Here is a 144,179-nt window from a genome sequence, read left to right as displayed (position 1 = left end):
GTAAGACAGAACACAGGTCAGTTTCAGAGATGCCTATCTCCAGGAGCAGTTTCGGCGTAGCCTGTTTGGCCAGCCCGTCAGCAAATTCGTTGCCTGGGATTCCGACGTCACCTGGGGTCCACACAAACTCCACTGAACGATTGGACCGTTCCAGAGCAGAGATGGACTCCTGGATGTTCGCTACAAAGGGATGGCGAGGGTAGCTCGGGTCAATAGCTTGTAAGGTGCTTAGGGAGTCAGAAAAGAGAAGAAACGACTCACCAGAACAGAAACGGATGTACTGAAGTGCACGAGAGATGGCCACAAGCTCTTCAGTGAATACACTGCAGACAGCGGGCAAGGAATGCTGTTCAACACGACCTCTGCGGACATATGCGAAGCCAACATTACGATCAGCCATCGAGCCGTCGGTGTAAACTTCAGAGCACCGAAACATATCAAAAATCTAGAGGAAGTGACAGCGGAGAGTGGTGGGGATAACGGAGTTCTTAGGGCCATGCGAAAGGTCCACAAGAAGCTTCGGCCGAGGAGTACACCATGGAAGTGTACGTGAATGGACCTCAAGTAGCGGTGGTAAAGGGGAAGACTCCAGTTCAGAGAAAAGGGATCGCACGCCAACCGCAATCGTGAGCCCTGACCTGGGCCGCCGATGCGGGACGTGAACTGCCGTGGGTGGGAAAAGGAGACGGTAATTCGGATGCTCAGAAGAACTACAAATGGGTGCAACATAACTGGCTAGCAGTTGTGCACGTTGGATCTGCAATGGAGGGACTCCGGCCTCCACCAGGACACTGGTCACCGGAGTTGTTCTAAAATCTCCCGTCGCTAGACGAACGCCACAGTGGTGCACTGGGTCGAGTACGCGCAACGTTGAGGGCGCCGTCGAACCGTAAAACAGACTCCCATAGTCAAGGCAGGGTTGAACAAGGGCTCTGTAGAGCTGCAGAAGTGTAGAGCGATCTGCACACCAGTAGGTGTTGCAGAAGCTTAAGCTGAAGAAGGTGAGGTAGGAAAGTCAATCTGCGTCGAAAAGAAGTCCTGAGAATCGATATGTCTCCACTACAGTGAGTGGATCGTAATTAAGGTAAACTTCTGGTTCCGGATGAACGGTGTGACGCCGACGGAAGGGCATGAGACACGACTTCGCGGCGGAAAACTGAAAACCGTGGGCTAGAGCCCATGACTGCGCTCGATGTTCTACAAAGATTCATGTGTAATGAGAAAAGGCGAAGAAAGCACAGGCGTAAGTACTTTTAGCCAATCAAATAACGAGAACTTTAAATTGTTTTCTATAATGTAATGAATGACTACAAAACTAAATTTTGTCTTCTATATTCAGATTGTGAAGTATTGCGCTAAGGAAAGCTAAATCACCAACATCGAGAATGGCAGCAGAAAAGTAACGTCCTTCTGTGCGTAAGGAACTGTTCTGGGACGATTCATGGGAAGCATTAGTATCAATGTAGGAAGCCGATGGAGATTTAATTAGTTACTAGCCTGTAGTACCCCTTTTCGCCCTCATTCCAGCGAAGTAGCGAGGTATCACGGGCTTTAGATTATACTGAAAGTGTTGGAGAACCGTCCTGATCCATGACCGCTCACCCATGGATCGCATCTCATGAAGACTGGTGGAACATAGACCCAGACGAGCACTTCACGCTCAACAGTCTTTCAGGCGTGCTCACTAGGACTGAGGTCAGGTAACAGAAGCGAACACTATTTCCAAGGAGTACTGAACCACTTTGATGCAGTTCTGGAGCGACGGGTGTCGTTGGTCAGGTTGTTCGCGTGCTGTTTCAGGCGAACAAACGGATGCGCATAATCGGACAGTATGTTTCTGTGTAGTTGGGCGATTAGAAAATGGACTCACCAAGGTCCCCATTCCATATCCCTCTCTACAATATTTCCAAAGCCTGGCTGAAAGGAGCTCCGTTTGCAAACCTGTCAGTTGATTTAAAAATATAAACTCTGACAAACTTAGCTTACTTTCGTACCATAGACTCCTACGGAATCATTTTGGGGAAATGACGTCGAGGTAATGTTTACATACACACACAGCCACACAGCTCGGTTCATGAAATCAACACCAGGTATCGAAAATGTAGTTACTTTGGTAGAAGCGCGTTCGCCATTCAAGAATAGACATTTGCAGTAACTCGCCAAAACCATCGAAAGTGTCGCTGCTCGTAAAGAACAGTTGAAGCATCCCTCAAGGATCTATTCCTGGTCAGTTCCTGCGTCTCTAATAATTACTTAACAGAACCAACTGCTGATATAAAAATGCTTTGCTCTTGCAGCTTTGCGCTTCAGCAATTCCCGTGCAGTAATACGATATCTGTAATTGAGAGTTGTGGACTGTTTTGCAGATGCTTACCAGTAGCGTAGAAACCAGACCTAAGGTAGCCTAAGCGTACGTCTGAATGACTGCGATGAATTTTTTAAATTAATACCTAAATAAAAATGTATATCATTCCTCATCCATGTACACCACTAATCTCATCTAGGATCTGTGAAACTAACATTACCTCATTTTTTCTGTAAATAATTGTATTTCTAGCATGTTTCCCTGAGGATCCTTAATTTGAGTTCACGGAACGAACAGTGTAATCCAGAATGATCCCTGTGAGCAGGATGCACGGCCTCGTGTGATCTGACATACTCGTGTTCTGTCATAGGCGTTTGCCAATATTCATCACCATCAGTCCAAGCGATCATTCTGCGTATTTCGAGCCTCCACCAGCAAAACTCCTGCGTCCATTCTGATCTCTTTGGACTGCCGTGCAGTCCTAATATGTATGGGCGGCGGTCCTCGTTGGCAAGAGTGTTCACCTGTTGTTCTGGAACATCGAACTGGAGAGTCATTTGAAGCATCGTGGCTAGTGGGTCCGCTACTACAATGCGCAATACAATTTTTTTAGTAACATTACTATAGTAGCCGTAGCTACGACTATTTCCATTTGAGCTGTCCAAGTTTGTACGACTATCAGCGAATGATCTGTGCCACACGATTTAATTATTTTTTCCAATGCACGTGTACCACATGCTATCGTTGGAGTTTCGTGTGGCACGAGAGGAAGAACCGTGTGACAATGAAAAGGCTGTCTCCTGAAGAGTTCAGTTATGCGATCCTGCTCTGGAGGGACCCCGTCAGGTAGGCGGACCAGAAATGCTAAAATCATAAGCGCTCCTCCGTGTTCCTACGAAGGCGGAACGCATTTGGGCCACTCCGTCAATAGCGGTAAACATGAGGTACCTGAGAACGCGATACGGCAGCATTTAGCGTTACTGATGACCCTGGCAACACCAGTTGACCGTGCTGCTGAATGTGCCTACCTACTTTCCCCGCGGTACTGTGCAGTTCCAAATTATGTAAACGACGAGCTTGTGGGAAGTGGTTATGGCCTTCGTCATGCCTTATGGGCGACGAGGTCACAGCTTTAGCTTGCGAGTGCTTGGCGGAGTGTACCTGTACCCAGCTAGCTCCCTCTTCTGCGATAACGTTTCTACTCTTCGGCGGAGTGTACGATACAACCCATCCGCAGTCTCGCGCGTTAAAGCGCCCTTCCGGAATTTGGGGAGGTGAGCCTTCCGGACAGAACCCACCTCGCGGATTAACGAGGAGGGTGGTGAGCCATTCAGCTTGGATGTCGTTTTTAGGCAGTTTTCCTACTACGTAAATATCGGGCTTGTACCAACATCCTGCCTCAGATAGAAGCCAAGTAAGCATTTATTGGACGTTCTTACATTTTAAGTGAGCCGGTATGTGAGAATCAGTCAAAATAAAGAATTTTTTTAAAATGTGTTAAGTACCCCAGTTCTTCCTGAACAAGAATGTGTACGGTGTGTAGAATATGTCTGAGGTGTAAAATTAGTTTTTCGTTATTTCTGTTTTACATAAACTATGAGAATTTTACTGACTTATATGAAGTTCTTTTCATATAAGTGACAAGCTCTGCTCTGGCAGGAAAACGAAGGGAACCAGCGGAAAAATGCTCTTATCTGAGGAAAAAAGACGAATATCCTCCTGTTACGAAGATTCTTCCTCATCACCTTTAAAAAATTTCCCAGAAATTTTGGACTGCGAAAACATTCGCGCTTTTTTATTTTGAGAGGAAGAGATAGTGGCATTGGGAAACAGATGTAAAAGCAATGACTACTAGAAGATTGTAGAGACTGGTTGGGGGTGTACAAAGAGGGAAGGAGACAATGACAGGGACACAGCGGCAGTGGAACAAGTTGACGGTGACAGAGCAGTGTAAGTGGAAGAGATGTGAAGAGGAGGATGAAGGGGAAGTGACTGTTAGCTTGTGATAATAACAGACAATCTATAACCATGAGAGAGAGAGAGAGAGAGAGAGAGAGAGAGAGAGAGAGAGAGAGCACACAGCAGCAGTGGGAATGAATGAATGAATGAATGAATGAATGAAGAGACCGTGGTGTCACCGCCAGACATCACACTTGCTAGGTGGTAGCCTTTAAATCGGCCGCGGTCCGTTAGTATAAGTCGGACCCGCGTGTCGCCAGTCAGTGATTACGGACCGAGCGCCGCCACACGGCAGGTCTAGTCTAGAGAGACTTCGTAGCACTCGCCTCAGTTGTACAGCCGACTTTGCTAGCGATGGTTCACTATCTACATACGCCCTTATTTGCAGAGACGACTGTTTAGCATAGCCTTCAGCTACGTCATTTGCAACGACCTAGCAAGGCGCCATATTCTTCAAGAATGTATTCTGAACAGATATTTTGAATCATGTACCGTCAAGAGCGACGTTCATCGTTAATGGATTAAAGTTAAGTATCAAACTAATTACGTCCGCTTTCTAAATTCTAATTTCTTGTCGTGTTCCAGACCTCACGTCAGTATAGTTCTTCCCTCCTCACGCCAGCCTGCGTGAGCTAAGACGCGTGCATTTCGGCCTCCACTAGTAACACGGTGTTAGCTCTTCTGCCAACACAACAGAGACAGTAGTAGTCAGGCAGAGCAAGAGGGAGGCTGATAGGAGACAATAGTATTAGTATTAGTATTAGTAGTAGTAGTAGTAGTAGTAGTAGTAGTAGGAGGAGGAGGTCGGAACGAAGGAAACAAAGACAAATTCAGTGAGTTGAGCTGAATGAGTAAGTGTGAATGGGCATTTTTTTTTTTTTTTTTGGTAGGGTTAAGGGCGCTCAACTGCTGAGGTCATTAGCGCCCAGTCACTGGTGTTAGAGCACATGGAATCTGCTAAAACTCAAGGGGATGGGGGGACATCAGAAGAACCTGACAAAGATGCAGATAAAATAAGTAAAAAGGTTAAATGTCTTTGGACAAGCCAGTTAAAGTTATAAAACGCAGAATACGAGCAGCTGCTCGAGCGTCATCAGCTAAAACATCCGGTAAAGTAGATGGCAGGGACAGGATAACACGAAATTGACTAAAACGGGGACACGACAATAAAACATGGCGCACTGTTAATGCCTGACCACAAGGGCACTGCGGGGCTGGGTCACCGGAGAGCAGGTAGCGGTGGCTAAACCGGCAATGCCCAATCCGCAACCTGGTCAGAAGGACCTCCTCGCGCCGAGATGGTTGGAAGGATGTTGTCCAAGCAGTTGGGAGCGGTTTTACTGCCCGGAGCTTGTTTCCTTGGAGGGATGACCAAGCATCCCACCACAACGACACAAGCCTCTTACATACATCCCCACGAACGTCAGATGACGGGACACAATGGGAGGCTGGCCGAGGCAGGAGGACTGCAGCCTTGGCTGCAGCATCCGCAGCCTCATTCCCAGGCACACCTACATGTCCGGGAACCCACAGAAAGCTGACAGAACCACCATTATCAGCGAAAGAATGGAGGGACTGCTGCATCTGTTGAATCAAGGGATGGACCGGATAGGGAGCTCCAAGGCTCTGAAGAGCACTGAGTGAGTCAGAGCAGAGTACATACGATGAATGGCGGTGGCGGCGGGCATACTGAACGGCCTGATGGAGAGCAAAAAGCTCGGCCGTAAAGCTGGAACATTGGTCGAGGAGCCGGTATTTAAAGGTGTGGCGGCCCCGATGACAAAGGCACAGCCGACACCATCGTCAGTTTTGGAGCCATCGGTGTAAATAAAGGTGTGACCGGCAAGTCGAGCACGAAGTTCGACAAACCGTGAGCAATACACTGCAGCCGGAGTACCCTCCTTCGGGAGTGAGCTGAGGTCGAGATAAATAGGAACCGGAGCCTGGAGCCAAGGTGGTGTCGGGCTCTCACCCTCTCTGAAGGTGGTAGGGAGGGCAAAATCCAATTGTCGAAGCAGGCGACGGAAGCGGACTCCGGGGGGCAGCAGGGCAGACACATACATCTACATCTACATTGATACTCCGCAAGCCACCCAACGGTGTGTGGCGGAGGGCACTTTACGTGCCACTGTCATTACCTCCCTTTCCTGTTCCAGTCGCGTATGGTTCGCGGGAAGAACGACTGTCTGAAAGCCTCCGTGCGCGCTCTAATCTCTCTAATTTTACATTCGTGATCTCCTCGGGAGGTATAAGTAGGGGGAAGCAATATATTCGATACCTCATCCAGAAACGCACCCTCTCGAAACCTGGACAGCAAGCTACACCGCGATGCAGAGCGCCTCTCTTGCAGAGTCTGCCACTTGAGTTTATTAAACATCTCCGTAACGCTATCACGGTTACCAAATAACTCGGTGACGAAACGCGCCGCTCTTCTTTGGATCTTTTCTATCTCCTCCGTCAACCCGACCTGGTACGGATCCCACACTGATGAGCAATACTCAAGTATAGGTCGAACGAGTGTTTTGTAAGCCACCTCCTTTGTTGATGGACTACATTTTCTAAGCACTCTCCCAATGAATCTCAACCTGGTACCCGCCTTACCAACAATTAATTTTATATGATCATTCCACTTCAAATCGTTCCGTACGCATACTCCCAGATATTTTACAGAAGTAACTGCTACCAGTGTTTGTTCCGCTATCATATAATCATACAATAAAGGATCCTTCTTTCTATGTATTCGCAATACATTACATTTGTCTATGTTAAGGGACAGTTGCCACTCCCTGCACCAAGTGCCTATCCGCTGCAGATCTTCCTGTATTTCGCTACAATTTTCTAATGCTGCAACTTCTCTGTATACTACAGCATCATCCGCGAAAAGCCGCATGGAACTTCCGACACTATCTACTAAGTCATTTATATATATTGTGAAAAGCAATGGTCCCATAACACTCCCCTGTGGCATGCCAGAGGTTACTTTAACGTCTGTAGACGTCTCTCCATTGATAACAACATGCTGTGTTCTGTTTGCTAAAAACTCTTCAATCCAGCCACACAGCTGGTCTGATATTCCGTAGGCTCTTACTTTGTTTATCAGGCGACAGTGCGGAACTGTATCGAACGCCTTCCGGAAGTCAAGAAAAATAGCATCTACCTGGGAGCCTGTATCTAATATTTTCTGGGTCTCATGAACAAATAAGGCGAGTTGGGTCTCACACGATCGCTGTTTCCGGAATCCATGTTGATTCCTACATAGTAGATTCTGGGTTTCCAGAAATGACATGATACGCGAGCAAAAAACATGTTCTAAAATTCTACAAGAGATCGACGTAAGAGATATAGGTCTATAGTTTTGCGCATCTGCTCGACGACCCTTCTTGAAGACTGGGACTATCTGTGCTCTTTTCCAATCATTTGGAACCCTCCGTTCCTCTAGAGACTTGCGGTACACGGCTGTTAGAAGGGGGGCAAGTTCTTTCGCGTACTCTGTGTAGAATCGAATTGGTATCCCGTCAACCCATACTGACGGTCGAGAGAATCGGCGAAGAAGGACTCGTAAGAGGGGTGGTCGGGCATAGACAACAGCCGGCAGGCATACCGACACAGCAGTACGTCGCGCCGGTAGGTCAATGGTAACTCGGCAGCTTCAGCATAAAGACTCTCGACAGGACTAGTGTGGAAGGCTCCGGTCGCAAGACGTATCCCCCGATGGTGGATGGAGTTGAGCCGGCGTAAGAGGGATGGCCGAGCGGACGAGTAGACGAAGCTCCCATAATCCAGCTTCGATCGGACTATGGACCGATACAAGCGAAGCAGGACAGTGCGATCCGCTCCCCAAGATGAACCGCTAAGAACTCTGAGGACATTAAGGGAACGTGTACAACGGGCCGCCAAATAAGAGACATGTGGAGACCAACACAGTTTCCTGTCCAACGTGAGCCCTAGAAACTTAGTTGTGTCCACGAATGGGAGAACAACGGGACCAAGATGTAAGGATGGCGGAAGGAACGCTTTATATCGCCAAAAGTTGATACAAAGCGTCTTCTCTTCAGAGAACCGGAAGCCATTTGCCACGCTCCAAGAGTAGAGGCTGTCCAGACAACGCTGAAGGCAGCGCTCCAGGAGGCATGTTCTCTGGGCGCTGCAGTAGATCGCGAAGTCATCGACAAAGAGAGAGCCTGAGACATTAGGCGGAATGCAATCCATAATTGGATTGATCGCGATGGCAAAAAGGGCTACACTCAAGACGGAGCCCTGAGGCACTCCGTCCTCCTGGAGGAAGACGTCGGACAATACGGAACCCACACGTACCCTAAACTTTCGATCCGTTAAAAAGGAATCAATAAAAAGGGGCAGGCGACCGCGTAGGCCCCACCTGTGCATAGTGCGGAGGATACCTCCTCTCCAACAGGTATCATAAGCCTTCTCCAAGTCGAAGAACACGGCTACCGTTTGGCGCCTTCGCAAAAAGTTGTTCATGATGAATGTCGACAAGGTCACAAGGTGGTCAACAGCGGAGCGGCGGCGACGAAAGCCGCATTGGACATTAGTAAGTAGTCGTCGAGATTCAAGAATCCAGACTAACCGAGCATTAACCATGCGCTCCATCACCTTACAGACACAGCTTGTAAGAGAAATGGGGCGGTAACTAGAAGGAAGGTGTCTATCCTTCCCGGGTTTGGGTATAGGAACAACAACGGCGTCACGCCAACGCATGGGGACTTGACCTTCGGTCCAGACGCGATTGTAGGTACGAAGAAGGAAGCTTTTGCCCGACGGAGAAAGGTGTGACAGCATCTGAACGTGAATGGCATCTGGCCCCGGAGCAGAGGACCGGGACAGTGCAAGCGCACGTTCGAGTTCCCGCATAGTAAAGGGGGCATTATAAGTTTCCAGATTCAGCGAGTGGAAGGAAGATCGCCGAGCCTCTTCTGCCTCTTTCCTGGGAAGGAAGGCAGGATGGTAATGGGCGGAACTTGAAACCTCCGCGAAAAAGCGGCCAAAGGCGTTGGAGACAGCCACAGGATCAACAAGGACCTCATTACCTGAGGACAGGCCAGGTACTGAGGAGTGGGCCTTAATGCCCGACAGCCGGCGCAGGCTACCCCAAACGACGGAAGAGGGAGTAAAACTGTTAAAGGAGCTGGTGAAAGAGGCCCAACAAGCTTTTTTGCTGTCTTTGATGACTCTACGGCATTGCGCTCGGAGTCGGATGTATTCAATACAATTCGCCAACGTAGGATGGCGGCGAAAGGTGCGTAAAGCACGTCGTCGAGCACGGATAGCGTCCCTACAAGCCTCGTTCCACCAGGGGACGGAAACGCGACGTGAAGAAGAAGTAGTACGAGGAATGGAACGTTCGGCAGCATTGATGATAACAGCCGTGAGGTATTCGACCTGACTGTCACAACTGGGAAAATCGTGGTCCGCAAAGGTCGCCAGGGAGGAGTAAAGTCCCCAGTCAGCTTTCAGTATGTTCCAGCTCGAAGGACGTGGGGATGGGATGTGGTGCAGGAGACGAACGACACAGGGGAAGTGGTCGCTCGAATAGGTGTCAGAAAGGACATACCACTCAAACCGACGGGCAAGAGTGGTAGAACAGATCGAGAGATCCAAGTGGGAGTAGGTATGAGTAGAGTCCGAGAGAAAAGTCGGGGCGCCGGTATTGAGGCAGACAAGATTGAGATGGTTGAAGACATCCGCCAAGAGTGAGCCTCTTGGACAGGATGCAGGAGAGCCCCAAAGGGGATGATGGGCATTGAAGTCGCCAAACAATAAGAACGGCGGGGGAAGCTGAACGATCAGGTGCATCATGTCAGCCCGACCCCGACTAACAGCAGATGACGGTGGTGTGTAGATGGTACAAACTGAAAAAGTAAAAGCAGAAAGAGTAATGCGGACAGCTATTGCTTGGAGTGGGGTGGTCAATGGGATGGGATGGTAATAAACATCGTCCCGAACGAGCAACATGACCCCACCATGAGCTGGGATACCGTCCACAGGGGTGAGGTCATACCGCTCCGAGGTATAGTGGGTAAAGGCAATACGGTCAGTCGGGAGCAACTTGGTTTCCTGGAGACCAAGGACGAGCGGACAGTGCAGGCGGAGGAGCAGTTGTAATTCCTCCCGATTAGATCGAATACCTCTTATGTTCCAATGAAACAACGCCATCGCTAGTCAAAAGGTTGGGGGAACGAGACGGGGGAAGAGCTGGTCACCTCGACGGCCGCGTAGGGCCAGGTTGCGAGGGAACAACGCTACAACCGACGGGAGGCGGATCCGGTTCCATCGACTCGTCGCCAACCGCGGCCGCTGTCCCTGGTTGTGTAGGAGGGGCCGCAGCATTTGCCGACGAAAGGCCGGCGGAGCGCCTGGCAGCAGAGCGTCCCGGCGAAACTGAGGACGGCCAGGAGCAGCGACTCACGGATGGAGCGTCAGACGAAACGCGCCGGGGTGGAGAGGGGGATAGAGACTTCTTCTTGGAGGCCTTCTTGGAAGGCTGAAGAGGCACAGGGATGGTGGGCTGGACCCGAAGAAGATCCTCACGCACGGGGTCCGTTTTGGAACGCCGGACCTCGGAAGCTGGGGTCCGGAACGTTTCCCCGATGGACGCCTGAGAAGAGGATCGCTTCTCAGGTGGCGTGGGGGGAGGAGGAGGAGGAGGAAGGGTGGTCCCTGGGGCAGAGGGGGTGGGGGCCACGGGGGAGGAGGATTTGGAAGGGAGGGATTTGGGAGGCGGAGGCAGAGCCCCCTGATGGGCGGAGGAGGCGGAGGGGGGGACAGGATAGGGGTGAGGATACCGCGGAAGGAGTGGACACAACTGAGGCAAACGAAGTGGGCAATGACACGGGATGGAGGCGGTCGTACTTCTTCCGGGCCTCAGAATAAGAGAGCCGATCCAAAGTTTTGATTTCTTGTATCTTCTTCTCCTTCTGACATGCGGGGCAGTCTGATGATGTAGGCGAGTGTACGCCAGGACAATTAACGCACCGAGGTGGTGGGGTGCATGTATGTTCCTCACGAAGAGGACGTCCACAATCGCCACAAATGGGCTCAGCCTCACACCGTGACGACATGTGCCCAAAGCGCAAACACCCAAAACAGCACATAGGAGGCGGGACGTAAGGTCGCACATCACACCGGTAGCACATAACCTTTACCTTCTCCGGGAGAACGTCCCCCTCGAAGGCGAGGATAAAGGCCCCGGTGTCGATGCGACGGTCTTTGGGGCCGCGCTGGACTCGACGGACGAAATGCACGCCTCGGCGCTCCAGGTTGGCCCTGAGCTCCTCATCAGATTGTAGCAGGAGGTCACGATGAAATATAACCCCCTGCGTCCTATTTAGTGCCAGATGTGAGACAATGGATACTGGGATGTCCCATAGGCGGTCGCACGCCTGGAGCGCCGCCGACTGAGTGGCGGAGGTGGTCTTGATAAGAACGGACCCTGAACGCATCTTGCTGAGAGCTTCGATTTCCCCAAAGACGTCCTCAATGTGCTGAACAAAGAACATGGGCTTGGAGGTGGCGAACGTCCCCCCATCGGTTCGAGAACAGACCAAATAGCGGGGGAAGTACTTCGCCCCAAGCCGGCGGGCCTGTCCCTCCTCCCATGGAGTGGCCAAGGGGGAAAGGGCAGGAGAACCAGGACTAGAAACGGTACCTTTTCTTTTGAAAGACTCGGCCGCAGAGCGACCTGATACATGTTGACGTTTCATCTGCGAAACGTCCGCCCCGATACCACCCACTCCGACCAGGGGCTCTCCCCACGGGCGCCACCCAGCCGCAACAAGGGCCACCTGGCAGGATGACCATTGCCGGGAGTCCTGATGCCCCAAGGAGACGGGCATCTACTCCTTGGCCGACGTGGGGAGGGTGCAGCTCAGGTATCGGCAGTACGATCCCTGTGTTGTCAGGGGGCTACAACCTAGAGGGTACATGACGACCCCACCACAACGGGCTGGCTACCGTGCTGGATTTCTGGTGCCATGGAAAGTCCATCATGATCGCTGGTGCAGATGGAGATGCACTATGGGCGTAACTTGGACAACCCATCACGCGTTTAGGCCCAATTTGAGGAATAGTTGGTATGGTTACAACGCCAGTGCAATGCTGAGTGCCAAGGTCTTAGTGCACTTAGGACCAGTTGTACACCATGTAAGGTGTTCTTCCCCAAAAGGCTCGTACTTCTGAAGAATTTTGAAAAATGGAGGTCAAACCCCAAGGGGGACCATCACATAGAAGGCCGAAACGGTTGAAACTCCTTTTAGTCGCCTCTTACGACAGGCAGGAATACCTCGGGCCTATTCTTACCCCGGACCCGCAGGGGGATGTGAATGGGCAAGTGGGAGCGGACTGGTATGATTGACTATTGGATGTGAGTTACAGTTACGGGAGCTTGCAGGAGTGGGATGTGAGCTGCATGTTAAAATGAGTGCAGATATTTTCGCACAGAAGACTTTTGGTAAAATTTTAAATGTGCTGACGAAAATATAATGAGCCAGCTGGTACCACAGTTTTCAGCCATTCTTTTAAACAGGGGCAAATCGTGGATATTCTACACTGTGCAAAATTAGTGACAGTCTTTCAGGGAATGTCGCAACTTTTGAAGATACTGAAACAAAGCTGAACTCCAGTGACCTGGCTGCCTTCAAATACGCTCCAGTGACGTCTTGTAAAGTAGAGAGGAGCTTTTCCAGGTACAAAACTATCCTCAGCGACAACCGTAGATCTTTGACAATGGAAAACCTGAAAATGCACCTTGTGATCCAATGCAACTTTGCAGATACTGAAGATTGACATACGGTGTTAAATTATGTGAAACGCTTTAAATACTAAGTAGAAATTAAACATTGTTTTACTGTTTCGATAGATGATCTTTTCACTGTACTTTGTGTTCAGACAATAAAACATTCAGACATTCAAAAATTAGGTGCAAATTAGCCACAAACCCTACAGAAAGAAAGAAGTATACTTACAAAATTTTGAGAAGTGAATTTTGTATTACTTTATGGTGAATAAAAAATTAAACAAACAAGAATGCTTTAAATAAACTTCTATTAAGTCATTTTATTTTTTAAGGTCATATTTATGTAAGTTTTAGGTCATAAATGTTTGCATATTTCACTGTTTTTTTTAGGTAATTAAAACCTGGGCCCTATTAATAAGTAATTTTTGTGAGCGTTTCAATTGCCGAGGAAAGACTTTTAGAATTCAAAACATAGTTGTTAAAAGTTAGTTTTTCAGTCGTTCAGCAAGTTCAAATTCTCCCAAAGTCTCCTCACGAAAATTCTGTTCAAGTTGTGTGTCGCCACACTGCACTGAGCGGAACTCAGTTGCACAAAACTAAATCTAAAGCTTAATGTGCTTAGGATAACTGAGTGTCCTCGCATTGCACAGCGCGAGGCTTTCTTTTCTTTAGCTCGTTAGGCGCTGCGCTGTATTTCAATGTTCATAACTTTTGATGAAGTGCCGAATTTCCGTTGACACAGATAAGCCTATAAAAAAAGGGCCAATTTAACATCAATCAGGAAACAATGTCCTTCACAACTAAGCACTGCATTTCAAAATTAGTATCAGGTTACTGGCTGGCAGTTCGGAGGTTTTACTCGTTGGCTAGCTTGTTGTGTTTATGTCACTGAATGATAAATGAAAGGAAGTAACACTGAGTGGTGTAACGAAGTGTGTTAATCCATGGCCTCTTTTATACATCGTTTATCAACTTCTGAATTTGTTGCACATATGCCCTAATGTTATGCCATTAAGCATATTACCATTTCTGGCAGTCAGCATATGGCTACATAAACTACAGGCAAGATTCACAAAAGCTACTTCATAAACACTTTATTCCATTACACTGTAGGACTCAATGTATTTAATAGCCTCTGATAAACGTCTGAATATGAACACTGTAAACATTCTAGAATCTATTTCTTATAAGCTATCGAATAGCATAGCAGATTTTTCAAATAATTGCTGCGAGCCATATATGGTTCCCTGTACTTAAGGGAACAAGAAAAACATATGAATATAGTTTTACTCACAATCAAACGGTGTGAAATTTATTGAGCTGCACCACACAGTGGGATACATAAGCTCCACACAGTTGCTAGTATTTTAGGTTAAACCTGTTTCACCACCTTGGGTTTACATTTTTGAAAGGGGCAATGATGGGAATGAAGCTATTTAGATCCACTGTGCTGTATGGATTTGTTGTATGAATTTGAACTTTGTGTATGCAAGGGCAAGTTACATCGTGGATTCTGAGAATCAAGGAATGTCCTAGTTGTCCTTTTGTCAACATCAATGAAGGAAATCGCCAGAACAAATATAGGAGTCAGAAACAGTTGGTTCAGTGGTCGAAACTTTATTTCTTAAAGGAAAATTATGAGACTGCAGTCTTTCTTTGTACATAAAAGAGATCTCGTTAGCTACTCCAGGATAATACTGATTCTCACTAAAATTGGGAACTACATTGCTCGGTACAAGAGTGTAAATACTGTGTGTTTTGTTCACAAAAATCCTTCCTCAACAGTAAAAGTGATGAAAACGATGCTAAAGGAGATAACTGTTTATTTTAAGCATTAACGAAACTTAATTTACACGGTATATACGACCCGAGACAACCGGGAAAAACCGGGGAATATTTTTAGAATTCCGGGAATTTTTCATTGTTTTAGTTTTCAGTTAAATTTTTGTAATTTTGACTGGTAAGAACTGATACTCTACGAAAGGATATTACTGCAGCCCCTTACTGCAGAATAATATTTCAACAATAAAACAAACCAGAGAAAAAACGAAAATTGATTGCAAAGGATATGTGCCATATACAACAATGACAGTGCTCATGCAAGCGTCTGCCAACAGCAAAATGTGTCAAAGGCTTTAGGAAGGCTATGCAATGCTTCATAACAACAAATTGCCTCCGATAAGCGTGAAGTCAGCTGTTTACATTAGATTCGTTTTAGCAGTTACGAGCGGGCTCATGCACATGCGCAGTTGTGTCGCGTTTGAGTAGTCGATTCTCCCGCTTCTGGCTACAGGAATGTGGCTGTTGGCTGTGCGAGCGGTCGCAGCGAGCAGTAAGATGCTACTGGGAAAAGACGGCGCCAAATTCATATTCTTGAGGGGAAAAAACTTGTTTCACAAAGCGCCTAGCATCCAGCGCACGTTGGTCTGTCGATTATTCATATGATTTTGAAACGCATCCTTTTAAGTTTCGAACATTTTCGAACACATTTTAAGTTGATTTCCGAATGACTCATAAGTTGATTATTGAATGCGTTGCCTCTAGAAAGAGACTTTCCGCAGACAAAAGCGGACGGGGCTATACGAGCTGAACGGAATAAATCCGAACGGATGAACGCCAATTGCTGTCTGATTATGTGGTTGATTGGGTTTGCAAATGTTCAGCGTTGTTATAATTACTAGCGAAATCCACAGATTCAGATTACCAGAGTGGAAATAAACGAGTAACAGGAATAACAGGTGACAAAGATTACGTATTATCTTGTCGGTGAATCCAAGAAAATGAAAATTTGACAGAAAAGTTTTGGCCACATCGCTACACTAGTGGTCCCCGGCTAGCAGTCGCTTAAGTTCTATTCTGGAAGTAACGCGGAAAACGTGTTGTACGAATACGTAACAACGCCTAACCGGAGAATAATCGCGGGATAACTAAACCTGATTCTGGCAGGGTTTGTGAAGTTAATCGGCAAACAAATTTTGACAATGGCAGAATAGCTACAGAATTCTTGATGACAAGATTGTTAGAACGAGGAAGAAGAAAAAACAGGGACATCACAAAAATTATGGAAGAATAAGACGACTCCAAATTTATATAAAAATTTCGTAATACTACTTTTCGATCTCGTGCTTGAGAAACTGGTGCTTATGAATGAAATTGAAGCTATTTCCTAACAAAGCTTTTTGACTGTAGTAGGCCCTGTAGGCATCTGATATTGGTACTTAGTGAATTATAGTCTGTCGTGTTATAAAAATGACCGTTTGTGCCAAAATAGTCGTTTATTTGGTGTGTGTTACAAAATTGCTGCAATATTAGAAAGGCCTATTTTGTTTTATCTAGCAGACAGTGACAATATACACGTAATCAGCTCCAGAAACAACACCAGTCTTTGGTATTATTTGCATTGACAGCTTATTCAGTATTAGATAGCGACATTTCGATTTTTCATGTAGCAAAACGTTCGATGGACTTCGATGAGGTAATGAATGATAAGCACGCCATGTAAAGCTGTAACAGGTTAGAGAGAAAAATGCTAGGAGCTAAGGATTGAAGAAATGTGTACTTTCTTGCTTGTCTCTTGTTATTGGTTTTATGTATCCTATAATTTTGTCACACAAAACCGCAAGTTATTAGCTAATAGACAATAAAGAGTGCAAATTTTCTGAAGAGTTCTTGTTCTCCCGATTACAAACAATCCCATTCGCTATTAATCACTATTTTTTTTTAAAAAAAAGAGGGGCAGGCTGTCAAACGGGCCGACTAGGAGCAGGAGAGGCACCACAGGACATTTCAATTTCTACAGTCCTGTATAGGTCTGATGGCATCCATTACAAAATATACACGTTTCAGTTCCACAGAGCGAAATACAGTGACATGCTATAGAAGAACGCTGTATGAAGAGGCGTGGCACTGCACTTTGGCACACAAGACCAAATAACATGCCTTACATTTCTTTGAACACACGTGTTTTATGATTCAGACTTTCCAGAAAGATGTGCACTACAAGATGAACATTTTTTTGAAAATCCGGTTTTTTTTAGTATTGACCCGGTTCGCAAATATCGTAGATCCGGGGCTGATGCGCAGAGCAGTCTGAGATATAGTGGGTAGTCTCCACGTGACCCATGTTTACATTTAATGATTTTGCTGTTTCCCCTTCGTTTACTCACACGTCAAATGAAAACAAAACGGATATCTGTGGGCGGGAGCTATCAAGTGAATTAAAATACATTTACATAATTACGGAAGGCTAAAATGTTATTAGTTTCAGATTAGATTTTATTTCCACCTTTCTGACAGTCAAGCATTAATCGCCTTGCAGAACACTGAAGTTATTTTTGTCTGTGTACTAAAGAAATTTGACTTATTGACCTTTATCGCGGAGGCAGTCAATGTATTTGAAACGAAACGTGTAATTCCACAGTAGTGGCTAGTTTCAACTGTTTGCTGCATTTCAAGAGCACGTTTTCATCTTCTAGCACGTATGGCATTGTGCCACAATAAAGAACCAAACATGATATAATACAGAACTGGTGCTCCAAGAAAATTTGCATCTCGAAAACCACACTGAAAATCTTATCAGGTCGAGGTCTGCTCGATTGGGAATCTGGACATTCGAATGTGCACTTTAAGTATGCACTTTAAATGTGCACATTTTAGTATGGTTCACGAAATTCCGATGCTCTTGGGGTATCCTCTGATGTCTTGTTTCGTTTATGACAATGTATGATCTTTCAATGTTTTACACGTACGTAGATACGGGATTCCTGCATCACGATAGCTGCGCAAGCGCGGTGTCGCCTGTTATTTGCGCTCTCTGGCAAATGATGAAACGAACCTATTTCTAACAGGTAGCGAGAAAATATTGAGAATGGTGGTTTGAAAAGCGTTAATTTCAAAGTAAATATCCTTTTACGTAAGTTGAACTATATGCGAGAATGTACCATGAATTTCTTAAATCAAAGACCGTTGACTTAAAAATCTACCCTGATGAGCCATTTAGATGAATTTCGAACCCTGAAGATCAGACATTTATGTCATTACTAAAAATTTGGGACTAGTGCAGCAGGGGATACAACCCGTCGGCTTTGGACAATGACGTCACAAGTGGCCAATCGAGAAGCGATTCTTCTTAGTGTTGTAGCTCCCTTCAGTGGCTGATAAGTGTTTTTTGGCTTTAAAAAAAAAATCTCACGAGATAGAATAAACAGATCCACTTTATTAAGCAATCAGTAAAAAAACGAAACAAACATAACAGCGAAAGCGAAAATGGTAAACTGCTCTCTGGCGACTTGTGACGTCATTGTCCAAAGCCGACGGGTTGTATCCCCTGCTACACTAGACCCAAAAATTTTACTGGCATATTTGTGTGATATCTTAAGGGTAACACGCGGAAAAGAGATCAACATTATATGCAAAAGCTTAGTTTCTCTTGTACCTTATTAACCTTAGAGACCAATATTATATTTCAAAGCTTTTCTTGTAAAAACACTATGTACATATTTAAACTTAACTTTCTCTGTTTGGTTATTCGCGCTACTTAACAGTGATGTTGCTGTCAGATGACTACATAACGTGTCCTATGCTCTGAATATCCGCCGCCATCGGCTGGCGATATCACGTGACATGAGCTATGACTAGCTTACACAAGCTCATCGCAATCTCGATTTCAATGATTCGGAAAGTAACCTGCGGTGTTTGGTGGAATTCCAATATATACTTTCGCAATACGAAAATACGCAGCCTACATGTTGCTGTACATCAAAGATATTTCCAAAACGTGTCTTTTTCCTTAAGTTTTGTTTCCTAAAGTGCCGGGAAATTCTACGTCCGTGTATAAAACCATAACCATTCAAAGGATTGATAAGTTTTGCAGTTCCGAGGGAAAATATACTGTCGCTCAACACGGAAAAAGTGTTTTCACCAGGCAGAAAGTATTTTTAACCGCGTACACACCTTGTTTTAGTACTTCCACCAAATAAGAGAATGCTGTTTTAACACTGCTGAGCTGTTAACAGATAACACGACTTGCGAAGTAATAATACCTCCTAGGAAAGTATTGTCACTATGGGAACGTTAGGAAGTATCGCGAGCTTTAGAGGTGAAAGAAAAAAAGTTAGCATGTTCTTCGCAACTGTGTCTAGAGATTTTTTCAATATGGATAAGTTTCTTTAGCACTGTTTTCGCTAAGAAAAAAATTGCGAAAATGCTGTAGCAACAGTGACACAGAAATGTTCAGCGCGAATGGACGTGCACTCAACTTAGCTGAAATTGAAAGCAGAAAATGGTGTTTTCATTCACAAACGAAGTCATGATGTGACATTTTGAAATATCGAAAATGAAAAACGTGTGGCCCAGTTATACCACGTATTACAGACACAGTAAACAAAATTTCAGGGCTTTAACGACCAGCAGCGAATGTTGTTGGTCAGGTGACCTCAGGAAAGTGACTGCAGCGGATGTTTGTTGCGTCCTACCTGAGATGACTCCCCGGGAGGGGGCTGAAATCTCTGCGAGCGACGCAGATTGAGCCTGGGCGTTGAGCGCACAAGCTCTGTGGTTGAGCATCGAAGAGGAGGCGTGCGGGGCATCGTCCCGATATTGCGACTGTCACAAGATTGCTAGCGCGGGGCCGGCGTACGCAGCGGCATATGGTAAACAGCGGCACGGAGGCGACTGCCTATCACAGGACGTTTCCGGCGCCGCGCACGCCGTTCGAATTCTTATCAGGGAGCGCTGCGGTTGGTGGCGCTACCGGCTAGAGGCAGCATACGCAGGGTGTACGCGTGGACTGGCTGGCTACTTAAAGCTCTCTACACACGCACCAACCGACCGGCCGACAAACTGAACCGTGGAGGTGTTTTGACCGACCAACCGACGAAATTTCCTTGTTTGGATGTTGGGCGACTAGGATGACACGGCAGTCGACACACCCGCACCACTTCAACCGACAAATTATGCCGTGTATAACGCTGTCGAGCCAACGGTGTTTGTGGGGCATGTCGTGCGAGGAATATTGCAACGGAGATGCAAGAAATGAAGCACCTATTTAGTTTTTTAACGAATCCATAATGACATGTGTTACACAGAGAGACAGGGGAAGTTACAAATTTTTTGAATAAAAGTCCGTCGATTCTCTGTATTTCGGTTTTTAGGTTTATTTCCAATAGAAACCGAAATACAGACAACTTACGTTTTAGATTTGATTTCCTACACATACAGGAAGTAAAACCGAAATATACACAGTTAATAGACATTTATTTATAAAACACACTTGCTTCACTGTTATAAGTATTAAAATGGTCCATCCTATATCCAAGCCTTCTGCTACGAAGAGCACAATGTGTGTGTGCGTGTTTTTTTTTTTTTTTTCACAGTTTCAACTGTTGCTAAATGTCTCTTTTTTCCTGTTTCTCTGTTGTATTTATTACATGATGTGTGCCATCACCACTTGTACTCTTTCTTCTTCCCATCCGAAATGAGATTAGAAATTTACTCGGCATCTTTAATGCTACATAGATAGATAAATTGATAACAAGTTTGTTTGAATGGCGCCGGCCGCGGTGGTCTAGCGGTTCTAGGCGCTCAGTCCGGAACCGCGCGACTACTACGGTCGCAGGTTCGAATCCTGCCTCGGGCACGGATGTGTGTGATGTACTTAGGTTAGTTAGGTTTAAGTAGTTCTAAGTTCTAGGGGACTGATGACCACAGAAGTTAAGTCCCATAGTGCTCAGAGCCATTTGAACCATTTTTGTTGGCGTGGCGATCCTCCGCAGCAAGCATAGAAATACTTATTTTGTAAATAAAACCGCCTTTTCCTACTCAAGCTCAAAATAATTGTTACAACAATAACAGTCACAAAGCTAAACAACAAAATTTTAAGTAAAATAAAAGTAGAAAGCACCAATCCACAGACAACACCACAATAGAACCAAACACAAACACGCAGTCCCATAACAACTATACAGGATACTCAGAAAAAGATGAAAGAAAACACAAGAGGATACGCCGGCCGGAGTGGCCGTGCGGTTCTACGCGCTACAGTCTGGAGCCGAGCGACCGCTCCGGTCGCAGGTTCGAATCCTGCCTCGGGCATGGATGTGTGTGATGTCCTTAGGTTAGTTAGGTTTAATTAGTTCTAAGTTCTAGGCGACTCATGACCTCAGAAGTTAAGTCGCATAGTGCTCAGAGCCATTTGAACAAGAGGGTACACAGTGACATACATACACAAACTCACCCATAAAAATCACCAACATTTTTAAAAGGCAGTGAATAAACATAGCATACACAACGGACAAGTCTATACAAAAATTCATCCCAAAACTGCCAAAAACAGAGACATATAACAGAAAGTAGGAATATATCAACTACAGTGTAACACTTGTGAAGGCAGATACATAGGACAAACAGGTAAAACGTTCTATGTCAGATACAAAGAACACATGAGAGCCTGTAAATATGGGTCAAACCACATCACATTTCCAGAACACCTAAGAGAACATGAGCACAAACCAACCATTAGAGAAGGTGACATGAAAAATAATTAGAATCAACACTAAAAAACACTTCCTAACCCTGCTAGGAAATAACGACATACAGAAAACCAAAGCAGAAACGAAAACCCTGTTGAATAATCAAGTACACGTGACAAGCAATTCATTATTTACACTAATAGATAAAATAATAGAATGACGCTCCCAAAGAGTATTAATATGATAATACCATCCCATATAATAATAATAATACCACCCAACATCTTTACACTCACTTATCAATGAACCCATCCACACAATATTGAAACGAAGTCAAATTAGCTGTTACCAAAGCTTTCAACCACTCGCTATCAGCTAGTACATTCATATTCAACACAATACAGTTCAAACGACCTCCCCCCCCCCCCCCAAAAAAAAACAATACACACTTTTCAGTTCTCTCTCTCATACACACACACGGTATAATCATCATGAACAGAAGTTAGTCTTGAACATATGCTTCGTTAGGTTGGCAACAAGTAGGTAAACACGGCAAAGAGGAGGAAACACGATATGGAGTTGAAATATTTACGTTGTTAAAAGCAGTGTCCGACGGTATAGTTATATGGAGTGGCAGATGAACAATAGTACTCCACGAAAAAGGAGAAACATGGTGAACAGTGTGAAGAAGGTCAGAACGCAAAGTTGTACTTAAATGTCGGTAATAAACTGGTAGAGCGACCTCCTAGACTAGATCAGCAAATCGTAAGTAATTACCCTTTTACATAAAAATTGCGACTGAACTGTTTAATAATCTAAAAATAACAAAACTGTATTGTTATAGATCCGACTGATGATGCCTTAGAAGAAGAAAAAGGCGAAACGCGTCTAGCATAAATAAAGTGGCAGCAGGAAAAGGCGGTTTTATTTAAAAACAAGAATAAATTGATAAAGTTTACACGAACATCTTTTGTTTTATTTATTTTCCCTTGCCATGATCTATTTCGTCAGGAAACTATAAAACACGTTGCAGGTTTCGGGAATCATTTTAGATAATAACTGTGGGGATACAACTGCACTGGGTTTGAAGTACGGGTAACTTCTGCCAGTAGCGAGAGACCATAATGTAGCAAGAGCCTATCCTCGCACCTACAGCCTGTCTCATGAGTATTCTTTTTCTTTAAGAACGGTTTGATGTTCAGTATTTCCGAAATACATGTTTCACCCACTCACAGATAATTCCAAAAATCATCTGTTCCCAACGCCGTAAGTAACAGAACATGGGTGAATTTATTTCTTTGCATAAACCACTTGTTTGCCCATAGCTTTCTCTCGCCCCCCCACTTTTTTTGTCTTGTTACGTCCAAAACAAAGTACGCAAACCCCAGTCTTTGTTTCTATGCAAGTCCAAAGGAGATTTCGTAAAATATAAACTCGGAGAACTTAACATAATTTGCAAATGATCTAAGAAGGTTGTTCAAACATGGCTCTGAGCACTATGGGACTTAACTTCTGAGGTCATCAGTCCCCTAGAACTTAGAACTATTTAAACCTAACTAACCCAAGGACATCACACACATCCATGCTCGAGGCAGGCCGGCCCCAGAGGGAGTCCCAGTTCTTGGAGAGGACATCCTTTTGACCTTGAAATTTCACGCTCTCGTTTCTTCTCTTCTAGTGCAAAGGATGGCTGCGTCCTTCAGACTGTACTAAAACAGCTCTACAGTGTAAAACTGAATGTAGATTTAGCAAGCCATCAAGGGTCTTCTTCATCCACATACATACGGTGGTGGTGGTGGTGGTGTGTTGGGACTTATGGGCGCTCAACATCGAGGTCATCAGCGCCCTGACACACATTAAAAAGAACGAATGTGGACAGACCTAAGAAAACTAAAGCACACACTCAAAGAAAGCAGGAAAAAGAAGGAAAATGCTACATAAGAAAGTAAAACCTAAGGAAAGGGGAAACATAGCAACAAAAATAGGAAAATGCTACATAAGAAAGTAAAACCTAAGGAAAGGGGAAACATAGCAACAAAAATGTCACAGGAAATTGTTATTGGCTGGCCACTTACATAAAATATGGGCGAGCTTGTCACACAGTGAGCAAATTAAAATCCTCTCCCTAAAATCTTTGTAAAAAGATTTGACAGGGCACAGAACTTTAAAACTTTAACCACATTCGTCCGAGTGTTGCCTAAAACAGATGGCAGGTCCGCTGGCAAGTTAGCCGCGACCCGCTGGTCAGAAAATAAAACACAATCCAATAAAACGCAATCACCACAAATTGGAGGGTCCTCTCGCCGGAGCAGGAAGCCGTGCGTCATAGGGCTGTGGCCTATTCGAAGCCGAGTGAGGAGAACCTCGTCCCGTCGATGGGGCTGAAAGGAAGAACACCACACACGCGTTGTGGGCTTGACTACACGGAGCTTATTGTCAGTCACTTCCAGCCACTCATCCTCCCACCGAAGCATGACCCGTGAGCTCAACAGCGAGGTGAGTGCGTGCAAGGGGATAGCACACTGAGATACTTGTGGGGCGAGACATGCCTCCTTGGCTGTGAGATCTGCCCTTTCATTCCCAGCAATGCCAACATGCCCCGGAACCCAGCAGAAAGCTACAACCTCCCCCAGTCGCTGTTGTCGGAGGAGGGCATACATACGGAGACGCCCTTCCGCACACGGGCAAGAGTGACAGAATTTCGTGAGAATTTTGTACTGAAAAAAAAAAAAAGTCTGTACCCAGTTTCCAGGAGCGACCAGATTTCCAAAGTTATGCCGACCGCAGCGCCAATTTTAAATCAGTGGCGACGCAGCGTCCATGGACTGTTTATCCACATCACTAAACGGTTAACCCGGTTCAGGTTCCATGCTTTATGGTGCATGGTCTCATTTGCAGTTTGGCTATCGGACGGCTTCTAGGGACAACGAAAATTTAGTGTTCAACATTTCATATAATTACTAACCGAATTTAAAATTTTTAAATTCTGTCTCAATCTACACGTTAAGCGGTATCTAATCTTCACACAATAATACAAGTATTACAGTTAGAAATTGTGCATACTCTTGAGGGAGCGTAAGTCACGGCACGCAACTTACCCACGCCATATTCATCCAGAATTTGAGAACGAGACCGCTTAGCGGCATACAACAAACGGTACACGTAATTTCAGATCTTTACGAAACTTTCTTTCGGCTCTATGCTTAACGTCAGATATTTAACACTTTAAGCTAACTCATTTGTAAATTAAGCATATGTTAGAAGCTGTTTTTCACAAGGGAGTTCTATTCTTTAAAGAATCGCGGGTTTACTGAATGCACTAAGTCTGTAAGAAACACAGAATGAGATTGCCTTTTTAAAATCGCAACATTACGGTACAGAGATAAACCAATGTAACGTACAGCGCACAAATGGTCAGAAATGCCCCTAATTGTTTCATTTCATACTTGCCGAATCAGAACCTGAAACAATCACATCCATTAAATACCCTGTTTTTATGTTGACTTCAACGATGTACTTGACTTCAACTATAGGTTACGGGTTTGGCAACGAAAATTGTGTTCGCTACCGATCACCGATAAATCTGAATGTAACAGGAGCTGCGACACAAAATAAAGAACACTAAGGAATTAACAATCGTAAGGCTTTCAACTTTGTATTTCAAGGTTACTCTAGTCTGAAAGTGTCTTTACAGCTAAAAAATGTCCGGTTGTTACAACAGCAAAAATCACCCGCTGAAAATTACTGGAAACTGCAAACAAGGAGAACCCACCACACAGATGGCTGATGGGGAGGCCCAGATCTCCGACGTACCGCATTTAAGCTTTCACTGCATCGTTTCCACGCCTGCGAAATAGGTGTTGACCGGACAAGTAGCTGTGAAAAATTTGTGAAAATTATCTGCGCTCCTGACAGCCTAAACACCACTCTCACGCTCCACTTATTTCTCACACCTATCTGTTTTCTGAGAGGTCCTGGGACAGGTTACATGAAACAGAGGCAGCGTGAAACTTAGCGCGGTTCGAGCGGCATGATACTGTAATGCGGATTCGTTCTGCAACGGTTAACGTGTCCCCAGAACACTTCCATTCCTCATCTATGACGGAGCCTATCACGTTATTCTTAACTTTTACTCCGTAAGCTAGGTAATTGGTGATGGAAACCTGGACGGTACTGCGGGATCAAACCCAAGTACAGCGTATGACGAACAAAATAAAACCATGTGCCTCAAAATGACAACGAGTTAAACGACGCTCGCCAGTTCAGGAAATTACGCAGCTAGTAGAACTAACTTTTTCCACATACAAAGTGAGCTGAGTTGCGAAAGAACTGTCGAAAACATACAAAAAATATCCAAAATATTACCAAAATCTAAATTCAATAGGAAGTTACATTGATAAACAGCAGTCGATATGACCAGATCTACGGAACAAGACACAGATTTTGTGTGAACAATGTTTTCTGTACAGCGCCTTCATTTCACGTTCGGCGAGTTCAGCTTATGGAAGCTGTCCCCTACAAAAAGTATTATTTTACTGCGAAAAAAGGCGGCTCTGGCGTACGATTAGTGCGAGCAACTTAAGGTATACTTTCTAAAAAGGAAACTAAAAGTGAATACGTGAGTCACATGATACTTGATCAGCTGAAATATATATTGGAATTGTTTGGTACGAAAAGCGACAGCAAGTTTCAAGCAATTTAATGTTGTAGTCTAAAGTATACGTTATGCTTCATAAGTAACAAGCATTTAATATGTGAAAATTTAAGTTGAAAGAACGAACAGTTCCCAGTGGGAAACTATCGATTAAGTGAAACTTCGTGGCAGATTAAAACTGTGTGCCGGACCGAGACTCGAACTCGGGACCTTTGCCTTTCGCGGGCAAGTGCTCTACCAACTGAGCTACCCAAGCACGACTCACGCCCCGTCCTCACATCTTTATTTCTGCCAGTACCTCGTCTCCTACCTTCCAAGCTGTGAGGACGAGGCGTGAGTCGTGCTTGGGTAGCTCAGGTGGTAGATCACTTGCCCGCGTAAGGCAAAGGTCCCGAGATCGAGTCTCGGTCCGGCACACAGTTTTAATCTGCCAGGAAGTTTCATATCAGAGCACACTCCGCTGCAGAGTGAAAATCTCATTATTGATTAAGTGCTTGCTATCGACCGCTGAATAGTATAGACCGCTGTTGCAAGGTAACTGTATCAGAATTTGTTTGGATCCTTAACATGTGGACCCGCCCACATGTTGCGACTACGTTGCAGAAGTTTCGCTGAGAAGCTCTTACACATCTTCCGTACAGTCACGATCTCTCCCTGTGCGATTTCCGTATTTTTGGAGCCCGGAAGAAAGACACTTGCGGACGTCGTTTTTCTTCGGTCGAAGAGACGGACGTCTTCTTAAAATCATGCTTCCGCAGGCAACCGCAAACTATTTTCGATGAAGGCACTGGCCGCCTTGTCTGACAGTGGGATAAATGTATTAACAGTTACTGCGGCTACTTACGTTTTTTCAATTAGTCTTGTTTTCATTTGACTGTCCCTAATAATTTTTGATTTGACGGATAAAAGACCCAACAGACTGTTTGCAGAACACAAGGAAACGCTCCGACGTGCACTGCCGCGTGTGCTAAACATGCAATAGCACTTACTAATTATAGGGTACGCATTAGGCAACACAAGTGTAGCGATCAGTGACGACACTGTACTTGTTGAGCTGATAGCCACCTGCTTGGTAGCCACCTCCTCATTAACGTTCACATCGATGATGCTGCCTAACCATCGATGAAAAGAGGTGCTGAATGCTGATCTCTAGCTGAGCAACACATGCACGATCCTCTAGTAGCAGAGACGCTCTCAGAACGTACGTGAACGTAATCTTTCATGCATCACTAAAGAGACTAGCGCTCCTGGAAGAAATTACATCGCCGATAACTGTATAAGTACAACCCAGACGACTGTTTTCAGAATAAATCTTTCACCGTGGAAAGGAGTATGAGATGTTTTGAAACTTTGTGGCAGATTAAAACTGCGTGTCTGACCAGGGTTTGAAGATGGAACATTTCTTCAAGAAGTGCTAGCGCCGCATGCAAGTTTTCGCTTGTGTGTAGTTTGGAGATTAGGAGAAAGGAACAGGAGGAAGTGAAGCTATGGTGAGGGCTCGTGAGTGCTGCCTCGATAGCTCAGTCAGTAACAGCTATATTCTAGGTTCAAGGCTGCACAGGCACAAAGTTTAATCTGCCCGGAAGTTTAAGGTGGCTTTGTTCTCGCGAAACCCTGTGTAAATTTAGAGAACCGTATTCTAGTAAGTCTTCAACAATCCGTAGGGACCACAAGAATAATACAGAGATTAGGACGTGCAGAGATGAATATATACGTTTCTCTCTCGTGCAATAAGCAGATCGAATATGACAGAAGATCGGTAATTTGGCGCGTAGTACAGTCCGGTATGGTCTGTTTACTGACTTCAGGAGTATGTGCAAGGTGCGTCTGAGAAGTTCGGTGAATGGTCTCACAAAATTAAATAAACAAAATACCTTTAATGTAAAGGTAGTAAAGGAGTTTTGCTATTTGGGGAGCAAAATAACTGATGATGGTCGAAGTAGAGAGGATATAAAATGTAGACTGGCAATGACAAGGAAAGCGTTTCTGAAGAAGAAAAATTTGTTAACATCGAGTATAGATTTAAATGTCAGGAAGTCGTTTCTGAAAGTATTTGTATGGAGTGTAGCCATGTATGGAAGTGAAATGTGGACGATAAATAGTTTGGACAAGAAGAGAAATGTGGTGCTACAGAAGAATGCTGAAGATTAGATGGGTAGATCAGGGTGACCAAATTATTTTCGGTGAAAACCGAGACACATTCACCCGGGTGCCAATGGACACCTAATTCCACATGTACCCAGGTTTCTTAATTTTAAATATTAATGTTTTGTTGATACGTTTTGTTAACCCGATTATTATAACTAATAAGAGCATACAAAAGATATAATCTAGATTATCTTATAATTAATGACATTTAATAAACGTATACAGTAATATAGAAAGGTATTACGATTTTACAAAATTTTACAGCCATTCAACTTTTAATCAATTAATATTAACATGAGCTTTAATATTAACATGAGCTTTAATATTACTGAGCACTTGTAGATGGAATTGACTGTCCTTGGAGAAAAGGGTATTTTTCACTGCCTCCAGCCTTCTTGATCATGTCTTTGTTCTTTGAGACACAGTGATAAAACTCGGCACAATCCATTTTGTAGTTGTACAGGATCTGTAGGATTGCTTCAAGCGAGTCCACCTACATTCTGCTTCTTTCATCAGTCCACTGGATATTCATGAACGCAAATATTCTTTCCACATTGGCATTATGGGCTGGGATTGCAAATAAATACCTTGAAATTATTACCAATTCAGAGTAATGCTGAAGACAGTCACAGCTTTTAAAAAACCTCACCCACTTCTCATGACATTCCAAAGGTGTTTTTTTTTTTCTTCATCATTCCACTTGTGAAGACTTTCTTCAACAAAATTTGTCAGTATGCCGAACTGATCAAAGAGAATGGAATCATCGATTTCAATCTCTTTACTCTTCAAATAAGAAACTGTCCCTTCAACACTTTCCCATTTTGGCACTCTCTTCAGTAACATCCTATCAAACACCGGCGATGAGGGTAAATATGAGGTGCTCCACTTGCTGAGATATTCTACACAAGTGTCATAAAACTTGTTCACTTCTTCTCTAAAACTCCTTTCCGCTGCTTCTGATACTTCTGCTCTTTTAAGGACAGATTTAACATTAAAAGAAATGAACTGCTGTTCTCTCCTCTTAGTAACAGTTTCCAGAGTATTTTTCAAAACACCGGCGATGAGGGTAAATATGAGGCGCTCCACTTGCTGAGATATTCTACACAATTTCCTTTATCCCATGCTGCAAAGTGCTAAGCTGACTATGAATGAACCATACATAAGTAGGCTTCACTTAAAGGGTTACTGAAAAACTGGACCAGTATTTTGGGGGCTTTGTCTTCATTTAGGAAAATAGCTTTTAACGGTTCAAACAGGCGGATTACTCTTTCAACTGCTGGAGACAGTGATAACCAGCGAGTTTTCGAGTGACACATTACATTCATATATTCAGTTCCCACATAATCACAGAACTCCTTAAGCCTCTCTGTTCTAACAGTATATATGTAAAAGTGTGAGTATACCTTCATGACGATAGTTTCAACATCACAGCTTAAACTGTCAGCAGATGTCTGCACGCTATTGTCAAAACATGTGCAGGGCACCCTATGCCTTCAATGTTTTCATGTTATGTTGCCTTTAATTTGGTAAATACGTTGCATTTGCCTTGTCTTTTTAAACCACCGAAGTTTGTGTTGGTGTTGTCTCCACAAAATGCCACACATTTATTTCTCTCAAGATCAAACATTTCGATAGTATTCATACAAAATCTTGAAATTTCATCAGATGTTTCATTAGGTAGGGAACTCACCTTCAAAAGTTTAGTCTGAATTCCCTGATTAATATAGAATATCGAAAAACTGAACAACAAACGGATATATTTTAGTGGCCTTATGATTGCTGGCATCAGTGGATATCCCGTAGAAAGAAGACTTTTTGATGTAGTCAAGGCTTTACTTTACACTCTGGGGAGCAATAACTCCTTTCACTAAGGCTGACACTTGAGTTCTTGCTGGACTAAACTTTTTTGCAATGGAAGAATCATCAAACATAATGCTGTTAAGCTTATTAGTATGATCACTAGATTTATAAGTTCGGTGACGTTTTACCGTGTGGTAGGCTAGTGTCAGCTCGGCTGCTCGAACTTTCGACTCTTCACTTGACTGATGTTTCACAAAATAATTTTTAGAGTTTTACTGTAGCTCAGTGCACTGTATCTGTCAATGCGTTTCTTTGACCTGATGTGATCAACTATGTCGGAACGTCCACCATGACTTACACTAATAAAACAGTTACATACGGAACACTCTGCTTCGTAATGAAAACGACCTTTCTTAATGAAATTCCATTCCTTGGAATAACAGTCACTGAACTTGCAGGCACGTTTCGGCATTGCGTTTCACAGTACTGCAGCAATAATACCACTAATATGAGAAAAAACTATTGCAGTTTGTGTGACAAAACATCAACTACTACACTGTTCTGACAATGAGTGTGCGAGTAAGTGGCGCGACAATCGGACGGTTTCATAGCTCTGTTACAATAATACCACTTACTACTTGTTGGCCAAAGTACCGCTCAAAGTAAATTATTGCCTGAGTGTACCAATACTGATACGGTGATTACTAGTATGGGACAATGGAGGTTTTAGACAAATAAGCTAAAATATATTAATTTCTTGTGTTGTATTTCCTTTAATATAGCGAAATCCCAAAAATTTTAGAAAGTTTCACGAAATGTATTTAAAAACTGAATTCCGGGACTTTTGAGCGTCCCGAAACAAATTTTCGGGACACCGGAACACAGGGATGAAAACCGGGAGAATCCCGGTTTTCCGGGACGTTTGATCACCCTAGGGTAGATCACATAACTAATGAGGAGGCACTGAATAGAATTGGGGAGAAGAGAAGTTTGTGGCACAACTTGACTAGAAGAAGGGATCGGTTGGTAGGACATGTTCTGAGACATTGAGGGATCACCAATTTAGTACTGGAGGGCAGCATGGTGGGTAAAAATCATAGAGGGAGACCAAGAGATGAATACACTAAGCAGATTCAGAAGGATGTAGGCTGCAGTAGGTACTGGGAGATGAAGAAGCTTGCACAGGATAGAGTAGCATGGAGAGCTGCATCAAACCAGTCTCAGGACTGAAGACCACAACAACAACAACCTTTAACGGTCTTCAGAGTAATCGCCATTAGCTAAATCACACTTCAGACATTGGTTCAAAAGGTACTGGAAACTGTGAGCAAAGGCTTCTTGTGGAATCGCCCGAAGCACGGTGGTCATGCTTTGTTGAATATCCGCACCATTACAGGAAATGAGCCCTGGTGCTAAAAACACGATTCAGAGACCAAGCGATAGTCAGTGCCATGGTGTTCGTTTACTCCAACTCCCTCGGGTCGAAATACATGATGGATCAAGCCCTCGCTATCGGAAAAGACGAACTACTTCATCTTACTCTTTGATTTTGCCAGCCGAGGTTTTTGGAAGGCGGGGAGGACGACAAACACCGCGCCACTGACTGCCGCTTGTTTTCCACATCGTATCGGTAATACTAGCTCTCATCCCTCGCAATGATACGGAGGTCCAACAACGCGTGACAACGGCGCTGAGAGGGTTTCCACAGGAAACGTTTGCGGAAACTATCTGACAGCTTTACAACCAACGTCAGAAGTGGGCTGTAGCCAATGGCGGTTACTTTGAAAGTCACTAAAGGTATTCTGTTTCTATCTCTTGTTTCCTTCAGTTTCTGAGACGATTGACCGAACGTTTAAGCCGCAACTTGTATGTGGATGTAGCGTAAGTAGTATGAGACGACTATTCTGTTCTCTCCCCTGCAGACATACACCATGTGATCAAAGTATCCCAACACCTGGCTGGAAACGACTTACCAGTTTGAGGCACCCTTCATCGGTAATGCTGGAATTCAATATGGTGTTGCCTCACCCTTAGCATTATGAAAGATGGCAGCTTCCACTCTTGCCAGGCATACGTTCAATTAGCTTCTGGAAGGTTTCTTGGGGAAGGGCAGACCATTCTTCACGGACTGCTGCACTGAGAAGAGGTATCGAAGTCGGTCGGTGAGGCCTGGCACGAAGTCAGAGTTCGAAAACATCCCAAAGGTGTTCTATTGGATTTAGGTCAGGACTCTGTGCAGGCCAGTCCATTACAGGGATGTTATTGTCGTGTAACCACTTCGCCACAGGCCGTGCATTATGAACAGGTGCTCGATAGTGTTGAAAGATGCAATCGCCATCCCCGAATTGCTCTTCAACAGTGGGAAGCAAGAATGTGCTTAAAACATCAGTGTAGGCCTGTGCTGTGATAGTACCACGCAAAACCACAAGGGGTGCAAGTCCCCTCCATGAAAAACACGACCACACCAGAACACCACCGCCACCGAATTTTACTGTTGGCAATACACACGATGGCAGATGTCGTTCACCGGGCATTCGCCATACCCACACCCTGCCATCCGATCGCCACATTGTGTACCGCGATGCGTCACTCCACACAACGTTTTTCCACAGTTCAATCGTCCAATGTTTATGCTCCTTACACCAAGCGAGGCATCGTATGATATTTACCGGCGTGATGTGTGGCTTATGAGCAGTCGCTCGAGTTTTCTCACCTCACGCCTATCTGTCATAGTACTTGGAGTGGATCCTGATGCAGTTTGGAATTCCTGTGTGATGGTCTGGATAGATGACTTCCTATTACACATTACGATCATCTTCAATTGTCGGCACTTCAGTCAGTCAACAGACGAGGTCGGCCTGTACGCTTTTGTGCTGTACGTGTCCCTTCACGTTTGCACTTCACTCTCACATCGGAAACAGTGGACCTAGGGATGTTTAGGAGTGTGGAAATCTTTCATACAGACATATGACACAAGTGACACCCAATCACCTAACAACGTTCGAAGACCACGAATTCCGCGGAGCGCCATATCCTGCTCTCTCACGATGTCTAATGACCACTGAGGTCGCTGGTATGTAGTACCTGGCAGTAGGTGGCGACACAATGCACCTCGTATGAAAATGTGTATTTTTGGTGGTGTCCGGATACTTTTGATCACATAGTGTATTTTGCAAACAGAGCCTAATTAATGACCAAGCGACGCAAGCGGGCGCTTGGGACGTCAGTCTGAGATGAGCACACTGGCTCCCAAGTTTAACTGATATACAGGATTAAAAATAGGAGCGAGAACTGACTTTGGCGAAAGCAAAACCTTTCCAGTAAACGAGTCGTTTGCGTTGTAATTGCGAACATATGGTTACGAGCCGGGACTGACTTCAGTATGATTTATTGTCCGAGTCAGTAAAAATTTATTTAAATGTAAACTTTTCGATTAAGTGCCCTCTAACTGTGCCAAAATTTCACCTATAGCTCACAATGGTGCTTTAGCAAGTCACACTTTACAATTTACAGACTCGTAACTGTTAAAGGAAGTGTCGCATATCTCGTCCTCGCATGTATAGTACTGTCATACTGGACTTGTCTCTGTACTGAGTTAAGATTTTTTACAAACATCCCAGAATCATCTCGCAGATCTTGACAAGACTGTACAATCTGCTGCTTCTGTTTTTCGACCATATCAACGAGAGAGCTGTACACTCCGCTTACGAAACGACGACATAGAAATCCAGAGGGCTGAGACCAGGTGATGATGGAAGCCGAGTGCAGGTCATGTCTGACCCGTCCATCTTGGACCATACTGGCACATAAGATGCCCTCTTGTACCAGCAGAAAAATGCGACTGTCTGTCATTACGCATGTACAACATCCCATAACGTTGCGCAAGGTAAGGTAGGCCATGGATGATACTTGGGTCCAGGTAGTAGGGAGACTGCATCGAAAAGTTTCCGTTTCAAATTCGTTTGTACTAACTACAGTAGTATTCCACACTGAAGTCATTGACGGCTAGGAATCACACGTTTGCGACCCGTGCACCGGAATGTTTTTGATTACGTTATCGTATACTTTCAAATGCATTGGTTTCCAATATTAATTCAAATCCGCCATGGATGCGTAATAACAAATCTTTTGCACTATTTTACTTTAAAGATCTCAGGAATTATCTTATATGGAAATGAAGTGTTTCCTCTCAACCTCTTCTCTTTAATACTGGAGTAAGTGTACAAGTAGATGTACCACGGTAACTTCATTTAAATTTATTCTTGAATGTCTTAGTAATATCCAAAGAAAGATAACTCATGTCTGAGCGGGTCGGGGCGGGAGGCGCCAAATAACACGTCGCTTGTGGGGGGAAAATGCTCTCGAACCGGCCCTATCTCAGACATACTGGGTATTCAGTGACGTGTGAGATCGAAGTACTGAAAGCGTTTGCAGTTGCTCATCGTGTAATCTAAAGTATACTGTGCCAATGGGGATTATTTTGTAGTCGAATAATGTTATTTTGTTAGTCTCCTGCTTTCTTTATTTTATGCCATCATTAAACGAACATCTATTCTTAAGGCCTAATTGACGTAGCACAGTTTTTAGTGGCTGCAGACATATGAATTAGCTCGATAGGAGTATCCTCAGAATGTTTGGTCCGACCCTAATGCACTCTTCTTACTCGTTCTCCTTGTTTCATATCGCATCCTACATCTCTATTATTGTTCTTTTTCGGCTGTTCCATAAACTCTTCAGGCGACGTCAAGTAGCTATAAGAATCCGATTTCAGTAAACAGTTATTGTCTCTTGATGCCTGCGAACTCAAAAATCTCAAAGGAATTTCTACTTGGACCACTTCATGACTTTCTGTGTTTTTGGACGTCAGTCAAAAAGAGATCAGGTATGCGCCGCGGACAAGAAATCTTGGAGAATGTTGAGGTGAAGCATAAAATATTTACTGTACTTGTTAAATATAGAAATGTATTTATAGGTTAGCGGGTAAATGTACTATCTCCCCACTATCAAAACACATGTACCATTCCTGAATGCCAATGGAAGAGACTACTGTGAAGTGCATGCGTATGACTACATAGCAGCCAGAGAGAGAGAGAGAGAGGCGTGCTTTGATCACTCTGAATGATTGTTAGGCTTTAGAACCAAATTACAAACCTGTTCTTTTTTTTTTTTTTTTTTTTTTTGTAACCAATCGCCCAGTTACAGTTGATACCAAAGGTGCGACACACAGACGAACACACAGCAATGTAATAGCGCAGACTTGCCGTATGTTCTTTTAAACACTTCGAATATAAATAATATTACACTGAATGCGTTACTGATATTATAAATTAGTTCATCATCGAGATAAGTTAAAAGGTCCAAAAAGCAAATGAGATCTTTCTGTAAAGATAATGCTAAGATAGCGTAAACTTCATGCCGACAAGTTCGTAATGCCGTCTGACTCTTTATCGCGTAATGTAACATCGTGGAGCATGACAACACCATTAAAACTGATTGCCTGATACTTTACGATAGTGGAGGATCTAGTAAATCGTTCATGAGAACGAAGGCCTACATACTTTTTTTCCTTGCGGCTGGTGCGGGAAAAGGAAAGGGACTCGGAACGTGATTCACCTGTTAGTGCGTGAATGTGACACAATGCAACGGAACAAATAATGCCACAGCGAAAATCTGCGTTCAAATGGCTCTGAGCACTATGGGACTTAACATCTATGGTCATCAGTCCCCTAGAACTTAGAACTAAGTAAACCTAACTAACCTAAGGACAGCACACAACACCCAGCCATCACGAGGCAGAGAAAATCCCTGACCCATCCGGGAATCGAACCCGGGAACCCGAGCGTGGGAAGCGAGAACGCTACCGCACGACCACGAGATGTGGGCGAAAATCTGCGTATACGATAGTGATTCACGTTCGTGACTGGGTGAATAGCAGGCTTCTTTATAGCGTAAAAGTCTGACAACCAGGTTTCAACTACAACCCTGACGTTACAAGTCAATGTTTAAACATTACTGTCCGGAGTAAGGGAATTGACCACAATTTACGCTACACGCACATTTTTGAGGAAGCGATTGGAAAACTCAGTTTGGCCATCGTGATGTCGGTCTTCCACGTATGTTAAAAATCGCGCCAGATAAATTCTTTTCTCCTGCCGTTGTCATTTGAGCTTGTTCTTCGGTAGTAATGAACTGACGGTATACGTGACGCCATAAGACGCAGATGATTGCTGTTACAGATGGCCAGTGTTTTTGGATAATTGATACAGCTGAGTATTCCAGTACTTTCAGGTGCGAAATGCTTCTTTCTTATAATTGTTCGTTTTCTAAGTAACAATTATCGGTCTTAAATGGTATTCTAATCCAATTCAGAAAACGACGGTAACTGTACTGTTATCATTAAAACGAGACGGACAGAAATACAATGGCTATTTTCTCAGCAGATAACACGTTAAGATTTACCACGGCTACAAGGTAAGATAAGGATTTCGTCAGTACGATACCAGCAACGACATAGTGGTCCGTTGATATTGACAAATCCTAAAATCCGACAATTTTTTTACCAAACATGTAACTTGCAATACAAGTACGAAGCGAAAGGTGGCATTGGCTTTTCCGCAACTGTCGCAATATCAATGATATATGAAATTCGTGTTAGAATTTGTGACAAACATAACATGAAACGTGTTTACCGCCCACGTTGTATGTGCAATAGAATGTGACTGCAGCATCTTTCTTGGTCAGCTTAAGTACAAACTGGAAGATATACACTGAAGCGCCAAAGAAACTGGTATAGGTATGCGTATTCAAATACAGAGATATGTAAACAGGCAGAGTACGACGCTGCGGTCGGCAACGCCTATGTAAGACAAGTGTCTGGCGCAGCTGTTAGATCGATTACTGCTGCTACAATAGCAGGTTATCAAGATTTAAGTGAGCTTGAACGTGGTGTTATAGTGGGCGAACGAGCGCTGGGTCACAACATCTCTTAGGTAGCGATGAAGTAGGGATTTTCCCGTTCGAGCATTTCACGTGTGTACCGTGAATATTAGGAATCCGGTACAACATCAGATCTACAATATCGCTGCGGCCGGAGAAAGATCCTGCAAGAACGGGACCAACGGCGACTGAAGAGAATCATTCAACATTACAGAAGCGCATCCCTTTCGCAAATTGCTACACATTTCAATGCTGGTCCATCGACAAGTACTAGCGTAGAAATCATTCAACGAAACATCAGCGATATGAGCTTTCGGAGCCGAAGGCCATTCGTCTACCCTTGATGACTGCACGACACCAAGCCTTAGGCCTCCACTGGGCCCGTCAATACCGACATTGGACTGTTGATGCCGGCCGGAGTGGCCGAGCGGTTCTAGGCGCTTCAGTCTGGAACCGCGCGACCGCTACGGTCGCAGATTAGAATCCTGCCTCGGGCATGGATGTGTGTGATGTCCTTAGGTTAGTTAGGTTTAAGTAGTTCTAAGTTCTAGGGGACTGATGACCTTAGATGGTAAGTCCCATAGTGCTCAGAGCCATTTGAACCATTTGGACTGTTGATGACTGGAAACATGTTGCCTGGACGGACGAATCTCGTTTCAAATTGAATTGAGCGGATGAAAGTGTACGGGCATGGAGACAACCTGATGAATCAATGGACCCTGCATGTCAGCAGGGGACTGTCCAAGGTGGTGTAGGCTCTGTAATGGTGTGGGGCACGTGCAGTTGGAGTGATGTAGGACCCCTGATACGTCTAGATACGACTCTGACAGGTGATACGTAAGTAAGCATCCTGTCTGATCACCTGCATCCATTCATGACCATTGTACATTCCGTCGGACTTGGGCAACTCCAGCAGCACAATGCGACACCCCTAACGTTCAGAATTGCTACAGAGTGCCTCCAGGAACACTCTTCTGAGTTTAAACACTTCCGCTGGCCACTATACTCCCCAACATTGAACAAAATACTGTCAGGCTCGACTTCTAGATCGCGCAGTTCCGTCTACTGATTAATTTCTGCACTTAAACTTTTTGCAACAGCGGCAAAAAATACAAACATTGGAAGTAGGTAGATTGCAGTTATTCCGGCGCAAATCTAAATCTGGTACTCGCTATGTGTCGAAAATACAATGCATAATAGCCATAAATAATAGAATATAGGTATTGTTTTACTTTCAGTTTTTTAAAAAGTTTATACAAGTTGTAATTTACTTACTACAACGATTTATTTATTTAGTTGCGAGCAGTATTTTTCAACAACGCAACTTTGTCAATAATGCTTAATTTTTGTTAGACACTTGCCAAATCCGCGCAGAAAAATAATAGTTTATGGGGGGAGGGGGGATGACGCAGCTTCGGTAGTTCTGCCAGGAGCGCATGGTCGCCTCGGCACGCTTCTCGTGACGAGAGAAGGCGGTGAGGGTGAGACCCGCTGTCGGCCTACAGCCTACTCATCTGGAACAGCACTAGCGAGGGCACCGAGCACAACGTCCCGTGTTCCTGCTTGACGGAAAAGAAGGAAGGAAGACTGGGTCTAACGTCCCGCCGACTTTGAGGTCATTAGAGACGGAGCACAAGCTCGGGTTGTGTCAATGAGGGGGAAGGAAAACGGCCATGCCCTTTCAAAGGAGGTATCCCGGAATTTGCCTGGAGCGATTTATAAAAATCACGGAATTGGAGAGAAAAGGAGTTTGTGGCACAACTTGACTAGAAGAAGGGATCGGTTGACAGGACATGTTCTGAGGCATCAAGGGATCACCAACTTAGTATTGGAGGGCAGTATGGAGGGTAAATATCGTAGAGGGAGATCAAGAGATGAATACACTAAGCAGATTCAGAAGGATGTAGGTTGCAGTAGTTATCCGAAGAGGCTTGCACAGGATTGAGTAGCATGGAGAGAGCTGCATCAAACCAGTCTCAGGACTGATGACCACAACGACAACGGAAAACCTAAATCTGCGTGGCCGGACGCTTGTTTGTACCGCCGTCCTCCTGAATAAGAGTCTGGTGCGCCTGCTTGACGAACAGACTAAACTGTCATGCCTAAATCCTAGAAACACGAGATGAAGTAAATCTATAGTAATAACTATGTAAAGCTGTCGTGTCTGTTTGAACACCCTTCTCCAAGGCCAGGACACGAATTTTCATGGGGTTCTCGCAGGTAATTTGAGCATAACATTGGACAAATGGTTCAAAAGGCTCTGAGCACTGTGGGACTCAACTGCTGAGGTCATCAGTCCCCTAGAACTTAGAAGTACCTAAACCCAACCAACCTAATGACATCACACACATCCATGCCCGAGGCAGGATTCGAATCTGCGACCGCAACGGTCGCGCGGTTCCAGACCGTAGCACTCATAACCGCTCGGCCACTCCGGCTGGCAAACATGGGACACCGTATAGGCTTTATTCATGAACATAAGATCACAGAAAAAAAGATGTAATTATAACTTTTATCCATACTAATATTATAAATGTGAAAGTATCTCTGTCTGTTACGTTTTCGCCACTAACCCGCTGAACAGATTTAGATGAAATTCGTATGGAGATAGCTTGAACTCTTGAGTAAAAACACAGGCTACTTTAGAAATTGTGTAGTACAAGATACTTATTGATTTGAAAAATATTACGTGAATTAGGGAAAAATGTTCACTCTTTGAAATAGATATATACTCTTTTACTTTTGATCTTTATCATATGCAGGAAAATGCTTTTATTAGTTGATGTGTGTTACGCGATACGATTCGAAGTAATGAATTCAATGCTTGTACACTCTTCAACGCGTTTAATTCATATTTTCACACTATTTGTTGCGTTTTGTACACGTTCTGTAATGTATAGCTACTTCAAGGAGCACGATACATAGATGTTCGCTCCCGTCCATGTCCTTCCGTACGGAATGTTCGGCAGCGAGGCTGTGCGTGCCGACGCATCGTGCGTTGGGACAGCTTGGGAGGGGGGCAGGCGGGGCGCACATTTCGAGTTATGCTTACCCGAACAGACAAACATGTGACAGCGCCGGTGTTATAGCACGTACAGTAGCTTACTTACTCACCATCACTCATCACAATAGGCTGAGCGGTTCTAGGCGCTACAGTCTGGAACCGCGCGATCGCTACGGTCGCAGGTTCGAATCCTGCCTCGTGCATGGATGTGTGTGATGTCCTTAGGTCAGTTAGATTTAAGTAGTTCTAAGTTCTAGGGGACTGATGACGTCAGGTGTTAAGTCCCATAGTGCTCAGAGCCATTTGACCATTTTTGAACTCATCACAACAAAATTACTAATATGCGGGTGTAGCTGCAGCTAACAGCTAATAAAAAACATCACACAGACTGGCAGACAATAGCACGCATAAAACTGCACCATACGCTCAGGTCAGTTACCCTTAGAGAAGAGACTGCAGTGCTTAACGCCCCCATCCGACAGACGTATCACCGATGTCACATGCCCTCATTCTCCGAGACACTGCAGAGAGATTTATATTTTAATGCAGGATATTGCCATAATTCTGATGACCAGCAACTATACGCCACCACCTCTCCTCCCCTCGCCCACTAAATATTGGCAGTAAAAATTTCATCCAACGCTGGGATTCGAACTGGCTGCGTGTAAGTTGTGCCTCACCGCACTGCCAGTTGTTAGTGATCTCAGCTATGGGGCGAGGTAAACGCCTGATCTAACAAAATTGCAAACGCTCTTGTGCTACGAGAATTTTGTATGGCGTGACGCCCACATGTGCTCCAATTAAAAGTTTTCCACCGTAACAATGCGTGCATTTTCTGCAGCAAACAATGGCAGGTGGTGGTATTGCAGCTGAGGATTGTAACAAAGTCGCATTTTTGCATTAAAAGCTTAGAAAGGAATGTTTTTTTTTTAATTCGGGACCTCGATTCCTGACATGCCTTCCCAATACATTATACTTAAAAAAATTGCCTTTCAGAGGGCGTGTGCAGATTTTTATACGTAAAAACTCTTAAAATCAGACACCAAGAATGCAGAATGTCTGAAAATACGATGATTTCAGTTGAATCCAATATGCTGGACTAGCGAAGTTCTGACATCGACTAATATGAATGTAAGACAGTCAGCTGATGCGAGAACTGTGAGAAAAAAATCACCTCAAAACACAACAAATATTCTAACACGTGATAAACGTAAACATAACGCTCACAGTAACACCAACGATACCGTGTTGCTCTAGTCTAGCTACTTTACCAAGCGACAGCCGGCCGCCGTCGCTGTGCGGTTCTAGGCGCTCAGTCCGGAACCGCGCGACTGCTACAGTCGCAGGTTCGAATCCTGCCTCGGGCATGGATGTGTGTGATGTCCTTAGGTTAGTTAGGTTTAAGTAGTTCTAAGTTCTAGGGGACTGATGCCCACAGATGTTAAGTCCCATAGTGCTCAGGGCCATTTGGACCATTTTTGAACCAAGCGATAATGTCGACGCTAAGCTCGATTTACAGTTGACAAAAACATAAAACGAAGTTTGCTGATGAGACATCATATCCTTTGAAAGGTCATTCTCATAACGAATTTATGTGTGAACCAAAACGGTCGATTTCTGATGAAATGCCAATGTTGGTAACGTTGCAGTGGATGGTAATATTCTACCTTAGCACAGTGGAAAGAAACTGCCATTGTGAGAGGCCAGAAATGAGGGATAAAATAATACCTGTTGAGTGGTGCAACCATACAGGGATGTTTGGAACTACACTGTGCAACAAAATTACACGAAGTTTAAAAATGTAACTGTGCAGAGAACACATGTGATGAGACTCTTAGGCGCCTGCAGGCAGGCAACCACTTGACACCTCTTAAGTTCTGGCATGCTTAGCAGGCAGCCAGGACCCTCCCACAGGTTTTCTCTGCGCAGGTAAATTTTTTAAGTGCTCAAAAAACGTGGGCAGGTGGCACTGACAGTACAGCCAAAGTAGTGGGACGCAGAGGAACTCTTTTCTGCTTCATTCACGTATGTGTCAATGCTGCACGCATCCGTGATCACGTCGCAAAACAGGAGGACCTGAAAAGTATAGGTACCCTTTGCTGTTTCAGACGGCATTCAAATTTCTTCGATTAGTTTTGAACAGTCCCTTCTGGTTCCACGCTGTACACCAGAGGAAATATTGTGGTCGCGCTGCTCTGCAAAGATGTGAAATCACGTTTAAAGGGGTGCAGCCCCACGGTGTCCCTAGAAAAGAGTTAAAACGTCCGAGGGAGTCTCCCGTGTCAAAGTTTGTCAAGGACATTGTTCTGTTGCTCACTGTTTGTTGTTGTTGTGGTCTCCAGTCCCGAGACTGGTTTGATGCAGCTCTCGATGCTACTCTATCCTGTGCAAGCTTCTTCATCTCCCAGTAACTACTGCAACCAACATCCTTCTAAATCTGTTTACTGTATTCATCTCTTGGTCTCCCTCTACGATTTTTACCCTCCATGCTCCCTCCAATACTAAATTGGTGATCCCTTGATGCCTTAGAACATGTACTAACAACCGATCCCTTCTTCTAGTCAGGTTGTGCCACAAGGTTCTCTTCTCCCCAATCCTATTCAATACCTCCTCATTACTTATGTGATCTACCCATCTAATCTTCAGCATTCTTCTGTAGCACCACATTTCAAAAGCTTCTATTCTCTTCTTGTCCAAACTATTTATCGTCCATATTTCACTTCCATACATGGCTACACTCCATACAAATACATTCAGAAACGACTTCCTGGCATTTAAATCTATACTCGATGCTAACAAATTTCTCTTCTTCAGAAATGCTTTCCTTGCCATTGGCAGTCTTCATTTTATATCCTCTCTACTTCGACCATCATCAGTTATCTTGCACCCCAAACAGCAAAACTCCTTTACTACTTTAAGTGTCTCATCTCCTAATCTAATTCCCTCAGCATCACCCGACTTAATTCGACTACATTCCATTATCCTCGTTTTGCTTTTGTTGATGTTCATCTTATATCCTCCATTCAAGACACTATCCATTCCGTTCAACAGCTCTTCTAAGTCCTTTGCTGTCTCTGACAGAATTACAATGTCATCGGCGAACCTCAAAGTTTTTATTTCTTCTCCATGGATTTTAATACCTACTCAGAATTTTTCTTTTGTTTCCTTTACTGCTTGCTCAATATACAGATTGAATAACATCGGGGAGAGGCTACAACCCTGTCTCACTCCCTTCCCAACCACTGCTTCCCTTTCATGTCCCTCAACCCTTATAACTGCCATCTGGTTTCTGTACAAATTGTAAATAGCCTTTCGCTCCCTGTATTTTACCCCTGCCACCTTCAGAATTTGAAAGAAAGTATTCCAGACGACATTGTTAAAAGCTTTCTCTAAATCAACAAATGCTAGAAACGTAGGTTTGCCTTTCCTTAATCTTTCTTCTAAGATAAGTCGTAGGGTCAGCATTGCGTCACGTGTTCCAACATTTCTACGGAATCGAAACTGATCTTCCCCGAGGTCGGCTTCTACCAGTTTTTCCATTCGTCTGTAAAGAATTCACGTTAGTATTTTGCAGCTGTGACTTATTAAATTGATAGCTCGGTAATTTTTGCATCTGTCAACACCTGCTTTCTTTGGGATTGGAATTATTATATTCGTCTTGAAGTTTGAGGGTATTTCGCCTGTCTCATATATCTTGCTCAGTTTTGTCAGGACTGGCTCTCCCCAGGCTGTCAGTAGTTCTAATGGAATGTTGTCTACTCCCGGGGCCTTGTTTCGATTCAGGTCTTTCACTGCTCTGTCAAACTCTTCACGCAGTATCATACCTCCCATTTCATATTCATCTCATCTGTTGCTCATAGCACTTCCAATTGTTTGCTTACGAACGGAAAATTTGTGGGAATCAACGCCTCATGGAAAGGGGTGGTTTCATGGACGCTCTTTATGCAACCCTCCTGATGTCTTTTCGTGTGGATTATGAGCTGCGGTGTGTCTAAAACGTTTTCCTCGGCCACTCATATGGAAACAGCGTGATTTCAACGCTGTGCGTTGCGGTTCTAACCTCCACTGCAGAGGCGTCAAAAGAAGGGGTGAAATGTGGGTAAGTGGGGTGCTATGACCTTCCCGTCGTATGACACGTCCAGGGTGGCCTTGGGCAGAACTGTAGTGACATTAGGTGCCAATGTGACACCACTAACCCACCTTACACCTGACAGGAACTTCTGAGCTCTAGACATTCTGTTTGAAGCGTCGTCGAGCGCGAGGGTGATTCCGCAGGGCGCCACACTTTGGCACCATTACAGAAAAAGGTTGTAGGCACCTTTGAGCCGAAATTCAAAATGATGTGTCACAATCGGAAATAATTACGGAGTTTCGAAAAGTGATTCTTTAATTGTGTTGTGCAGTGTATTTCCTCATAAGGCATTCGCTGGTGTGCTGTAACATCAGTGGACATATACAGCCGAGCGTTATACTTGAGCTTAATCACAGCATATGGACGACGTAATATCGGCGAGCCCCTGTATTACAGTAAATCCGATTGGTACTGCCAACTGAGCTCATACAGCCTACAAACCGGCAACTACAGGGAAGAAGATCCTCCCCCCCCCCCCCCCCCACGCAGATTTTATTATCAGACTGATCTCCCTGACGACCAAACTGCAATGTTGCGGGTACGGCGGAAGCAGAAGCTGAACCAGAGGACGTCGTCGGTGCCCAGCAGCCTACTCGCTACTAACACTTCTTCACGCCATGCGTGAACTAATGCCGCTGTCAGCATAAATCTGGCAGTATCCGTACTTTTCATCCACACTGTACCAGAAGAAACGAAAAATGTAATGACAGTAACGAGAGGAGGTGGTGACAGTCTCGCATCCTGGTGACTCGTCGATTTTGTGATGGTCAACTTGCAACTGCAAGCATGGAGGGAATCTACATTATATACCGTATATACAGGGTGTTACAAAAAAGGTACGGCCAAACTTTCAGGAAACATTCCTCACACACGAAGAAAGAAAATATGTTATGTGGACATGTGTCCGGAAACGCTTACTTTCCATGTTAAGAGCTCATTTTATTACTTCTCTTCAAATCACATTAATCGTGGAATGGAAACACACAGCAACAGAACGTACCAGCGTGACTTCGAACACTTTGTTACAGGGAATGTTCAAAGTGTCCTCCGTTAGCGAGGATACATGCATCCACACTCCGTCGCATGGAATCCCTGATGCGCTGATGCATCCCTGGGGAATGGCGTATTGTATCACAGCCGTCCACTATACGAGCACGAAGAGTCTCTACATTTGGTACCGGGGTTCCCTAGACAAGAGCTTTCAACTGCCCCCATAAATGAAAGTCAGGAGGGTTGAGGTCAGGAGAGCATGGAGGCTATGGAATTAGTCCGCCTCTACCAATCCATCGGTCACCGAATCTGTTCTTGAGAAGCGTACGAACACTTCGACTGACATGTGCAGGAGCTCCATCGTGCATGAACCACATGTTGTGTCGTACTTGTAAAGGCACATGTTCTAACAGCACAGGAGTATCCCGTATGAAATCATGATAATGTGCTCCATTGAGCGTAGGTGGAAGAACATGGGGCCCAATCAAGACATCACCAACAATGCCTGCTCAAACGTTCACAGAAAATCAGTGTTCATGACGTGATTGCACAATTGCGTGCGGATTCTCGTCAGCCCACACGTGTTGATTGTGAAAATTTATAATTTGATCACGTTGGAATGAAACCTCATCCGTAAAGAGAACATTTGCACTGAAATGAGAATTGGCACATTCTTGGATGAACCATTCGCAGAAGTGTACCCGTGGAGGCCAATCAGCTGCTGATAGTGCCTGCACACGCTGTACACGGTACGGAAACAAATGGTTCTCCCGTAGCACTCTCCATACAGTGACGTGGTCAACGTTACCTTGTACAGCAGCAACTTCTCTGACGCTGACATTAGGGTTATCGTCAACTGCACGAAGAATTGCCTCGTCCATTGCAGGTGTCCTCGTCGTTCTAGGTCTTCCCCAGTCGCTAGTCATAGGCTGGAATGTTCCGTGCTCCCTAAGACGCCGATCAATCGCTTCGAACGTCTTCCTGTCGGGGCACCTCCGTTCTGGAAATCTGTCTCTATACAAACGTACCGCGCCACGGCTATTGCCCCGTGCTAATCCATACATCAAATGGGCATCTGCCAACTCCGCATTTGTAAACATTGCACTGACTGCAAAACCACGTTCGTGATGAACACTAACCTGTTGATGCTACGTACTGATGTGCTTGATGCTAGTACTGTAGAGCAATGAGTCACATGTCAACACAAGCACCAAAGTCAACGTTACCTTCCTTCAATTGGGCCAACTGGCGGTGAATCGAGGAAGTACAGTACATACTAACGAAACTAAAATGAGCTCTAACATGGAAATTAAGCGTTTCCGGACACATGTCCACACATCCTTTCTTTATTTGTATGTGAGGAATGTTTCCTGAAAGTTTGGCCGTACCTTTTGTAACACCCTATATAAGCTGCTGAAACTGCTGTCAGGTACGGCCTCTCAAGCTCGACAATGCTGAAACTAAACTGCGGAATGCTGTTCGCTGGGCAATTGCAGCAGTAAAGCAACGCCCGAGTTTCATCCAAAGCCGGCAGCGTTTATTGGTCCGCTACGAAGCTTTACGACGTTGAAACAGTAAATATGGTTGATTTTAACACAGGTTAGAGGGCATGCTAGGTTTGTTAAAAACTAGAAGAAAAGGCGGCAAACGAATGCAAAGTTACTGAGAGTTGTGTAACACTGCACCAATATCAAACGCCGCGCCTGAAGCTACGGCCACGCGTCCCGTGGTCCGCGCGCAGTGGACGGAGCCGCCGGCGCAGTGAATCAGGCCCGCTCGTCAAACATTTACATGCTAAATTGCCGCCGTCCCAGGCCCGACAGCGCCGGCCGGCCGCCTGTCAGCGCACGCTGGCTCCGGCTGCTATTACGGACGCCGAGGCGTAATTAAGAGCGGCCCGATCGCCGCTGCCTTCCGCGGGGCAATTACTGCGATTTACGTGGCCGTATGCGCTACCCGCGCCGCCGTCCGTTCTTCTCGACCGCGGACCTGCTGTCTTCTCTACCTGCGTAGAAGCGGATAATTTGCCCGTCAGTTTTGCCGCAAGTTCGCGAGCCGTAAGACTGGGGGATTTTCAACCGAGTGAACATTCATTTCATACCGTGTTTGGTTCGGAACGAGGGCACCATCTGTAATCTAAATTTTCAGTGCTGGAAAGATGATGGGCGCCAGCCTTTGAGACTAACATGCCGCACACATCGTGTTACTACAGGAAGGCAGGTCGAAAATTCTATACCTTCACGAAACTCACAGATACGGAGTCAGAATGGACAACAATACAGTGCTACTATAAATGATTCATTCGTTTTCCGAACCATTCGTTTTCCGAACGTATTACGCGTGCACACATGACATGCGTGGATCCAAACGTAGACGCAGCGCTTTTGCATCTGCATTCACCAGCGCAGTGCCTTGATAAAATGGCCCCAAAGGAAGAAAGCTGATATTCGGCGAAAAAGCAACCTTCTGCTTATCTGGAAGTGTTAATCGTCGCAATTTGAGAGTGCAGAGCACTGAAAATCCTCAAGACACCGTGGCGCATGAATGAGATTCACCGAAGAGTAATGTTTTCTGTGGATAGTGACAGAAAAAGCAGTATGGGCTGTTTTCCCTCTGTGAAAGGCTATATCGGCTATCTCTTGCTTGATACGTTGTGGTTGCGGCTATTTCAACAAGTGATTGTAGATTGCGAAATTTCATCTTGGAACACGACGGAGCGTCCACTTAATGGAGTATCGATGTTCGGCGCTAACTCAACGACGAACTTCCGCGTCGCTGCAATAGGGATAGTGGTGAAGATGACGTGGCTCTGTTTCAATGCGCCCCTACCCATTCTCCTCGTCGCATGACTTTTCCCTTTGGGGGTGCCTAAAGCACCGTGTTTGTGTATCCCCGTTGGCAAGAATACTAAAATAGCTGCAGAACGCATCAACGCTGCTGTGATGACCATTCACACGATGTTGCTACATTAAGTATGGAACGAACTTGACTACCGCTTGGACGTGTGTCGTGTAACCAGAGGGGCACTGACAGAATATTTGTAGATTGCAAAATGCAAACTTGGTGAGTTTACGGTTCTATTCACGCATCAAGCATGTAAAACTTGGGAAAATATAGAGCTCTGAAAATGAATACTTTATAATAGCCCTCTATGTTACTCTATTAGACCTGAACAAGATTACCAAGGTGTTGTCTAGAAGTAAAACAATGAATACAAGATTTTTCATAGGATACAAAGGGAGAGGGGTTAAAATACAACACAAATAAAAGAAAAGGAAGTAAAGATGGTAGGAAGAAATACACTTCTCGTGTCTGCCGCGGGTAGCACTGTTGAAGTCCCACAGTACTTCATTTTATTGTTTTTGTTGTGATATTTCAGGATAGAGAGAGAGATAGAGATTAACTTTACTTGCCGGCCGGAGTGGCCGAGCGGTTCTAGGCGCTACAGACTGGAACTGCGCGACCGCTACGGTCGTAGGTTCGAATCCTGCCTCTAGCATGGGTGTGTGTAACGTCCTAAGGTTAGTTAGGTTTAAGTAGTTCTAAGTTCTAGGGGACTGATGACCTCAGAAGTTAAGTCCCATAGTGCTCAGAGACATTTGAACAATTTTTAACTTTACTTGTAAACAATGCAAATAGTCTGGCCAAAGAAACTATAGACTAAGAATCAAAATGCTGACTGCACTTCTGGGTCATCCGCTTGTGGACCATCCCAAACGCTCTACTGATTGCTGGGTCGTATGACAATCGATAGCCGTGATCGCTGCCCTCATCTCATTCCAATGCAAGGTACGGGGTGGCAAAAACTCAACCAAATAAGGAGATATGGAGAGGAACATTTTATTGAAGGAATTTGAATCACCTATCGTAGCCTTTTAATAGACAACAGTTGGAATTACGTATGTCGGAAAATTGCCACCTGCTTATATCCCTTAGAGAGTTGGTACTGTGCTCAAGGCACTGGAGTCGCATTCGAGAAGAGTGACGTTCAAATCCTTGTCTGGCTATCGAGATTTGGGATTAATCTGTATTGTTTAAGCCAACTGCCGAGTTTGTTCTTACGAAAAAAAGATGGTCGATTTTCTTCCTCAGTTTTGCCCATTGCGAGACCGCAATCCGTTTGCAATGAGCTAGTCTTCAACGGGGCGCTTAGTCACAATCTTCCTTTCCTTTATCTCTGAGTTTACGTTTTCATTCGCCTTCCTTAGAGCTGAAGTTCACTGCTGCCGACTGCATCATCTCAGTTGATACTCCACTTCCTCTTGGAAGATAGGTTGCAAGTGTCAGTCGTCGTCATAACGGTGTTCTGCGTAGTGGTGAGTGCATTATATCGGAGCTGAGCGGTTTCAGAAGTGGGCAAATAGTTGGTGGTCGCATGGTGGGTGCTTCCGTAACCAAGGCAGCCGAAGTGTTTGGTGATCCAGGAGGCCCCATACCAAAGCTTTATACCGCATACAGAAAAGGGGGAAAATATCATCCGCTAAGTCACAGCCCCGACGAAAGGATGTGTTGAGTAATCGTGACATACGGTCACTGAAGAGGACTGGACGAAAAATAAGAGGACGACATCTGCAAAATTCACTGAAGAAATGAATGTCGCAAGCGCGAACACCAAAATAGCACGAAGGGAGCTCCATAAACACGAAGGCGAGGGCGAGCCGGAATTGCAAAACCTCTCAGCAGCGATGCAAATTACAGCAATAGGAAAACGTGGTGCCGAAGCCATAAAACCGGAGCAACGGAAGAGCGCCGTTTTATCGGATGAGTCTTTTTTCACAACGTTTCAAAGTTCCGGCCGAGTTTACATCCCAAGCGTGAAAAACGGTGGGACTTCGGTGAAGATATGGGCAATCATATCGTTTTATTCTATGGGCCTCATGGCTACTCAGGTCACAAACAGCCAATGATTATGTGACCGTTAGAGCTGATCAGGTGAAACCTATGATACAATGTTTCTTCTCCAAATGTGATGCTGTGTTCAAAGGCGACAGGACACCAGTCCACACAACTCGTATCACGCAGGGCTGGTTTTGTCAGCAAGAGAATGAATTGTCGCATCTCCTAGGGCCACCAAGGTCGCCAGATCTCGATACTATCTACCGATTCTGAGACGACTGGAGGCTGCTGTGAATTTCAAGAGGTTTCCTACTTGGAATTAGGCACGGTTATGTGTTGTGTTCCTCGTGTTCTCATATTTTTGTGCGCCAGCAATAGATGCAGATAACTCCAGCTACTCTGTGTGGTTGTGCTGAAATGCAGTACAAGCATGTAGTACACTTAATGGTGATTGTATGTTTATTGCATGTCGCCTTCATGGTGCTTTAATTTTAATGCCCAACAACGTATCTTTAGAAGAAGGTCGTCAGTGTAGACTCATTACGCGGAATTACTGTAACGCCTCTGTGGCGTGCGGTGTGGACTCGATACACTACCACACAACGAAAGACACAGATCCTGAATGACGCGCCAGTTTTGCACTACAAGGTTGGTATCGTGGTCATTTACTGTTTCCATCGAACGCTGAAGGAATAGTGTGTAGTAGTGCTGAAAGCCGACTAAAAATGCGCAGAATGTCGCGCGTCGTCATCAAAAAGCGTAAATCACGGTTTTCAATACCTAAAACTCTCAAGTAATCACCTCATCTTCTTTTCTTTCTTGTCTGATTCTGGAGATAAGAACTTTCCCCAATGCAAATATTCGAACTTACGCATATGTACAGAATGACACTGCGTGGCTCGGGGCTTAGATATGTTTTGGCTAAATGTACGTGAATACCAAAACGCCGCAAGTAACACAGCAATCGGAAAGATGCGTTGTAGAGTAACCTGCGGCGAAGCGCAGATGTGCAGGAAAAGCGCGGCCTTTGCGTCAGACCAGAGATAAAATCCCGGACACTCAGGGAACAGCGCGGTCCGTCGGGAAGTTCTGGGTCTCACGCGCCGACGGTGAACAACAACAAGCGGCGGACGCAGCGTGGGTGGACGGTTCCTGAGTGGGACACGCGGAGAATCTCGGCCAGCCAAAATAAGATAAATTGACGCCCGTGCAATACGCTGACGGCTCTAACACTAATTAATTGCTTAGCCAATTATTTCTGACGGGGATATTTATGAACACGCGGCACCGGTTTATATAGCCGCGAAAAAGGTCATACAACAGATCGGCCGAGGAACGTAGCTTGTGCGGTTGGTAGCTCTTAGAATCAACGTTGAGACCCGTTGTTTCAGAATCTGCTTCTGTGCACCTTTTTCCGCACAAACGCCACACCGTACACAAACACCTATCCACACAAGTTTCCCAGACGCTTTATAAACTAATGTATGAACATGAAAGTGAGTTGTTGCGTTTAAAGAACTAAAAGTAGAAATACTCGAAGTAGTAAATAGCGTCCCATTTGACAATTATTTACCTCTCTTTCTTTGTTATTATAAGAACAGAGACATACACTAATGCAGTTTACCGATTCACTTCATTTCTCCAGTTTTTACCAATGATGATTCATCCGGAACCATTTTTTTCATGTTTACAGAGTTCACATACTTGAGTAGCTGCTCATTTTCTTAATACTTACATCAAGCACTCCATTTATTTTTTTATTCTAGTATTGGTGTAGACACTAATAAGCTAACAGCAGCATTGAAACTTGTCTCTGAGTCGAAAGAAAACACTGCACCTTTGATGTTCCTAAGCCCGGTCTGATTGATCGGATCAGAGGAAGAATGGCCTACATAACTAGCAGCGTGCTTCTCGAAGGAACCATAGCGGCAGTGCCTTAAGCGACTGAGGGAAAACCTTAAAGAGAGAACGCGAACTTGAACCGTCTTCGGAGCCAAGTGTGCTGCGTTAACCACTGTGCCACTTTTCTCGCCCGACAGGAAACCTCAAATAATTGAGTAACTAAGCGACTGTTTTAGTCTTCGATGACGAATAGCTACTATGCCTACTACGATATATTTTGTGAACATCTAAGAAGTAAACATCCGACAGAAATATTGTTGTTCCTTTTGTTGTTGTTGTCGCGGTTTTCAGTTCGAAGAATGGTTTTTTGATGCAACCCTCCACGTTTGGTCTATTCTGTGCATATATCTTCATATCTGCATAACAACTGTAACCTACATACACTTGAAACTATTTACTATAGTCTCCCTCTATCATTTTTACCCTTCCCCCACCCCTAGACTTCCCTCTATCACAAAATTATCTATTTCTTGAGCCCTCTGATTGGTATCGACAGTCATAACAGTGACCACACACGCGCGTGCAGATGCAGATTCGATTGCCATGAAAAATGGATGCCTGAATTAAAAATATATTTGACAGCAACCTGCCAAAAGGCTGACGGAGGTTATCTGAACATTCACACTGCATGATAGAACAAATACTGATGGCGGGACAAAATGCGACACCTGGATGCAATTTCATTTGCTTGTAGGATGCAACTTGCCTCTGACTTCCATTGTTACTCGATTTTACTCGATATTTGGATGCTTCAGATATTAGCTGTTACAATATGTGATACGATGACTTGTATTTACATCCGTCTAATGGATGTAAGGTAAGGAAACGCGACTTGCAACAGAATGATCTATAAACACATCACAGTGATGAAATGATCTAAAACGCGTTTCTCCACTGGGTGCTGAGGCACTCAGAGAAACGGATGCGGTAACGGATAAAAAACAGTACTGAACATAAATCACCTCAGAAGAAAACACATGAGAGCGGGAACTGGAGTATCATGTTACTAAACACTTAACTACAGCAAGAAATAAAGAACATAGTGCACGCCGTCCCATTTAAAGTTTCTTGTTCTTCATGAAGGGTTCTTAACCATCTGTTGAGAAAGTGCCACCAAAAAAGCTTTTAGTCGAACCCGTCCTTGGCACAACTTCGAAATACAGAAAGGTCTTCATCGCACAGTTCTTTATTAAGCGTTACGCGGTTTCCAAATTTCATCATCAGACTGAAACTGCGGAATACGGTAAAACAAGATTAACGATAGCAAATATGTACATAATAACGTAAGTATGTATCTTACTAATCCATGTACAGAATTTTCAGTTAATATCGTACTTCCACTTAAATCAAACTTTAGTAAAAAGCACACGAAAATGAGCACATTCGAAGAGCACCACTGCCAAACTGACTGTGCGTTCAAGCTATCTGACAAGTAAACGAAGACCGGTAAGTAGCGCTAGCATTGACCACACGAATGAAGTCAAAGAATATCTTACAAAGAAACTAGCGGCAAACCACATGTCAGAACATGCTACTCTCATGGAAGAAACACTCATATATTGACAGCAGGTAAAACTTGCGTAGCATGAAATGTGCGTCGGTAGGTATCATCGTGAACAACATAACAGAGATAGTCGTTAGTCCATAACCAAAACAGAAGACATGTTTGCAACCAATAACTGGTGTAGTACTACGTAAATATAAAACTAATATAGATCGAAGTTGTGAAAAAATAAGTTTACAACCACCACAAAATAAAATGTGACCTCCAGTAAGTATCACCAAATGTAGTCATATTACAATAGTCGAAAATACAATAAAGACATACAACAGAATCATTAGGTGAGCCAAGATTAACGGCAACAACTTGAAATAAAAAGGAAGCTATTATTACAAACAGAGGGCTCACCTAAAAGATTGTGTTGTACGTCATTTATTATATTGAATTATGACTACATTTGGTAATACTTAAGTAACACTTTATTTTATGATGGTTGTGAACGTACTCTTTGACAACGTACATTTTATTTGTGATCTACATCCATTTTTTACATTGAACTACACCAGTTAAAACTTGCAAACATGGCTTCCGTTCTGATTATTGCCTGACGACTATCTATGTTACGAACTTCTAGCATACTGGAATAATTACAGATCAGCAATTTCTGTTGATCAGTACAATTGAAAACCAGGCAAAGTCGCAAATTTCACTTTTTTTATTCAGTTGATCACCAGTTTCGGGCTGCGACCCATTTTCAAATCATCCAGATAGTGAAAATTGTACTGCAAAAAATACATAAACCACGTCAAAAATATGTACGTTGAAAGGTGGCTACACTGAGTCACAGCGCCAGAGATTGCGCCAAAGAGTTTTATTCCGCCGCTTCCACTGGCAGTGCTTGTTCAGAAGTTGCTGTGGGCAGTAGTGCTTGTTCATAAGTTGCCGTGGGCATTGCTGGTTGAGACGATGTTGATAGCAGTACTAGTTGTGAGCATGAGCATGTCGTGTGCAGCTGTTGTGATGGGCTAGACAGCCGATGCTGTTCGAATGGGGATGTTGTAATGATCAGAGTGTATTTTTCGTCAATATATATGAAGGTAAAAAACATTTTTTTTATTTTTTTAAATTTCCTAACTAACAATGTCTCTTGGTCACAGGTTCAGTCAACAAAGCATCTGGCTTGTGTTCATGTATGAGAGTGTAATTCTGGTTTCTATGTGCAATTATAGTATTTCTGGTTTTTTTAATTACTTCAGTGTAAATGGTGTTTAAAATATCTTGTCTTATTGAGGAAGAACCGTGCCAGATGTGTACGTTGAATCACACTTCCACACACAGAACAGCTACACTTGTGCTTTGTTGTTTCGTAGCTTTTATAGTTACTGGGGACTTAATTAATTAATTGTGTTAACGGAAATTTCCTTTGATTCTTTGTTGTCATTCTATGCAGTCAGATTGCGTACTAATACTACTCAGGGCCAACCGGTTACGAGACTTCGTAATCGTACAAACAGCGACTAAAATTAAAATTATTTGCATTGTATTTAATTAAGCCCCCATGCAACGTATTGTGAAGCACAAATGAACAGTTACAGCGCATACGGAGTTGCACACCGAAACCAGTCATCAAGTAAATAAAAAAAGTAAAATTTCCAATTTTGGCTGGTTTTCCATTGCACTATCTCTGCTTCGTTGTTCAAGATGCTACCTAACGACGTACATTTCACGCTACGTAAATTTTTACCTACTGTCAATAAGTGAGATTTTCCTTCATAAAAGTGACACAAACGTGTCTTTGTCAAGTTGTTCACGATGTTCTGATATGTAGTAGTTCGTCGCTGTATATAGGTTTCTTTGTAAAGTTACTCTGAGTTCATTTCTGTGGTCAATGCTCGCACTACATACCGGTATTCGTTTGCTTCTTAGATAGCTTAATCGCCACGGTTTGGTACTGGTTCTCTTCGAATGTTCTCACTGTCGTGAGCTTTTTAGAAAAGTTTGATTTAAATGTATGATATTAATTGAGAATTCTGTACATGGCTTATTGAGATGCATACTTACATTATTATGCACTAATTTGCTGTTGTCAATCTCCTTGTGCGCCTTTATTCCACAGGTTCAGTCTGATGATGAAACGTGGAAGCGTGTAACGCTTAATAAAGAATTAGGCGACCATATATTCGTCTGCTTCTATGTGGCTGTATTTCTCCATCAAGTAATGGAATAAGTCTATACAAAACGAAGGACAAAGAGCGGTTTCCCACTATAATCGGCACACGCAGTGGATGGGAAACCATATACTTGACTTTTGATTAACATGCTATTTTTTCTAAATTAATACACTAATAATATTTGCTTACATAGAAGCGTTTATTAGAATCTAGACTCACATACAGTACCGCCATCTTCAAATTAGAGTCGAACTGGTCTTACAATTGAGACAACACAGTAGCCCATTTTGGGACAGAATTCATATACGCTCTCTTGCGTTTCAAAATGCTTTGGAAGGGGACCACATCCATTAAATGATCGGTATATTTTCATTTGTATTTGATGCAAAGAATTTACAGGACAATGCTGATACATAACAGACAGATACCCATAGTCCCCTCTACATTTTTCATGCCCCACCTCATACTCCATCTGAATGTTTCGATAGTAACAAAAGTCGAAACTACCGTGTAATTCGATAATGAGTTGTTAAAAAGGTAAAAATTATTCCCTGCAAGTGGCTACGGTCGAGTGCACTACGTCTTTCAATATCTCACAATTCCGAAACTAGGATTGGTCGCAATTAAAAACTGATTACCTGGCCCTTCAGTAGGGTCTTATCCGCCACTGCGAGAAGTTCTATTGATTTTACGATTAAGCAAATTGTGAAGAATTTCATTGAACGTCGGGATAATAATGGCTATGCATTGCATTTCATGTCATACAGACATAAAACAAGAAACGACAATACAGCCTCTATACAACGCTGTTATAATTTAGAACATAACTACTCATATCTTGAGAATCGAACTGTTGCTTTCTGCACGTCGTTTGTAATAGAAAAGAGCTTGTAGTAGACGAAGTGTGTTTCACAGCAACGAAGATGAACACGTTTTCATAGCTCTTAAGGCATGCATTTTACTGCCCATATTTATTCGACAGTTTTGTCTTCCATGCTATCACCTCTCAGAATATGGAATACTGTTTTTTAACGCCCTGTATATTCTTTCCGCCAGCAGTTACGTCTGTCTTAATGCCATGCCATCACACTAACATTGCGAAAGCGGTGAAATAAAACGAAGTAAAAATAAAATTACACCAACATTATCCGAAGGCTTCCACTAAATCTGAAATTACGTGAAGATCTGCATGTTATAAAAGTCCGCGTCCGCAGCTTAGTGGTCAGCGTCTCTGACTATTGTGCGGAGGACCTGGGTTCGATTCCCAGTACTACCACGAATTAGTGCTTGGTGGGGGAACTGGTAGGGGGTGTACACAGGCTCGTGAGGCCAACTAAGAAGCTACTCGAACGAGAAGTAGCGGCTCGTAAGTCAAGGAAGCCGACAACTGCCAGGGGAGCGAAGTGCTGACCCCAAGTTCCCCCATGCCGCATTCGATGACGCCATTGGCAGAGGATAACACGGTGGTCGGTCGGTCCGTCCCGACTGGCCCATAAGCGCCAGAACGTGGAGCTTTCTTTTTCTATGTGACACAAATTAAATTATCCGACTTGGTCATCTTTCCTAGAAACATGATCGACGCTGCAATAGCACGTTCGTTACTTGGTTTTCTGCACAAGTTTGTGGCGGTATGCTTGTATCAGTCGTCTTTGAGCTTTTCGTGGGTCTAAGGACAAGGAACGGCCGGAGGCCAGCATCGTTATTGAAAATTGGAGTTAATCTCTGTAAAACGCAAGTCACTGCATTGTATACGACAGACGTAATTACATTAGTTGCACCAGGCCAGCTTATTTTGATGAACTGACTGTTAAATCGATTACAGTATTTAAGAGTTAGCCAGGAGTTACAAGGCGCAGTGTTCATAACGTTTATTTTCAAGAATATACATTAAAGTGTGTTAATTTGAAGAATTTTACGTGAAGTTATTGCAATATAACTACTCCTTGTAACACACAGATGTGCTTTGGGGGTGTGTGTGTGTGTGTGTGTGTGTGTGTGTGTGTGTGTGTGTGTGTGTGTGTGTGTGTGTGTGTGTGTGTGTGTATACCTAAGGGACCAAACTGCTTAGGTCATCGTTCCCTAGACTTCCACACTACTTAAACTAACTTATGCAAAGAACAACACACACACACACACACACACACATGCCCGTGGGAGGACTCGAGCTTCTGGCGGGAGGGGCCGAGGTGCTTTGGACTTTATAAACTTTAACAAAGGGAATAATTTTATGTAAAAGGCAGTAACATGCACATTCAGGGCCACAAATATTCGAAGACGGTTGAGGCAATGATCCGTTCCGCATACTCCGGGATTTTGAGTATTAGGTGCCTACTTGACGGGTGTTCCATTTGAGTCAGAACTATTATTATTCAAACGCACATTAACGGGAGACTGGAGTTTCCAGTTAACCCCCACCAACTGCAAGATTTGCCACGGGTACATGTGTCAGGTTAAGCAATTTGTCGTAAATTTTATTACATGATGGATTTCTCTGTTTTCTGATTTAATTTTACTGTAGATAGGTTTCTACCAATTGCTTGAAAGAATTCTGAGTTACGAAGTTCGCTAGCTACAATAATTGAAATACTGCAGACGTTAAACGAAACACGGGCACAGTAGCACAGCGTTTTAAATCCATACTGTAGAAATTCGAGCAATAAAATCAGTGCTCTTTGGTAAGGTGTGGTGTGGTGTATGAGACAGACGGAGAGTTGTCATCACCTATCAGAGAAGTTGTTCACCATTTTGAGCAACGAGGTTTGTGTTTGTACACCCAGAGAAACAAAAATGTGATCCTAATATATTTTTATTACTCATTAAATGCAGTGTCAGCTATTAAAATCAGTCGCATGCTTTTCGAAAATGAACAAGACATGTGAACCAATAAGTTGGGACAAAACGATTCAAAAGCAGAACAGAAGATAAGTACGCTGCATCCACTGATGAAAATTGGGTCTTCACAGCTAGCGAGATGGCGCAGTGTTAACATTCTGGACTGGCATTCGGAGACGGGTGGTGGGACGGCTCAAATCCGCTTCCCGTCATCCAGATTTAGGTTTTCCGTTTTTCCCTAAATCACTACAGACAAATGCCGGGATGGTTCCTTTCAAGGAGTATGGCCGACTTCCTTCCCCATCCTTGAAAGAGTCCGAGCTTGTGTTCCGTCTCTAATGGCCTCGATGTCGACGGGACGTCAAACCACAATCTTCCTTCTTTCCTTCCTGGTATTGGCACGACTGTCACCTCATTTGATAAGCGAGGGGTCAGAACAACAAATCTATAAGCTGAAGACGTGCTAACAATACTGAGCCGTATAATACGTAATAACATACCAAATGAGTTACATACTCAACGTGTATTTACGTAGAATGCGGTTCGCGAGCTCTATTATCCTGTGAAAGGTCTTTCTGAGGAGCAACACTTGAGACACTAGATCCATTTTCTGGGAAACACTTTTCAGATCCCAGTCTGGATTTCTCAGTTTAAATTTCCCTACAGCTAAGGATGTGAATGCCGGGATATTTCCTTAAAGAAGACAGCTGCTAGAGTCCTATACCAGACAGTGCATGTGCTCAGTCTATAACGATCTCTGGTGGTAAATAAAGTTCACTTTCTTTCGAGGAATCACGTTACGAGCGGAAAGATTGTCAACCAAGGAAGGTACTCGACTTGTGAGTCGGAATAAAAGTGATTTAGTGAGGACATGGAATCGGTTCCAATTGACAGGTAGTGTTGAGATCCTATACCGCATAGATCGTCCAGGTTCTTTATGCACCCACGATAATCGATGTATACCACTTCTGAGTCAAAGGAACCATGCGCTGAGTGCTCTAGAACTGAATTCGGCGATCGAAAGAGGTTACAAGACGCCATGTATCGCATCAAACGCTTAGGATGCGATTGGATGTTACGAAGCCACATTCCAACTCTTAGGATGAGATTGTATGTTGCGAATTTCCGTTCCGACGACCATGGCCAGCACCACGTCGTACACGACAATACCATGGACACCTTTGCAGACGAGCAAGAAATCATGAAGAACGTGCGCCCCAGGATTGTTGTCGGGTGTTACTCACGGACGAAACTCGGATCTGTTTGATCCCTGATAAACGCAGCTAACGTGTTTGGAGACAACCCGGTAACATCGAACTCCTCCAACATTGTGTCCCACATGTGCAGCAAAGTGGTGACGGAATGGTGTTCTGGGTTGACGATACACAGGGCACCGTATACTTCTCGTGATTGTTGAGGGCAGTCTCACTTCTCTACTATACAGGGACGCGATGGTGCTGTCAGTACTTGGTGCGCATCGCCAACATTTTCGTGACATCTCGATGGATGATGACTCGCGTGCTCATCGTATTGTTCTCATGATTACGTTCCTTCAGCAAGCAAGGATCACCAGAATGGTGTGGCCTGTCTGTTCCCCCAAACATGAACGCAATCAAACATGTGTGGGATCAACTGAAGCGAGCTTCTTTTGGAAGCCGAAAACGACCACGTACTACGTGCGAGTTACGTTAAATCGCCATCGAAGAGTGGAATAATTTGGACCAAGGCTGACTTGATGATCTCTTCGATGGGTTCAAGCTTGCATCTGAGGAAGGGACTTCCAATACGTATCGACGTCCTCGGGAGTGCTGTGAAAATCCCATGGGGAAACAGGCCATTTTATCACCAAGCAAAAAAAAAAAAAAATTTTTTTTTACTTGGTGAACTGGAAACATTGCAGATTAATAAATTCGCATACCTAAGAGCCAATGTATATTTTACATGCCATGAAATTCGAAATAAAGGGATGATGTAAAACTCTTATTCATATGTGTATACAGAGCAGACTATCGTTCTCCATAAAGGTCATAATGTGTGACCATACAACACGTCCATTAAGAGGTATTTAGTTCTCTTCACAAACAAAATCTGGAGACTAAATTCTCGTGTGCCCCGGTGGTAGAGCAGCCTCAGATTGGTGCTATACTTACATCGATGAGAGCAAAACGCAAAGATCACCCAGCGCTTCCAGCAGCGGCCCAGAAGCGCTGGTGTACGATGCTCGTCCTCGATAGACTCACTCCGCCGCTGCTGCAAACACTGGTAATCTTTGTTTTTTTGCAGTCGCGCGCGATGGCTGTTGGTAAATTTGCGCTTCAACCTCGCTAGTTCTACCGTTTCCCGGGTCGGTGAAGAACTGCTGGGCGTAATGCAACCTGAAGAGACCTGTGGCAGCAAGTGCCGAGGAGGTCGAAGAAAGCGGTCGTTTAAGTGGCAGAGAAGAACACAGGCGAAATTGCAGCGGCGTGATCTTCTGCCGCAGCCAAGCACTATCATCCGATGCTACGTGATTGCGCGGGGAGTTTCTCCCGATTAAACTTGGTCGGCACCGAGAAAGGGCGAACAATAAATTCAACACCACGAGTAGCAATCTCGAAACGCCACTATGTATATCTCCTTCTGTCGTCCAAATTATGAACTCGTTCTGTTGCTCCAGTTATAATAACTGAAAATAATCGACTTAATTTATCGATTGTTCTGAAACTGAAATAGCCATAAACTGATCCGTTTTGCGTAGTATTGATACTGATGACCTTGGTAGCCTGAGAAAGTAAAGAAAATGCAGATGAGAGAGATCTTAGACGATCTACCCATTCGATAAACGTCGCACAATGAGCGATGGCCTAATAGCGGGACTACCCACACACGTAAATTCGAGGGTTGGTACATCAATGGTGGCAACTATTTATTTATAACTTATGCAAAATAGATACATGTCTTAACGTTCTTCAAAATAGTCACCGGCATTGTGTATCACCTTTTGCCAGCGATATGTAAGTCGTTGGATACCTTAAGTAGCACCAGTTGTATTGACAGTTGGGCTGTTGATAAATACCGATACTTTTCCTATAAACATCGACCTATATCTATGACGTTTTCTCACACTATATCGATATCAAAATATCAGTGTCGAGAGCCGATATTTTCATTTTATATTATATTTTTTTCCTAATTTTCAGTAAATATTTGAAATTGTTCTTTCGAAACGGTAGCAGAACATAATTTTACTTTCACCTGGCAGCAGACAAACCCCACGTTTACCCAACGACGTCGTCAGTTACGTTTACAGTGGCCACGGTATCGCAGAGACTGGATCGTGGGTCAATGGAAACTTGCCCGTTTGTTGGTTGAATCACGTTTCTTGTTACGTTGAGTTGATGGTCGAGTCCGGATACGCCGTCATCCACGCGAACAGCTGCCCGACACTTGCACTGTAACATGAACGCAGACCGGCGGGAAAAGCATTACGCTACTGGAGACATTCACCAGGGCTTCGTAGGTGCTACGGCAGTAATCGAAGTCACCACGACAGCTGTACACTAGGTGAATGCTATTGCGGACCACCTGTAACCGTTCATGCTTAGACGGCGAGCGCATTTTCCCTTAACAAAAGTGTGTGTCACAAGGCTATAATTGCCCTACACTGGCTTGAGGTGCATGATAGTGAACTTACTGTGGTGTCTTGGCCAGCGGACTAGCTTGATCCGAATGCGATGGAACTCACCTGGGACGCTATCGGGTGCCAGCTCCGTGCCCACAGACAAACGGTCCGTAATTTACAGTAATTTGACCAGTACGTGTAATACGATTAAAATTACATGATAGCTGATGTCTCACATTTGCCGCTACAATGTTGACACAGCGTCTGCCGGCTACCACTCAGTTACAGGTGAGACACAACACGACGAGTTGCTGTTAATGTGTAACGCAGAGCGATGTTGGGTGACTGCCCGAAATATGTCGGAAATGCGAGATGTTCTGTCAACAGCTGATTTTAAGTGATCAATAACTGAAGTGCGGCGGGCGACGCAATTTGTAGCCCTGAATTTAAACTCATGTTCTAAGCTACCCGCAGCCTCGTGATATGCTATGAATCCGAGAAAGCCGCGCAGGATTAGCCGAGCGGTCTGGGGCGCTGCAGTCATGGACTGTGTGGCTGGTCCCGGCGGAGGTTTGAGTCCTCCCTTGGGCATGGGTGTGTGTGTTTGTCCTCAGGATAATTTAGGTTAAGTATTGTGTAAGTTTAGGGACTGATGACCTTAGCAGTTAAGGCCCATAAGATTTCACAAATATTTGAACATTTTTTTATTAACACTAACATCTAAGAGCAAATTCAAACCTCAAAAAAAAAAAAAATCAATTCAACGCTAAAAGCAAAGTGTAATTTCTCGCTATCATTGGTTAACTGAAAGTATCATCACAGTGGCTACACGAGCTGCCGCGTTACCAATCGGATGGGCAGTCCTCGTTCGCACTTGGTTACACATTATAGGCGACTCAAGCAGATTCCGGGCGAAAAAGAATGTTAAGAAGAAAAATAAGAGTAAATAAAAAAGTGAGTACGAGATGAAATGACGTGGCAAAAAATTACAAATACAGTAAGAAGTTATTTTTATTCCAACTTAGATGAATACGAATATTCAAAGTACTTTGATTCTATTTAGAAATAAAAAAATTAGTTGCATTTAACGAAATTCGAACCCACTCCCTTTAACATAGCATATTAATACGCTACCAACTGCGCTGCGCTACGAGACTGAACTAATTTGATATACTTGTGACTGTGGTTACCCAGTAGCAACGATTAATTGCAGTCCTCAAAAATTACGCTTCACGCAATTTCGTGCAAAGCTTATTTAATGTAGGCCGATCTTTGTGATGATGCTACTTCTGCGGAAGTATCGAGTAGTGTTTAGTCAGTACTGTGCATGAAACGTATTTCATTAGCATAGCATCGTTGTGTGTGTGTGTGTGTGTGTGTGTGTGTGTGTGTGTGTGTGTGTGTGTGTGTGTGTGTGTCTGCGTTGTTTTTGGTGTGGTTATGATTTGTGATGAAATGCGAAATAAAATTGCCAGATTCTTGATTCGGGATCCAAACACATCAAGAATGCCGGACCGACTGGAGGATACCAGCTCCAACGTTTGAAGTGTCAACTATCAAGTAATTTCAATCGGACTATAGGTGTCTGGCGGCACATGCCTCCGTAAACCAAGGACTTGTCGAATCCATGATGCGCAGAATCACCGCTGTACTGCGTTCCAAAAGAGGATCAACACACTATTAAGCCGCTGGTCATGAAGTTCTGACTCACTGGTGTTTGAGTAGACTTCCACAATTATGATGGAGAAGTGTGCAGAGCTGCATTAAACCATTCATCGTAATGGACATTAGAAAACAAGAACTAAAAACACAATTCTTGTCTGCCAGACCAAAAACTTTCCTCTTACCCTCGTGACAACCTTTTGTTAGTAAATATCGACAAAGCAGAAGACTAAACTGCCAATTTCGGAGCAAGCGCGAGGCACCACCTAGAACGAATATATCTTCCAATTAAAATCCTGTCCACTTCCGCATGCACAATCTCAACTACTTGATGGTCACTTTTGATTTCTGAGTAGGAATTCTGGGCACTGAACAGGTAAGTCGTGTCTGGAAGAAAACCGTCTAAGCAGTTAGTAAGCGATCACGTTCCTTTCAAAGGAAGACTGAACTGCAGCGAAATGCTAACAAAAGAAATGTGAAACCATAAGGTGCAGTCAGATGAAAACGAGACAGATGGAAAATTGCGAGTAAATCGTATGCTGCTTCAAAAGTAATCACCATAGCTTCTAGTACATTGATCCCACTGCGAGACGAGGCGGTCAAAGCCTTCGTGGAGAAATGTTTGCGTTTACCTACAGTACCATTGTTTTACCCAAGGTGCACACTCTTCGTTCGCAACAAACCGACGGCCACGGACGTCTTCAAAAATGGTTCAAATGGCTCTGAGCACTATGGAACTTAACATCTGTAGTCATCAGTCCCCTAGAACTTAGAACTACTTAAACCTAACTAACCTAAGGACATCACAAACATCCATGCCCAAGGCAGGATTCGAACCTGCGACCGTAGCAGTCGTGCGGGTCCAGACTGACGCGCCTAGAACCGCTCGGCCACACCGGCCGGCACGGACGTCTTCCTTCATGGCTCCAGAAATATGGAAATCGCTAGAGGAGAGGTCGGGATGTATGGAGGATGTATGTGTAAGGGTTCCCAGAGAAACGTCGGCAGCGAATGTGGAAAAGTCTTGGCAACATGTGGGATGAACAACAACCTGAAGAAAGACATTCATGCCGGCGAAGAGATGTATTGCCTGGTAACAATCATGGTTCCGTAGGCAACAGCTAACATTTTTCCATGAAGGTACTGACCGTCTTGTCTCACAGTGGAATCAATGTACTAGCAGTTATGGCGATTACTTTTGAAATAATGAACAGTTTACGTATCTTTTGCCATATGTATCACTTATATTGGACTGCTTCTTATAGACAGCAATGAAGTGTAGACAAAGACCGTTTTAAAGAGAAAATGTATGCGGAACTTTTAGAAAGGGTTATGCAGCTCATTTGCAGGCCTTGAATTAAGAGTTTTATTCCGTACTTAAATTGAAAATAAAATGAATACAACAGTAACTACTACTAAATATCCGATCGCTCACTGCAGACGTATTAGCAATGTATGTTTCAAGGCGGCAACGTCAGCAACAAACATTTGGGTGAGCACGTACACTAATAGTTCTCAATATATGCTATTGCGCATACCGCACTTGTGTTACCAACAGACGTCTTCAGTCCCAGACAATACGGCAGAAAATCTCTAAACATTCAACCAAAATGTATGCGTTACTTACTATTGTTATTCTTTTTTCATTTTAGGAAAAGTTACCTGTCACTGGGATAATATAACGGGTTTTCAGTTCTTCTCGTTTCTACACTTCATTGAAAACTCTGACTAAAATGCTCTCGAATTCTCCGCCCCTCCCCCTCTCGCCTCGTATGAAAGATAATGCAAAAACACCTATCAGTATTGCGCGACTGTTTTGTTAAGTGGCAAATCTTAAGAACTTTAGTGCAACTAATGTTAGAGAGTGTGCAATAACGACTTAGCAGATAAGATAAAGCCCGACTTGACGACCGCAATCGCTAAGTACAATTACAATGGCGACACCGGCGGCAGACCTGTTGACATTTTCCAAAAGAAGCGTATTACGTCCAGCGCTGGACTTCATTATGTACTCCTTAAAAGAAGCAGTTCGCAGCAATTCATTACAGTTGCACGTTTTGATCTCTTCGTGCTTGTGCAGAGACCTCAAACCACAGAGAAAACAATCAATTAAATACAAAATACTACAGTCGGAAGATGCCTTATGGTTGCCCGTGAAGAAGTCGTTCTTGTTTGTTAATCGGAGAGAATTTCATTTCATAACTCTCGATGTTTAAATGTAACTGATTTCGGCAAGCCAACATGAAGTCATCTACATGTCCCTGACATTGACACTGAAGAGACAAAGAAATTGGTACCCCCCGCCTAATATAGTGTAGAGCCCCCGCGAATACGCAGAAGTACCGCAACACAACTTGGCATGGACTCGACTAATGACTGAAGTAGTGCTGGAGGGATTTGACGCCATGAATCCCGCAGGGCTGTCCATAAATCCGTAAGAGTACAAGGGGCTGAAGATCTCTTCTGAATAGCACGTTGCAAGGCATCCCAGATATGCTCAATAATATTCATGCATATGTAGTTTGGTGGACAGCAGAACAGTTTAAACTCAGAGGAGTGTTACTGGAGCGACTTTGTAGCAATTCTGGACGCTTGGGGTGTCGCATAGTCCCGGTAGAATTGCCCAAGTCCGTCGGAATGCACAATGGACATGAATGGATGCAGGTGATCAGACAGGATGCTTACGTAGTGCCACCTGTCAGAGTCGTATCTAGATGTATCAGGGTCCCATATCACCCCAACTGCACGTGCCCCACGACATTACAGAGCCTCCGCCAGCTTCAACAGTCCCCTGCTGACACGCAGGGTCCATGGACTCATGAAGTTGTCTCCATAACCGTACACGACCATCCGCACAATACATTTTGAAACGAAATTCGTTCGACTTGGCAACATATAGATGATGTTTCGATGAATGGTTCGCATGTTGGCTCTTGTTGATGGCCCAGCATTTAAGTCTGCAGCTATTTGCGGGAGGGTTGCAATTGTGTCACGTTGAACGATTCTCTTCTGTCGTCGTTGGTCCAGTTCTTGCAAGACCTTTTTCCGGCCGCAGCGATGTCGGAGATTTGATGTTTTACCGGATTCCTGATAACCACGGTACACTCGTGAAATGGTCGTACGGAAAAATCCCCACTTCATCGCGACCTAAGAGATACTGTGTCTCATTACTCGTGCGCCGACTATGAACATAGTGTTAAACTCACTTAAATCTTGATAAGCTGCCATTGTAACGGCAGTAGCCGATCTAACAACTGCGCAGCCACTTGTTGTCTTATATAGGCGTTGCCGACCGCAGCGCCGTATTCTGCCTGTTTACATCTCTCCGTATTTGAATACGCATGCCTATACCAGTTTCTTTGGCGCTTCAGTATATATAAACCTCCCGACTGCACATGGTATAATGCAAATGAATCAGAATCAGACCTAAATGAGACATAACTACGACGCTACGGCAATGTTGGTATTCGCTACTCGCTGTTTCATCACTCACGATTACAGCTGGCTAACTACTGAGAGTTGGATGTCAGTTGGTGCCTCTATCATAACGCACAAGAGACAAAATATTTGTGACGTCCTGAAGTCGTCACACAAATACAGTGCAACATCGCCACTAGCCTTGATAATGACATATGGGCGAGGAAGAGAGTCCAGAAGTTTCAAGTATGCAACTGTGGCCATTCATCGTAGATCAGACCGCTTAGAACTAACAGGCAGCGGCGATGTTAACAGCTAAATTTCACCCACTGTTCTAAACAGTCCTAGACATCTTCAATCAGATTAAGAAGGGCGATTAACCGAGCTTGTCCAGGAAGCGATATGGTGCCTGGACGTTCGACAGACCATAAACGTATGCGTGAAGTCCTTTGAACACGGCTATCGGTATGTTCGAAGATGGAGGTGTCCACAGAATACTCCTCACGAAGTTGTGGAAGAAAGGGCATCCATTTGTCATTGAGAATGTTGAAATAAAAATCCTGGTTTATGTTCACGGTAACCTGAATGAGGGTGCCCCTGTCATGGAACGAAAAACAGTCCCAAAACAACGCTGAGCCACCTTCAGCCTGAACTTCAGCATCTACACACTGCGGATTAAATGCCTTCTTGGGCCCTCGGTGTATTCGACGCCTTGCATCATTTGAAAACAGGCAATATAGCGATCATGAAATTAAATGGCAATTGCTTAATCTTTCTGACGTTAGCTGCGTTAAGCATGGAGATATTATCTGTTGGCGACACGAAAATTTGCGCCGGACCTGGTATCGCGATTGGTCGCCTTAAACACTTTGGCTATCCGAGCATGCTTCAAGGACCGATACAAACTTCAGAGATTGTTAAAAATACGTGTTACGAGCCTCTATGTGGAAAATAACGATAGTAATACTAACGTTGAGTATGTCTGTCGCCTTGAAACTTGGTGGCAGGCGACGGGATCATAGATGGTATGAAACATGGAACTTTGGGTCGGTCCTGGAAGCATGCTCGCACAGCCGAAGTTGTTAAGGGGATCGCTCGCGACAATTTTCATGTGTCACCAATAGGTAATATCTTCATACCTAATGTAGCTAATATCATGAAAGTTCCGCAACTGCGAATAAATTTCATAAATTAAGTATAGCTGCAAGATAGTCAACACTGTCTGTTTCTTCAGACATTGTTAAAAATAAAATAGCGATTCTCTGGACCAATTCAGGCACCCCTTATTTTTACCCGCCAGGTATGCCTTGTTTGTCAGTCATGATCTGTGTCTTTTACCACAGGAAGATATACGTTTTAAAAGTAGTATCCCGCAAATAATCTTACAGTAGCGAACCCGGCAGTGCTTCTGAATTGCTAAATATGAATGGGAATCGGATGTAAGTCCTTATGTCCGTCTCTGCCCCCCCCCCTCCCCTTCTCTCGGTCCATCCTGTCCTTCCCCGTCTGTCCATCTCCTCGTCCTCCCTCTCTCTCTGTCGTTCTCCTTCACCACATCTCTCTGTTTATCTCCTCCTTTCCCCTCCCTATGTTTCATTCCTCCCCCTCCCCCTCTCTGTCCACCTCCTCTTCCCGCCTCTCTCTGACCTTGAGCGATGTTTATTGCTGTAACAAAGAAAACCGTGATTGGAAATGGAAGTCGCTTAAAATGAGCGGGTAAATCGGTCGGGATCAATGATATGCGGGGTATGAAGAGACGTCTCCAGCTGCTGTCTCTGTGGGGATAGTAGCTTCAATGACAGTATTTCACATGATTTTAATCTGCGAAAGGGTAGGATTACCGAGCTTCGAACGGTTCAGATTCCCTAGTAGTATTGTAATAATAAGCCGAAAACCCATAAGGACAACTTACCTGCTTTTTGTTAAAACCGACTGCGAGGAATACAACGAAACAGCATATTGTTCTGTACGCAAGTTTTGTTTAAAATTATACATAAGGAGAAAAATGTACATGGGACAAACAATCTGTCTAATGGTTTAAATTCCCTGATATAATAGTTAAAACTGACTGCGAGAATGAAAACTGAACCACACATTTTCACAGCAAATCAATTTTTTTTCTCGGAGTTGGTTTTAACACAAAACCTGTACGTTCTTGTTTAAAATAATATATAGGCTATGTCCGTCTGAATGTTTACTAGAGTATTGTGCAAAAATTTGAAGTAAATCGGTCAAAAACTTTTCGAGATTTTTGCTAACAATATTTCCCTTTCACATGCCGTATAGACATTCATATACCATACATACAAAAAATGTAGTCTATGTCCGTTCGAATTATTATTACAGCATTGCATAAAAATTTGAAGTAAATTGGTCGAGAACTTTTCGAGATTTTTGCTAACAATGTATCCCCTTCATGGAAAAGGATTAGTCTTTGTGTGTCCAAACGTTTTATAGACTGTCATGTAAAAATCTGGGGCAAATCGGCCAAAAACGTTTCGAGATTTTTGGCAATAACGTTAAACTACAACTTGTCTTTATATACTCGCAGTAGTATAGATGATCGTTCCATGTCATATAACATCCGTAACCCTCTCGAGATCAACAGCGGAAAGCTTCTGTAATGGTCTCAGGCCCATTTCCTGCAGAACAGATTGTCTGAAGAGCCCTAAGATTCGAAGGACACAGAAGTAACTGAAAAGGGAATGAGACAGCATTGTAGCACATATCTTGCGTTATTCGATCTACGCTGAGCAAGGAAACAGATAACTAGGGGGAAATTGGAAAAAAAGGTAGTTAAAATTCGTGTAAAAGTGAGGCACGCAGATGACGTAATTGTATCTCAGAAGGCAAGGCAAGTAGAAAGCGATGGATATAGCGTCTTGAAATTAGTATAAGATGAACAATAATTGAAGTGAAACAATTATAATAAGTGTAGCTGAATTACGTCAAGTGATGGTGAGAAAATTAGATAAGAAAATGAGACGGTGAAAGTGGAAGACTGGATTTGCTGTTTGGGCAACAAAGTAAGGGACGGATACAAAACGCAGACTCGCGATAGCAAGAAAAGCTTTTTTGAAAAGAGAACTGTTCAGAAATAAAAGAATTTAAGTTTCAGGAAGTCGTCTTGAAGATACGTAGTCCTGCATGAAATTGAAATGCGGACAATAAACAGTACAGTCAAGAAAAGAACAGAAGCTTTTGGAACATGATGTCGAAATGGATTTTGAAGATTAGATGGGTAGATCGAGAAATTACCGAAGAGGTACTGAATTGAATTAGGGATCCATTTTTTTATAAGGAGGGATACATTGGCGGACACATCTGGAGGTATCAAGGAATGGTCTAAATCAACATCCTGTGCAAAACGTGAAGTGCGTGGTAGAAGTATTAGTTTCTTCGCGTTTCATTCGCGTACAAATCGCATGGAGAACGGTCGTTGAAATGTGCCTATAGGCGCTGTAGTTAATGTTGTCCCCGCGGTCCCTACCGAAGCAATACGTAGCGAAGGTATCAAGAAGGAAGGGGGGGGGGGGGGCGCAATATACTACTATATTCCTCAGTTAATAATGTCTTTTCCCGGAGTAGTTAGCGTATATCTGCAAACGCTCTCCCGTGGGTCAAACGAGGTTGTGATCATTCGTGCTGCCCTTCTTTATACACGTCCGATATCTGCCGTCAGTATTATTTGGTGTGGATCCCATACGGCTGAGCAGTATTCTACGATGTTAATTTGGTAATAGAAGAAACGGAAACGGTAAAAATTGTAGAATGAGAGCAAAACTTAAATACAATAAACAATTGGAAATGCACGTAGAGTCCATTAGTTATTCAGTACTTGCCCAAAGCAGACTAGCGAGGGGAGTGGAAAATGTAATTTGTTGTTGTGGTCTTCAGTCCTAAGATTGGTTTGATGCAGCTCTCCATGCTACTCTATCCTGTGCAAGCTGTTTCATCTCCCAGTAACTACTGCAACCTACATCCTTCTGAATCTGCTTAGTGTATTCATCTTTCGGTCTCCCTCTACGATTTTTACCCTCCACGCTGCCCTCCAATACTAAATTTGTGATCCCTTGATGCCTCAGAATATGTCCTACCAATCGATCCCTTCTTCTAGTCAAGTTGTGCCACTAACTTCTCTTTTCCCCAATCTTATTCAATACCTCCTCATTAGTTATGTGATCTTCCCATCTAATCTTCAGCATTTTTCTGTAGCACCACATTTCAAAAGCTTCTATTCTCTTCTTGTCCACACTATTTATCGTCCATGTTTCACTTCCATACATGGCTACACTCCATACAAATACTTTTAGAAACGACTTCCTGACACTTAAATCTATACTCGAAGTTCACAAATTTCTCTTCTTCAGAAACGCTTTCCTTGCCATTGCCAGTCTACATTTTATATCCCCTATACTTCGACCATCATCAGTTATTTTGCTCCCCAAATAGCAAAACTGCTTTACTACTTTAAGTGTCGCATTTCCTAATCTAATTCCCTCAGCATCACCCGACTTAATTCGACTACATTCCATTATCCTCGTTTTGCTTTTGTTGATGTTCATCTTATACCCTCCTTTCAAGACACTATCCATTCTGTTCAACTGCTCTTGCAAGTCCTTTGCTGTCTCTGACAAAATTAAAATGTCATCGACGAACCTCAAAGTTTTTATTTCTTCTCCATGGATTTCAATACCTAATCCAAATTTTTCTTTTGTTTCCTTCACTGCTTGCTCAATATACAGATTGAATAACATCGGGGAGAGGCTACAACCCTGTCTCACTCCCTTCCCAACCACTGCTTCTCTTTCGTGTACCTCGACTCTTGTAACTGCCACCTGGTTTCTGTACAAATTCTAAATAGCCTTTCGCTCCCTGAATTTTACCCCTGCCACCTTCAGAATTTGAAAGAGTATTCCAGTCCACATTGTCAAAAGCTTTCTCTAAGTCTACAAATGCTAGAAACGTAGGTTTGCCGAAAAATGTTCAAATGTGTGTGAAATCTTATGGGACTTAACTGCCAAGGTCATCAGTCCCTAAGCTTACACACTACTTAACCTAAATTATCCTAAGGACAAACACACACACACACCCATGACCGAGGGAGGACTCGAACCTCCGCCGGGACCAGCCGCACAGTCCATGAGGGGAGGTGACTCACACCAATCTTCGTATTGATAACAAGAACAACATCGACACGTGTGAACACCTACAAACGCGCAGCAGTCACCCAAACGCGCGACCTTCTAAGGAGCCCATCGGCTTTGACCGTCGACTAGCGTCTCCAGCTGGCGGGGATTAGCGCGGAGCGGTCAGCGGAGTCCGTGGAACCCGTCCAAGACGTTTCGGCCTTCCGCAGCTGGGGAACACCGCGCGACGCTTCCTCAGCACTCACTGCTGCGCCAGCCCTGTTCCGCGTTGCAGGGACGATCCGTTTTCTGGAGTTTTCTTCCATGGCTGGTTACAATCAAGACCAGAAATTAAACCAAGATTGTAATTCAGAGTCCTGATTTCTGCATTTGCACCTACACCTACACACATACTCCGCAGGGCACCACTTCTGCCACTACTAGTCATTTGCTTTCTGTTCCACTCGCAAAATACAGCGAGGTATAAATGACCGTCTATGTACGACACCTAATTTTCAGGAAAGTGTGATCGGACCGTTTCTGTTTACAATACATATAAATGTCTAGTAGAAAGAGTCCGATGCTCTTTAAGGCTATTCACACATGATGCAGTTGTCTGTACCAAAGTAGCAAAACGATCTGCAGAGAATTGATGAATGGTGCAGACTCTGGCAGTTGACCCTGAACATACATAAATGTAACATACTGCGCATACATAGGAAATGAAATCCACTACTCTACAGCTACACTATTGACGACAAACAGCTGCAGACAGCGTATCGTGTACATAGTTCCGCGTAGTCAGCGCGTGCACAGCTTTCCCACTAGAGCGCGCCCCGCTAAGCACAACAGCGCAGGCGCAGCGCTCGTCCGTCTCCGCACTACGAGATGGCGCTGCCATAGAGACGGACCAAATTCTGCTTCCGCCGATCCGCGTATTAATATGTAACGCAGGCAATGAGATTGCTGCTAACGTAGAACCTTTTCTCCTCGCGGATCACACTCGCGCAGTGATACATGAACGCGCGAGGTATTATAACGAGTGTACAGACCTCCGATTAGTCGGTCTGCAGTTGTCTGCACCAGTCTGCATTAGTCTGTACCAGTCTGTAGGAGTTCTACATTTGTCTGTACCAGTCTATAGTCAAGTTGTACATAGCCATGAAGATAAATGTATAGACACTTTTGTCAAGTATCAGAGTTATATGTGAGAATAAGATTAACGTACCAATACCAAAGGAACTTCAGATTGTCAATTGTAAATAGCATCCAGAACCAAGTTAAGTAATTTTTATGCTTGTTATTATTTTAATAAACGTGTGTGAAAATTGATCAAGTTCTGTTTAAAGTTGGTCACCGTCAGTCTGCTACTCTAAGCGCGCCAGTGGCATTTCTATCGTCTGACTTAACGGCAGAAGATAAACACGCCACGATAAGACCACGAGACATATTGCTGACACTCGCCTACTTCGTTAGAGCGACAAGTCAAATAATCTGATGGTGTGTGTTACAGCACGCACACCACACAGCGTCTGCCGTAAAATATTAAGGCGTAACAACCCGGAGCGACCTTAAGTGGAATGACCGCATAAAACAGATGGTGGGAAAAGCAGTCAGCAGACTCATATTCATCGGAAGAATCTTAAGGAAATGTAACTCATCCACGAAAGAAGTGGCTTATAAGGCGCTTGTCCGCCCGATTCTTGAGTATTGTTCGTCTATCTGCGATCCCTATCGGGTAGGACTGATAGAGGAGATAGAGAAGATCCAACGACGAGCGGCGCGTTTCGTCACGGGATCGTTTAGCTGGGGAGAGAGCGTTACCGAGATGCTAAACAAGCTCTACTGGGAGATGTTACAAGAGAGCCGTTATACATCACGAAGAGATTTACTATTGAAATTTGGGGACAGCAGTTTTCAGGAGGAATCAAGAAACATATTACTTCCCCCCACATACATCTCGCGTACTGACCACGAGGAAAAAATTCGAGAAATTAGAGCCAACACAGAGGGTTAGCGATTATCAGTCTTCCCATGCACTGTTCGCGAGTGGAACAGAGTTGGAGGGATCAGATAGTGGTACGGAATGTACCCTCCGCCACACACCATTAGGAGGCCTGCGGAAAAGATGTAGATGATGTCGATGTAGAATCTCTCTAACCTTATCTTCATGGTCCTTACGCGAAATGTATTTTGGCTGTAAAAGGAACGCTCTGCAGTCAGCTCCTAATGACTGTTCTTTAAATTTTCTCAATAGGGCTTCTCGAATCGTCTTTCCTCCAGTGATCCCCATTTGAGCTCCCGCAGCATCTACGTAATAGTTCCGTGTTGTTTGAATGTACCGGTAACAAACCTAGCAGCCCGCCTTTGGACTGCTTCGATGTCTTCCGACTTGGTGCGGATACCAAGCACTCGAACAATACTCAAATACTCAACAATGAGTCGCACTAGCGTCCTATATGCTGTCTCCTTTACAGATGATTCACACTTTCCTAGAATTCTCCCAATAAACCCAAGTCAGCCATTAGCCTTTCCTACCACAATCCTAACATGCGCGTTTCATTTCACATTGCTTTGCAACGTTACGCCGGAATATTTAATCGATGTGATTGTGTCAAGCGGCACACTGTTAATACCGCATTGAAATAGTATAGGTTTGTTTTTCCTACTTATTTGCATTAACTTACATTTTTCTACATTTAGAGCTAGCTGCCATATATCACACCAATTAAACTTCTGTCTAAGTCATCTTATACCTTTTGCAGTCACTCAACAACGATACGTTCCCACACACCACAGCATCGTCAGCAAAGAGCCGCAGAATTCTGCTTACTCTGCCCGCCAGATCATTTATGTATACCGAAAAAAAACAGCTGTCCTATCACACTTCCCTGGGGCACTCCTGATGATACCCTTGTCTCTGATGAACATTATCCGTCGAGGACAACACAATGGGTTGTGCCACTGTGAATCAATTCCATATGCTTGTAGCTTCATTAACAGTCGACAGTGTGGCACGGTGTCAAATGCTTTACGGGAACCTAGGAGTTTGGAATCTGCCTGTTGTCCTTTATCCATGGGTCGCAGGACGTCACCTGGGAAGTGAGAAAGTTAAGTTTGATCTGTGAACAGAGGGTTTTCCCTCTCAAGGAAATTTATTATATTCGAGCTGAGAATATTTTAAGGATTCTGCAGCAAACTGAGATTAAAGATATTGCTCGTGTGTGGATCCCTACTAAGAGTATCTGTCTATCTGGGTTCGAGTCACTCTCCGCCGTGCAGTTAATCGTTGTGAAATTTCATTTGGGCAGACACTCTGTTACATAGCTATACTCTGTTGTATCCGTCTGGGATGTGAGTCCTCGGTGCTTGGCTGGAGATACTTAATGCCAGCGTACCAATCAGATGAAGAAAATTTGCTATTCAATTTTTTGAAAGGGTTGGAGAATCGTGTTCGGATTCTTCACGAAATACTGCCCTCAAGACAGCATTCAGCCCTTGCGTCTTGGCATAGATCACACGTTGCACGCGAATTAGTACATATGAACATAACACACAATATTCTAACAGAATATCAAATGAGCTGGTATAACTAAGTATTCTCGTGTTTAAGGGAAACAACGTACACAAAACATCTACTGAAACATTTCTTTTTTTAAATGTGCATACTATCCTTTGGTCATCTGGTGCGGATACATTTTCATCCGGAATCCAGAAGGCACATGCTACTAGTCTACTGTAGTACGCTATAGTGTAACATCACAAGGTTTATAATTTAGAATTATAGACTAAACTATAGTACACAACACTGCACTACACTACACAGCACCACACTATTGTAGATTTCCTCATTTCTCTGGGCCGTTAACACCCGGTGCGCTGTGGCACAACGCAGGATTAACAGCGGTTGTGCTGCCGTGCCGCGCAAGGCGAAGAGATTGGGAGGCCATTGTCAGCGTGTCAAGTGATCCTTCCTTCTCCTGGCTGCTCCCGAAAGGTCGTTGCAGTTGGATCTTCAGCCGTACTGCGTTTCGTTGTCATGCTGCATGGCCTCACTTCTTGTTGTTAGTCTCTCGGAAGCGTGGACTTGCAGCTGGTAAGCTGATATTTTGGCTGTCAGCGACATCAGCTTGTGCCAGAGTTCCTCATTCTTTGTTACGTTCTACATTTGTGGTATTGCTGATGAAGACGTTCAGGTATGCAACGTTGTGTCTAACAGCACACTACCAGACGATGTCATCCGGGGTGTCAATTACTCCTTGTCGTATTTTCAGTAAGTAGCTGGGAACGGACCATGTCCCGAGAGGTCGTGTATAACTCCCTTGCTCGGAAGGAAATATTACATTCTTGATCTTTCTTTTACGTTAGAAGTAAGTGGTAGGTTTTCCACCCGGTTTCCGCTCTGTGCCACATTTCTTGCCATGCATACCTTGCTTTCCTTATTTGATGTGTACCGCTTTTGCCTCATCGTATTCGACCCCTTTGAGAAAATACTGTGCACCTCTCTTCCTTTCCGTTAAGTCTAGAGGTAGCAAGTCCAATATCACCAGCATCGTCTCTGTCGATGTTGCCTTATACATGCCTGTCAGGCGCAGGAGTACACTTTTCTATGCTCGCCAAAGAGCCTGTGCTTTCTTCATCTTTCTGGCTCTGTGAGTCCATACACTCGACCTATAGCCGACAATAGCGATTAAGATTGCGTTGCGGTACATTCTTACTACACTTAAAGGCAGCTGGAAGCTTCTTTGGTCTATTGCTGCTATTTTGTTAAGGATTTAATGCCTCTCTATATGTGCACGAAAGTTTTGCTTTTCATCGAAATTTATACCAAGGTAGGCCCTACCTATACGATTCTTTTTTTTTTTTTATTTGCACGTGGACATATTTCTGATTGTGTGATTCTTCGATCTTGATAATGTTCCTTTAGTATTATGTAACAATTACTTAGGCTTTCAATAACTTCCCTATTATTTTCCTCTCGTTTACCCCTTGTGGCAGAAAGTGTTATCACAATCTTGCTCCCTGTTGCACTTAGTTCATCAGATAAACAGCAAGCGCCAGTCTTCTGTTCATTGGTAGGGCACTGGAAAAAGACCATCAAACTACAAAGAAGACTGCTTACAAAACACTTGTGCATCTCATCTTAGAATATAGCTCAAGTGTGTGGGATTTATCTCAGTCTGAAGCAGGAAGTAAACTGAGAACTTTTTATGCACCAGCTGAAAGTCGTTCTTTCCTTGTAACATCCGTGGATGTAGGTTTATAGTACAATAAAAGTACGTACAGGTATTTTACATTGCTTCAGTTTGTTTTTCAGTGGCGCTTAATTGTCTTTTATGTCTCTCTAACAACATAAGCTCCCTCAGGTAGGACTGTTTCAGCAGCCCACGAGGAAAGGGCTCAACTGAAACTTGGAAACCCTGATGATAGAGCTTTCACTTCGTAATATGCGTTGTTGTTTTTGATGCTGCCGATGTGGTGGTCCGGAAACTACTCTAGCCTACATCCTTTTGAACCTGTTTATTGTACTCAAGTACTGGTCTCCCTCTACAATTTTTTCCCTCGCACTTCCCTCCATTACCAAATTATTTCATGCCTCAGAGCATGTCCACCTATCTGATCTCTTCTCTTAGTCAAACTGTTGTAAGTAGGCTGTTTAGGTTTTTTTATTGGTAACGCCACCTCTGTATGAAAATCACTGGCTGTGCTGTGTGCAGTCTGTGGCTGCTTTGCATTCTTGTAATACTCGCCATTGTAGTGTTAGGCAGCTGGATGTGAACAGCGCGTAGCGTTGCGCAGTTGGAGGTGAGCCGCCAGCAGTGGTGGATGTGGGGAGAGAGATGGCGGAGTTTTGAAATTTGTCATGAACTGCTATATTTATATATGATGATATCAAGGTAAATACATTGTTTGTTCTCTATTAATATCTTTCATTTGCTAACTATCCCTATCAGTAGTTAGTGCCTTCAGTAGTTTGAATCTTTTATTTAGCTGGCAGTAGTGGTGCTCGCTGTATTGCAGTAGCTTGAGTAGCGAAGATTTTTGTGAGGTAAGTGATTTGTGAAAGGTATAGTTTACTGTTAGTCAGGGCCCATTCTTTTGTAGGGATTATTGAAAGTCAGATTGCGTTGCGCTAACAAAATATTGTGTGTCAGTTTAAGCACAGTCGTGTATAATTGTTTTAAAAAGGGGACGTTTCACTGTGCCTTAATTTTTTTCTCCGCTTCGGTTCAGTACCTCTTCATTCGTTGTTCCCTCTACACTTCTAATCTTCAGCATTCTTCTGCAGCACCGCATTTCAACAGGTTATTTTCTCTTCTTGTCTAAACTGCTGATCGTCCATGTTTTACTTCAATACATGGCTACATGCCAGGTAAATACCTTCAGAAAAGATTTCCAAAAATTGAAATTTATTTTACATGATCACAAATTTCTCTTTCTCGCAAGTGCTTTCCTTTCTATAGATAGTTTTCATTTTATATCGTCTCTGCTTCGGCCATCATCTGTTACTTTGCTCCCTAAACAGCAAAATTCGTCCACTACTTTTGGTATCTAATTTCCTAATCTAATTCCCTGAGGTCCGCGAGGTTTACTTCGACTATATTCCATTACCGTTGTTTTACATTTGTTGATCTTCATCTTAAAACTATTTTCAGACAATATCCATTGTGTGGTGTCGACCGAAAAGTGACGTCCCAGGTTACAGTCGATAATTCACAACGGCACCACTAGCTAAAGACAGTCGCTGACAGACTCAGCCAAGAATGAGAGACGTCAGAGGAGAGAGGCCCTCGAGTGGTACCATACGCTGCTGTTGCTGGATGTGTACTTACGTCAGAGCGCACCGCCGCTCGTGCCACTCGATAATCGACGATTGAGGGTGCAGCATCAACTAAGTTCAGATCCAGCAGCGCTAGTATTATTAGTCAGAACTGTGTATCAAACTTTAAAGTTAATTGTACACTGAGATTTGCTGTCGCTCAGTGCTACTTCAGTACAAATTGTTGTTCTTGTACGCGGCGACAGTAATTTCAGGTGGATATGGAATGCATCTAAATTAGGTATTCTACACTGATCAGCCAGCACATTATGACCACCGGCCTACTATCGATATAAACCTATCCAGGCGATAGCACCGTCACCTGGCGAGGGACGGCTACTAGTAGACACACGCACGGTTGCACGTGATGTCAGCGAGCGTGATGTCCGTGTGTGGAATGGGGAAAGTGGAGGGTCTGCCTGAGTCTGACCGGGGGCAGATTGTGATGGCCTGGAGACTCGGCATGAGCATTTCGGAAACTGCACGCCTTTGCGGCTGTTTCGAAGTAAGTATACTGTGGTAAGTGTCTTCAACATGTGGCGAAACCAAGGTGAAACCACGCCAAAAAGAAGAGGGTTTGGGTGACCACCCCTCATTACAGAGATCGGACGTCGTAGACTGGGCAGGCTGGTAAAATAGGACAGGCGGCGAACTGTGGCAGAACTAACATCAAACTTTAATGCTGTGCAGAGTTCAACTACGTCTCGACACACATTGCACCGCACACTCCCAACGATGGGACTCGGCAGCCAACAACCTATGCATGTGCCAATGTTAACATCACGACATCGGCAACTACGACTGAAATGGCCACGTGACCATCGGCACGGGAAGTTGACGTTGTGGCAAAGCGTTACATGGTCTGATGAATCCCGATATCTTCTTCATCATGTCGGTGGGCGGACGCGAATCCGTTGTCTTCCAGGGGAACAACAGCTCCTTGTCACCTGTACTGCAGGACGGTGAGTAACTGGCGGCGGCTCCATTATGCTTTAGGGAACATTCACGTGGGCATGTAAGGGTCCAGTGGAGCTCGTGCAAGGCAGCATGATGACCAAGGAGTATTGTACGCTGGTTGCAGACCACGTACACCCCTTTCATGGCGATCATGTTTTCTGACGGCAGTGGCAATTTTCAGCAAGATAATGTGCCATGTCACAAGGCCAGAAACGTGATGGAGTAGTCGAAGAACATATTAGCGAGATCCAATTGGTATGCTGGTCCCCCAACTCGCCAGATCTGAATCCCATCGAACACATCTGGGATACGACTTAACGTGGCGTCAGAGCTCATCGCCCCCCTCCCCAGAATCTGCGGGAATTAAGTGACTTGTGTGTGCAGATGTGGTGCCAACTCTCTACAGCGACCTACCCCTCATTGCCTCCGTGCGACGCGTCACCGCCATTATTCGTGCCAAAGGTGGACACACCGGCTGTTAGGCAGATGGTCATAATGCTCTGGCTGATCAGTGTTTATTAAAGAGTTGCAGTCAAATGAACTTTTATTTTATGTACGTGTTGTAGTATCCGTTATACCACCTTCCGGAGTAAGTCGAGGCTTGCTGCGGCACACACAACTTTCCGTTCAACTGCTCTTCCGAGTCCTCTTATAAGGTCGTCGGCAAATCTCGAAGTTTTTATTTCTTCTTCCCGTACTCTAAATCCCTTTCCAAATTTCTCTTTGATTCGCTTTACTGCTTGCTTAAAGTATGAAATGAATAACATCGAGGACAAGGGGACGACACTGTCTCACTCCCTTTCGTCCCCCCCCCCCCTCTCCGCCCACACACATCTAGCCATAAATATCACAAGTTTCGATATTTTGAAGCTTGTGGTAAAACTTACAATGAGAAAACTTTATTACCAAATACTGTTCTCAAATTCAGGTTGTAAGAGATCCATGGTTAAGGAATTTGTTGCTAGCGCACTCGAGCAGATGTAATTTCGATGGATTGCTCACGCGCTACCTGCGATATGTAAGCTATAAGAGAATCTCAGACCAAAGAGCAGTGTTGACTGCAGAGGAACTGTGAAGCAGTTGGAGTTAGTAGTAGTTGCTAGCGAGCAGTCCGGTGTATCGTGTTGGCTGGGCCGGTCGTGTCGAGCGATGGCGGAGCCTGAGCGTTGTAGAATAAGGTAAAAGCAGCCTCGCGCATATGTAGTATTGTTATATCAAGTCCCATGTAAATGTTTAAAAAATCTCTTAATAATAATCTTTCTCATAAAAAGTAACTTTTGACAATCATTCATTTCAATTTAAAGAATTTACTAATTTCTCCAATCCTTTGTCATCCCAATTATTGAAAGGAAAAATCAGTTGTTTCTTTTTATACATATAGGCCAGCATTGCACTGAGCTGCGCCAGAAAAATTTCTTATAGGAGCAGATATATACGCGTTATCCGGCGACCTAAATGAGGTAAGATTTTTCAATTTATTCAGAATGAATTTTCAGGGCCATGACGCAGCACTGCTGACGTCCAAAATTTACCAGTTTAAATTCACAGTCAATTATTGAAAGGTTATAAGTGAGTCGCAATTTTTTATTGAGAGATTAGTCATATTGTATTATTAGTAGGTTACGAAATTTTACTGTTGGGAGGTTATTAGACATATTATTTATCTGTGGGGAGGTTACAAGGTTTTTAAAACATTATCTCTCATAATCAAACTAATAAAACCATAAGTAACAGGCGCGACTGTCTGTCCCCGCAGCAATGTTACTTTGCTCCCTAGTTTTGCTCCATACATATCCGCACAAATCGGCAGCCTTAGTGACTATGACATCACATTTTCTAGAGCTTCCAGCCGCAATTTTCAAACAGCGGCATAGTAGTTTCTCCGCGAAACGAAGTTTTTTGTGTACAATTGTATTCCTAGGTTTTGGAATCCTTCACCATTTATTTCCTGGGAACTTAACATTTCTGACTGACATAAAATCCGCTCGACAGGAATTAACATACTCGTACTCTGAACACGGAATGGGAGTTGGGGCTAGGCACATGGGATATTCCATTTCGAAGATCGTTACGGAATTCAATATCCCGAGATCTACAGAGTCAGAAGTGTGCCAGATAATACTAAATTTCAGACATTACTCTCACCGTGGACAACACAGTGGCCGACGGCTTCACTTAACGACCAAGAGCAGCGGCGTTCGCGTACCGTTGTCAGTGCACTTTGTCACGTAAAACGATTACCATAAGTCGTCGTTGGCCCCTTTCTTGAAGGATCTTCCCTCGGTCTCAGCAATGTCGGAGATCTTGATGTATTCCCGGATTGCTGATATTCACGGTCGTACGGGAAAATCCCCACTTCATCGCTACCTCGGAGATGCTGTGTCCCATCGGTCGTGCGCCGACTATAACACCACGTTCAAACTCACTTAAAGCTTGATAACCTACCATTATAGCAAGACAGTTGTTGTCTTATACAGGTGTTGCTGACCGCAATGCCATATTCTGCCTGTATACACATCTCTATATGTGGGGGACATGAAAGGGAAGCAGTGGTTGGGAAGGGAGTGAGGCAGGGTTGTAGCCTCTCCCCGATGCTATTCAATTTGTATATTGAGCAAGCAGTAAAGGAAACAAAAGAAAAATTCGGATTAGGTATTAAAATCCATGGAGAAGAAATAAAAACTTTGAGGCTCGCCGATGACATTGTAATTCTGCCAGAGACAGCAAAGGACTTGGAAGAGCAGTTGAATGGAATGGACAGTGTCTTGAAAGGAGGATATAAGATGAACATCAACAAAAGCAAAACAAGGATAATGGAATGTAGTCGAATTAAGTCGGGTGATGCTGACGGAATTAGATTAGGAAATGAGACACTTAAAGTAGTAAAGGAGTTTTGCTATTTGAGGAGCAAAATAACTGATGACGGTCGAAGTAGAGAGGATATAAAATGTAGACTGGCAATGGCAAGGAAAGCATTTCTGAAGAAGAGAAATTTGTTAACATCGAGTATAGATTTAACTGTCAGGAAGTCGTTCCTGAAAGTATTTGTATGGAGTGTAGCCATGTATGGAAGTGAAACACGGACGATAAATAGTTTGGACAAGAAGAGAATAGAAGGTTTCGAAATGTGATGCTACAGAAGAATGCTGAAGATTAGATGGGTAGATCACATAACTAATGAGGAGGTATTGAATAGGATTGGGGAGAAGAGAAGTTTGTGGCACAACTTGACCAGAAGAAGGGATCGGTTGGTAGGACATGTTCTGAGGCATCAAGGGATCATCAATTTAGTATTGGAGGGCAGCGTGGAGGGTTAAAGATCGTAGAGGGAGACCAAGAGATGAATACACTAAGTAGATTCAGAAGGATGTAGGTTGCAGTAGGTACTGGGAGATGAAGCAGCTTGCACAGGATGTAGTAGCATGGAGAGCTGCATCAAACCAGTCTCAGGACTGAAGACCACAACAACAACATATTTCTATATTTGAATACGCATGCCTACACCAGTTTCTTTGGAGCTTCAGTGTGGTTATGTTGCGCCTCAGTTTACATGTACTACTTATTTTACATATCCGGTGCTGACTTCTTCCAAATAGTATAAAAAAAATCCTTGGAGGTGCCGGAATGCCGTTCAGGTGCGTTCCAGCCCACATTAAGCCCTGAGTGAAGCCTTGATCGAGCAGTAACAGCACTTCCCAGAGTTAGACGCAGAGATACGACTCGTGGCAATGATGTCAGCTTCACGAGGTGGCGACGCTACCCGAGGCCAGTAACGCAAGTGAGTGATGGGAGAGCGCTTCCGTCATGCCACGAAGTACAGTGCACACAGTACTCACAGATGGGCAGGCGCGAACACAGAGCAGAGGTGAGGAGGGCGCGCGAGTGACTGCCGGTGCGTGCGGCCGGCTGCGCGGCTCCTCCCGGCATTGTCCGCCGGCAGCTGGCAGTATCCGCCGCCCCCGGGCTTGTCCAGACTCGCTGCCGCGGCACAAAAAGCTGCGCCCGGCCCGGCCGGCTCCACACGCTACTCTCACTTCCCGTGGCGCGCTGGCCGCTCCAGGTGAGGCGAGGTGACGTGATGTGCAGGTATAGGCAACGCAGGACAGGGTCCTCCCCACCCCACCCCGGCACGAGAGCGCGTGGCCGGCTGCTGATGCAGGGGAGCGCTCTCCGCGCGTGTCCCCGACACTCCGCTCTGACGCTGACTCACAGATTTTGCTTGGGTCAAAGTATACAGTTTTGGCCAGTGGAACCTGGACATCTATTTGTTACCACATTTTCAATTAAGATTTCTGCTGAAAGGAAGCAGCGCCTCAGGTCCTGTGTACTAGTAAGTCCTAATATTTTAATCAGGATGGAAAAAAAAGAACAGACCAGTTAAAACCGATACCGGTATTTCACTTCTGAATAGCTGGTGTTTTTCGGTGTTTGTTTGGTCACTTATAACAGTGTTATTTCATTTTTTAATGAAACGCAGATTAAAAAACCTGCACATCAATTTTCCATAGCAGCAGCGCAAAATTTTTGGTTTTTAAATAAAACTTCTTTTAAAAACGAGTAACATTTCCATTGCTTTGAAATATTCGGTTGTTACAGAAACTGGGAAAAGCGAGCAGCACTATTTTAATAACAGCGCCTACGATCAGAAACTATCAACAAACATGTCCCTTACGAATCGGTACAGCATTTCAGAGAGGATAATGTACCTGTTGCGTTCGCGTGTGGCATGGTGTGGCGTGTACGTGCAATATGGAAAACTAGTGCCCGCCTGGTCTATACGGTACTTTCTTGCTGTCGTCTTCCGGCCGGCCGTTGTGCAGCCGAGCGATTCTAGGCGTTTCAGTCTGGAACCGCCCGACCGCTACGGTCGCAGGATCGAATCCTGCCTCAGGCATGGATGAGTGTGATGTCCTTAGGTTAGTTACGTTTAAGTAGTTCTAAGTACTAGGGGACTGACGACCTCAGAAGTTATGTCCCATAGTGCACAGAGCCATCTGAATCATTTTTGTCGTCTTCCGTAACCAGTTATATTTGAGAATGGTACCCTTCCTAGTTTGGAAGTCATTTACGAAGTGCGGGAGCAATGAAGTCCAATGCTCCATTTGCATTAAAAGGGTACAAACGGGAGGAGGCACGAGGAACTTACGATATCATAGAGAAAACATCAACAATGTTCCTTGGAAGAGAAGGTACGCCTGACTGATATATGTATAATTTTATTGACGTTTTATAAACTAGGAGTAATAACTGTGGTTGCTTCAGAGTGAGAAACTGATACCATCCAAAAGTGACGATGAAGGGAAGACATCGGCTTGTGACCTTTATCGAAATAATTAAGAAACAGTTGCACAAAAGAAATTTTATTCCTTTAACCTGTTCACCCATATGGTCCTTCTTCAGAACCACGTGACCACATCAATATGCTGCATGCCTCTTATTGCTGACAATCGCAAGTAGTGCGATAGTTATAACCTTCTGAAGAAAGGCAATAGTGCTTGAAACCGGTTAAGGACATCGAATTTCTTTCGTGCAACTGGTTGGCCATTAATTCGATAGTTACAATTATAGTTGCGGAAGATGGATAAAATACTAAACTTCTGACTTTTCGCTCTCGCCGTCACCGCACCCGTCTCTTCACCTTCACATTCTTTGCTGGACGCAAATGAGAACGATTTCTGCCGCAGCCTCAACGCCAAATCGATACTGATCTCTTACTCTTCCATTTCCGTTAGAATTTTCAGTCTTTGTTCGAAGTCTATATTTATTACTGCATGTAATAGCAATAAAAAACCGAAAAACGGTTATTTCAGAAACTGATACATTTCAGCGGTTTTAACAGTGAAGTTAAAGTGGAGACGAAAAGGTCGGTGTAACCCGATAACCAGTTGTTTTAATGATAAAAGGCATCCAGAATTTGAATCATGTAATGGCCAGTATTCGGTCGCTCCTTCACCTCCCCCCACCCCTCCAAACAACCCTCACCACACACACACGAGCGATTTACCAACCAAATTCAAGCCAGTATTTCAAAAGCCACTCTGTTGTGAAGATCTGCTGTGTAAATTGAAATGTACTGCCGGAAAAAAGTGCAACGCCCTGTAGGCCAACGTCATTTTATAGACAGGTGAAGTGACACGTAGTTCATCACTGTAGCAGTAGATGATTAATTCAAACCAAATGGAACGCACATGTCACGGTAAACAGTCGTCAGTACACTGTGTACCCCCCCCTCCCCCCCCCCCTCTCCCCCCCTCCCCGGCGTCGGCAACGCCCTGCAATAAATTGTCAGAAGCATCTTGCGCCTTTTGTTGCCATTCGGCAATGGTTCTTGCAGGTCCTGGAGAACGAGCAAGTGCCCGCTTCTTCAAGTCAGGGCACTAGCACGGGGATAACAGCCTATGCAATGTAGCGGGCACTGGTTACTTCATCTTGCAGAAACGCCAGATGTGTTCGCGAGTTGTAACTGATGGCTCGCCACACCATAAGGCCTTTTGTGGGACCTGTGTGTCGTGGAGTAATCCACTCCGGAATAGACAGCTCAACTGATCTTCGCTGTACCCGTGTATGTCCATCAATCGCATACAGACAGATCCTACTTTCATCACCGAAGACGACAGAGCACCATTCCACCCTCCAGTCGACTCTTTCACGACACCAGAGTAGCTGCCATGCTTGGTGGTATCATAGTGTCAGTTATAGCCTGGCCGGAAGCGCATATGATCTTGTCAACATAAGAATAAACCTGATGTAAACAAACACAAACGCGATGATTGGTTATAAGCCATAGCACGCGTACACTGATGTTGCGCTCATGGAAGTAGGTCCTACTTCGTACTACGTATGTTATTACTAAGTTACGTTAAATGAAAATTTAAGATATTAACAGCCATGAACGCTTTTCTTTCTCACGCTTTATCTACATTGTTCTTATTTCAAAAATCGTGTACAGTCACAGCCTGTGCAGCGTTGTACTCTGATTATGCGCAATACGAAAATGACCAAGGCTGCTTCTTGTTCCGTAGTGAAACACGCGTGTGGAACACGGTTAAAGAGTGCCGAGAACTAGCATGTTCTTGATGTTTTTAAAAAATTTACGGGGGTAACTGGCTTTGGAGTTTATACAGTTGTCGCAGTAATACTCGTTGGTTGTGTAGCGGAATTTGGTAGTGTAACCAATTGCCATTCATGGTTCGCTGGTTCAAATCTCGTCTGAGTTTTTTTTTTCCTCGTTCAGTTTGAAATACCTACATCTCGTAACTGTAAAATTCATCATCATTTTTATGACTAATTCACGTCTTCTTATTTCTAATCACTTATTGCACGCTAAATTCCTCTTTTCATTTCAAATACAAATTCTTATATATCGATATTTTATGAAATACTGTAAATAAAATTTGCTGAAATTAAGAAAACGTAACAGTTCAATTTTTAAGGCTCCATGCAAACGGGAAAGAATACGTAGCGTAATGTTTATATCAGGTTTATTCTTATGATGAATAGAGAATAGTCCTGCTGCATGTAAACGGCTCCCAATGGTCGCTCACGACACAAGTGCAGCTTGTGCCTAGATTTCGTCCGTGAATGATGTTCGGTCGGCCACCGCTGCTCGCGCAATGCGTCAGTCTTGACGTGGATCTGTACTACGCGGATATCCATAACCTGATCAGCAGGTGTGGTTATGTTCCATAGACCACTGTTGAAAGCAGCGACACACCACCGATACGGCGGCCCAACACGTGCAACAATCCGTCGCTACGTCCATACAACTTCCACTATCCCGGAGGGCTACAACGCGAGTCTGTTCAAGTGGCTGGAGCTCTTCTGCAGGAGTACGTACTCGACGGTGAGGTATGGTTGTACAGTAGAATGAATATTGCAAACAACGTTCGTCTCTAAACTCAACGCAATTACGGCCTGCAGAGTCAAAACAGATGGCGCACAGACAGGCCTTCTGAGCCCCACCTCATTTCCGATAACCGTGACAAATGAATCACTAACGCTGGAATCACTCAGTGTGTACATATTACAACCTGGTGCCACCGACCACAGTGCTTGACGGTGTTGCATTATCGCTTTTCTGGCAGTGTATGTGTGGCAACAAATGGAGTTGACCTCCGCATGTCGACTAATATTAGCAAAAAAAGATAATAATGAAACCGAACTGAAATCTACTACGCTTGCGCGCTTTTCTTGAAAACTGTAAGCTATTTACTGAATACATTACATTTTACCTAGTCTGTATTTCGCAAATACATTCTGAAGTCTTCAATCGGTTTTTCGCTTACCAGCCCTACAGTTAAACTACACAATGGCTTTGCAAGTTCGATGTCTTTATAGAAATGTTATCAATAGAAGCACCGCTGGTTTACGTAATAAGTGCTATGAACTGAATGAGGGAAGTTTACAATATATGGAAATGCAAGAGAATTAAGTGTGGTTGTAGAACATAAATGCCTTAAACAATTAAATTCAAAACGTCCTCTTAACATTACATCACTCTGTTTAGAAGTAAAAACTTTAATAATGCGTCTAGTTGTTTTATCAAGAGTCAGATTAGTCCCATATTCGTGCAGCCAGCGTAGAGGAGCAGGAACAAGAATCTTTCATCGCCGTTCTGGGCAAGGTCCTACCTCGGACCTGTTCTCAAGTGTCAAGTGTGTATCTGTGTCGTGTGGATGACTGTGGTAAGTGCCGGTACAGTGCAGTGTTTGGTCTGTGTCATTACGGATGAAGGGAGACGACAGACTCAACCCTCCTCTAGAAGAGCACAACGGGGACTGACGAACTTAACGTTCCCATCCGACGGACGAAACACCAACAGTATCAAATGCCCTCACTTCATGACGTTGGTGCTAAGACTCGTTATCAGGGACCTTGCGTCACCGCCTCTCCTCCCCTTGCTGGCCACATAAGGACAGTGAAAATTTTCCACCACCAGTATTCGAACCGGCTTACCTCTGAGTCGAGCGCCATTCCACAGGCGTGCGTTAGCAACCTCGGTTCAGACTCGTAGTTGTTTCATAAATAATTCAAAATCACCAGCTGAATCCCAATCCAATACATAGAGGTTTCCCACGAATTTTACTTCTACAGCGTAAGCTTCAAAATTGTGCTCACTGTAAAATCTAAAAAATGTTGTTAAATTTATATTACTTGTTAACATCAAAGACTACCACCGTTCAACTATACACTTCAGAGTGGTTCTTCTACATCTACATCATACTCCGCAAGCCACCTAATGGTGTGTGGCGGAGGGTACATTCGGTACCTCTACCTGAGCCCTTCAACCCTGTTCCACTCGTGAATAGTGCGTGGGAAGATTGACTGCCGATAAGCCTCTGTGTTGGCTCTAATTTCTCGAATTTTCTCCTCGTGGTCAATACGCGATATGTAAGTGGGGGGGAGGGGGAGGGGGGGGGGGGGAAGTAACATGCTGTCCGACTGCTCCTCAAAAGTGCTGTCCCGAAATTTCGACAGTAAATCTCTCCGTGATGCACAACGCCTCTATGTCAGTGGAGTTTGTTTAGCATCTCCGTAACACTCTCTCACCAGCTAAACGATCCCGCGACGAAACGCGCCACTCGTCGTTGGATCTTCTCTATATCCTCTATCAGTCCTACCCTGACAGAGATCCCAGATAGACGAACAATACTCAAGAGTCGGGGAAACAAGCGCCTTATAAGCCACTTCTTTCGTGGATGAATTGCATTTCTTTAAAATTCTTCTGATGAATCTGAGTCTGGTATCTGCTTTTCCCACTATCTGTTTTGTGTGGTCATTCCACTTAAGGTCGTTCTGGATAGTTACGCGTGGATATTTTACGGCAGACGCTGTCTCCAGCTGTTTGTCATCAATAGTGTAGCTGTACAGTAGTGGATTTCTTTTCCTATGTATGCGCAATATGTTTCATTTACTTACGTTCTTCTTCCCTAACCAACGATAAATTCTAACGCGAAGGCCTTATTCCACGCTGGATTAACGAAACAATCATAATTACGCTTAATAAGTATATACTGCGATACGTCGTTTATCCGTTGCATCCAAGTAATAATGTTGCTTGTGAATTACGAGCGATCAGAGATCGATCGCTACGATCAACGGTTTGTCCAAACACGTGTCATCTACGTACAGATAGCGTGACATAGCGACTGATTCCTGTGATCCTTCGCTCATGTGTGTGGGGCCCTGGGCATTACTGGATAATCTTGCAAGGTTTCGAACTTTGTCCTCCACTTTTTATTTCGTAAGTTTCCAAGTAGCATTAGTAAGCATCGACTCGGCCGTTGTCTTTTACGAGTATTGCTTTCTCGCATTTGATTCTCGAGTTACATTCTGGCGGTTTTCGCAAGGAGCCATCTATGTGCACATGTTTGCATAGCAATTGATGCTCTGCCTTCTATACACAAGTCAACATTTCCTCAGAAATAATTATAACTTCTGATATGCCTTCACATGTTCTGTGTGTGTGTGTGTGTGTGTGTGTGTGTGTGTGTGTGTGTGTGTGTGTGTGTTTTGGGGCTTATGGGCGCTCAACGTCGAGGTCATCAGCGACCTGATACACATTAAAAGGAACGAATGTGGACAGACCTAATAAAACTGATGCACACACGCAAAGAAAGCAGGAAAAGAAGGGAAATGCTACAGAAGAAAATAAAACGTAAGGAGAGGGAAAACGTAGCAGCAAGAATGCCACAGGAAATTGTCATTGGCTGGCTACTTACATAAAATATGGGCGAGCTTGTCACACAGTGAGCAAATTAAGACCCTCTCCCTAGAATCTTTGTAAAAACATTTGAGATGGCACAGAACTTTAAAACTTCAACCACATTCGTCCGAGTGTTTCCTAAAAGAGATGGCAGGTCCGCTGGCAAGTCAGCCGCCGCCCGCTGGTCAGAAAATAAAACGCAATCCAATGAACCGTGGCGCACAGTGATGTATACTTCGTACTTGAGACAATCCTGCCTTCTGTTGTTTGGTAATAATCGCCAGTAACCAAGCCGCTTTCTGCGCTGCTAATAACAAGTGACAGCTTTAAATACGAGATGGGGATTTGAATTTAAGATGTGCTCTTCGCAGCTAGATTCAATATCGAAAAGTAGTGTTCCGAATTACGCTGAATTCAGCAGTCCAACAGGTGCGGGAGCGACTGGTATTGAATTCGAGAGCTTGTGAGACATCAATTCCTGGGCTGACGCTTCGCCGCAAAAGTTATACCTGGATTAACTTTTGTTTTCGTTTCTCAAAGGAGAGATGCTCTATTCTTTCTGTAGATCAGGTTTCAGGTAGCAAGGTCGTATCATGGAGTAACTTGATCTCACGGGGATTTCCCTAACTCACAGTCTTCGGTTCAGTTAAGCTTCGCAAAGGGAAGTCTCAACTTCTGTTTTCTTTGGCCTTGGTGTCGTCTCTAATGACGCTGGTGTGACGGGTAATCTTTCTTCTCCTTGGAAGATGTAACTGGAACACATGTTGTGAAAGCAGTTCTTTGTACATCGCTGAACGCATAAACCTCTGTGTTATGTATACATTAGTTACTTTTGGGCGTACATGATGCTAACATTGACTGTACGAAAGGAGCCAATTCGAACAGATCTTTAGATGAGAAGTAAAGACGTACGAGTTATTAGTATGTGAACGGAGGAAAATATATACACTACTGGCCATTAAAATTGCTACACCACGAAGATGACGTGCTACAGTCGCGAAATTTAACCGACAGGAAGAAGACGCTATGATATGCAAATGATTAGCTTTTCAGAGCGTTCACACAAGGTTGGCGACGGTGGCAACACCTAGAACGTGCTAACATGAAGAAAGTTTCCAATCGATTTCTTATACACAAACAGCAGTTGACCGGCGCTGCCTGGTCAAACGTTGTTGTGATGCCTCGAGTAAGGAGGAGAAATGCGTACCATCACGTTTCCGAATTTGATAAAGGTCGGATTGTAGCCTATCGCAATTGCGGTTTATCGTATCGCGACATTGCTGCTCGCGTTGGTCGAATCCAATGACTGTCATCAGAATATGGAATCGGTGGGTTCAGGAGGGTAATACGGAACGCCGTGCTGGATCCCAACGGCCTCGTATCACTAGCAGTCGAGATGACAGGCATCTTATCCGCATGGCTATAACGGATCGTGCAGCCACGACCCGATCCCTGAGTCAACAAATGGGGACGTTTGCAAGACAACAACCATTTGCACGAACAGTTCGACGACGTTTGCAGCAGCATGGACTATCAGCTCGGAGACCATGGCTGCGGTTACCCTTGACGCTGCATCGCAGACAGGAGCGCCTGCGATGGTGTACTCAACGACGAACCTGGGTGTACGAATGGCAAAACGTCATTTTTCCGGATGAATCCAGGTTCTGTTTACAGCTTCATGATGGTCGCATCAGTGTTTGGCGACATCGCGGTAAACGCACATTGGAAGCTTTTATTGGTCATCGCCATACTGGCGTATCACCCGGCGTGATGGTATGGGGTGCCATTGGTTACACGTCTCGGTCACCTCTTGTTCGCATTCACGGCACTTTGAACAGTGGACGTTACATTTCAGATGTGTTACGACCCTTGGCTCTACCCTTCATTCTATCCCTGCGAAACCCTACATTTCAGCAGGATAATGCACGACAGCGTGTTGTAGGTCTTGTACGGGCCTTTCTGGATACAGAAAACGTTCGACTGCTGCCCTGGCCAGCACATTCTCCAGATCTCTCACCAATTGAAAACGTCGGGTCAATGGTGGCCGAGCAACTGGCTCGTCACAATACGCCAGTCACTACTCTTTATGAACTGTGGTATCGTGTTGAAGCTGCATAGGCAGCTGTACCTGTACACGCCATTCAAGCTCTGTTTGACTCAATGCCCAGGCGTATCAAGGCCGTTATTACGGCCAGATGTGGTTGTTCTGGGTACTGATTTCTCAGGATCTATGCACCCAAATTGCGTGAAAATGTAATCACTCGTCAGTTCTAGTATAATATATTTGTCCAATGAATAACCGTTTATCATCTGCATTTCTTCTTGGTGTAGCAATTTTAATGGCCAGTAGTGTAGTACTCTGGTAAGCCAAAAACATTGTGACCATTGCCCGCTGGTGTAGGGGGACGCGACACTGTAAGGTGCGTTTACACCTGTGCACCTTGCGGCTGGTCGTCGTGCGGCTATAGCTTGCCCCACACGGAAGTAGAGGCGCCCAATGTGAATGGAATCACTCGCACGGACATGTTGAGGGAGAGGCATGCACCTACATGCGTGCCTATAATTGCGTGCGGAACAAGCACTAGGACTAGGAACACCGATGTAAACGCTCCTTAAGGAAAGTAGGAAAGTATACAAGCGGAGGAGAGACGAATGAGGAATCATTATAGTGGCGGTATGGGCCGCAAATGGGGTGATCTACTGACACGGGCACATTGTTTCGGACCGGTGCCTGGGAACGTGTAACGCGGAATTGGTCCCATGCTCCCTGCTAATGTTACGAGCATCTACGGAAAGTGGTTGAAGGACAATGACACGACGGGTAGGCGAAAAGGCGACGGACGTCCATACCTCACAACAGAAAATGGAGATAAGAAGCTTGCCCACTCTGTAAAGCTGGATATGAGGCGATCTGTGAATCATCACACGACAGAGTACAATGCTGGTGCAAGCACAAGTGTTTCGGAGCATACCTTTCAGTACACATTGCTGAACATATGATTCCGCACCAGAAGACCCCTACATGATCCCACGTGGATCCTTACATCAGGTTGTTGGCCATCACCCAAGCGAGCTGCTGCTCCAAACATGCACCACGCCATGCACGCAGGCCGGTGAGGGCAGTACCATGCCATGGGGTACATTTCCCTACGCTTTCGTGGGACCTGTGGTAGTAACGGGAATCGCCATCACACATGTGAACTACTTGAATGTTACTGGGGACCACTTCCATCTTTTCACGCTTGTCGTCTCCCCCGACGGCGATGACATTTTCCAGCTGGATAACTATGCCTGCCACAAGGCCAGAATCGTGCTGCAGTGATTTGAGATGCGTGATAGCGAGCTCATGTCGATAACTTGGCCACCAAATTCCTTGTACGTTTCTGTCCACAGCGATACATTCCTTCCAATAGAGCTGATGCCTGCGAATCTCCGTTCGGCTTTTGTGTATTATATCCTACCACCCCAACACACTTAATACAAGTTGATGTGACTTTCCTTCTTCTATACCTAGTAATAAACTTTAAATAGTTGTAAACTCCACAGCGGACACATCACAGACTACCGCTTACTGTTTTTCAGGGTAGCGCCAGGAACATCGATGCTGCAGGCAGTTGTTTGTTATCATCGTTTGACGCCTTGTCATCTGTATAATCTTGGAACACGCCACAACAAGGTGAGGAGTGAGAGACCCAGACTTAAGCAAAAAGATTTGGCAAAGCACGTGACGGGGTTAAAATGTTGCAAGTCGCGGTGGTACAAAATTGTAGGGAAGAGCTGGGAGACCCAAGAGGATCAACGCTTGGTGCAGAGAGAGGCAAATGACGCTCAACAGAAAAAAATGTAACGTATTGCGAATATATAGACAGAAAACCATTTATTGTATGTGTGCTGGCATAAGCTGTCGCTAGCACACCGGGCGACAAAGAGGTTGTGAGAAGATCGAAAGTAGGCGCAAACAATGCGCCTATCAGGAGACGGGTCAAATAGAGACTAGTAAGCAACGTGCCACCAACGCTCTCTGGACCGCATGTGTTTAGATCGCCGCCGCGGACTGGAACCCCGTCAATCGAAGTTTCGCCCAGTCAGAGTGATCAGTCGCAGCCCAGTTAGTTACAGTCGCAATCAGTGTCTCAGCGTCACTTAGTGCCTAGCGACCAGAGTAGTGTACATACCGGACTTGTACTTCACCAGCAGTGAGGCTAACGTGGACTATTAAGGCAGAGCTTGTACCACAACAAATGGGCTATCTTAAGTTATGTAGCTTCCTGTTTAAGTTAATAAAGAACCCTATCAATACATGCGTGCAGTTGTGTTATAGAAAGAGGATACCGGCCACCAAACAACATCCTCTCCTTCCTTCCTATGGTACAAGCCTACAGTGACAATGAGACGACACTAAATTATGATTCCAAAATTGCAGAACGATCACTGGAAACGGTTACTTCCGTAAAGTACAGAGTCCGCCAGAAAAATGTATACTCTCTTTGTCAGGCTCTATCGAGATATCGATATTGTCGTTCGATTTGAATTACGACTGTGTTGTAGTATGGTCTTTGGCTCAACAGATGTCAGTACTTTCATCTCGGTATTGAGAAAACAAGATGGCTAGAGCACGCTTGACATTCGAGCAACAAAAATGTGCTGTGAAGTGATTTTTCAAGTTTGATAATGCCGTTGAAGTGCAACGCCAGTGGAGGCGGGAGTTTGAAACAGCACCGCCAACTCGCCTTACAATTTAACGCATCATTGACAAGTTTGAATTGCATGGAACGATTTGTGATATTCCCAAAGGAAGATCAGGAAGACAGCGAATAGCTAGAACTCCTGCTTCTTCGGCTCTCGTGTTGGAAACGTTTGTTAGTTCTCCACAGAAGTTTGCTACGCAAAGTGCACGTGAAGTGGAGATTAACAGTACAAATGTACGAAGAATTCTGAAATCTGCAAAGTGGAAAGTTTACATTCCACGATTAGTGCACGCGAATAATGATGACGATCCTGATCGTCGAATGCAATTTTGCGAATAGTATCAGCAAATGGTAGCTGATGATGAACAATTTGCGACGAAGGTAGTGCAGAGTGACGAGGCACAATTTAAACTTAATGGAACTGTGAATCGGCATAATAGTGTGTAGTGGGCACCGGAAAATATCCGCATGTTTATGCGGATAAAGCGATCAATCTAACAGGGGTTTATGCGTGGTGTGAACTATCATCTAGGGGCTTATTAGGACCTATTTTCTTTGATGCTACTGCCACTGGAGAAGTGTACCTGGAAATGTTACGCACATCAATTCTGCAAGGTATACGTGCGCTTTATGGACCAGATGAAAGGTCCTCTACTAACAGGACGGGGTACCACCACACTACCACCTAGCCGTACGAGCTTTCCATGATGATAATTTCCCGGAAAATTAGATTGGACGAAGAGGGCCCATTGAGTTCCCTCCACAGTCGCCAAATCTAACACCTATGGACTTTTACATGTGGAGAGCTCTGAAAGATAACGTCTATCGACGTAAGCCACGCACACTGGAGGGATTTCGCCAAGAGATTACAGCGACATGTGCAGCAATCTCCACTGTAACATTGACTGATGTAGTTGCGGCGACCGCTCGTCGTTCTGTTATGTATATAGCCACCAACGGTGAACGTTTTCAACATTTAAAGTAACCATATGCTAAACTGAAGATTGTACAATATGTGTGATCAATTATTAAATGTAAAATAAACACACAAGTAATACATTTTTCAGGCGAACTCTGTATATGGGAAAATGCACAAGGGGCGATTTGAGGTGGAACGATCACATAAAATTAATCGTGAGTAAGGCAGATGTCAGACTGAGATTCACCCAAAGAATCCTCAGAAAATATAGTACATCAATAAAAGGAGTAGCTTGCAAAACACTCGTTCGACTATTACTAGTCAGTATGGGATCGGTACCAGAAAGAACGGACGGACCCGGGGGGAGGGTTCCAAAGAAGAGCGGCGCGTTTCATTACACATTACAGGTTCATCTACTACGCACGAAAGCGCCACAGAGATGATCCATCTACTCCAGCGGCAGGCGCTGTAAGAAAGGCTTTCTGAATCAGTGTGGTTTACTGTTAAAGTTTCGAAGTCGAATGTTCCTACAAGTGCCAAAAAATATATTGCTTCCACGTAAGTACATCTGGTGGAAAGGCTTTGAAGATAATATTAGAGAGATTCGAGCTCACACGGAGGCTTACCGGCAATCGTCGTTCATCCCGCGAACCATTTGTTACTAGAACAGTAAGAAAGGGGGGGTATGGGGGGGAAGGAGGACTGAAAAAAATGGCTCTGAGCACTATGGGACTTAACTGCTGAGGTCATCAGTCCCCTAGAACTTAGAACTACTTAAACCTAACGAACCTAAGGACATCACACACATCCATGCCCGAGGCAGGAATCGAACCTGCGACCGTAGCGGTCGCGCGGTTCTAGACTGTAGCGCCTAGAACCGCTCGGCCACCCTGGCCGGCTGGAGGACTGACAGTGGTACACAAAGTGCGCTCCGCCATACACCGAAAAGTGACTTGCGGAATTTAGATGTAGATAATGGTCGTTTGGTGCTCTGGGCAAAAATGATGCGAATTATGGCCGATAAAATTAAAACTGTGTGTGTACCCACATACCGTCGCCCGCATTGTAATGGCGGCGTGGAGTATCAGGTGATTACTTTCGATTCTACTTCATGACGTCAGTATTACTGCACTTTTCTATACAAGAACAAATTGAAGATAGTGAAACAGTGGGAGCATCCATTCTGGACTGGTTGAAATACTAAGGGGTGGGAGTTCTTCGTAAAAACTATATACAAGAACGATGACTTCTTTAAAGAAATGAGGAACACGTATACGTGTGCGAAACCACAAGCTCCAATCTGCAGCTTTCGTGCTGTTGTCTAGTTAATCGATGCTTAGCTCGGAGGCGTGATCTCAAACATCTCGCGATATAAACTGCCTCGATGCATTGAGAAGAAGACGAGTTTTAATGATACTGCTGCCCGAGTTTCATTCAGACGAAAGTACCTTTCGTAAGCGAGACGCTTCCTTCTAACTCGAACTGTGTGCTAGTTTACGATTTTATTTCGGATATACAAACAGTCGCATCAACACGATGAAGACGAGAGGAGGCGGTTACTAAGTGATACAGCCAAACATTTACATAAATCGCTCCCGTGGGGTAGCGTGCCGTCGTTTCGCAACTTACCGCCTGCAACGTCATCGAGCATCAATAGATTTGGATGAAGAGCCTTAGAAAAGTCGTCCTTGGTTCAGCTTTCACACATCGTCGCTGCGATGAATATGAGATGGAAAGGCACAACAGCTGTATGCAGCATGTTCAAAATCTGCGCCCGCACCACGTAGCCGCGTTATCTCCCAGGGCGCTCTCCGTCGGGTGGAATTAGTCCGGTTGTGCTGCCTCATTTCACGGGGAGGTGTGAATACGATGATTGGGTGCTACTAACGCCCTTCACCTAATCTTTTCTTCTACATCGTTCCGGTATAGTACCAAAGCAATACGATACGATCACATTCCTCGGCAAATGATTCGTAATTGCATACTTCCCGAAACACAGTGACGTAGGCCGCATGACAGGTAACTCACAGTTGCTGCTACAAATCATCCACATTTCCAGTGATAATATCGTTTCTGAGGTTACGAGAAAACTGCAAGATGTGTTACTTCGCTTAAAATTTTGTCGTTTGGACGGATACAGCGGCTTCCCGCCACGTTTATGCGTTGTAAGTGTAATCATAAACTAAGGATACTTCCAATTGCATAAGAAAGTTGCAAATTCGTCTGTATATAGTATCTCAGTTAAGCGCCCACTTCTTTGCCGTTTGTGTGAACGTTTATTGAGCTTTTGGACACACGGACCGTTCCAGTAACCACGTGTAAGAAATTTGGTCACGGTCGTAGGCAACCACCATCATGAGATCTCTCCTGAACAGCACGTTGCAGGGCACCCCAGATATGCTCAATAATTTTCATGTCTCGGGAGTCTGATGGCCAGCGGAACTGTTTTAACTCAGAAGAGTGTTCCGGAGCCACTCTGTAGCAATTCTGGACGAGTGGGGTGTCGCAATATCCTGCTGGAATTGCCCAAGTTCGTTGAAATACACAATGGACATGAATTCACCTTTTTCCGGCCGCAGCGATGTCGGAGATTTGATGGTTTACCGGATTCCTGATATTCACGGTACACTCGTGAAACGGTCGTACGGGAAAATTCCCACTTCATCTCTGCCTCGGAGATGCTGTGTCCCATCGCACTGCTTTCTTATATTTATTGTATAAACTACATCGCACCTTAGCACGTAGCAGTGTACATGTATTGATAGCACGTTCCAAGTGGTCAGTTTTATCTCCTGCATCTGTAGTCACAGCGTAAAGTATGTTGCGTCGCGGGGCGGACAAAGTGTATCACAACCATTTTACCGACTTCCTTGTCCATCCGCAGACGGTGCGAGGGAACAGCTGTTGGTATCTCTTCTATAAGTACAAGTGTCTTTCATTTTTCCTTCATGGAAGTCATACCGTTAACACGAACTTTTTCTCGTGACTCTCATGAGAAATTGTTACCTACTCTTTGACGTTCACTGGCTGACTAAAGCACCCTTAACGAACCGAGCAATTCTTCTTTGAGTCTCCTCTGTGTTTTCCGAAAAGTCATTTTCCTGCGTGGCAATGTTTTCTAATTTTAAATGAACACTTTATTTCATTTCATCAGTGATAGGTACCTTCGTCCGATAGTGTGTCGTCACTAACTTAGTGGTAATACACTGTCTGATCAAACGTATCGGGTTTCCCCTGTGTGATCCGGGACTGATCACTAGATGTCATGAGAGGTGGACCATTGTAAAAGGATGCGGGAAGTACTGCGTTGTCAGCGGAGAAGCAGTAACAGCAAAATGGGTCGGCTATAACTCTGTGAATTCGAACGTTAACTAGTTACTTCAGTAACAAATCCGTCAGGAACAGTATAACCCTTTTAAAGGTGCCCATGTCGACTGTAAGTGCTGTCATCGTGAAGTCCAAATGCGATGTGCGATGGAACGACCGCGGCTAAACCAAGACCAGGCAGTCCCCATCTACTGACTGACTGACTGACTGACAGGGACCGTCGAGCATTGCAGAGGGTGGTTGAAAAAAATCGCAAGAAATCATCGGAAGATATCACTCGTGAATTTGAAAGTGTTGCTAGCATCTCAGCTAGCACAATGATTATACGTAGGGCTTTAAAAAGAATGGTGCAAAGTGGTTGAGCAGCTTCTCGTGAGCCATACGCTTCTGTTGTCAGTGTCAATAGACGTTTGAGGTCAGGTAAAGAGCGATGCCACCGAACAGTGGACGACTCGAAACGAGTGATGAATAAGGCTATACCCTGTGGCAATCCTAGGGTTTGGTTCCGGCGAATGCCTGGAGAACGTTACCAGGAATTTTGTGTACTGCCAACATTGAAGTATAGACAAGGCGGTGTTACAATATGGGCGTTTTTCGTGTTTACGCTGTGGTTCCCTTATTGCACTTAAAACAAGAACATTAAATGCGAAAGGATATTAACAAGTTCTACGGCATTGTGTACTCTGTACAGTAGAGGAACAGTTCGGAAACGCTAATATTCAACATGACAACGCATCTTATCATAATGCAGCATCTGCGAGATAATGGTTATTTGCCACTAACATTACTGAAACGGACTGGCCCGTCCAGCGGCGACCTGAACCCAATGAGACTTCTTTGGACTGAGTTAAAAACTAGATTTCGCTCTTGATTCCAGCGTCCAACATCGCTACCTTTTCTAGTTTCGGCTCTTGAGGAAGAGTGAACTGTCATTCCTCCACAGACATTCAGATACCTAACTGAAAGTGTACCCAGGAGAGGTCAAGCTGTCATATAGGTGAAGGGTGGACACACCACATCTTAATGTCCACTAACAGGTGCCCAGGTACTTTTGATCAGCTAGTGTATGTTACACACTTACAGCACGTCATGATGCACTGACCGTTGTCAGAAAAACATTTAATGGCTTGCCTTGTAAAAATCAACACAACCATATTATGTATAGCAAAACCTGTATGTGCATTGACATTTTACGTTATCTTGTTCTCTAGTGTCATTCAGTTAAATGTTGACGCTGATCATGACTTTCGTTATTATTCTTACCACTAGGTCACTTGATGACGTCCAACAGAGCGAAATTAGTAATTGTTGTTGTGATCTTCAGTCCAGAGACTGCTTTGATGCAGCTCTTCATGCTACTCTATCCCGTGCAAGCTTCTACATCTCCCTGCACACTTCCCTCCAGTACTAAATTGGTGATCCGTTGATGCCTCAGAACGTATCCTAACAATCGATCCCTTCTTTCAGTCAGGTTTTGCAACAAATTCCTCTTCTCCCCAATTCTATTCAGTACTTCCTCATTAGTTACTTGATCTACCCTTCCAATCTTCATCATTCTTCTGTAGCACTCTTCTTGTTCTAAGCGCTTCAGTCTGGAACCGCGCGACCGCTACGGTCGCAGGTTCGAATCCTGCCTCGGGCATGGATGTGTGTGATATCCTTAAGTTAGTTAGGTTTAAGTAGTTCTAAGTTCTACGGGACTGATGACCTCAGATGTTAAGTCCCATAGCGCTCAGAGCCATTTGAACCATTTCAACTCTTCTTGTCTAAACTATTTATCGTCCCTGTTTCGCTCCCATACATGGCTACACTCCATACAAATACTTTCAGAAAAGACTTCCTGACACTTAAGTCTATAAACGATGTGAAGAAATTTCTCTTCTTCAGAAACGCTGTCCGTGCTATAGACAGTCTACATTTTATATCCTCTCTACTTCGACCATCATCAGTTATTTTTCTCCTCAGATAGCAAAACTCTTTTACTACTTTAAGTGTCTCATTTCCTAATCTAATTCTTCTTGTCCAAATTATTTATAGTCCATGTTTCACTTCCATACATGGCTACACTCCATACAAATACTTTCAGAAACGACTTCCTCACACTTAAATCTATACTCGATGTTGACAAATTTCTCTTCTTCAGAAACGCTTTCCTTCCCATTGCCAGTCTACATTTTATATCCTCTCTACTTCGACCATCATCAGTTATTTTGCTCCCCTAATAGCAAAACTCCTTTACTACTTTAAGCGTCTCATTTCCTAATCTAATTCCCTCAGCATCACCCGACTTAATTAGACTGCATTCCATTATCCTCGTTTTGCTTTTGTTGATGTTCATCTTATACCCTCCTTTCAAGACACTATCCATTCCGTTCAACTGCTCTTCCAAGCCCTTTGCTGTCTCTGACAGAATTACAATGTCATCGGCGAACCTCAAAGTTTTTATTTCTGCTCCATGCATTTTAATTCCTACTCCGAATTTTTCTTTTGTTTCCTTTACTGCTTGCTCAATATACAGATTGAAAAACATTGGAGATAGGCTACAGCCCTGTCTTACTCCCTTCTCAACCAATCCTTCCCTTTCGTGCCCCTCCACTCTTATAACTGCTGTCTGGTTTCTGTACAAATTGTAAATAGCCTTTCGCTCCCTGTGTTTTATCCCTGCCACCTTCAGAATTTTGAAGAGAGTACTCCAGTCAACATTCTCAAATGCTTTCTCCAAGTCTACAAATGCTAGAAACGTCGGTTTCCTTTTCCTTAATCTATCTTCCAAGATAAGTTATAGGGTCAGTATTGCCTCAACATTTCTACCGAATCCAAACTGATCTTCCCAGAGGTCGGCTTATACCAGTTTTTCCACTCGTCGGTAAAGAAATTAGTTACTCGCTAATAAAATGAAATAAAATATTTATTACAAATAAAAAAGACAGGAAAATGACTTTTCATTAAATTTATAGCGGCTGTGGGCACAAGAATTTGGTAAAGAAACGTTCAGAGGTTGTAAAACTGAACAAAATACCAAAACTCAGGGTATTATGTAAATACATCTAAGTGCACTTTTCTTTCCTTACTCTTTGCGCTATTTTAAGTGGTTCAGGTAACACACATATTAGTGGTTAACCCAGAATTTATGCTCTGAGTACGTTTAATACAAGTGAAATTCTTCACGTAAACCGCTGAAGAAGGGAGCATGCTGTTTAAACGACCCGTGACTATACACTATAAACACGACACCTTACCTCACTATGGTACACTGAATATAGGCGTCTGTACTCAACAGATACAGTTAAAGATACTGCTCTCATACACAGCGTGGAAAGGGACCATTCTGTTAGGAGGAACAGAACTCTTTCCGGCTGAACAGCCCCATGTGGTTTCCCAGCCAAAGATGAAACCCGACTGTTTCTTTTCTTTGATCGAGATCATAAAAAAGACCGACGATGCAAGTATTACGCTCACTTACTAAGACAGTTATTTAGAGTCATATTTGAAGTCACGGACTTCAAAAAATCCTCAGGAAATGTGGGATCCTTTTACAGTTCGCGCACTTTCGTCGAAACGCAACACATAAAACAAAGTCAACCTACAAAACAACGTCGTTGTTGAACAACATCTGGCTCACTGAGTATTTACGCGAAGTGCGTCTGCGATTCCGAACATGACAGCAATAATCAATAACACACTACCGTTATTTATAAATATGACGTATAACCATTACAAAACTGTTCAACCCTGTATGTGCGATATATGAGGCACGAGAAATACCACCTTCAAGACGAATGTAATAAACACAAGACCAAAGAGTGCTGGTGGTGCGAGGTGTGAATACACCGAGTCATCAGGGTAATAAGTTATGGTTGTCAAATATTTCATCGATTTCTCCACAAACGATACAATCAATAGCAAATGCTGACCTCGGAGAAGATCAGTTTGGGTGCCGGAAAAATGTTGAACCACGGGAAACAATAGTGGTTCTTCCAATTATATCAAAAGATATGTTAAAGAAAGCCAACCCACATTTACAGCGTTATTAGATTTTCAAAAGCTTTCGACAATGTTGACTGCAAAATACTATTTGGAAATTAGAAGCCACTACGGATAAAACACGGCGGGCGAAAGGTACAGACAGCAGGCTGCCATTACCAGGCTAACTGTTGCTTGACGCCTCAGGTATCTGACCTACTAACCTGTCCCTTCTTTTAATCAACTTGTGGCAGGAAGGTCTTATTTACACGATCTATTTATCTACTCCTCAGCATTCTTCAAAAGCTTCTATCCTCTCTTCTTGTCTGAACAGACTGAAATTATGAGTCGAAGTAAATGAACGAAAGTCAGTAGCGAATAAGGGAGTGAGACAGTGTCATAGCCGCGTTATCCAATCTGTACACTGAGCAAGAAAGTTAGAGAACCTAGGGAGGGGAGAAGAATTAAAACCTTCAAGGTTGCTGATCAGATTCTAATTCTATCAAAGATGACCTAGTACTTGGAAAAACAGTTAGCCAAGATGGACAGTGCCTTGGAAAGAGGTAGTAAAATAAAGACCGACAAAAATAAAACTTGTAGCTGAATTAAACTACGTGATTCTGAGAGAATTAGAGTAGCAAATGACACAATAAAATATTAAATATACATTTTACTACATAGGCAGCAAAATAACTGACAACTACAAAAGTAGAGAAGATATAAAATGCGAACTGACAACAGATAGAGCCGCTTCCCCGAAAAAGAGCAATATGCTACTAATATCGAATGTACAGGGTGACAATTACTGAACTTCATGGAAAAAAAAACGTAAATTAGTTACAAAATACGGCGTGCACACACTTTATTCAACATGTAAACGTTACCACAGATATTCGTATTTAGGTTATGACATGTTCGATATGTCTGGCATCATTGGCCACGATGTGGCGCAGACAAATAGCGAAATTCTGCATGACTCGCTGAAGTGTCGGAACAACGATACTCTGGATGACCTCCTGAATGACTGTTTTCAGCTCAGCAATGGTTTTGGAGCTATTGCTGTACACCTTGTCTTTAATATAGCCTCACAAAAAGGAGTCGCATGTGTTCAGATCCGTAGAATATGGCTTCCAATCGAGGCCCATGCCAGTGGCATCTGGGTACCCCAGAGTCAGAATGCGGTCCCCAAAGTGCGCCTCCAAGACATCAAACACTCTCCTACTTCGATGGGATTGAGCTCCGCCTTGCATGGAACACATCTTGTCGAAATCACAGTCACTTTGGATAATGGGGATGAAATCATTTTCCAAAACCTCCACGTACCGTTCGGTAGTCACCGTATCAAGGAATATCGCACCGATTATTCCGTGACCTTACATTGTACACCACACAGTCACCTGTTGAGGGTGAAGAGACGGATTCTCACTTCCCCAAATGCGCTCAGACACGTTGTACCGCGACATTTTCACGTGCAAATGGCCGACAACAACAAGGCGAGTGCGCATGCGCACACTAATTCCCGCCATGCCCCGAGACCAACTGTGCTGTTTGAACGTTCTGATGCAAACCGATGTGACAATTTTATTTCATTTAGTTCAGTAATTGTAATCCTGTAAATGAGTTAGGTAGCCCTTCTGTAAGTGTTTGTTTGGAATGCAGCCTTGGGTGGAAATGAAACGTGGGCGTTAAACAGTACAGGCAGGAAGCTTCTGAAACATGGTGCTACACAAGATGGCCGAAAATTAGTTAAGTAGACCGAGTAACTAATGAAGAGGGGAGGATTGGGGGCGCAGTACAACTAAAAAAATAAGGGACCTGTTGACAGGAAGGGAAAGGCGAAAGCTTGAATACAGTAAATATGTTCAAATACATGCTGGGTGCAGTAGCTATGCAGGTATAAATATACATACACGAGACAGACTAGCTTGGAGTAGAGCTTCTAACCAGTCTTCTGGCTGAAGACTACAACAACAACGACGCACTGTGAACAGGCTGTTAAATGTCGTGGTGTGATTCGCAAAATAATCGATGTGAAATGACTTGCTAAGATCCGGCTTCCAGACAATAATCATTTCGTGCAGTGGCTACAATAGTTCACTTGTTTTGTTCATGCGGTTCGTACGAAATCATATTTTCGTGAATGGTCGAAGGTATTATTGAGAACGACCATTGTTCGGAATAAATTCTGATTCTCTTTCACCTTATCCTGGGAGGGAGAGGTTTGTACCCGAAAAGACGTCGCTCACTCACAGCGTAAAGGCGTGCCTTTTACTTGGCTGACAAGCAGGTAATTGTCTGCATGGCTTCGAACGCGACAGCAGGACAAAGCATCTAGCGAATGACATCATTCTAGGCTTCGCTGAGTCGTTAAGAAACACTGTTCCACACGCTTGCAAATGTCGGCGAAAACTTTTAATAACTATATAATTTCTCTGTGATGTCACTGGACCGCGAATGCGAAAACAGCAACCACTACCGGCTTAGTACACCAGGTGGCTTCGAGGAAACCAGTTCAGTAATTTTTTTTTTCTCTCCAGCGAACGTGTTACTTTACACGCCAAGGACAGCAGCAACATTAGTGACGGGTCGAAAAATTTGACACCCCACGCAGTCGCCCACTAAAAAGTGTCGATCATAAAATATGCTGGTACCACTGGTCTTCTGTAACAAACATCTAAACGCGAGAATTACACCGCCTACGTGGGCACTAGCAAAAACAGTAAACCGAAGGTCTTGTTCGTAGCGTTGGTAAGACTGTGCAACAAGCATTAGTTGTTAATTCTATGAACACACTTGCAGCTTTGCAGCTGTTTCCCAAATATTTTGTCTCTGTCGAAGGAGAGCGAAGCGTTTGTCTTAAAAGAAGATGCGAACATTCGTGTTCAGATGAAACACACGTCCCGCAGAGAATAGAATTTCCAGTATCTTCTCTGACCACGAAAGCTGAATTTTTTATTTTACACTGTGGCAGAACTACAAAAAATGGATATTAACAAAATGGTTTAATTCAGAAGTGAATATGATAGACTTTATTAATACTACAGTTCCGCTGGAGCTGTATGTTCAGGGAACGCAATCATGCAATAGCGTTTGGAGAAGCCTTTTGTAGTCGTTCCAGTTTCCTTGAAATCTTCAGGTCGGGCATTCACTAGTAATGTGTTTAAATATTTGTACGATTCCGTCACAGTCACATTCTGGGATGTGTACAATACATCATTTATATAGAGATGCCTTGCAACTTGCAGGTCTGGGTCTATGCCGGTGACAGGAACCTGTATATTTCTTGGCATTTGTATGCCTGTAGGTGGTACGGTTGGGCCAGCCTGAATCTCCAGTACTTGTCTGTGCAGCAATGAATACCCAATTAGCACTCCGGCGTCTTCTAAATTGCTAAGAGTTGGTTTGTAGTGTGACTGTTACGATCATATACTGGCGTTCTATATGTGAGCCTGGTGTGTGTGCAAGGCGAGGGAAAATTTTGCTGGCGAGCCAGTTTACAGGAACCGATCTGGTGGATATCTTACTCCGTTCTCGGTCCACTACCTATTGTCTTAGATTTGGTGATGCTATATAGAGATATGAAGCCGGGCCACTGGCTTCAACTGTAGCTTGCCAGTGAAGAGTCTGATTGTGTCGTTTAGCCAGACATTAATTTTGTCAACATGATCGATCCTAGTTCACACAGGAGCGCAGTATTCGACAACAGAATAGACAAGCGATTGTGTTGAAATGCGCAAAATGTCTCTCTGCTCTTCCGAGCTAGTTCCAGTCTCTGTTCCGATAATATTGTTTCCACCGCCGGCCGAAGTGGCCGCGCGGTTCTGGCGCTGCAGTCTGGAACCGCGAGACCGCTACGGTCGCAGGTTCGAATCCTGCCTCGGGCATGGATGTGTGTGATGTCCTTAGGTTAGTTAGGTTTAACTAGTTCTAAGTTCTAGGGGACTAATGACCTCAGCAGTTGAGTCCCATAGTGCTCAGAGCCATTTGAACCATTTTTTTGTTTCCACCTGTAACTTAATTTCCTTGTCCGGTTATTCCTAGAATTTCTGTCGGCGTATCAAATGTTCAAGCAACTTATTGTAATGCAGCTGGGTGACGTCTTCGACAACCGCCGATATTCGTATAGCAACCAGAGAGCGCTGTGCAAGGAAATTTAAAGCACCTTTTCTGTTGCAGAACACTGCCTCGGCAGCGGTGGCGGTCGTGTGGAATATAACATAGAGATTCTGGCGTGCACTTCCAGCTATTTGGGGTAGTGTTATTAAGGAAGCAGTTGAGGTAAAACTAGCAAGTGACGTTCCCTGAGTCGGAAGACTTCTGTTCACAAACTGACACAGATTTAGAAAGCATCGCACTTGTGAAACTTTTCACATGACTTTTTCACATGACATCCTGTGAACCAGGGATAAAGGGCAACAGGTAGATTCCATATTCGTAGATTTCCGAAAAGCGTTTGACACGTGCCCCACTGCAGACTGTTAACGAAGGTACGAGCATACACAATACGTTCGAACACTCCTTAAGTAAAAGAACCCGGTACGTTGTCGTCGACGGCGAATGTTCATCAGAGACAAGGGTATCCTCAGGAGTGCCCCAGGGAAGTGTGATAGGACCACTCTTATTCTTTATATAAATAAATGATCAGATGATGAGGTTGGGCAGCAACCTGGGTCTGTTTGCTGATGATGCTGTGGTATACGGGAAGCTGTTGTCATTGAGTGATTGTAGCAGGATACATGATGACTTAGACAAAATTTCTAGTTTGTGTGATGAATGGCAGCTTGCTCTAAACGTAAGTTAACGCAGATGAGTAGGTAAAGCCATCCCATAAGGTTCGAATACAGTATTAGTGGTGAGGTGCTTGACAGTCACGTCGACTAAATATCTAGGCGTAACGTTGTCATGCGACATGAAATGGAACGAGCACGTAAAGACGGTAGTAGGGAAGGTAATGGTCGACTTCGGTTTACTGGGAGAACTTCAGTGATGTGTAGCTCATCTATAAAGGAGATGCGTATACAGCACTAGTGCGGCCCATTATTGAGTATTCTTCGCGTGTCCTGGGATCCCCATTAGGTCGGATTAAAGGAAGACATCGAAGCGATTCAAAGGTGGGCAGCTAAATTTGTTAGCGGTAGGTTTTATCAACCTGTGAGTATTACGGAGATGCTTCGTGAACTCAAGTTTGAATTTCTGGTGGGAAGACGACGTTCCTTACGCGGAACACTACAGAGAAAATGTTTAGCATTTGAAGCTGAGTCCACAACGATTCTACTGTCACCAAAGTACATTTCGCTAAAGACCACAAAGATCAGATGAGGTAAGAAAAATTAAGGACCGTACGGAAACATACAGACAGTAGTTTTCCTCTCGATCTCTTTATGAATAGAACAGCAAAGGAAATTCTAGTAGTGATACTAGGCACTCTCCGCCACTCACCATACGACGGCTTGCGGAGTGTCTGTGTGTAGTTAGATGTAGATAAATGTAGATGGAGGTTTTCAGTAAAATTATGTTTGGAATCCCACTCTCTCCTTCGTCAAACAACAAAGAGGCAGACTTAACACTAAGTGTTCACCCCTTGGTAATTAATATTCACATCCGATAACTTCTCTGGTCGATCGTCTTCGGTTGTGTGGTAGCGCTAGTCGTTTAAAGTCTGGGTGTTGCATTTCTGCATATGTCGAACTATGTTCGATTCGTGATCGGCGTAGCGCCGCCCATCGAGGGTTGAACTTTCGTTGCAAGGCGATCCCTCGTTGCATTTTGCCTTGAAAATGACGGGTTGTTCACCTGTCGAAATATCGGCTGCATTGCCGTAAGACGCTTTAACAATGTTCCTAAACGTTAGTACAGCGAACACTGGGCTTAACGATCCGAGGAAAGAGCAGGTACTGCTTCTGCTCTGATGCTTTCATGACGAACACGTGCTCACAGTCGAATGCAGAACGCTAATTAATGTATGAATGATTATAACTAGAGAAACACCAGCACAGGGTAGGTTCATAAATGCAGGACAGGGCACAGACAATGTGAAGACGAACGCGTATTACTGTGAAGGCCTACAGATTGCCTCCGTGGTTTCTAATGTTAATCGTGGCGCAACAAAAAATGAGATTCAAAATATGCTACACAGCTACATTGATACTAAAACTCACACTATAATGCTGTAAGAGGCGATCAAAAAGATTCGCTGTTGAGCTGTTGCTGCGGCGTGTACGCAACGTAGCGCGACTGTGACGCCGGTATATGCACCGAGGTGTAGGCAAGGGATTAGTGTGCCATTCGTGTCTTTCAGACGTGCGTATGCTCGGGAAAAGCGGAAACGTTAACTACGAAGACGGTATTATCAAATACGTCCAAACAGAACCAACGTGCTGTTTATTCTTTTCTTGGTTGCCGAAAGGCAAACGTGGGTAGACATCCATCGAAGAATGAAGAATGTATATAAAGCAGCATGTCTGTCGAAAACGACTGTTGTGGAATGGTGCGCCAAATTCTGTACTGATCGCAGTTCGACACAAGACGCCTTCCGATCTGAGAGCCCAGCCTCATCCGTTACGGACCAGCTCAAGCGGGAGACACTCGGGTACCCACCCAGTAGTCCTGGCGTCTCCGCATACGACTGACACGCCTTCGGTCCCTAAAAAAAAAAGACTCTGAAGGGTCAACAAGCCCCGTGGGAAGAGGGTGTGCAGAAGGCAGTGACGGACTTCTTCACGCAGCAGGACACAGTGTTTAACCAAACGGGTTATCTTCAACGTGGTGCATCGAGTGGGATGATTGCCTCAATGTTCACGGCAATTATGCCTGCGTGGCATACCGATTCTGAACAGAACAGAAATTTGTTGATCGCCTTTTATAAACAAAAATCGGCATTTACTTTACGGTGACCACACCAATTATTTTCTGAGATGAGAAGGTCGGGAGCGGGCCTTACTCAGCTTCGAGGAGCCAAATGACAAAGACTTTCGAAACAATAAACTGTGATACAGAGACATAGGCCACCAAATTAATGTCAAATGAAACTATGGCACTAGTATCAGAACCACACAACATTTACGGTTTACAGACGGTACGAAATACATTTTCTTTTTTGATAGCGGGAAGTCTGATTTCATTAAACTCTTTTTTTTTTTTTTTTTTTTTTTTTTTTTTTTTTTTAGTTGAATGTTTCTCGCTGCCATACTTCATCTGTATAGACGAAATATTGTGCACTGTAACTCTCGTCTGCATCACACACACATACAATTTTAACTTTGTCTACTACAATTAATAACACTGTCACAGGAATAAGTTATAACACCCCTAAACATTGGTTCTAACCAGGGATTTCAGGTGGTCTCCCTTGGTTATCAAGAAAATGCGGGGGAAGCTAGAAGTCTCCTCCCAAATATTCCCAACTATGATTCCCTCTGCACCACTCCCAGCCTCGTAAGACATTTGACTGTAAATGGTGAACTTTTACGGAACCGAAATTCAAAAAGCCCACTATGCTCCTTGGGCATTCTCTGAATGAAAAGTGAAAAAAACTTCCAACTATCGTTCTGGCTCACGTACACTGCACATGTCGACCAAGTCATCAATTTTATTCTGTGTACGCACAAACAAATATGCCTCGATATTTACTAGTCTTTCTTATTTTTAGAATGGGCCATATTTTTCCAGATTTAAACTAAAATTGAAATTTTGAAATTTGTGGTAAATGCCTATGCGAGCGAAATGCTGAGGTCATCGGTCCCTAAACTTACACACTATTTAATCTAACTTAAACTAACGTACGCTAAGGACAACACACACCCATGCCCGATAGAGGACTCGAACCTCCGACGGAGGGAGCCGCGCGAACCGTGGCAAAGTCCCCCTGACCGCACGGCTACCCCGCGCGGCAGACGTAAATTGAAAGTAGTTTCAGTCCCCCAGTTCTAACTACGGTTTTCGTTTGTTTCCTTGGCTGTAAGGCAAATAGAACCTGAAATCCCCTCCCATATACTTTTAGTTTGGACTCCCTTTGTCCAGCTACTAACTTGCCTGGTATTGGGCTGTAAAGTCTCTGACTCTCCATAGGATCATTTACTCGAACGGATTGCCCTATCAAAATGGGTACGGTATGTAAAGTACTAAAAGAAAGATCTTCTTCGTATCCTTATCTACAGGTCTGACATAATCTTGTCGTTGCCACAGTTATAGTTTGAGAAAATAGGTTATTTTTCGGCACCATGACATATAATTTCAACAAGAAATTACTAACGACCGGCCATCTTCAGATGACAGTAGGAAGCAGCAGTTCACTCACAGGAACGCTGAGAAAACCATATTGTCAGTGTGCCTGTGAGTGAATTATTGCTTTCTCTTATGAACTGAAGACAACAGCAGATAAGGTCCGAAACTTCCTGTTGAAATTATATGATTCTGCCGGACACTAAACAATTTTTAAAGGTATTTCAATAATCACTGACGTCTCCATCACGACCGAGATATCTTTCTTCCCAATTACAATTTGTTATGGAGCATTGTAATGCAAAATGTTATGGATGGAAACCGAAGTCTGCGCTCCTGCAGCTAAATAAGGGATTCTTTTTGTTGAATCTTTTGCAATACCGATTGAGGAAAACAATGGTGTTTCATACGGAGGGACAGTGCGGGTGATGCTGTGTAAGACATACGTGCGAGAATTTCAAGGGCCACCTAGCCCTTACCTGCGATGTCTTTCAGACAGTCATATGTATTGTCGACCTAGTATCGTGTGTGTGAACGGAAGGAGAAGTTGAGGCTATTACGAGTGCATAACTACGGGCTGCCCATATCGTCGTTTGTGTAATGTAGCGGTTATAACGTCTGCTTCACACGCAGAAAGTACCGGGTTCGATTTTGAGTGGGAACACGGATTTCTCAAATATTTTCAACTTTAGGTTTCTTGTTTCAACCGATTTCTCAAGTCCTTGTAACCCTGCTTCAGGTTTTCAGTTGTTTTCTAAACTCGACCAAGGCGAAGCTGGGACGCTTCCTTTCAATAGGATACCATAAATTTCCATTCCCATCTATGACAATCCTCTCCATCCAATGACCTCATCGTTTGCGGGACATTACACACAGGTCTTCCTTTCCTCTTTATACACCATTCTACGTGTAGATACATTACAGCCTCAATTTCTTCTCAATTCTGCAGAGATCGATGTACAAGGACTGTATTATCACTGTTACGGCTTATCAAAGACAATGTCAGATAGATGACTGATTAGATACGCTTCTGAATGAGTCTGAAATAGTTGCTCTCAAAACACCAGTGTTCGTGCGTATCCACTGTCGTAATAAATGGAAGATAGGCAAAAACAACAGTTACCTCGATTTCTTCACAGAGAAGGAACAAATACAAGTTTTCAAATCGTTGCTTTGAAGATTCTGTTGATTTGAAAGCGAAGTAATAGATTTGTCTCGGATACACTGTCCGTGCGATGTCATATTATGTAGCACACGATTTTACTCATAGCAGCTATTAAATAAGTGAGAAATACTTGGTCCAGACCGTAACAGGTTCTACAGAATGATTACCTTTGGGCACAGAAATGAAATAGGATTGAATAATGATCATCACATAACATGATCTTATTCAATTCTGGAGAATTGATAAGTTGAAGAACACAGTTTTACGTGTAGCACATCTTTGCGAAGTGAGTATTCTTTGCTAATGTTCTCTACATGTTACCGTAGTAGAATTTAGGACGGAAATAAAACGAAGGTGGAAAATGACTATTATATAATGTAGCGTAAGAAAGTTATTAATGTAAAGTCAACAAATGATTAAATTCCAAGTAGAAAATATCGTTTGTTGCTGCAATACATGCAGTTATTTGGTTCCCTGTTTATTAATTCACTCAATATGATTCATATAGGGGATAAAACGAACAACCAAATATCGATACCAACGATATTCAGAAAAAGTCTATGGTTTTAGGAGCGATTATAGTGTAGCAATTATTTCTGTCATAACACTAATACACTACGAAATCGCACTGTCCACACGAGGACTATTTCAAAAGTAACGGCCAGCTGGATGAAAAAAAATAGCACCACTTGCAGCGTTCTGTTGCTTTTTGATAGGGAAAAAGAGGACGATGTACAGTCTATCGGTTTGATCGATTTAGCGAATTTATGTCACATGTGGCGATTTTTATTTATTACTCCAAATCAATATTCTAAATAAGCATTACTTTTATCACTTTATTTATTTCATAGCTTTTATTTTTACATTAATTGCAGTATATATTTCAGAACAAAATTCAGTCGTCAATTGCACAGATAATTTTATTTCGCTTTACCGATTTCAATAGATTAGTTTCTCATTTCGGAAGCCTGCAAAATTAAGCATATTGTAAATCATTAGACCTTGGCCATGCATCTGACGACAGAATTTTATTCTGAAAGGCATATGTTTCTTATAAATTTTGTAGTAACTCCATCACCGCAAACAGGTGGCCAAATAATATTTTTTGTTTAACTTGGGTCTGGCGATCTGCGGTCACATAAACCAATACTGTTGTACGTTTTAACAGCACAGCCGGCCGGTGTGGCCGTGCGGTTCTAGGCGCGTCAGTCTGGAACCGCGTGACCGCTACGGTCGCAGGTTCGAATCCTGCCTCGGGCATGGATGTGTGTGATGTCCTTAGGTTAGTTAGGTTCAAGAAGTTCTAAGTTCTAGGGGACTGATGACCACAGATGTTGAGTCCCATAGTGCTCAGAGCCATTTGTAACAGCACACCTGCATCTACATACACACTGAGGTCCCGTAAGTCATGGGACAGCGATATGCACATAAACAGATGGCGGTAGTATCGCGTACACAAGGTATGAAAGGGCAGTGCATTGGCGGGGCTGTCATTTGTACTCGGATGATTTATGTGAAAATGATTTCGACGTGATTACGGCCGCACGACGGGAATTAACATACTCTGAACGCGGAAACTGTAGTAGGAGCTAGAAGCGAGGGACATTCCATTTCGGAAATCGTTAGGGAATTCAGTATTCCGAGATCCACGGTGTCAAGAGAGTACCGAGAACACCATATTTCAGGTGTAATCAATGTGGGAAGTACGACGAACGTATCCGCTAGGACAGTGCGGCGAAATTTGGCGTTAATGGGCTACGGCAGCAGGCGACCGAGGCGAGTGCCTCTGCTAACAACGCATCAGCTGCAGCGCTCTCCTGGGCTCGTGACCTTATCGGTTGGACCCTAGACGACTGGAAAACCGTGGCTTTGTCAGATGAGTTCCAACTTCAGGTGTTAAGAGCTGATGGTAGGGTTCGAGTGTGGTGCAGATCCCACGAAGCCATGAACCAACACTGTCATCTTTACATGGAATGGACTGGGTCCTGGTTACACTTTGCTACTTGAAATCCATACGCAGCAATTCATGGACTTCATGTTCCCAGACAACGATGAACTTTTATGGACGACAATGCGTCATGTCACATTCTCGACAACTCGAGCGAATGATCTGGCAACCCAGATCGCCCGACTTGAATCCCATCGCACATTTATCGGACATTATCGAAAGGTCAGTTCGTGTACCAAATCCTGCACCGGCAACGCTTTCGAAATTATGGAAGGGTACAAAAGCAGCATGGCCCAATATTTCTGCAGGGGACTTCCAACGACTTGTTGGGTCCATGCCACGTCGAGTTGCTGGACTACACCGGACAAGAGGAGGTCCGACATGATATTAGGAGGTATCCCGTCACTTTTGTCTCCTCAATGTATATACTCCCCAAGTGATTTTACAACGTACCGTTGAGGGTACGAGTGTGTTCACATAAAGAGAAAAATAACCGTATATACGCCTCTGTACGTACCCTACTTATCAGACCTTGTTTGCACGATTCCTATGCGAGGAAACGACGGTGGTAGCATAAGGGTCGCACAGTCTGCTTTGAATACATATCCTCTACATTATCCCAACTGAGTCTGACAGGACCTATCTCTTCTTTCTTCGACGAACTCCCTTTTTCAGTTCCCAGACCATTTCTTTTGCACTTCCGTATGAGTTGTGTCGACCTGTAACGACCCTAGCAGCACCTCTTTCAGTCCGTCCCATGCCTCTTGTCTTGTTCACTTGACAAGGACTCCAAACACTGTAACAGTACTGTAGAACTGGTCGCACTAGCGTCTCGTATGCGATTTCCTTTACAGATACGCTGCACTTTCCTAGCATCCTTCCAGCAAATCTGAGTCTTTCGTCCTTCATTCCTAAAACGAATTTTACGCGCATCTTGTGGTATCGGTAGCTACGATGCCACGGCGTAGGTGCAAGTTCGTAGGTTGGCACTACGACACCGACACCAACGACGGCGCCCTCTAGCGCAGCTGCAGATTCTCCCCATTTGATCCCGAGGAGACGACCTAGCAACAATGTTTCTATTTCACAGTGGGCTAACCACTACTTGTAACTTAGGAACTTGATGTACGGCTTCGCATCCACGTGCTCATCTGTACGCAAAGTTAAGTAAAGGTGATTTTAGTTCACACTGCAGTGCCGAGAGTTCTACCTCACCTGCTCCTCCTAGCTTCCTACATTCGGCCTACCCTTCAGTTTTCAGGAGCAGACCCACGCGCCGCCTTCCACGCGGGATACAAAACATCTCATCTCTAATTCTTCTTAGCATTTTCCCTACACACTTTAAAGAGAGCTGCAATGCATCAAACCCAGAGGAAATTTTGAACAAACTTTTCTGCGATTCCTTTCGATCGTCCAGCGCGGTACTTCTCTGTACACAGCAACATCGTCAGCGAACAATCTTACAGCGCCACTGACCCAGTCTGACAAATCGTTTATGTATATTGAAAAGCCCTACTACGCTCCGTGGAAGTACCCCTTGTGGTGTCCTCCGAAGAGCGAGAGCCCAAGGCAAGGTTGGCAGCTCTCAACGAAACCAAAAGTAAACAGAGTCGCTGCCAGATGCAACGACGAATGAGAGACGGTGATGTAGACACGCCAGGAAGAGTTTCCATACGCCATCGGCTCGGTTGCTTACGTCCGAGCGCAGTGCCGTCAGTCCAGTCAAAAATCATTGCCAAAGACTACAGCATCGTCTCTCTGCCGAGACAGTAATGCGGCAGTTCCAGAACTCGGCATACAAGCTTATAGCCACCTGTATTTTATAAGAAGAGACTAGTATTTTATTCCGTAGCGAGTGATACGGTAGTGCTCAGTTGTTGTTGTTGTGGTCTTCAGTCCTCAGACTGGTTTGATGCAGCTCCCCATACTACTCTGTCCTGTGCAAGCTTCTTCATCTCCCAGTACCGACTGCAGCCTACATCCTTCTGAATCTGCTTAGTGTATTCATCTCTTGGTCTCCCTCTACGATTTTTACCCTCCACGCTGCTCTCCAATACTAAAATGGTGATCCCTCGATGTCTCAGAACAGGTCCTACCAACCGATCCCTTCTTCTAGTCAAGTTGTGCCACAAGCTCCTCTTCTTCCCAATTCTATTCAATACCTCCTCATTAGTTATGTGGTCTATCCATCTAATCTTCAGCATTCTTCTGTAGCACCACATTTCGAAACCTTCTATTCTCTTCTTGTCCAAACTATTTATCGTCCACGTTTCACTTCCATACATGGCTACACTCCATACAAATACTTTCAGAAACGACTTCCTGACATTTAAATCTATACCCGATGTTAACAAATTTCTCTTCTTCAGAAACGCTGTCCTTGCCATTGCCAGTCTACATTTTATATCCCCTCTACTTCGACCATCATTAGTGCTCAGTAATAAAAACTCATGGCATTCCTGTGGACAAGGATTGTTACAAAGTTAAGTATTTAATCTTGGTCAAGTTGCACTAAAGTGATTTAACATTTTATTTGTTGTAGTATCACCTCGGCCCCTCCACGAGTAAAGCTAAGTATCCACCAGTGTACTGAAGAGCGTTACTTCGTCTGGTACAACCCAACCGGTGTTACTTTAGTTTCTGTGCAACACTGACCGTTTAGTAATAACATACTTGGTTCTATTAGACAAATAGATTTCTAATCATCGAACAGCTGCAAAGGTACTCCGTACGATCGTACGTTGGTTAGTGGCCAACGATCTGGTGCAATTTCGAACGCCTTTCGAAAACCTCGGAACGAGTTAGGTACCCGATGACATGCACTTATCGTTTGCAATATGTCGTGTATGAATAAACACGAACGGTACGCAACGGTTGATGAACGTCGCCGAAGGAATGAGATAGTTAATAATACCTCAGTAATACCTTTATTACTTGCAAACGCTTAGCTGTGTCCTCAGCAAACCACAATGATTCTCTTGCACTTAATGACGTATAGCGTTCATCGTTCGGGAAACGCGACCTCCACCAGGCGCAAAACAAAGTACACAGATGTGACTTTGGGAAGAAGTTGTTGGCGCACGCACACACACAGCTCTCTGGTACTCGCACCGCAGACGTCGCGCTCAAGTGTTGAAACACAAGGGGCGGATCTTCCACAAACATGGCCGAGAGAAGGCTTATTACTACATAAACGAAAACACACACACACACACACACACACACACACACACAAACACACACACACACACACACACACACACACACACACACACACACAGACAGACAGAGCAACCAGATAATTCGGCGGCGGTATAAACATGAGCGACCGGAGATAACGCATCCGCCCGTGTTTGTCTTTTCGTGTGTGTGAAGAGGTCTGCAGTGTACGTGACAGGCTGAGCCGGCGCCATGGGCAGCCGGAGGGGCGGGAGACGAGCAGCCAAAACATTCCGGCGCTAGGGGAGCGACGGGGCGTCGTCGCAATCAATACCGACGCCGATCACGTCTGCGCCGCCCTAGACAACACTACTGTGCACCGCCGGCGCTTCTCCACAAAGCTGGTGCTTCCTCGCCGAAAGCAGCTCATACTTCCCATATACGACTATCTTGCCGTCATTTATAAATACAGTGAGACAACGTATTCAGCGACATTCAAATACACTGCTTGATAATTGCTAAGCAAAAACTGACTTTGCTAAGGAACAACCGACAATTGTTCCCGAAGAACCGACAACTACTATGTAACACCCGACAACTGCTACGGAACACCAGACCCATGATTGTAAAACGGAATGTACAGGGCAGGATGTGTTAGCTGCAGCGAAGCCTGTGTACGAACGTCCTACATGCATCTGGCAGTTCATGCAGTACGATGTTGGACGAATGCTGCTGTGGAACCGATCAGCGTGGCATTGCATTTAGTACGGCAACTTGTCTGCAACACCACATCTGAGTGTTTACGATCGTCGGCGAGCAGTTGGACGGATCGAAGCCGGTCAAGTGTCACTGCTGTGGCCACAGTCATTGGTGTATTCAAAAGTGCCCTCTCACGGATTAAAACAGGCCGCCAAAGTTGGAAATGCTATGCGAATGAATGCCGGTGGTTGTAGACGGATCACAACACCGCAAGAGGGTCAACATATAGTCTTAATGGCGAAAAGGAACGCACATTTAACTCCTAGGTAAATCGCTGCAGACCTTGCAACGCTATCGGTACGTGTGCTGACAGAACCATTTCGCAGCGATTAAAGCAGGTTGGTTTTGTTTCGTATACTCGCAAGAGGGTAAAATGCATGCCACTTCAACCACGCCATCGTCGAGAAAGAGTTCGTTAGTGTAGAGACCACGATGGTTGGGGGTGAGCAGCAGTGGACCAAAGTGATTTCTCCGATGAATCTCGCTTAACTGCGGCAAGCGATTCTAGCCACCAGTTAATGTGGAGAAAGATTGGAACACGTTACACACCACAGAATGTTTACGCACGTCTTCTGTATGGTGCGGGCGTTATGGTGTCAGCAGGCATTACGGACAAGGGTCGAACACCGCTGCATATATATGAGCGGGATATCGTTACTGTGCAGCGGTATTGCAGGGAGATTATTCTGGATCATGCCACTCTGTTTAGAGGTGCGGTAGGTGCCAACTTCCTGTTTATGGACGACAATATCCATCCGCACAAGATCACTGAGGTGTTGGACACACAGGAGAGTGATGATATTGAACGTATGGAATGGCCTACGTACTCCCAGGACCTAAACCCTATAGAACATACCTGAGATGCTCTTGAAAGATGTGCTTCTCAATGAATCCTCCTCTCCGAACCATTCAAGAATTGAAAACCGCCTTGAGACAGGAGTGGGACAATATCCTCCAATGACTCCTCAACAGTTTGGTATCCAACATGAATAAAGGTACAAAATGTGCATTCGTGCCATAGAAGAGCACATTCCTCTCCGAGAGTTCGATGTCGAGCTTTATGTTGGGAGCCTGATCTGTGTCAAACATGAACATTATCTGTGCCCTGTTATTTTGCTTTCCCATTTTTCGTTATAAATATACCAGTCCACCTTTATTACGTACGTACTGTATTTCATGTCGTCCATCAGTGCCTGTGATTATTCCTTTGCAACAATGTCTCTGTTCCTTCGTAGTTGTCAAGAGGTAGAGTTACTGGCAACAGTCTTCGGCAGCCGGGTGTCTTGCACAAACTTTTTATGCTGTGGACTCCGGCGCCGGACGTGCTTCCACCTGGAAGGCAGCACGTTCCACGTCAGAGCACAGTATGACCCGTTCTCTGAGAGGGAGTCCCGCACGGTTCGGCACTCGGTCCCCTGTTGTACATTCCGTAAACAGTGGATACGCAATCGTGCCCACGCGTGCAGATCGATCTGTACACCGGGAACACGGCGCCATTTACGTGGACTATGAGCGCCTAGCTTATTCAGATCAGACTCTACTCTGCGTGTGACGACCTAATGCCATGGGAGGCAAAACGTGGGTTGGTTTTCAATGCAGTGAAGAGCGAAACACACGTTTTAGAGAGACGTTCAGTACCCGTAGACTTAGACATTCTGTGTGGTGCAGTGCAATGGGGAAGCATGGCCAAGCGTCTGCATACCACTCTCAACAGCCGCCTAACATGGCTCCGACTTGTCGAAGAACTCAGGGGTAAAGCGCAGGTGGGGCTGCGCCAGACCCACTTGCTGCTAAATCATACGTCCTTTACAACACCTGCACACCTCTAAGGATGAAAGACAGCCATGTCAGAAGATGCTGCAGTATCAATCAGTGCAGAGCGTTCATAACAGGACACAAACACCTATTAAATTATCACCGAAAATGTCACAACAGTACTCCTCGTTTGGTTGTGGACAATGGTTAGAAACTCGTGCCTCTACCTATAGGTTCTTTGCAGCATATGGACTGAAACATCTTTGGTACCAATCTTCAACAAACTATTAGTTTTTTCATAATAAATAGCTTTATTACTGTGCCCTCTTTAAATTTTCTCACTTCGACCAGTTACGGACAATTCATTTTTATTTAGGAATGACAGTCCCGAGTATTTACGTTGATAATGCCAGTAGTGTTCTGAGATAGCCGTAAATGCCAATAATATTAATGTGCCTAGGACGTGTGTGTGTGTGTGTGTGTGTGTGTGTGTGTGTGTGTGTGTGTGTGTGTGTGTGTGTGTGCGGCTTTGTTCTTGCTTTCACAAAATTTTTGCCTCTGTAGATCTTACTGCATGGAAATGCCCTTTCAATCGTCTTTTCGGTCTTCCAGTCCATACATTTAAATCTTATTCGCTCATATTTTTTCGAAATCTATTTTCCTTTACGTTTCAATACCTTCTCTAATGGCAGTAACATCTGACGTATCACAGGTTCTCGATGTTTACTGGGTAAATTCAGGTAAATGCTAACATGTCCTCTGTCTTTAATGACTTCGCCGCGACAGACCATTGAACGACAACGTGTAATTTTCCTTCTGTTCTTCATACACTGAAATTTTGCGAATCATAACTTAAACAAACGGGAGAAAAGTTATAACTAATAACGTAAACGTAACAAGAGAGATACGGAGGTGATTTCCAGTTCCAAGTTCGCACACGGATCTCCCATGAATAGTCAGTTGCAGGCTACGAAGACTACTTAACTACAGTTGCGTACGTTGGGAGGTCAACAACTTAGTGACAGGCATTATGTGACGTAATTTTTGTATTACAAATGGAGGCAATTTGCGCACGGAGAAGATACATGGGATGCGCTAGTATGACACAAACCTCTTCGTACTGAAACAGACGTCAAATGTGTACAGTCTTCCCGGGTCTCAGTACTTAATATGACATGAGGTTGATGTTGATAGTACTGTTCTTAGACATTAGTAAAAGAGTCTAATTCAGGATATATAGACGCATTCCTGTCATAAGAAGGCACGATACAACAAGCACACTGAGAGAAAGCTTGGTGCCTCGATGAACGCTGTGTACGCTTCACGACTCATAAGTAAAGAACAACAGGGAATGGCTGTGCAAGTATTATTTAACTATGAACGCGAAGACTATCTGACGGGCTACAAGTCGGAATGGAATTTAACGAATCTCCCCTGCTTAGGTCACAAGTCGGCAGGGAAGAGTTCAGGGGGAATACTACGTGAAATGCGTAAATAAATAATTGTTCTTGGTACAGCATATGATCGGGATATTAGCCACAACATTAACAAAATAAAGAAGGGAAGAATCAAGAAACTCCAAAACAAAGGCTGTGAAGGAATTTGTCGGGACCGCATAAAACAACATTTTTTTTAATGGCATTTACAGAAACGTAAAAATGCTGCGCGCTGCGAGTGAGACACAAACACAGACGGAGCAGTTACTCAAACAACAGAGCTACACTACCTTGTGCGAAGCTGTTCTACCAACAGCTGAGCTACAGTGTCTGAGGGCAGTATCCTTCCACAGAAACGGGTATCCTTCCAAAGAACGGCGGAACCCTGCAGTACTCGTTTGCTTCATAAACACATGTATGTAATCCGGTGGGCTGCTTTGCGTCATTTGTCTAAAATCCATCACCCTCAGGCTTATTTATATGATTTACAGGTCTCCGTCACGAACTGTGCCCAGGCTTGCGAAGTATTTATGTACGTGTAAATGTACAGAAACGTAAAATTGTACACACCACAAAATCGCAGAAAAATAGCGTCGTATGACTACAATAACAATGAGTCATAAAATGGCTCTGAGCACTATGCGACTTAACTACTGAGGTCATCAGTCGCCTAGAACTTGGAACTAATTAAAGCTAACTAACCTAAGGACATCACACACATCCATGCCCGAGGCAGGATTCGAACCTGCGATCGTAGCGGTCACGCGGTTCCAGACTGAAGCGCCTAGAACCGCACGGCCACACCGGCCGGCAACAATGAGTCATAATTATAATCAGTCAACTCATAAAAATATCTGAGCGTCACAGTTCGTATTGATAGGAAATGAAATAATAACATTGACTCAGTCGTTAGTATAGTAAGCTGCAGGCTTCGCTTTATACGTAGGATACTGGAAATTTGCAATAAGTCCGCAAAGGATACAGCTTACGAACGCCTTGTGCGGCCCATCCTAGAATATACGAAGGTCATTTCAAAACTCTTGCACGCTGCCCATGTGCGAACGTCACGATGGTGTGATCAAGTTGAAATTCATGTCAGTTGTGAGCAAGGCTTTAGGCGTGACGGTAGTATATGTTTTTGCTGGTTCGCGTGACTGGGTCGAGACTAATTCGGTGTTAAAACGGAAGCTGAAATCGAGTCAGGTCGGAGTGCAGGTAGTGACCAGCGTTCCTAAATCAAAATTGAATTCCTACGTGGAAAGAACCCAGCACAGTACCGTGGCGGTCTGCTCGTTTCCGTGAAGGTCGGGCAAGCACTGAGGACAACCCAAGAAATGGAAGGCACCAACTGCAACAGATTACACCTCTCAAGTTATTGTGACTAACATTTTCAGAGAAGATCGTCGAAAAACGTACCAGGAAATTGCACATGAGGCGAGAATGTCTCACTTCAGTCTGCAGAATCCTAACTGAAAAAGTTAAAGATGAAACAAGTAGCTGCCAGATGGGTTCCGCATGATCGGAGTGAAGATCAGAAAAAAGTTCGCGAAAGAATCGCAGAAGAATTGCTTCAATGTTAACGAACTGAATGTGAACAGTTTCTGAAAAGGACTGTTACACTTGATGAAGTATGGAAACACAGCCACAATGAAAAAGTTCCGATTTTCCACGCCCGATAAAATTCCGCCGCCAACGACCAAAGTTGAAAGTGATGATGATCTATGCGTATGACATGAATGGAGTAGGAAATGTATAGTGTCTGTAACAGGCGCATACAACAAGCTGTTTCCGCAAAATGCTTTGCGCCCAAAAATTCATCAAAGAAGGCCTGACATGCTTGCAGCTGGTATCCTCACTTTGCACGTACCAGTGCGAGAAACGTTCGAAAAATATGGACGGGAAACACTTCCCCACCCATCATACAGTCATAAGATGAGTCCACCAGTGTTCGATTTGTTTCTCAAACTGAAGGAACAACTCCATGGAAAACGTTTTGATACAGTTGATGAACCTCCCAGTTGTGTGGCCAGAGTAATCAGACAGCCCAACAATGAAGGTGCCCTATCCGGCATACAAAAGTTGCCAAAATGTTGAGAAGCTGTCAAACAAGAATGGAGATTATGCCGAAGGCCTGTAAAGGTATTTTGTAAAATAAATTATTTTCTTCAGTTCTATCTCACAGTGTGCAGAACGTTTGAAATGATTCTCGTAGTTAGAGTGCGTGGTGCCTTTAGCAAACAGGGCTAACAAATGAGACTGATAGCATACAAAAAAGGGCAGCACGAATGGTTCTAGATTTATGTGACTCGCGAGAGAGGGTCGCAGAGATGAGAAACCTGAACTGACAGACGCTTGAAGATAGAGGCAGACTATCCCGAGAAAGCCTACTTACAATGTTCGAAAAACCAGCCCAAGTGATGATTCTAGGAGTGTAGCAGGACCCGCTCCGTATCTCTACCGCAGGGATCGGGAAGACACGATTACACTAATTACGCGCATGCAGGCGCTTAAGTAACCATTCCTACTGCGCTCCGTACGCATTGGAACGGCCAAAACCCTAAAATCATGCACAACGGTGCCACGTCATGCACTTAACAGTGGTTTGCCAAGTGTTTATGCAGCTACAGGTACATTTTTACTCAATAGATACACATTAGAAAAGATCGTACGTTGGTACAACGCTATCAACTTAAGACGTGCAGTCGTTATACGAGTAGTGCCATTAGATAAGAGTGACAGGTAGGGTCACAAAATTTAGACAAACAAAAGCGAGTCTAAACCCCGGCGCTGTGCTTTTCCAGGGACCGGCATCGCCGGGAAAGAGCAGCTGCACAATGGGACACAGCCGAGCCGCCTTAAAAAGGCTATAACCAGATATTCATGCGACGCGAACTGCGTGCATCGAGCCATTGTTTTCAGGCGACGCTGTCGACAGCAGTGACTGCCGGCTAGCTATCCCACGGCGATGAATAAATTCTCACTTTGTGTGCCCTCCCAAGGGCGCCCATACGACAGTTTGTAGGGGAGGGGAAGAATATTGTTAATATTTTGGAAGACGAATGGCGACTTCTAAGTAACCATAAAAAAAGTCGCAGTTCAGACCCCGTTAAAAACTTGCGTAATATCAACTTATTAATTATTTTCTTGATAGTAAAACAACACCTGACTACACCACACACACACACACACACACACACACACACACACACACACACACACACACAACATATTTTGCTATCCTTCATTGCCCCCCCCCCCCCCCCCGTTTTTAATGTTATGTCTCATAACTAATAAGCACTACAAATTTCATGACAGAGAGCTAACCAGGTGTTTATGAAGCCGCAGAAAACCCAAATCACGGTAGTCCAACCTGGATTTGGACCTTGTTGCACTAACAACGAATTCAACATTTCAGTGGTGCGCCCTCTCATAGAGCAACCGGTGTAGATAAGATGATGATCTGCCCTGTTGTAATACGTAACCAGTATATAGTGAAAGATAAAGTGCTGGGTGGCAGAGCGTAACGTCCTATGATCACAAACACACAAAACATCAGGAACGGTTATTAAGTTGGTTACTATGGCATGAAAGTAATTAGATATGACTTTGGATTCGCTGGCTACGCTTCGCAGAGGTAGCACCTCGTTTGAGTATTTTTGTTTCAGCATGTTGCAGATCTTGCGTTGTCGTGCGTCTTCTAGTAAAACACGAAACGATTAAAAACAGAAAAATCTGTGTATATGTTTCGACGATAAACATGTTATGTTGTTACAATGAGTGGCCACAATGTTTGAAACAGTGAAAATAACTGAAATATATATACTACATCCACGAGACGAAATGAACACACATTCTTTCCAATCTTTTTATGTCTTTCTCTATTTCACTTTATCTTGAGGTAATATTTGAATCTCTGCATTCAGGCAGCTTCTAATGGCCTCAGAAGTAGTAGGAAATATTTCATCGCGAAGGTTTAACACACTCGTATGTCTATGTTTTCTCTCAAATAAATTTATTTCTTGCTAAATTCCGCCTTGAGCATTCACAATGTTTTCTTCTTTCTATCCAGATACGTTTCGCTGAAATTACAGCATCATCAGACACGATTTTCCACACAGAATAAAGTAATGTTAATCTTAACATGCCCAGCAGTAAATTTTCGTTGTAAAATACTTTTCGCATTAAGCTCTGTACGGTTGCAGATGAAAAACTGAACGAAAAATAGCTGTAAAGAAAAATTTAGTTTTTGTTTGTTGTCACGTTTGTGAAAAAGTTTCCTTAAAAACTGAAATTTCTGTATTTATAGACGGAAGGGAGCAATTTTACTGTTCTTTAACAAAAAGAAAATAAGGAAGATGTTGTAACTTCAGCAAAACATGTCTACGTAAAAGGGGGACAAAATGTATTTGCTCAAGGCAGAATCTATCCAGAAACAACTTTATAATATATTTATTTTGTACTGCTGCAGCACCTAGAGAAAATCATAACGTCAAACGATTCTCCAACGGCTAATTTTTTTTTACAGTTAATTGCACGTTCACAATTTGCATTTTCTACCACAGTAGAATACTTGCAATGTGTTTCATCCTCTTGCCACCCTTCCTCACTAAACTGAACGTCGCTGCTCTGTATAAAGAAAAGACTGCAGATTTGTGTTTAAAACACCGTCGAATTCATTAACGACGGAGCGCAGTCTCAGACTGTGGAAGGAAATCGACAGTACCATTTCAAAGAAACTATCGCGGCATTTGCATCAAGCATTTTAGGGAAATGACAAAAGGAAAACCTACATATGGATGACCAGACGGGAGTTTTAACTGCCATCTTCCCGAATACGATCCCAGCGTAACATCACTGCCCCATCACGTTCGGTTACTCATTGTAGTGCTTAGAGATACGTTTGTTTACTTGATCTTATCCGCGATGAAAATGATTAGCACTGCGCTTGTGTCTGATAATTCAGTGATAAATGCAAGCCATCTTCTATCACAGAAAGCATTTTTGTTAATCAACAGTATATTTCAACAGAGCAGTGGTAAACTCATCTAAACACCCAGTTTTCGCTTTAGCTGCGGACAATTTACTATGGCCTGGTGATCCTAATTTCTGTGCGGCCTTCGAAATTTAGATTTATCGCGTATTTCCTAAATCCTTAAGGCAAATGCTGAGACGGTTCCTTAGGAAGAGACATCGCCAATTTCCTTCCCCGGTTCAAGGTTGTGTCTGTGTGTAATAACATCTTCGTCGACAGGAAGTTCAACCTTAACTTTCCTTCTTTTCTTTGCTGTGAAGACTTACAGCTCCATTTTCGTGCTGGTAACAGTTATGCTACAGTCATCACATGTTTATATAGTTTTTCGTTGTCCTACTGGCAAAGTTGTACGAGTCTGTTTACATCTGATGTAAGTTTTCTGTAAGCATAAGTGCTTTTGGATCGAATAGTTCCGAATAGGAAATACAGTCACAGTTTGAAACAAGTGCATAATTGAGAAACGCAAGTGGAGAGGGGCACTTACCCATGATTGCAGCAGTGACGACTAACGGGTCACATCAAACGAAGCAGTAGTCGAAAGCAGATCACTGATCGCACGAAGATCACCCCACAATTGAAAGTTCTTTAATTTCCTGTTGAAAGAAGCGTAATAACACTAAAAGCACTACACTGTATAGTCGCCGAATGACGGGGCTGTTTGGAACTGGCGAGTGGGGTGCGTCGACAGAATATAAGATCGAACCGAGGGTGATTTCACCCTCCTCGCAAAACGACGCCGCTTCCAGTAGCAACTCCCCACTCTGGTTTGTAGAACGGTGCACTATATTCAGCGCCAGAGACACTGTTGGGGCGGTGCTCGGGGACAGCGAAAAATAATTCAGAACTGCCGACGTCGGGCTCTCCTTTTAGCAAAACAACGCAAGCGGGCGCCGTTGTGCGACGACGGGCTTACGGCGTTTGCGCGCTGCCGCTACAGCCGTATGCCGACTACTGGCTTTGGACGTGGGCAGCGGTGCGCGCGGGACAAGCACAGGAAGAGAATGGGTGGCAAGAGGGGAGGGGGGAGGAGGAGGGGAGGACGCATTATGGGCGGGGGACGGGACGCGGTGTGCGCGCGCACCGGCCGGAGGTAGGGGAGAGAGGAAGGAGACCCGGGTCACGGCGAGCACAAAAAACGCCCAAAAACAGTACAGCCAACCTGGCGCGGAACCACGTTTGTTTACATCGGCGTCGGCAGACGGGCGCCGTCGGAAACAGAGCGCGCGCAGGTTTCGGATGTCCTTCTCCGTCAGTCTTAAAGGCGGGAGACACCTGTCTGTTGCAGGATGTTCTTTTACGCTGACGATAAGGATTTAGTTTCCATAACTACACATATTACAAAACGCTATTTTTCTCTAACTTCTGGTTACCTAGACATGTAGCAGAATTTATGTGCTACCTGATGTAGCCATCGCTTAATTTCTATAGAAGCTTAAACTTAAGTATTATAATTTTTCTGGAAAACGAAAATCTTCCCTCTAAAAATCACCATCGATTTCGTAATCAGCGATTTTGCCATCTCTGTTCGTCTATAAAGCACACAGCACCGTACGCGAAGGTCCCCGGATTGGTGCTGTGTTTCGCGACTTCCGGAAGGCATTCGATATTGCCTCACATTGTAGTGTACTGAACAAAATACTAGTGCGTAGGGTCAGAGTTTTTAAGGAATTCAGGAGTTTGTGTCAAACAAAACTCAACCTGCTGTTTTTAATGAGATGAAATCGGCAGATATGAACGCAATTTCGGGAGTGTTACAGAGGCATTACTACTTACAATACACAGAATGATTCCCTAGTGATGTTACTAACTTTCAGGGATGATAAGAAGGCTAAGTGCATCAATTTGAGATGAGGGGACCCTGATCCGGAAACGACTGAGTCGAAAGTAGTAAAATAAAATCGTTCTGATACTTCTGAAAGTGGGCCTCTTCTACTGCAAGCCCTTTGCTTTCCACAGTTTGTGAGGTGGTTGTATAGAACAAACCAAGAAAAAATCGTCTAACAGGCATGGGCTCTAAAGTACATACCTTAAAGAGTTATGAGCACTTGTTCACTAGAAGAGGCGTGTTTCAAAGTAGCAAAGATGAGCAAGCGCTGATATCTCGAATGGTGTACGCTTGAGAGCCCATTAATCGTACATTGCATCATTTAACGAAATAATAAGCAACCAGTTGCAAAAAAGAAATTTTTTTCTGTACCAGTTTCGGACACTTAGCGTCCTCCTTTAGAAAGTTATATCTTTCGCATTATTTGCGAGTGTCAGCAGTAAGAGGGATACAGCAAAATACCATGGTCATATGATTCACAACATGTCCACAAAAATAGTATACAGAAGCTGAACAACAAATGTACACATAATGCCAGAACAGGATAAATAAGTTCGGTGTGCCAGATATCACGCTTGTCTGGTACCACGCATGTCACGCGGGCCGGTATTGACATGCGGGCCGTAGTTTGGAGATCCTGTTCTACACAACATAATTCTTTAATTTCCTCAAAAGCTTCAGAACACCAGAAATTAAATGGCAATACTCGTCTAAATCACCTGCAATTGTTGTGCGTGTCTCTTTTAACTCATAAGGAACATTTTTGCAAAACGGCAGCAAAAGTCAGAGAATGACCCAAAATCCTCTACAAAATTACTAGCATACATTGACAAGCGAATGACTGCGGTATCGAGGTGCAGAATTTTTCTGTTCTGTATGGATCCATGGCATAAATTGACGCCCAGTTGAATGACACACCGATATGAGGTACAATTAAATGTGTGCCATTTTAAGCGGCTACCAATATTATCCAAAATCTTTCTCGCCTTCGAAGGCTAACAGTAATAAAAAAAGAAGTTGTTGAGATGAAGCGCAAATGCGCATTTATCTATAAACTGGACGGCAGTTCATGGAAGCAGTTGAAATGCAAATCTCGAAATTCTCCATGGCAAATAAGGCAACGGCTGGTTGAATCGCATTACGGTACGTAATGAAAAAAAGTAGAGTGAGCTGCAAAACATTCTGAACAACTGGAGTCAAATTCCTACCAAACAGGCAGCGTCGTGGGTTTAAAAGGTGGCTACGACAAGAAAGTGAACAGAGTTCGGGTGAATCACAGGAGGTGCAACTTCTGGCTCCAGACGTTGGGGCAGGTTTCCTGCTCTCACAGCGACTGAGGCGACGTTACGCGGTCTGGCCAACGTCATAACAGTGCTCGGTGCAACGGAAGGTGTTCGGTGATGTGTGGACACGGACACTGACCGACGCCGGAGGTCTGCAGACACGCAAGACTACGTAGCAACATGTACGCGGTAACGGCTGCAGTAACACTGTTTGAGCTACCTCCCGCAGTGACTTCAGAGCTCGCTCCCGTGTGAGTAATACGTATGAGTGTGTGCTGGTCAACTGTTGATCAGGTGCACACTTAATAGCCGACCGTTGTCGAGCGGTTCTAGGCACTTCAAATGGTTCAGATGGCTCTGAGCACTATGGGACTTAACTGTGGTGTCACCGCCAGACACCACACTTGCTAGGTGTTGGGCTTTAAATCGGCCGCGGTCCGGTAGTATACGTCGGACCCGCGTGTCGCCACTATCAGTGATTGCAGACCGAAGGCCGCCACACGGCAGGTCGAGAGAGACTTCCTAGTACTCGCCCCTGTGGTACAACCGACTTTGCTAGCGATGGTTCACTGACAAAATACGCTCTCATTTGCCGAGACGATAGTTTAGCATAGCCTTCAGCTACGTCATATGCTACGACCTAGCAAGGGGCCATATTCAGTTACTATTGATATTGTGAATCATATACCGTCAAGAGCGACGTTCCTCATTAATGGATTAAAGTTAAGTATTCCACCAGCTACGTCCGTTTTTCTAAATTCTAATTTCCTTGTCCTGTTCCAGACCTCACGCCAGCCTGCGTGAGCTAAAAATGGTTCAAATGGCGCTGAGCACTATGCGACTTAACTTCTGAGGTCATCAGTCGCCTAGAACTTAGAACTAATTAAACCTAACTAACCTAAGGACATCACACACATCCATGCCCGAGGCAGGATTCTCGGAAGATGGTCTGGCCAATCGTCTCACAGTCTTCCTATGCTGAGCCCGTAAGAGCTCAGCGGAATTGAGATCAGGTGACTTTCGAGACCACGGAAGGCATAGAATAATATTCTCCCACCTTTGAAACCAACTCTGAATGCTAACGCTAGTGTGTGATGGATGATTATCAATTTATCATATTGGTAAATGAGACGACCTTCGGGATATCGAAGCCGAGCTCCAGGGATGATTACATTTTCAAGGAAATGTTCATAGCACACTGAACTGAACTAGCCTTGGATATGTTCGTTGGTTGATTTGGAGGAGGGGACCAGCGCGTTAGGGAAGGATGGAGAAGAAAGTCCGCCGTGCTCTTTCAGAGCAACCATCCGGGCCTTTGCCTGAAGCGATTTAGGGAAATCACGGAAAACATAAATTAAGATGGCCGGATGCGGGTTTGAACCGTCGTCCTGCCGAATGCGAGTCCAATGTGCAAACCACTGCGCTACCTCGCTCGGTCTTGGATACGTTCTAAGGTTCCTGCACCCATGTAAGACATCAAGCCCCAACATCTCACACTCTGCTTCCAGCGCGAATGGCCACGAACCGCGCGTCATACCGTTGCCGATCTGTGCGGTAAACAAGAGCAGGACCTCTGTTTGTGGACTCAGTTGTGCACTCGTAGGCGAAAATGACTTTCCCCCAGTCAACATCTTCCCCAGGAACTCACAATTGTTAGTCTGTTCACAGCTTGTTCGTCAGACATCGGTTCTTTGATATGAGCACGACGGAACCTGATTCCGCAGTCCTTTAATCTTATGAGAGCAGTTCTCGACGAGCCCGGGAAATGTAAAGTTCTCCTTAATTCCCGGATAACTGACGAAGGAGCATTCTGCGCCGTCCTGACCAATTGTTCATCTTGTTTCCGTATAGAGAAAAAAAAAATGGTTCAAATGGCTCTGAGCACTATGGGACTTAACATCTGAGGTTATCAGTCCCCTAGAACTTAGAACTACTTAAACCTAACTAACCTAAGGACATCACACACATCCATGCCCGAGGCAGGATTCGAACCTGCGATCGTAGAAGTCCCACGGTTCCGGACTGCAGCGCCTAGAACCGCATGCCACCGCGGCCGGCCCGTATAGAGAATCGTGGTCTTCCAGGTATTAAACGTCTTGTTAGCTCATCATTATCTTTAAATCGTCTAATCCATCTCCTTGCTGCGGAAGCATCAACACCATAACGACGTCCTGCATCAGATGCACTAATACCGTTTTCAGAGAGAGTAATTATTCGCTCGCAAACATTCACACCAGCCATTTTGAACCGGATCTATAACGTATGCCAATCAGCTGAAACGTTTCTCTTATCTGAAAACTATAGAGACGCTAGGTGGCGGTCGAAGTAATTACAAATAAATACATCAGTTCTTAATATTTTCACTATCACCATTTGTCTGTTGGTTTAAAGTTAAGACTGTTAAAAAATGGAATCTTTTGAAAGTATGTGGAACCTATAAATGCATACAACTGCACAATTTGTAGCGACTTAAGGTTTAAAATATTACCTGGACAGGTCTAAATAAAAAAAAGACAACTGACTGCACTTAGAATCGAACGCACTTTACGTTCGCAAACCGTCAGCTTATACACTCGGCCACTGATACAGAGGTGAAACGCTCGTCGTCGTAGTAATTCTTACGGACGTGGAGTTCTTGTATTTCAACCATTTTTACATGCTCGAATAATCTTTTCCAAAACGAATGATACGATGAGCAACTGCAATTAACCTCGACGTTTACTGTATTCTAACTATTATATTGCTTATATTTGATTATGTAAACACGAAGCTGAAGTTCCACAGACCGTTGGAGTTGTGGACACTGGCACTTCTGAATTTGGGTACGCGCAGTGCTCTGTTCTTCGACTCTAAATTATTTGTGAAATACTCGAAGGCACCGTGACAGCTGTGGACTACGTGAACATTATTGCGGATCTTCTGTACACCGTCGTGCTTGATGTCTTCGCTGAAGGCGATGGCTACTTCCAGCACGATAATATCCGTGTCACAAGGCCAGACTCGTGCAGCACTGGTTTGAGGAACATGAAAGTAAATTCACGTTGTTGTGTTGGCCACTGAAATAGCCTCACCTGAACGTGATGTAACACACCTGGGACGCTATCGCTATATTACCTCTTCTCCTTGAGCGCTGATCAATGGGAAATAAAATATTTTTGTAATCGTCTTGTTGACTTTGAATCGAAATTGATTCTGAAATCATTCACAGATTTGAATGAAATATCAAATTGAACATACTGATTCCCTTAACGAAAGTAGTGGCTGGAATACGGCGGCGCTCAGTGCAATGCGCATCAGATTGTAGAGCTCGACGACTTTTATGCGGGGTTTGTGAAATTAATCAATCACCGTCTACATGCTCGCTCGCAGAAGCTAGTTAAGCTCACTATGTGTTCGGAGAGACCTTTACTAATAAATCTTCTGTCATGAAATTCAACAACTTGTTGTATAATGGGCAATGGTATTTATAATGCTAAATACAATTACAGCTCGCCGGCCGGAATGGCCGAGCGGTTCTAGGCGCTACAGTCTGGAGCCGCGCGACCGCTACGGTCGCAGGTTCGAATCCTACCTCGGGCATGGATGTGTGTGATGTCCTTAGGTTACCAGAATGAGATTTTCAATCTGCAGCGGAGTGTGCGCTGATATGCCCGCGAAAGGCAAAGGTCCCGAGTTCGAGTCTCGGTCGGGCACACAGTTTTAATCTGCCAGGAAGTTTCGTCCTTAGGTTAGTTAGGTTTAAGTAGTTCTAAGTTCTAGGGGACTGATGATCTCTGAAATTAATTCTCATAGTGTTCAGAGCCATTTGAACCATTTTTTTGAACAATTACACCTCAATCTCCAGTACAACTCCATGACCAAAAGTAATGACAATACATGCTTCTCCTCGATAAAGAATAGAAGCGATAGAACGTTACATAGAGATCAGGCCCACGGAGCGAAGCAGTATGGTACAATACAAATAATGTTAACTCTGATCAGTAAACTGGCGTACTGACAGTATAATAGTTTGAGCTGAATATAGAAGTGAAACATTATAAACGGCGTATTATATGGGGCGCTAGCTATGCGACCTCGAATTTATGGAAATTTCGTGACCTTCGCGCAGAGATTTCGCGCTTCCTGTTTCCGGAAAATCTACGAAGGACTAGTCGAATTGATACCACGTAGCACACCTGGTGTATTTCGTTTAGAATGTTGAACAAACACGCTTTTAATCTGGTTGTGATAATGTTCTGGCTGATCAATTCACGTGGCTCGATTCGGGCTACGAGGAGTCACAAAATACACTGAAGAAACTAGTACCTGATACCGAATAGGGCCCCCGCGAGCACGCAGAAGTGCCGCAACACAACATGGCATGGACTCGACTAATGTATGAAGTAGTGCTGGAGGAATCTGACACCACGACTCCTTAGGGGTGGATATCTCTTCTGAACAGCATGTTGCTGGTGAGTTTGGTGACCAGCGGAAGGGTTTAAACTCAGAAGAGTGTTCCTGGAGCCGCTCCCTAGCAATTCTAAACGTGTGGGGTGTGCCTGGAGTTGCCCATGTCCGTCGGAATGTACAATGGATATGAATCGATGCAGGTGATCGGACAGGTTGCTTACGTACGTGTCACTCGTCAGAGTCGTATCTAGATGTATCAGGGGTCCCATACCACTCCAACTCCACACGCCCCACACCATTACAGAGCCTCCACCAGTTTGGACAGCCTCCTGATGACATGTAGGGTCCATGGATTCATGAGGCTGTCCATTCGCTCGATACAATTTGAAACGAGATTCGTCCGACGGGCGCAGGCGAGGCGTGAGGCTTTGTGTCGTGCAGTCATCAAGAGTACACGAATGGGCCCTCGGTTCCAAAATTCCATATCGATGATGTTTCATTGAATGGTTCGCACGCTGATACTTGTTGATGGCCCAGCATTGAAATCTGTAGCAATTTGCGGAAGAGTTTCACTTCCGTCGCGTTGAACGATTCTCTTCAGTCGTCGTTGTTTCCATTCTTGCAGGATCTTTTTCCGGCCGCAGCGATGTCGGAGATTTGATGTTTTACAGGATTCCTGATATTCACGGTACACTCGTGAAAAGATAGTACAGGAAAATCCCCACTTCATCGCTACGTCGAATATGCTGTGTCCCGTCGCTCGTGCACCTACTTTAACGCCACGTTCAGACTCACTTAAATCGTGATAACTTGCCATTGTAGCAGTAGTAACCGATCTAACAACTGCGCCAGGCACTTGTCATATGTAGGTGTTGCCGACCGCAGCGCCGTATTTTGCCTGTTTGTATATCTCTTTATTTGAATACGCATGCCTATACTAGTTTCCTGGGCACTTCGGTGTGATACTGTATCACTTCAGTGTAATACTGTACTACTAATCACACAGGTAAGGAGGTAGATATCATTCCGGCAGATGTACGTCTGGGTCCGTACACGGGTAACGTTCTCTGCTGCTTGATTGTACTCACCAGAGGTGTGGGGCGAAGAGGAATTCTCGGCTCGCCTCGGCTCGGCTTGGGTTGTGGAAGAAGCCGCTACAACGGCAACTCGACTAGTTATGCGCGAATACCGCGGGCGTCGACCTCCTGAAGGATAGCGCGGGCGGCGTACGGCTGAAAGACAGCAGAATGAGCTAATTATTTAAATATGCAGCGTTTCTTTCTGCGGGCAAGTACACACGTACGCGCACACACACACACACACACACACACACACACACACACACACACAAGAATTACGTGCGCATATTCATGCAATACCATCTCAGCACAGGAAAGATTCCACTGCAGCGAACAAGAACGCGAAGAATACGCCTAGCACAAACGGAAAATAGACAGTCGCGGTGTTGCAACACGGCGGTCGTAGGGATGCAGCGAAACAGGAGTGAATTACTAGGATCGCTTTTCTAATTTGTACTACCACTACGTGACACTATTGACGTATGACGTTACTACTGTTTTCAAATTTGTCATTTCTTATTGTCAAAAGAACGGCAGCTCCGGAACTGTCAGAGTAGTTTGCTTACAGCAGCTGTTTAAATAATATGTGGTGAAAAGACTGCAAATTTCATTGAAGGTTTTCTTCGGGTGATTTTTCATGATTTTCGCGTAATCCTAACTGAACAATGATGCCTCCAAATCCCCAGTTCAACTACTGGTAATCAATCACATTCAGAAAGGTCTGTTTAAACTTGGTTTACAAATTTCGTCAGCATAGTGCTTCTGTCAGCGACGAAAGTCGTGAAAGTCTACCAAAATGTATTATTTTTCGAAAAAAAACCCAAAAAAACACAGTGAGCGGCATGGGTGAAGGCGATCGACATCCTGCGTATCGAACACTGTTCCCGATGGATTTCGCACAAGTTGACCGAAACTCAAAGAAGGCTCGCGCAAACTGAGGACTGGGAATGGAAAGGGTTGTAAGTGCCAAAACTCACGTTTATCAGAATAACAAAAAATGTAAGTCTTTTTGTACATAACGTATTTCTATAGTCTGGATTTCAATGCAAATGCATGCTGCCTGCATGTTCCCACGTTTTGGCCATTTGGGAAGTGACTGTATTTTTCTCACATTTTATCGGTATAACTGCATGAATTTAGACATTTATAATGCACAATATACTATTTTCTGGTTTAGGTACACATATTGGAATATTCGCATGATACACCTTTTTAAGTGCCTTTTTTTCATATGAATTGCGGCTAAAGCGCAGAACGTGACTAATTTCTCTAGTTTTGTTGCAGTCTGTAACGCCGCAGTAAGCTAGACGTCGGTAAAAGTCAATACACTCGTACTTCGTGCCAATAACTTTAAATAAAAAATGTTTGTTCTTGAGGGCCAGCAGCATAATATACGTCTGATAACATCATCATTGTTAGAACAGATGCACCAAAATAGCTGCTTATAATAACAAATCTTTATTTACGACCGACTGTTTCGGCATTTATTACCACTGTCAGGTACACCTAGCCTGATGTGACGTCCACATTACGTCGTTAGTGAGCTGCCTGATAACTGTGACTGTTTTAATAAGATGGTAATGACGTAATATATTGAAAATAAAATGTTAATTACAAAGTGACAGTAGTGTGACAGTTCCAATCTTACGACTCTACACGTTTACATCATCATCATCATTTAAGACTGATATGCCTTTCAGCGTTCAGTCTGGAGCATAGTCCCCCTTATAAAATTCCTCCATGATCCCCTATTCAGTGATAACATTGGTGCCTCTTCGGATGTTAAGCCTATTACTTCAAAATCATTCTTAACCGAATCCAGGTACCTTCTCTTTGGTCTGACCCGACTCCTCTTACCCTCTACTGCTGAACCCATGAGTCTCTTGGGTAACCTTGCTTCTCCCATGCGTGTAACATGACCCCACCATTTAAGCCTGTTCGCCATGACTGCTACATCTAAAGAGTTCATTCCCAGTTTTTCTTTTATTTCCTCATTGTGCACACCATCCTGCCATAGTTCCCATCTACTAGTACCTGCAATCATCCTAGCTACTTTCATATCCGTAACCTCAACCTTGTTGATAAGGTAACCTGAATCCACCCAGCTTTCACTCCCATACAACAAAGTTGGTCGAAAGATTGAACGGTGCACAGATAACTTAGTCTTGGTACTGACTTCCTTCTTGCAGAAGAGAGTAGATCGTAGCTGAGCGCTCACTGCATTAGCTTTGCTACACCTCGCTTCCAGTTCTTTCACTATGTTGCCATCCTGTGAGAATATGCATCCTGAGTACTTGAAACCGTCCACCTGTTCTAACTTTGTTCCTCCTATTTGGCACTCAATCCGTTTATATCTCGTTCCCACTGACATTAGTTTCCTTTTGGAGATGCTAATCTTCATACCATAGTCCTTACATTTATGATCTAGCTCTGAAATATTACTTTGCAAACTTTCAATCGAATCTGCCATCACAACTAAGTCATCCGCATGTGCAAGACTGCTTATTTTGTGTTCACATACCTTAATCTCACCCAGCCAGTCTATTGTTTTCAACATATGATCCATAAATAATATGAACAACAGTGGAGACAGGTTGCACCCTTGTCTTACCCCTGAAACTACTCTGAACCATGAACTCAGTTTACCGTCAACTCTAACTGCTGCCTGACTATCCATGTAAAGACCTTTAATTGCTTGCAAAAGTTTGCCTCCTATTCTATAATCTCGTAGAACAGACAATAACTTCCTCCTAGGAACCCGGTCATATGCCTTTTCTAGATCTATAAAGCATAGATACAATTCCCTGTTCCACTGATAGCACTTCTCCATTATTTGCCGTAAGCTAAAGATCTGGTCCTGACAACCTCTAATAGGCCTAAACCCACACTGATTTTCATCCAATTGGTCCTCAACTAATACTCGCACTTTCCTTTCGACAATACCTGAGAAGATTTTGCCCACAACGCTGATTAAAGAGATACCTCTGTAGTTGTTACAATCTTTTTCTGTTTCCATGTTTAAAGATTGGCGTGATTACTGCTTTTGTCCAGTCTGATGGAACCTGTCCCGATTCCCAGGCCATTTCAATTATCCTGTGTAGCCATTTAAGACCTGACATTCCACTGTATTTTATGAGTTCCGACTTAATTTCATCCACCCCAGCTGCTTTATTGCACTGCAATCTATTGACCATTTCCTCCACTTCCTCAAATGTGATCCTATTTCCATCATTCCTATCCCATTGTACCTCGAAATCTGAAACATTACTGATCGTATTTTCACCTACATTGAGCAACTCTTCAAAATACTCCCTCCATCTGCCCAAGGAGTCCACAGGATTCATCAGCAGTTTTCCTGACCTGCCCAAAATACTTGTCATTTCCTTCTCCAGAATGGTTTTCCAGCGGCTTGACCCAAAGTCTCCAACCCGTTTCCAAAGTCTTCCCACGATTTCTTCTTGGATGCTGCAATTATCTGTTTGGCTTTGTTTCTTTCTTCAACATAACTGTCTCTGTCTACCTGAGTTCTAGTATGTAGCCATTTTTGATACACCTTCTTTTTCCTTTTACAGGCTGCCTTGACTGTGTCATTCCACCAAGCTGTTTGCTTCATCCTACCTTTACACACTACTGTTCCAAGACATTCTTTAGCCACTTCTAGTAATGTGTCCCTGTACCTTGTCCATTCCTTTTCCAATGACTGTAATTGACTACATTCAACTAACTGGTACCTTTCTGAGATCACTGCTTGACTGACATTACTTTCGTTTTGGAGATGCTAATCTTCATACCATAGTCCTTACATTTATGATCTAGCTCTGAAATATTACTTTGCAAACTTTCAATCGAATCTGCCATCACAACTAAGTCATCGGCATATGCAAGACTGCTTATTTTGTGTTCACATCATATCTTAATCTCACTCAGCCAGCCTATTGTGTTCAACATATGATCCATAAATAATATGAACAACAGTGGAGACAGGTTGCACCCTTGTCTTACCCCTGAAACTACTGTGAACCATGAACTCAATTTACCGTCAACTCTTAACTGCTGCCTGGCTATCCATGTAAAGACCTTTAATTGCTTGCAAAAGTTTACAAAGCGTACAAATTTGTAGTCAGGGTGCGTGGGATAACCACGAGAGTGCTCCTACTCTCTAACAAACTCGCACCCTAGACCATAACTCCAGATGTAGGTTCAGTGTGTCTAGCATGCAGAAAGGTTGGTTGCAAGCTCTAAACTGGCCTCCTCCTACACACGGATATCGATGTCGATGGCACCGAGGCAGAACCAGCTTTCAGCAGAAAACAAAATACATCTCAGTAGTGGGATGATGGCAGTAGTGGGACACAATTGATATCAAATTTATATGGAAATTAATTACATAGATCAATTAATTACCGCCTCCCCCAACACACCCCGACACCACCCCCACCCTGGATGACGTCTTGGGTTTTTCGCAGGCGTCATGTGGGTCCCCACACCCTCGCCATCTCCCACCTGCCCTACTGGCGGGAGTTTCGGATTTTGGAGGGAAATTAAAAAATGGCGGGAATTTCTTTGTCCCAAGGCTTTGCTGATGTCCCATCCCAACCCCCATCTAGGAATTGGCAAGAAATTCAAAATGGTGGGGGCCCTTTCCCGGACTCGAATCTAGTGAAGCTAAGTCACAAAAAGTTAAAACTCCGAAATTATTTTTCTCTGTCACTTGCGTACTCATTTCAATGTCATAAGAAGTTCAATAAATACAAACATACAACAAAAAGTTATGGCAAATCACCTGCAATAGAACGACACCTTGTAAAGCACTGTGTTGTTGAAACAAAACTTCGGGTTGATGACAGGTTTGCTGCTCTCGTCTCTGACTAATCAGCTTACTGTGTTGTCAAAATATCGAAGCTTACTCCCACATCATTCAGAACAAGTGCTGCTTCGACTGTATATAAAAACAGAGTCGTGCTGAAGAAGCGCTCCACAATTAGGCGATATTTGTCCGCTGGATCAAATTCCTCTTTCAATACATCCAAGTAAACATTCCTAGTAGAAGTTCTATACGGAGAATTATAAATCCGTAAGAGCGATGTGATACTTGCACTCTAATTATAGTTGAGAAAATCTCGATATTTCATAGTCGTAATGAAACACTAAGACGACGCATGTCTCGGGGAATTATCCTGTAATCGCAAATTCTTGTTAGATTTTAAATGAGTCCTACCATTTTTGTGATTTTTTGCAGGTCATTTCGCAGTGCGTGAAGTATCGAAGTGATCTAGGCAGCGATATAAAACTTTTGGCACAGTAATATTGCGCTAGTGAGAATAAATTTTAATAACTGAAATAAAATTAACTATGACTGGTTTGAAACTTGACAACCATTCCATTAATCACAGTAGAGAGAACAGAAACATATCTTTATTTTTTGTGAACAAATGCTTTCTTCCGAGTCTTCAGAGATACCACTGCCCAAGTGATCACAATTTTGTTAATATTTGAGTGACCAGTGATGGTGAATTTCCAAAGATATAACTGAATGTTTTTACTTCTTTTATCTTTCCAATGATGATCATTTTCTTGAGATAACTTTCTGTAAACTCAAAAATCTTTCGTGTGTGGGATTACTTTTAAATTCATCTAACTAGGCAAGTAAACGAAGTTAATATAATGAACAGAATGACTAACTGCTGAGGACAATAATAAAGGTTACGAACGAAAATTGATATGGTTTACTTCCCAAAGGCTAACAGAAATAGGCCATTATAAAGTCGAGGCTCTGACAGCGTTACGTCCCGTAATGACATGAAAGCGAAAATTCGGAAGCTGCGCGTGTGTTTACAGGAGCGACCTGACGTGAGACATCACAGTGATGACAAACTGCATCTACAACACCAATGCGACACTCGGGTTATGGATCCTACGAGTAGCTACGCATGAGGCAAGCCCAGATGTAACTCAACACGATACAGACGGAATGGAAACAACGCCCCTTTGCCCACCGATAACCAGTTCCGGGTAAAACAGAAACGCACCATGTCAACGTTGGAAGTGAACCTTTGGGAGATAGACTTGCTCTCTCTCTCTTTAGGGGCTTGATCGTTGTTTTATCTTCTTCCCAAGGCTTCACTGAATGACGGACGTGCAGCATCATATTTTCAAAACAGTCTCCTGGCCACTGATACCGAGTTGCGAAGTTATAGCTGCTATTTTTTCTTCAAATAAATGTCTCTGGCAGTATAGCACATCGAGTCCAGTTTCTCCGTGTGTCACGATGCAGCGGAGAACGGAGAATAGCGACCGCAAGATGTTTTCAGGCATCTCCAGCAGCTCCCCAGTTGATAGCGAGCTAAGAATTGTACACGGTGTCGCACATAAAACCGTTACGCCTCACGTACCGGTTAATCATCTGTAGTCGAAGTGTCTGTGAAGCGGCAACACTGCATCAAAAGTTGGCTACACTACATTTTATCGGAAAGTTGTTTTCCTGCGCCAGTTGTTGTGAGAAGTTCGTGTTGCTGAGTTGTTACAGAAACGTGGCAGTTTGCATTAGAACAGTGGACTGATATTATGGAGTCTTAACGTTAAGACAGGCTCCATCAAGCAATGTAAAGAAATGTTTCAAGCAAAGTACCCTGGTAGGAAACTCCCCACGACCAGTACTGTTCAAGATCTGTACAGGAAATGGAGGGCTGCAACATCCGTTCAGAATGTACAGAGGAGTAGGCGACGGATAGTGATGACCCCTAAAACTATAGACAGAATCCGCATGGACATTACGAGAAGTCCCCCACAGCTCAGTAAGGAGGTTATCGCAGCAAGTTGGTGTATCTTGTACATTGTGTCATCATGTACTAAAAGATACGAAATTAAAAGCCTATAATGCGAGTTTGGTCAAAGATATGAAATCTGAGAATCATGAAAAGAGATTTCATGATTGTAACTAGCTGCTACCATCAACTGGTAACAGGTACTTGGACCACTTGCTGTACAACACATCATATGAGGTCTGGTTTCATTTGCCAGGTTTTGTAAACTCCCAGAATTGCAGACTGTGGTCACAGGACAACTCATATGTTTTACACGAAGAATCTCTCCACTCAAAAGAGTGGTGTGCGTTGCCCGGCATACGCAATATTGGGCACATATTTTCCAACTACACCTTAAACAGTGCCCGGTATCTTGAGATATTTGACTCTTTTTTTTTTTCTGCCGGCCTCTGTGGTCGAGCGGTTCTAGGCGCTTCAGTCCGGAACCGCGCGGCTGCTACGGTCGCATGTTCGAATCCTGCCTCGGGCATGGATGTGTGTGATGTCCTTAGGTTAGTTAGGTTTAAGTAGTTCTAAGTCTAGGGGACTGATGACCTCAGATGTTAAGTCCCATAGTGCTTAGAGCCATTTGAACTTTTTTTCTATACATAGTTAACAGACACAAAGAAGCTGTATGCAGTTTCCCAACACGATGGAGCAACCGCTCACACATCCAACCAAAGTACGGCCCACATCAGCAGCGTGCTCCTTGAATACAGAGTGGTCAGTAGAGGCCTCTGGCCTCCGAGGTCCCTAGACTTAACATCGTGTCATTTTTATTTATGGGGCACACTAAAAATCTAGTTGTAAGCTGATAATTCTCACACAATAGACGATCTTAAACGGAGCAGTACTAACAACATCACGGCTGCAGAATGACGGCATGTTGCTGGTAACGTCATCACGCGCGGTCAGCGATGCCTGGACAGCCATGGCCGCCACTTCCAGCATCTCTTACAAACAGGTAACTACACATGTTTTTAATGTCACTTTTTGAGTTGGCTCACTGTTATTTGAATCTCAGGCGAGAGGTGTACCGGTTTTATGCAGGACACCCTCTATCACGATGCATTTGTAACTATTGAGCTGAGAAGAACTTACGTTGCACAGTGATGAATACTCGCGTTATGTCTTCAATAATATCGACTGCAGGTTTTGCAAATTAAGCATCAGCTATACGAAACTATTTTGTTGCTGGTACGAAATATTTATGGAATCAAGCTCCCGGCAATCTTCTCAGAACGGGTAGCGGATACATTATGTTCGATGTGGCGATTTCACTTAAAACGAATTGAGGGACTGCACACAGCCATGCTTCCTTTTCGGTGCACTGCAACAATTTACACCACCTTTTAGATGACATATATAGACATGGAGGTTCATTTCATCAAGAATAATTTAAGATGAATGATTTGCTTTGATTTTACGTTTTCACATTGAAAATGTTACCAACACTGTTTCTAAAAACAAAAGTAGACAAATGAAGCATAACTAATGTCAGACTTTGGGTAAGTAGTTACTGTGTACCACGACATTGCCTCCAGCTTTTTACATATTTTGACTGTTTTTACCATTTACACCGATACGTCGTCATTGTCAAATTGACTGAAACTGGTTGTACAATAAAGATCTCCTGTGTAGTTATGTGATTATGCTTCGAAAAATTCATAAAAATTGCTCGACCGATGGCTGTTGTTGTAAATGAAGCATTCTGGTGAAACCAATAATTAACTTGGGGATGATTTAGT

Source organism: Schistocerca serialis, chromosome 9 (genome assembly GCF_023864345.2).
Source record: "Schistocerca serialis cubense isolate TAMUIC-IGC-003099 chromosome 9, iqSchSeri2.2, whole genome shotgun sequence".
NCBI classification, from domain to species: Eukaryota; Metazoa; Arthropoda; class Insecta; order Orthoptera; family Acrididae; genus Schistocerca; species Schistocerca serialis.
This window is presented reverse-complemented; position numbering follows the sequence as displayed.